The sequence below is a fragment of the Meleagris gallopavo genome, chromosome 8 (genome assembly GCF_905368555.1).
Source record: "Meleagris gallopavo chromosome 8, MGAL_WU_HG_1.1, whole genome shotgun sequence".
NCBI classification, from domain to species: domain Eukaryota; kingdom Metazoa; phylum Chordata; class Aves; order Galliformes; family Phasianidae; genus Meleagris; species Meleagris gallopavo.
This window is the reverse complement of record NC_139411.1, coordinates 4,945,283-5,067,178: the sequence shown is the minus strand read 5'-3', so window position 1 is coordinate 5,067,178 and position 121,896 is coordinate 4,945,283. Positions and strand designations below refer to the sequence as shown.

The following is a 121,896-nucleotide window of genomic DNA, read 5'->3' as shown; positions in this document are numbered from 1 at the left end:
GAAGGCTCGGCCAGCACCTGGCTGTCTGCAAGTACCTGCCTAGCACACATGCCATTTCACAGGGTTGATGAGCCCGCCTTCTGTAGCCTGGCAGCCCCTTTTCTGCCAGCCCCATCCCTGTAAAGTGCTTTTCTGGGCAGGCTATTCCCAATACATTGTATCATGCAACGCGTTAACCGTCGGTGTTAAGTATTCACACATTCACTTTGCAGTATTAATCAACAAATATGTTGTATCTGAACTACAGTAGACTATAATGGACTGGCATTAATAACTTCACAGAAGCGTGAAAGGGGTTGGAAGGGACCTCTAGAAGTCGTTGACTCCAATGCCCCTCCTAATGCAGGTTGCACAGGTAGGTGTCCGAATGGGCCTTTAATATCTCCAGAGCAGGAGACTCCACCACGTGTCTGGGCAGCCTGTTCCAGTGCTCTGTCACTCTCAATGTAAAGAAGTTCTTCGTTGTGTGTGTGTGGAGCTTCCTGTGTTGCAGTTTGTGCCCATTACCCCTTCTTCTATTGCTGTGTACCACTGAAAAAAGTCTGCCCCCATTGGCTTGGCTCCCCTCTCAGCATTCTCTTCTCCAGACTGATGAGACCCAGATCTCTCAGCCTTTCCTTGTTGTATGGGAGGCGCTCCAGGCCCCGCATCTTCTCCATGCTGGATGCTCTGCGGAATTTTCTGCCTTTTTGAACTGAGGAGCCCAGAATTCATGGATATCCAGGAAAGAGGAAGACTCAAAAGATAAAAATAAATATATTGGTAGCAGACAAACACTTAAAACTATTGTCTTGCATTTTATATTTGGCCACATAACCTGGGGCAATTAAAAAAAAAAAAAAAAAGCCTTAAACACAGCTCTAGGCACTTAGTCAAGGTGTACTGCTTCTGGACTTTCCCCGTTCTCATTCTGGATGGCACACAGGACGTCCTTGGGGCATTTCCCATCTCCCTTAGGAAGCTTCCAGCCGCCCTCACACGCACACTGCAGTCCTTCCTGGCTCCAGCGCTCCATCCAGAGCCGCCCACCCCATCAGCGCCTCACTGAGAGCTCAGTGACCCCGCACGGCTCCGACCCTCCCAAAATGGCGCCGGGGTCGCGCGCCGCCGAGGTACGGCGGGTCGGGGGGCGTGGCCTGGGCGCGGCGGCCGCTCCGGTGTGCACGGCGCCGTGACCTCAGCGCACGTACCGGCCGCCGCGCCGCGCCTTACGTGACGCAGGTAACGGTCCCGGGGCCCGCCGCTCCCTCAGTGCGGCTCCGGGTCTGGCGGCGCGGGCGGGGGTGAGGCTCGTAAGGGTGGGCCGGGTGCGACGGCTGGCGGGGGATCCGGGCTGTGAACGCGGCCTGCCCGCGGGTCGCTGAGCGGCGTCTGCCGGGCCGAGGCAGGTGAACTGCAGATCTGCGGCAGCTCCGGCGGCTCAGGGCCGCGGTGAGGCTTCGCTGTGAGGATGGGGCTCTGCACGGCGGGTCGTGTCCTTGCGGGGATGGGAGGGGAGCCACCGCCCTTGTGTCTCCCGGCCGTCCGGCCTCAGAGCTCGTTGGCAGGCTGGGCTCTCGAAGCGCTCCTCGCCCTTAAGCACTGGAGGTGCCCCGAGGCTCGCCCTGCAATAAATATGTGGCCTGTGCGTTTCTTGCAGTCCTACTTGGTTGGGCTGTTGTGCGTCTTTATGTAGAGTGGCAGCATGCTTGCCCCTCTTTTCTCAGTGATCCACTGCAAGCTTTTGGATGTAATTCATTCATTATTTTCATTTTTTTCCACTACCGGCCTTGTTCTATTAGAATTCTTTTATCCAAGGAAGAGCTCTCAGACATGAATTGCATGTGACATATAGGAGAAGATGAACAGGGTAGTGGATGAATGAGCATTTTTGTGTAATTGGCACAGGTCCTAAGGAACATCTGTTAGCATTGGTGTCAGGACTCCTCAGGTCTAAGGAAACGCAGTGCTGGTGCTGGCAGTACCAGGAGAATATTGATTCATGTGCAACTGCCTTTGTAACATCTTTGTTTAATATAATCTAGAAGAAAGCAGAACAAATGTTGGAAGTGTCTTGCTTTTTATTTGATACCCTCTAGAAACCTGACTGGAACAGTCCACAAGGTTGTCTGTAATGTTACGTCATAGCTTCAGAGTGCCAGGGTGAAAGCTGGCTTGCATCCTGAGACACACACATTACTGCAGAACTGCACTGGAGAAATCCTCACCTGTTTACAGCTTTCATTTATCTTTACCATTCTAAATGCATTAATTTTTTATTTATTTATTTATTTATTTATTTATTTGTTTTGGTGCATTAAATATCAGGTTCTTCTTCATCTGGTTCATTGCTTCTTTCTTATTTGTGACCTCTGGTAGCGATTTAATTAATATCTTCCTTTAGGTTGTTTCTTGCTCAGCTTGATTCCCTGTCAATCACTGTTTCCATTTCAGTGTTGATTTAGGAAACATAACAGAGTGGAGCAATCCTAACTTGCTTCTGCATGCTGTCCTGTGTGCTGATTTTTGACTCAAGGCTGGGTGGACCAGGATGGTCTATGAGCACGCTGGGGGTCTCTGATTTGCTTGGAATAATGTCTGTGATAATTGTTTTATTCGCCTGTGACTTTTGTATCTCCACATATGCATTTCTGTCTCTGTAGATTTTATATTTATAGTTAAAATTGGACTGTGAAATTCAAATTGGGGTTGGAGGAAGTGACTGGTGTCAATAATAAACTTTGTTTTGATTATATAATGCTGTATGCAGAATTGGCATCCATTTTCAAATCTCCCTTATAAACTATGTTGCTGAGTGCTAGAAGACATGCACACATCTCCAGGCAGGTATTTTCACAAGAGGGAATGTGAAATTACATGTACTTAAGAAGTTTGCCACTGTAATATGATGAACTGGAGTACAATGTTAATTTCATTCCTTTTTATCTCAGCAAAGCACTTCAAATGAGAGCGGGCAACCCTTTAGAAACAAACTTCCACCCCCTGTGCTACATGTACAGATGTTTGGTAGTAGAGGGTGAGATTCACATGGAGTAAGGTGTGCAATAATAATTTTAGGCAGGATGGACACAGATAGAAAATCCTGCTGATAGCTCAATTCTTACTGTTGAAACACATGAAATCTTATTAAATTATATGAAATTATGTTACATATCTGTAGTGGTTTTAGTGCTGTTATGCCTTAAGAAAGAATTTTGTGTAGGGACAGTTTATTTTTAACTCTGTTGTCCCATTTGTTCTGAGCTTTTGCAGGACTTAATCAGCTTCCAAACTAGTGCTAGGAGTATTTACCTTCCTGCAGCATTGCCCAGGAGCTGTTATCATGGGCAAGGTGTTGAGATAGGAGCAAGTGAGTGTCATAACAAGCTTTGAATCTGTGAAATAGGAAATGGCAAGGAATATGTCAATATGAAGGCTTAACTAATGCTCGTTGTTAGTAGTATATAATTATTTTGTTAGTTTTATTGCATGTGGCATAATATATATATATATATATTTTTTTTTTTTTCAGCCACAGTGCTTGTGGTTGAAATTATTCCTTGAACCTGCCCCTGTTAGGCTTTGTAAGAGGTCAAATCTTTCTTCAGCTGATTGACTGCAGTTACAGTTGCCAGGAGCTCGAGCGAAGTCAATGATTAGCAGTCTTGTTGATTCCCAGGGACCCTGGGCTCAGGGTGCATATGGTGCAAATGGAATTGTGATTGGTTTTGCTTTGGAAACCAGGGTGCTGTTACCAGTTACAGAACCTGGGACATGAGCTGCTCAGTGTGGGTTATAGATATCAGCAATGCTTCCATGGCTGTACGTGTAGCTCTACAGATGGTCATGGAGTGGCCTCTCTCCTGTCAATGACTTGTTAAAGAATACTCCAGCCAAAAACTTAACTTTTTGCTGTGAGAATGAATGTGTCTGTAATTCATTTGCTGTTTTTTTTTTTTTTTTTAAATTAGGTTTGTTTTTGTCTTATTAATAGACTTGGATCTTCTGTTTAATAAACAAACATGAGTCATGTGAAGTTGTTTGCAGCTACGGTGAAGTGGTATGGCATTAAAACTCTGCAAAAGCCAGACGTAGCCAGAAGGGTATTTTTCCGTGGCCAACGTTATGTTTCATCAGGAACCTCAGAGCCATTCCTGAGTGGAAGTAATTCAAATTATGTGGAGGAAATGTATTATGCATGGCTTGAAAACCCTCAAAGTGTACATAAGGTGAGTAAAAAAATAAACTGTAAATCATACTATTAGGTTGAGTAGAATCGATTTTTTTGGACTTCTTATAAGGCAAGTTAAAACCAGAAAAAAAGTCTTGTATGAAATGAAAAATGTGAAACTAATTTCCCACATATTGATTGATCTAAGATGTGATATTGCAGCAAAACAAAGGTATAGAGGAGCCATGAGCTCGGTGACCTGAGTTGAAAGAATGAGAAATCCTTTTTAGAAATAGTGAGCTACTCGGAAACCTTCAGCATTTTTCCATGTAAAGGTTGTTAGAGCAGATTGTGAAATAAGTGATCAGATCTTGAGAAAGATCAAAGAAATAAAATACCTTTAATTTTTTAGCTCATCGTAGTAAGTTTGTATCAGATGATACAACAGCTTATGTTGATGTTGTTGCTTCTAAACTGTCAAAAAAAAGATGAATGTATGTTCCTTCAGGTAACTGTGCAAGTCGTAACCTTATTAAAAAAAAAAAAAAAAAAAAAAAAAAGGAAAGCCTTTTTAAGTATCTTGGAAAGAACTTATTCCATTGTCTCTCTTTAGGCTACAGATACTTGCTGGTTGTTTTTCTTTAGACTGTTGCTGAAATCCCATCTTATGGGCAAAATACATGGACTTAATCTTTTTTAATAAGCTTTCTACTGACAAGGAAGGCTTTCTTATGGTGATATATGTATATTATTAAGTTGAGAAGCAAATGGGAAGTTAGGTAAATTCTAAGGCAAATGACTCATTTTCTACAGAAGCAGTATGAAGTGTTTTACCAAATTGGTTGTCTGTTCCCTTATTCTTGAGGCACGTACATCGAAATATCACTTAGAACTTGTTGATGTAGGTCTGATAATCTATCTAGGAATGTGCAGGACGGATAACGTGCAAGTGATGTATGTTGAGAGAAAAAAGGGGACCGAAATAAGTAGTTCTGGAACCGTTCTGTTTTTTTTTTTTTTCTGAATCTTGAATATGATCTTCTGTTGGAAGATGAAAAAGGCAGTAATGAGTCTTAAGGCTGAATGTTGTTCCGATAGCAGCTGTGTGCCAGGCCTTTTGTCTTCTTCCTTAACTTACAGCTGAAGAGACCTTCTCCAGGGGTGCCTCCTTCTCTCATGCCATTTCTCTTTGATTCGTCTGGTTGCTGCCAGTTGCATCTACAATCAGTGTAGAACACGGCAGCGTGTTGTGTGAATCTATTGATTGTAATGTATGAGGCCTTGATCTGGTGTTGGCGGTATAGTTTGCTTTCGGCCCTTTCATTGTGAGCATGCTGTGCGTATGAACACATCCCTCAGTGCTACGTGTGATGGTGTCTTTACGTAGATATCTATTTAAGTTGCATCAACTTCTAGCAACCTTCTTTCACTAGGAGGAACGACCTTTCTCGTTCAGACCCTTTGCAGCGCGGTCAGTTGTAGTGCCGAGCCCGGGCACTCGCTGTCACCTACCGGAGCGCCGGGAGCTGTCCGTGGTCCTGAACGGTCTGCACTGCCGTGTCCCTGCAGCGCGAGAGCCTCCCTGACCCCACTGCCCTCGTAGCGGAGCAGCAATGAACTGAATGAACTATGAGTATAAAACTAAATGATTGACAGAATCACTTTACAGATCTTCACGCTTAAATAATTGTGTTTTTTGATTTTTTTTTTTTTTGGTCAGTTGAGGGGAAGAGATTAATGCTGTAATCACATAATTTTTAAATTTCAGTTTCATCATTGAATTTCATTTTTGATTTCTTGTGAACTAACTTTATTGACAGAAATTGTTTAGATAAGCCTTTGAAAAAAAAAAAAACAAAGTGCTGAGAACTTCAGTCACTTTGTTTTCTTAAAGATAAGGAAAATATATGCCATAGTTGTATGGCAGAAGGTGAATTTCTGATTTTTGTCATTCTGTTAAAGAAAACCGTGATTTCATTATTTATCCATTATATCCTCCATTGTTCAGAGACACAACTTGTGCTAGGCTTTTAAATGTTATATTCTCCGTCCTTTTTTTTTCCTCATAGGTAGTTCCTTCTTATCAACAGAGATGTTTCTCCTTTTTAATGAGCTGAAAAGGCTTTTTTTTTTTTTTTTTTCCCCTTGGCTTTTAAGATCACATTATTTACTTTTACTTAGAAACTCCAGTTAGTCCAGGCTCCTCAAGTTATTTCCCCCTCATTGATTAGGTATGTCTTGCCATGTATGTTTATTTGAAAACATATTTAAAACATTCTTAATCCTAAGAATGTCTCCTTTCTCTATATACCATGCATATGTATTTGCTAATATATATTTATTTCATAGGAGCTTCTGTTCATTGTGCAAATCAATTCCTGATGGTTTCCTGCTCTTCCTTGTCTTCTGAATTTTCCTGTCCTTAAAGTAGCCAAAACAACAATCAGAATAAAATGATGTGGGCTTTGAGAAAGGCATCATTATTTCTGCTTGAACTGTGATGTCAGAGCCATAGATCATAAAGCAGAAGCTTGACAAGGCTCAGTTACAACTACCACAAGATTAATTACAAATTACATAGTTGGATATTGAGTACATAATGTCTTTCATGTTATCCTGTATGCAGCTGCTTTACCTTGAGCGTATAATCACTTTCTTGTTGTGCGTACTTGGAAAAAGGGTGGGTTTTTTTCCTCTGACTGTTTGTTTTTTATGTAGTGATGTTCAGTGTGTGTCTTTCTAAGGATTTACTCTCTTTAGTGCAGTTGATAAATATCATGTCACTAGGGGGAAAAAATAAACATTGGCAAGGTAACAAATGTTTTCGTTGTTGAAGTGTAATGCTGCTTATTGTATGAGTAAGATATTGCCACTTAATCACTTGAATTGTATGTTGTTAATTGAGAAATTAAAATATTGGTTAACTGCAGTAGGGATTTGCTGTCAGAAAAAAAGCAGAAGAATGTATCATGCATCACTTCTGTGCCACTTTAGATTTTTTTTTTTCCTCATAGATGTGTATAGATGTGTTTTTCTATTATAAATTCTCCCTACCATATTTTGAAGAACATCACTAATTTAGTTGAGAACCTTTAGGTACGCTGTGAGACCAAGTTTATCTTCTGTCTTTTCAGTCACTTGGTAAATGCTGTTGCCAGAAACTGGCATTGATACACAAGACTTGAGGACTATAATCTGGTATCAATCTTGAAAGGCACTACAGAAATTTTTAAAGGCTTTGATGGATGTGTGTCTAGAAAAAACTAATTTTCTGTAGCCAAATGATGTATTTTTCCTCCCCTCTGATTAAATGTCAAACCATCTCAAGAAATCAATAAGTTCAAAAACATGCTAAGAAATAGTGTAGTTTCCTTCTCTCCTAGCTGTCAGTGTCTTCATATTTGAGCCCTTTGAAGGTATTTTTCTGTTTGTGAATTTGCATGCAGAAAGGCTCATGTGTTTACTTTTAACCCAGTAGCTTCTTACGCAAACTTGCTTGGATTTTATTAGCAGATATTTCAGCAGTCCACTAGTTTAATATTCAGTTTTTCTGTGGGACTGTGCTGTGATAACTTTTAACACAGCAAAGAAATACGATCAGCACTGCTGGCAAAAGAAGAACCCTGAGATAAGCAAAACACATTCTTTATTAAAACTTTTCATGAATGTCAGATTTGTCATGGTTCGAAATGTGTGTTTGGAACTTACTACAATAATGAAAATTAATATCTGTATTGAAAAAATAATTCCTAAGGTCTACATAGCCTTACTGTCAACACAAAGATATTGTATTTGTTTACCATGGTCTGGGACCCGCAATCTCTCAGACCGTGTGCTAAATGGGTGTAGAATAGCAATATGGTTCTTAACATGGAGTAAGGTATATAGACAGAATACCAGAGGCAATACAGTTGCACTAATAGACTTTTGAAGGCCATTTATAGGATGCTATATAAATTTGGACTTCTAATCTAATTGTGACAGATAAGGTGTGAAGCAAAGAAGAGTAAAGGTGATAAGCATGACTTGTTTCCTTAAACTAACCACCACGTATGATCTGCCTGTCTTGATTTGCAAAGGCATGTACAAATGAGACTGTGTTACATCAAGCCTGCATAAGAGGAGGGTGAATAATTAATTATGTTTATCATATTTGTAGCAATGCAACTTCATATTAATAATGGAGTAAAAGAGGTGCCTTAGAAGAGTTTATTTCTGACATGATGCTCATGTTCATGAAGAAGTTCCCATTCACAGGTTCAGTGAGTGCTGAACCTACTTGAACCTACTTCTACAAGTTAAACTTGGAAAACTGAGTGAGGTTTTGCCCACATAGGTTGGCCCATTCATAGTGTTCCTGAATACCTTAAAACCTGCAGTAGTATCAGTATGAAGACTGTCTTTATTAATGAAAATACAATTTTAAAAATATTTTCTTGTTGCCTAACTGGTATTACATAATTTTCTTTCCTTCGTGTATTCTGTAATTAATATTTGAAGTGGATTATGTAAAAGTATAGATGGAAGTAAAGGATTTTTTGTTTTAATTCTTTCTGAAATGTGTGTTCTTCTGAAGTTGTCACCTGCAACTGAAACGAGGGCCGTGATTTCTTTCATAGTGAGGTGTCCAGAGCTAGCAAGGAAGGGATCCTTGACCAAAAGCCTCTCTCAGCAGAGTGGTTTCTTCAAGAAAAGTTCTTAAGGACTGAATCAACATATTCATTGAGTATCTTAAGTATCATGAACTATTTAATCATTAAAGGAATATTTTCATTTCAATGATTAAGGTTTTCAGTTTTAGAGGCTTGATAACTCTTTATTAACGGCACAATATTATACCTGTTACTCGTTGTGTGAATCAACTTTGCCATGAAAAAGAGCTGTGTGAATGAATAATGTATCAGGGTGCTTTGCGCTCATATTTTTGGAGTTTTCCACTGATTAAGCTCAGTCTAAGAAGGCAAACAAAAAGGTTTCTATGTAAATAAAGACATGGAGATGCTGCAAAGGTGTGGAACATTTATATATTGGACTTAATGACCCTTCTGGCATCCTTCCAGCATGGTATATTCTGGTCTCTATTATTGCTTACGTTAGAGAGACAAAAAAGGTAGAGCTTTTATCCTGCATTGAATATGCTCTTTTGTTGCTGTTAGTTGTACTTAAGAGTGTCGTGCAGTGAGATACAATTAGTAGCTTGAAACTGCTGCTTTGGATTGAAATATTTATCTGAGGTAAGGAATTTTCTTCCTTCCTTCTCTATACACATGTCCAGTCTTGGGATTTGTTTTTCCGTAATGCGAACGCTGGCCAAACGTATGATCCTCAACTACCAGATCAGTTGGAAAGAAAGGCATCGTTTCTTCAGAGCCATGGCCTGGCCCAGACACCGGGGAAAGCTGAAAAACTTGTTGAAGATCATCTTGCTGTGCAGTCTTTGATAAGAGCGTACCAAGTAAGTGTACTGAGAAGTTCATTCCTTTGTGATCAACCTTTTCCTTCCTTTCGTTTTTCTTCTGATCTTGACATCTGCCTATTAAGATTTTTTTCTCTCCAGCTCAGTTAGTTACTTGACCAAATTGGAATGCTAAGTAATAATTACCTGAACTAATTTTGTGTCTTATGAAGAGAGAGTATGGCGGTACTGATGTTCAGATGTGTGCAATAAAATAAGGACTTCTCCCACTTTTCAGCAACAAACCTTTCCACAGTTCAAGTCTGCCTAGAACTGGAAGCTGTTACAGTTCTAAATGTTTCAGTCTTCTGTAAGACAGAAGGAAATGTGCTTACCTTCTCATGCATCCAGTGTGAACGTTGAGGTTTTTTATATAAGCAGGATTATTTGTAGGTAAAAAGAAGAGAAATAATGAATGAAGCAGAGACTGAATTTTGGGAGGCTGAAAGATTGCGAGTTTAGGTCAGCTTTGATGAATTTCTCTTAAAGAAGCTATTCATCAAAATTGACTTTATTTCACACTCTGATTTTTTTAACCCTTTTATTAAATAAGAAATAGAGTAATTTCCTTTTCCTCTAAAAGAAGAAAGGATTTGGAAGTGATGCAGCAGTTTTGGTTACACATTTGCTAAGTCTAAAACAAGTTTAAGTATTTCTATTTGGTCTTGTGTTTAGTATCTTAATTTCAATAAGGGCTTAAAAACAGTCTGAAAACTTCCTTTTCTACATATATTGCCTCGTCACTACTGATTCAGATATGAATCCTATTAATCCAGTTTTTGGAGAAATATTGTAAGGGGGTAGAAAGGTTTGCGAATGCAGAGAAAATACAAAGCTTACTTTGAAATATCTATGTGGTAAACAACTCCTTCAGCCTATTAACTTTTGCTTGCATTAAAATTTTGTTGAAGAATTGGAAAAAGGGAACACGAAGCTACTTTGACTTGAAACTCTTTAAGGAATTGCTGTTCTGTTTCCTGCGTTTGAAAGTGTGTGTTATCTGACTGAAGTGATGGAATAGAAATGTCTTTACAAATGGCAGGAACCTATGTGTCTGTGACAGACAATGAGAGAGGATTACCTAAGGCAACTGTCTGTTTTTAAAAGGTATTTAATACCCTCTAAATTCAGTGTTGAAGGGATTAGATCAATTTGTGACCTTCCTTTCCCTGATAATGAAATGAAATTGAGAAAGATACAGAATTTTCATTTCTCAGACCTGTCACTGTTTTATGGTTTTTGTGGTAAACTGCTTTGTGGTCTGTTGAGCAGGTCTTCTGCAAAGGCAGTTAATCTATTGCTTTTCTAATGCAAAGCACGGGACACAATGAAGGGATTTCCAGTGGAAAGCGTGTGCTTAACAAAAATGAACACAGACACTAAAATGATTTTAAGTTTAATATCTTGGCTGCTCTTTTATGTAATTATTATTTGTTTGGAATCCGTGTCTAGAACAGTGTTTCCGACTCCTGCTTTGATGCACTGTGATTTAGGGAGATGTCCGTGAAATGAGCCACTGTTTTGATACAATTAATGACAATTGTATTTTAATTTGAAGCTGAATTGGATGTGGGGTCTTAAGTTCTATACCAGTGCATAACAGTCATGGACTTTTGTTTGATATTTGGAGCAGATATTCCAAAAATTCAGCTAGGCACTGGCACAGAAGCATACCTTTTGGCATCCTGTCTCCACCATCAGTACTGACTCAAGTGTTTTGGCTTGGTCCCTCTGAGTTTGTGTCTTCTGACCCTGCATGTGGCTCTTCAGTATTGTTTAGCTCTTAACAAATAAAAGTAGCTCAATTAATACATACATGTTAGCACCTCTGCTAAATGTTATCTGATTAGGACACGAGCTCATGTTGAAAATAACTATATTCTTAATCTCGGTTTTCACAAAATAATACAGAATAAAACTAATTAGTCTTGTTGAACTTGGTAGATCACACAGTACAGCAGTTCATGGTAGATAAGGGATAATTTTTCTTAAATTTTTTCTTTTCTTGTAAGATATTACAAAAACGACAGGAGTAGCCGTATCCATTTGACTTTGTTTCCTTTAATTTCTGTTTTTTAAACAGAGCTTGATGCTGTGGTTACTACAAAAAGCTTTCTGGAGGCGTGGAGGATGGTATATCCAATGCCTCTGTAATAGCAGGCAAACGCTTTGATTCTAGAAGTGTTAAACTGAAAAAGAAAAGTATGACTTCTGTTACATTCAAGAAAAGAAAAAAAAAAAAGGTTCTTTTTAAAAAACATTAAAATACTTAAGGAAAATTGCCCTTTAGATGCCATTCAGATTGCTTGCTCAATGTTGGCTTCATTTGCAAGGCATCGTTAATTTTTGTTCTTGTTATGCCTCAATATCTAGTAGCTGATTTTTGTTCAAATTAGAAATACATTTCTCTTCATGTTAAAAGGTCTGCAACTAAGGAGAGTAAAAGTACCCTGTCTCTACAGTACCCTACTCTGAAACAAGAAAAATAACAAAACTTTTTGCCATGAGCTGCAAAATCACTTTACAAATGATAGGTGTAATACGGAAATACTGTAAATTTCATTTGATAGTCACAGTTGCTGCATGTAGCAATATATATATAATATATATATATAATATATAAAAATATATATAATATATATATATATTATATATAAATATATATATAATATAAATATAATTATATTTAATATATATTATATTATATTAATATTTAATATTATATATTATATTTATATATAATATAAATATAAATATAATTCTAGCTGGGTGGCTTTGCGGTGCTTTGCAAATTGCCTGTTAGATATAATATTAAGACAGTATTTAATTATTTATTAGAAACAGTGACAACCATCAGTCGTTTCTATTTGCCTGTTTCACCTAGTTTTGTGCATTCCAATAAGATGAAATGTGCAAAATGCATAAAATTGATAGTGCTGAGGGGTGTCTATCAGGGAACAATCTACAAGCCAGGCTTAGAGGAAATGCTGTCCTCAGCAGTAACTGCTATGTTATTTAGAAGGTCTTTTGTACTAACACTTAGTGTGAAAATATTTCATGATCTCGACAGGATCAGGATTTAGCCCTTGCTGTTACCTTTTAATAACCAGTAGTCACTTTTGTGAATCCTTTTGTCTTGAGAAGATGTGTATATTTTCCAGATTAAAGAGTTGTATGATTCAGTAGAAGACAGATTTGCTAAGCTTGGAAATGAAGCACTTAGAGACTGTTTTATCTCGTCTGATTGAGCTGCCAGATCTACCTTGCTTGCTTTCTTGCTTGTTTGCACGTGTTTGCTCGTGTGTGCTCAACGATCTCTTTTTTCTATTTGCTTGTAATTTTGTGCTGGCTCATCCTTTGCCCTCTCCTTCATTCTTACCCTCTATCTCTTGTGAAAGCTGGGCACAATGGATATTGTGTACTGTGTTTTAGTTAAAGACCAACTGCTCCTGCCACGTAACAAGGCACAATGCTTTACTGATTTGCTCTTATGGGTTTTGGCATTCTTGCTAATAATCTTCTTCCAGCTAATACTGGAGAGCAGATGTAGCTTAGGGAGGTGAATTCTTTCCTGTTGATGATGCTGGAGAATTGCTTGCTTAGTTCCAGTCAGATAGACTTTGTGCTGCTGTAAACAATGAAGTGGCACAGATGTTGCCGTGGGCATCATTTTGCCTGTCAGAGCTTTATTACTGGTGATTCATGAGATGCAAAGAGTCTCAGAGGCCAGACTGAATTTGCAGGGCTGGTGGTTCTAAATAAGATGCCTTATTTCTGTTTGTTTGCTTGTGAGTGGAATGGCTTTTGTTGTGAAATCTTGTGCAAATACAGAACGTCTGAATATTGTTTTTATAAGTCACTTCTTACAAATGAGCCACACTTTAATCTCTCTCTATTACTCTGTGATGTAAGTTGTTAATATTGCAGTTTATTAATATAAAGAGACAATTTAGATATTAGCAATGTGAATGAAATTCTGCTCATACGATCTGAATTTCTCCCTGAAAAGTAGTAAGGAGAAAGTAGTCATATTTTCATCAATTAAAAGTGTTTAATGAGGTAATTTGGTCTAGGAGTCTCATGCATAACAGAGATGGTATAAAAACAAACAAACAAAACACTTGTGTGTCTCTATTAAATTAATTATTTATTTCTTCCATAGTATTGTTGTGTGTTAATATAAGGCACTAATCTATAGCAACTTGTGTGCATTGACAGCAGCAATCCTGATAACTGAAAGCTGACTAAACCCCCCACTTCCTGTGTGTTCTTTTGTATCTTCAGTATCATTCAGTTCATAGACTAAATTTCCAGAATTTCTCAAATGATAATAAATTGCTATGTGATGCAAAGCAGGGCTCATGAAGACTGATCTTTTCGCTCCCGATATAAAATTATTTTTAATCAATCCATTTTTTAAGGTCAGTAATATCATATTCTGGTATTCTGCATCTGCTCAAAAGAAGATTCAGGCATAAATATAAAACAAGTGCAGTAGAAAATATACAAATAATTTTCTGAACTTTATCCAGAGGTTCAGATTTTACCATCTATATCAGTTTTCTTTATTCATATTCCTGTGTAATTCTACTTCAAGTTTAATGCCAAACAAAAACCTTGCATTCTAATGTGTAGTCTACAGTTATTAATAGGGATAGTATAAATATCTGGAGATATTAATAATGCTTATTTTTTGTTCTTTAGGGGCAAACTTTGCAACTCTGACTCTCTCTTGACGTTAGCAGTGTTTGCTGGTTTTGACTTCATGGCTTATCAGTGCGCTTTGGGGAGGTAGCGCTGACTTATTCCCTTTGTCTGACTTTAGTTAGCTTGATTTTGTTTTTCTGTCACTTTTTGTTTTCAGATCCGTGGCCATCATGTGGCTCAGCTAGATCCTCTTGGGATTCTGGATGCAGACTTGGATTCGTTTGTTCCATCTGACTTAATCACTACAATCGATAAACTTGGTGAGTACACAGCGTACCTTGTTATTTGCAATGGTTACTTGTCTTTTTTCTATCTCCTTGGGCTGAGGTGATTGAATAAGACATTGCAGGAAGGCTTGTACCTTTTGTGCTTGATGGTATCACAAAATAGTTAGATATTTGAGTCTCTATAAGGAGTCTCAAACTTCCTGAAGATAAAATTTCTATGCTGAGGTCACTGGTAAGGTTGCTGGAGTTCACTTTCTGATGAGTAACGATTATAAACATAAATATATAAATTCTTACATTTTTTAACACTAGAAATTATTACTAATCAGTGCATCAGACTAAGTTTCTGGTGATCTAAATCACTTTTGTGCCTCCGTGCTTGGTACCTTTTTTTCATCCTGATTGAACTTCAGATGTCCCCAGTCAAAACAAGAAATAATAAGAATGGTGGATAGGGGAACGTGGCAGAAATTTCGTACCTAAGTTGGGTTGTAGCCTCTGGTATTTATCCTTTCTGTTACACTTGAAGAAGCTAAGTCTGAAATTATCAGAAGAAAGCATGGGAACTACAGAATTCATGAATTGTATGTAATCAAACAATGATTATTTTTGTTTGCTGGAAGAATATAATAAACAGGGATCTGCTTTTGAGAGGGTTGGTAAGAATCAGGGTTTCTGTTTGTTAAGAGGGCATGTCTTTTAGAAGTAGTACTGACTTGTTTCTTTATTCCTGTTGGACTTGAATAAAGTAACATCTGATTGATTTTTCTCTACTCTTCAATATACCTGGTTTGTTTGAAAGGTGGTATTCTGCCTGATAAGGACAGTGAATCAATTTTTCTTTGATACATAGGGAAGCTTTTTGAACTAGTCAAAATGTGGTGCAAGAAGCAGATAAAACACGCTCTGCTTTGTTTTACTTTAAGTACATCTGCTGCTGCTTTGTCTCTGTCTTTTCTGTTTCTGGTGGCACGAAAAGAAGCAATTCTGATCCTTGATCATACAAAAGCAATGGAGTGCTGAAGTCTGTAAACAGAGAGGTGCTTACACAAATCAAGGTTCACTGTGAAGTTTGTCAGCCTTAAAGAGAAGTACCTACTAAAAATAAAATGGATATGTACTAACTGAAGATAATTGGTTCAGATCATAAATGATTGTTGCAATGTCAATACAGATTAACTTAAAATTTTACAGATAGTTTAGTGCAGTGATTGGGCAGGAGAGATCATGCTGCAAGCTCTGTGAGCACAGAAAAAGCATGCTAGTACTCTGAATGAGATGGGAAGGATGTGTCTGAGATCTTAGTAACTAAGCTAAAATTTCCATAATTAGGTTAGAAATTATCTTAAATGTTATCTGTCACAAAAATCTTTGAATGTTTCTGGCAGAAAACGTAAGAACAGCCTCAGTACAGAAGGTGTTTTAATGTTTCATTTTCCTCTGCATTTTCCTTGTCACAACTTTCTGGTAGGAAGTTTCTTCTGGGAGTTGCTTTTAAAATGCAGGTAGTTAGGGGCATACCTACTGCACATTCAAGTTCTAGAATTGCTGAGGAACTCTTCAGTTTCACTAAGATTATGGCTCTTTAAATATGAAGTGATGCTTCTGTAAGTATGCAGTGCTGCAGTACAAAGCACAGGTGTTATATGTGTGCCTGTACATGTTCTGTTTTGTTTTTTTTTATAACAGAGTATGAAGAGCCTGTGAAGTCTGGCAGACAGCAAAGCAAAAGAATATAGAATGGTAGCACTACTTTGTTTTAAATGGAACTGTTCACCTCCTTCCTCCCACCTTTTTTTTTTTTTTTGGTGTTATGAAAAAGCAAAATTTAATTTAACAATATATTGTATTAACTTTAAAACAGAATTACTGAAAGTGCTGTATAGTAAAAGTCTTGCAGCACAGTCCTTTGGCCCGATTCCAGCTCTAAATACTAACTTCTGTAGTTATATAGTATGTATAGTGTGTAGTATATATAATTAATCTTTAATTGCCTTTTTTTTCTTTTGTATTATAAAAAATAACAGAGAACACAGCACTGTTATATGAGGATTTAGAAGTTGTGTGTTGGCTTTCAGATCAGTGTTAAAGCGGATGCCTGCAACTTTTCCAGAATAAAACCAAGATTTTAAGATTATATGTATTTTTTCATTAACAAGTCAAGATTAAACATTGTCCCATGGACTCTTTAACTTGCATTAATGCCCGTCTTGTCTGTGCTGTATTTTGGCTTTTGAAACTACATGATAGTTAAATATTTTCTTTACTTGTATTTTAAACCATGGATTTGTATAGCTTTAAATCTAGGTGATATGATATGCTTGAACAACACTTTGTTTTAGTGGGGTAATCTGCTTTATAAACTGCTTTGGAAATAGTGCTGTACAGATCATTTCAGTGCTCTTTGAAACTAACTTCCCCATGAAAAGACAAGGGAAGACACTCTACCAGAGTGTTTGGGCAGAGTTGCCTTGAATGCATTCTATTTTTTTATTATTATTATTATTATAATTATTATTATTATTATTAACATTGGATAAATCAATCTGGTAGGCATCCAACCAACCTGTTAACTGTTTCTGTGTGTGAAAGCTCGTTCTTTTTGGTTTGGTTTGTTGTTTGTTTTTTTTTTTTTCCCCACAAGGAAGAGATCCTGATCATTAGAATTAGACTGATCATTACAATTACACGTTCAAGGAATGATTGGATTTTGTGTTGAGGGACATGGTTTAGTGAGTACTAACTAGTGATAGGTGGATGGTTGGACTGGATGATCTTGAAGGTCTTTTCCAACCTTGGTGGTTCTGTGATTCTGTGAATTAGTCTTTTCACTTAATAGTGAAGTACAAAATACGGTACGGAGTGTCAGTGAGTCAATGACAGTATTTAAATGATCAAGTTTAAAGAGTGCTTAAGAAAGAATGATTTGTAACTCCCAGTCAAACAGTAACTATTTAATGATCACATTCCTTTAAAATACACAGTGAAATGCATTATAACAAGGAATGCCTTCAAAATATTCACATTTTCAATTCTTAATCTTTCTCAGTATTTCTTTATTAAACTTCAGCTTGTGGTTATTTGAGAAACAATTCTGGTTTCCTTTTTGCCTCGCACCTTGCTTTGCAAATTGATAATGCACATGTTTTAGGGTTTTACGGCTTGCATGAATCAGATTTGGACAAAGTCTTTCAACTACCTACAACCACCTTCATAGGAGGAAATGAGAACAGTCTTTCTTTACGAGAGATCATCAAACGGCTGGAGGTCAGTATGACATCTTTGATTTGTGACTTGTTTTCATCCCTGCAGCAACTTTTTCCAATTGTAAGTCACAGAGAACTTATTTGTCATTTATTAATACAGCACGCATAGAATTCAGATGACAGAAAAAATGTCTCCTGTGCTGCTTTCAGAGATGGTAGTTCCATTAGTTTCATCTGAAGTACGTAGATGAAGGATAAGTATAAAAAAGGAATGTGTAGAATACTAATCCAGCCCATAGTTTTGCAAAAAAGAACTAGCATTGATTGAAACAGTAGAACCTTTATAATTTGTGTTTATTTGCTACCACAGATTAAACACTTGCAAACAATACGTAGGATGTGCGAGGATTTCTCTTGGTGTCCTGTCTTCAATGAGACTTTTGTCTCAGTAAAAAATAGGAGAATTGGGTACCAAACTGATGAAAGCCCAGCTGTAGTTTGTAGATGGTGATGATCGTTGCTTCTATCCCCAGTCGTCGTCTTTGAGTTTTGTTCTCTGACAAATACAGCTATGCCATGTGAAGTCATCAAAGATAATAAATAATTTACATAAATGTATGTAGAGGAAATTACAAACAGTAAGTAGAACTAGTAGTGAGTTTGTAAACTACTGGTAGACATGGAGTGTTCTTGACTGTGCTTTTTTCAGGATTTTGTAGTACTGAAATAGTAGAGATTTTTGTTGCATGGCATTGAAATCCGTTGCAGTAGATAGGGCTAGGGGTGAGTATGGTTTAAAAGGGTGAAATAGAGAACTGAATCATGAGTAATCAACATAAATAAATAAAAAATAAATACTGAGCATATAGGAACTCTATGCTTTAATCTGCTGAAGTGTAAGAAAATGTGTTGGGTTGCATATCTGACCAACTGTTACAGCAGCTTATCTAATGCACCGACAGTGTCAACTCTGTTTGCTTTGGAGCTCAAAATTTGCTTTTTTTTTTTTTTGTACTTCCAGCATGTTTCTGCAGTAATTTGAAAAAAAAAAAAAAAATCCTTAAAATTATAATGTACAAATAAGTGGAAAAAAATCAATAGCAAAATCTAAAAGCCTCAAGAAACTGCTCTGTGTTAAAGAGAAAAACCCTCCAGTTTCCTTCCTCCCACCAGAGCTTCGGATTATTTTTTTTTCCATTGAAGCTGAATTAAATGACTTCTTAGATGCAGTAGAGAGCACATGCTATGTGTTCAAATTCACAATGTCTTATTTTGTTGACTTATATTTTATATATTTTATATATTTTATATATTTTATATATTTTATATATTTTATATGTTGACTATATTTTATATGTTGACTATATTTTATATGTTGACTATATTTTATATGTTGACTATATTTTATATGTTGACTATATTTTATATGTTGACTATATTTTATATGTTGACTATATTTTATATGTTGACTATATTTTATATGTTGACTATATTTTATATGTTGACTATATTTTATATGTTGACTATATTTTATATATTTTATATATTTTATATGTTGACTATATTTTATATATTTTATATATTTTATATGTTGACTATATTTTATATATTTTATATATTTTATATGTTGACTATATTTTATATATTTTATATATTTTATATGTTGACTATATTTTATATATTTTATATGTTGACTATATTTTATATATTTTATATGTTGACTATATTTTATATATTTTATATGTTGACTATATTTTATATATTTTATATGTTGACTATATTTTATATATTTTATATGTTGACTATATTTTATATATTTTATATGTTGACTATATTTTATATATTTTATATGTTGACTATATTTTATATATTTTATATGTTGACTATATTTTATATATTTTATATGTTGACTATATTTTAAACACAGTTTTTCTGGTAAAATATTTGTTCTGAGGTAAGAAGAAGAAAATAAATACAACAAGATGCTAAAATTTTAGAAGTATCTGTGTAGTTTTTGCTTTTCATTTCTTTCTCTGCTCTCAGCTGCTTGGATTTGTTATTGTTTTTCCATTCCATTCAAAGTCTTTCAGTACAAAACTATTCAATGTTATTTTGTGGAGAAAGCTTTTAATTTAGTGAGGCAAAACCTGCATTCAATAAAATAGTTTATTTGCTTATAGGATTAGCGTGAGGAGAATCTAGGGGAAGAGGAGATAAAACAGGATTTTCAGAAGTGTAAGAAAGTATGATTTTCAAGTTCTACTTGTTTTTTCATGTCCCATTAATTCCTAAAGCCTCCTGTATTGGTGTTTTTACACCCTAGAATACCTACTGCCAACACATAGGCTTGGAATTTATGTTCATCAATGATGTGGAGCAGTGCCAATGGATCCGGCAGAAGTTTGAGACACCAGGTGTTATGAAGTTTACAAATGAGGAAAAAAGGACTTTGCTGGCACGGCTGGTACGCTCAATGAGGTACGCTGGGGTGGTGCTGGGAAACTTCTCTGTGACTGCTGGGTATACATCGACATGGGAAGCTGTTGGGTCAGTAAACTTCAGGTAGAGGTTAAGAGTTGAAATGAAACCTGAAATGAAAGTGGGTGTAGTTAACCTGGCTACATTATCAAGGGAAAGCATGTACTGTGAGGTTTATCAAGGTCTGTGTAGTGAATTTTCATGTTCTGTTTTCTTAGATGGGAAATGGATCTTTAGCACTCACACAGACTTTTGTGGCAAATGTGGCAATGTTTGGATTAGCTTTAGGAGAAATAATGGGGAAAAAATGTTTCAGCAGACTGGTGATATCCGTGTTAGAACATTCATAGCCTGTTTCAAAAAAAAGGAGTCATAACAAGGTCCCTTCCAACTCTAAGGATTCTATAACAACAAATTTGGGTGCTGATATTCTGCCATGCTTGTATCTTTCTGGTAGCATGTGGCCAAAAGAAATCATACTAACTATCAATTCAAAGAGGATTTTTAGATGAGTGGAATGTTAACATGAGTTTTGTTTGACTCACTGGGATGCTAACAGTCTCTTTGGAAAGCTGTGTCAAGATGGGACTGGATTTGGATATTATTTCAAGTCCAGTTTTTGTCCTTTGCCTTTTGAGGTACACTGAAATGTGCTGGCAGCAAGAGTTTTGTTCTCTGCAGTGTAGGAAAGCGTGTCTGGAAGCAGCTCATTAATTACTCCCATTGTGACTGTTTGTATAAAAATGCTTTATTTCCAGAGCCTGAATTAGATTCTCTTCCCAGGCATGAGATTTATGCTAGCTGTTATGTTATGAAACAGTTTGCATATCCCTTGGTAAACACAAGAGTTAGCAATATTTAAAGGCAAGTTTTTTGATTAAGCTTCTCTATTCAGAGACTTAAAAATGAAGGGTGCATTGGAAGTCTCGGAAGGTAAATTACCAGGCATTTTCTTTGCCAGTATTATAACAAGATTGTTTGTCCAGTTATAAGTTAAACAGAAATAAGTCACTTACTGGTCAAGTGAACGTTGCACTTGCATAAGTTCGTTTATCAAGCTCTCAGTGTAAATAATCTCCATTTCTCTGGAGAAAAAAATTTTTACTATTATTCCTGTTTGTCTAAGCTGTGGGAAAATCTGCAGTTTCTAGTGGCATGAAGCAGCCAAATGTTCATCTTTTACCAAATAAATTTTCTGCTGTAAATGGAAGAAAAAAGTTTTACTTAAGTTTCTATCCATCTAGTGTGCTAGTTTTGTCTGAAAATGAACAAGAAAAAAAGAAATCTGGTTTTGTGAACAACTGATTGGGCTCTTGAGAACAGTTTGTAAAGAGACTTTGTAAAGCTACATCATTTTACCTGAGAATCCTGTTATTAAAATTGTTACTTCTAAGTACATACTTCAGGTACTTGAAACTGCATTTTAAAGCAAGATTTCTCGTTCTTTGTGATGTTTACATATAGATTGTTGAACAAAAGATCTTCTCCCCACAAAACAATGACTGTTGATATTTGAGCTTTGTGCATTACTCAACATATCAGTGCTGGACGACTGTGTAGTCTGGACATCTTATACCCGTGCAGAGCCAAGTCTTTCCATATTTCCCCTTATGTTAGCACCTGTCTTACATAAAATTTGCTCCTTGCTGAGCACCAGATACATGTAGCAGTAGCAGCAGCTTGCCTGCCCTTGTGAACACACAGCAGCATATGGAGGCCTTACAAGTTGTGACTGAAATATTGTACTTCTACACGCTTATTGACAGCTTGACTTAAATTACAAACTTTCTAATTGTTCAGTATTGGCTTGCAGCTACAAAGAGAAGGAAAACTGTATACAATAAGGTATTTTATTTGCTCTGTAAGGCTTGGTGTTCGCATAGGGACCCCACTTTCAGTTCATGTGAACATCATGACCCCACTGACTTCTTCAGAATTATGGTGGCATGTTTTAGCCGAGGTATTCAATGTTTATCTAAGGAGAGTCTCTTCATTTCTCTTCTCAATTTCATTTCAAAGATGTAGATGTCAGCGTTTTATGTGAGGAATAAGCCGTGTCTTAATGGATTATGGCAGCGTTATAAGCCCAGACATTGCAAAGATGATTTTATACAGTTATTTTAATGAAGACGTATTCTCTTTGCATTTTTTATCTCCACGCTTGACAACATATGACCCTTTTGGTATTTGTTAAAAGGTACTTTTTAACCACTTGCACTGCCTCTGGTCCAAATGCATTAAAGAATGAAAAAGCATAGAATTGTCAAGGATCGACGCTTTTTTCCAGATGCAGCTGGACCAGAAATTCCTGTGTCTTTTCTCTTGGCATGTTTCCAGCCTTTACATCAGGCAATTTGTGGAGCTCTGCTATTGAAATAGGCATGCTTTCTGCTGCTGTTTTCTTTGAGCATTTAATAGTTACCTCCAGAAAATACAGATTCTCTAACTTTTTCAATCCATAGAGTAGACTTCTTTTCTAAGAAGGGCTATACATGGGAAAGAGCACCGTTTAACTTAAATTTTGACCAAGATGTGACTCTTCTGCCTATCTGAATTGTTTCAAAGTCAGGGTAAATAATTCTCAGATGGCGAAGGAGGACTTAATTTTGTCTTGTCTTCCTCTCTCTACCCCTTTCCCTAAAGTGTGACTGATCACTGGAGGCCTATAAGCATGTATTCGTAAACAATAAGTATTTGCTACATTTCTGTAATGTAAATACTGTTTCTTGTTGTTGTTTTTTTTTTTTTTTCTTTGGTGAAGATTTGAAGACTTCCTTGCTCGCAAGTGGTCTTCTGAGAAGAGATTTGGTTTGGAAGGATGTGAAGTAATGATTCCTGCACTTAAGACGATCATTGATAAATCCAGTGAAATGGGAATTGAATACGTTATAATGGGGATGCCTCATAGGTAATGCCAACAGGAAACACACTAGTGAATGGTTTTAGTCTTAAGGCAGGCTTTGAGCAGTTGAATTTTATTAATAAAATTGATATTAGAGAAGCTGTGGAAGCAAGAGTTTGTTACAGTGAGCAATGGCTATGCAGAAATGTAACAGATGTGTCAGTGACAGCTACGGCCTTTACAGGTGAACTTTGGAGCTGAAAGGAAGTGTGGCAACAGCAGTGATATTTATTCCATTGAGTCTAGAGTTGAGAAAGCAGGGTGAGATAGACATACTTCTGCGGTCTGTTAATTGCTAATTAATATCATGTTAAAACTGTTGGATAACTGCGTAATTCATTGCTTATAGTTGGATAAGTAGATGTTAAAAACTTTGGGAATGCATTAGAGGGGGATAGAATGAAGGGTTTCAAGCTCAGTAGTTCAAAGTGAACTACTGAATTGCAAATTTCTGACAGGGGTGTCTTGTACTTGTAAAAGCTTTATGCTCTTGACTCTGTTCAATTAACATTTTTGAGACATAATATTGTTTGGAATTTTCTTAGAGGTAGGCTGAATGTATTGGCTAATGTCATCCGAAAAGAGCTGGAACAGATCTTCTGTCAGTTTGATCCCAAACTTGAAGCAGCTGATGAGGTAAGGTGCTTCTTGAGTAGATATACCTAGAGAGATAAACATTCAATGTACTTTTTGGATACTTTTGGTTATAGAATCATAGAATTGCTCAGATTGGAAAAGACCTTAAAGACCATCACGGAGTCCAACCACAACCTAACCTGTTATAGTTGTCATAATAGCATTATCAGCTGCTGAAATGCACTGTCGTATTCTCTCATTTAAGGACAAAGGTCATTTGATAAAATTTCTTAATAAATTTGAAGACTATACTGTGCCTTTAACATACAGAAGGTGTCTTAGTTATAGAGCCTTTAAAAAAATGAGTGAAGATATGTCAGTTCCAGATGATTTAACTGAGTTTGTTGTATTCAGGAATCGTTGTCACTCTGAAAGCAATGCCTTATATTTATTTACATGGAAACTACAACAGATACAAAGAGCATAATAATAATTTGATAGAACAAGTTCTCAACTCCAAAGCACTGTTTTTCAGCATAGTCTCCATCGTTAGCTATGCATTTTTACAACTATGAACAAGAACCTGCATGCTGTGGTCATAGACATCTATACCAGCAGAGGTGACCCACTGTCACGACTGCTGAAATGCGCCATCCACTGCCTCTCTGAACTCACATCCACTGTTTGGTCTCTATAAACATTCAGCATGTGTCAATGGATGTCACTGGACACGCTTTTTTTCTACATGGAGGAATAAAATTCCACACCTTTGCTTCTTACACACTTCCATGTCAGATGCTGTTGTGTCAGACTGCTCCTCTGCTGCCATTTGTCATGCAGCAGCAAAATTGAATGGAATATCCGTGGAAAGTTCAACCTTTACTGCCATATACAACCAACGTCCTCCTCTGACATCATGAGCCAACATAATAAAACAGGAGGCATTACTTTTGGAGTGGCTTTTGTGTGTATGAAATGAGAATCAATACTTTACAGATATTTGTGGTGGTTTCACACTGACAGCTAGCTAAGTTCCATGCCCACTCTCTGACTTCCCCACTCAGCAGAGCAGGAGGGGAAAATGCAATGAAGCAAAAGCTCCTGGGTTGAGGTAAGGGCAGGGAGATGACTCACTAATCACCGTCACAAACAAAACAAGACTCATCATAGGGAGATCAATATAATTTATTGCCAAGTACCAACAGACTTGAGCAGTGAGGAGTAAAGGCAAGCTAAAGACATTCTCCAGTTGATCTATCTTATTCAGCCTCCAGTTGATCTATCTTATTCAGCCTCCAGTTGATCTATCCTGTTCAGCCTCCCCTCCCACACAGCACAGGGAATTGGGGTCTGTGTTCAGTCCATAAAATGGTAGCGCATACTGATGTAAAATTAGCTAGATCCATTTCTCAGAATGAAGCAGAATTTTCATACGTAGTCAGATGCAATTTGTATGTATAACATTCCTGAGTTTTGACTACATCTTGCACGTTAGGGATCTGGAGATGTAAAATATCATCTGGGAATGTATCATGAGAGGATAAACAGAGCAACAAACAAGAAGATTACTCTGTCCCTGATGGCTAACCCTTCTCACTTGGAAGCAGTCGATCCCGTTGTGCAGGGGAAGACAAAGGCTGAACAATTTTATCGAGGGGATACTGCAGGGAAAAAGGTAAAGGTTGTTTAATGTTATAGTAATTCTTGCTAGTGGGCTCTAAAGTATTTTTAATAAAAATAATTCACTAACAATTTTGTATTGCAGTCTTCCACTCTGCCCCCTTCCCAGAAGAGATAGATGGTAACCTATTTAACTAGATAAAGCTTTCAGCGTGTTGCCTTAAGGGTAACTTCAGAAGGCAAACTTAAAACTATTTCATTTGAGAACTGATCAAAGACAGCAGAATGCTGACAAGTCTATGGTTTATTGTAAAAATACAATGCAAGATGCTGCTATAATTTACAAAAATATGATTCTATTTCATAAGCACTACAGAAACATAGAGCAGAGAGATCATGCTGAGAATTGGAGTTTTACTTTCTAATGTGTGTGTGGTTTTGTGTGTGCAATCCTCCATCTTAGGTTATGTCCATATTGTTACATGGAGATGCTGCCTTTGCAGGACAAGGTGTCGTTTATGAAACATTTCATCTTAGCGACCTTCCTTCTTACACCACAAATGGAACTATTCACGTTGTTGTCAACAACCAGGTAATAAATAGAACATTCTTGAATCAATTTATGTACTTAGTATTGTTTGTTTGTTTTTTTTTTTTTGGCCAGTATCTTTATTTATTTATTCTTGCTTATTAGCTTGTTGTCTTGTATCCTCTGTTCATTAGAATGGCTAGAATATTCCTGAAAACAATCATAGTGTCTAGCAACTGACTGGATAACACTTCATCAGCTACATTTATTTCATTCAGTTTGTAACAACTGGGTTATGTTTGCTTTGTTTAGTTCGTGAGGGAGCAAAGGGAAAAAAGCTCATATGCCTTACCAAAATGAAAAACTGAGACTACTGCTGCATAAGTGATTGTCAAATGAAAGCCCAAGCGTTCAAAGCAAAGTAGAGGGTGACATCTACATTGTAATGGAAGTTCCTGGATTTTTTTTAGATTGGCTTCACCACAGACCCCCGTATGGCACGTTCGTCTCCCTATCCTACTGATGTTGCTCGTGTGGTCAATGCTCCCATTTTTCATGTGAATGCTGATGATCCTGAAGCAGTGATGTATGTGTGCAGTGTAGCTGCAGAATGGCGAAACACATTCAACAAAGATGTGGTTGTTGACTTAGTAAGTCTTGGTTTTCTTAACTTTTCATTCTGTGTATATGTATAATTCTTTTAAATTTTCTCTATTCAGGAGACATAGTTTGATTTGAATGACTTTTAGTCTCTTCTTTTTAAAAACAAAACAACAAAAAAACGATCTGCAATAAACTTTTTTTTCTACCAGAGGCTTCTATATCTCTGTACAACTATGAAATAGAAGAATTTCATTTTACATTTTTCATCACCAATGGAAACAATCTTTCCTTGTGTAGGTTTGTTACCGTAGGAGAGGGCACAATGAAATGGATGAACCAATGTTCACCCAGCCCCTAATGTACAAGCAGATTCACAAGCAAGTGCCAGTGCTGAAGAAGTATGCTGACAAACTGATCGCAGATGGGACTGTAACACTGCAGGAGTTTGAGGTACAGTATATCAATAGAGTGAAAAGGAACTTACAGAACTGTCAGCAGGAAGACACAGTTGTCATTGCACGTTGTCTGCTTACAAACCTTTCTTTCATTGCTTTGATTGAGTCTTCACCCTTTAATGCTTTCTGATTCAATTCGGTTTGCATTTAAAGCTCATTGCTACAGAGGTACTACTTTAGTCATATTTCTTACTTTAACACTTGCCTTATGATCTAATTAGGAACAAACTCCAAAGGAATGGAAAGTACTGTGAAGTAAGTAATACGTATAATAGGAGAAAAAGGAAAAATAATCAATTCTGAGATTTGTAGAAGATGTTGGAGATACAGGAATTATTCACCTCAAAACCATCAGTAAGATGGTGTTGGAGTGCTCATAGGTATAACCTGTAGCTTCGTGTTCATCACCAAGTGGCAGTTGTATTCAGCAGTAAAATAATAAAAAAAACCCAACCATGTAAGCTTTTTATTTCCTTGAAATAATTCATATACCTAGGTTCAAACAGAGATAACTTGAAATGTTCCAGAAGGATGAAATATCTGGTGCCCCTGTTGAGCTAGTTAGGTCTTTTCTAAAAGGAAGTATGTAGAGTGCAGATGAAACAAAGGATCTTTTGAGAAGATGGTATTGAGGATGAACTAAAAAGCATTCTGTTATTGTTAAGAATGATTAAAGTTTATGTGGAACTAGTTATCTTTAATTGCTCTAAGAGCGGACCAGTGCTGGCATGGGACTTAAACTGGATTCAGGATCCTGATTGGATATTTTGCTGTGCAGACTAATGTCCACTTTGCTGTTGATACTTCCAAGATGAGCTAGTTAAATCACGTGGATGTGGTTTTGAATTGAAATGTGGGTATTGTTGAACAGTTTGTTCTCCCTCAGCATACTGTTCTCTATCTGTTGCCACTGATGACTGTGACTCGCAGATCCTTAGCTAGAATCAGACCAGTTTTCTAGAAGGTTCTTTTCTAGTCTTTAGTAGTATCTGTAGCCTGAAGTAAGAGCTGAATAACGCTCATCTTAGAAATATGACTGCAAATTATATTCAATTCTGTCTTTTAAGAGTACTGCTTGTCACTTTGTCTCTCAGTCCTATCCTCTCTAACATCTTTCCAATAAACTAAATAATTTATTCAGAGTTATGTGGATAATAAGCATTTTTCTAGAAGACTTTTTGTCCTATTTTATCCTAGTTAAAATCCTAGATGAAATGAAAGCGTTTCCATAATTTTAACTAAGTTTTGTTCTGGAGTTAAATACTGAATGGGAGGTGCAAGGATGTTTTAAAAAGAACACTCTTATTCTACAGGAAGAAATTGCAAAGTATGATAGAATATGCGAAGAAGCATATACCAGATCTAAGGATAATAAGATTCTACACATTAAACACTGGCTTGATTCACCTTGGCCTGGTAAGGACTGTCTTTTCATATAACCTGGTGTTAATATGATTGTGCTTCTGTTTTGAATCCTAAGTCTGGAATTCTTCTATGTTTTATCAGCCAGTATTTCTTTAAAATAAACCTTTGGTTTGCCCGTGTTAACAGTAAATGAAACATTCTGCCAGATCAACTTGAAAGAGGATGGTTTTTTAAAAAGAAATGTGGAAAGTAAGATTGACACTTAAAAAGCCCTCTTTTCAGCTCACTAGAAAAGGAGAAGAAGAAAATATAGGAAGAAGAAATATGTCTCATCCTCTTTTTTTTCTTTTTGAGGGATTTAAGTGCCGTGGGCGTTTTATTGTCTACCTATGCCCACACAGTTGGACCTCTTTCACAAGAAGTGAAAGTAGAAATAAAGCAGATCATCATGTGTCTTCAAGATTAAGTACCGTTGTCACGCAGAAAATGGGAATATGGTTGTCTCTCTTTGAAAGGAGAAGAACAGGATTAGTTCTGATGTTTCTTAGAATGTCTGTTAATCAATGTGATCACCTCACTAGATCTTTACTTCCAGGATTCTTTAATGTGGATGGAGAACCCAAGAGCATGTCCTGTCCTCCAACTGGCATTTCAGAAGACCTGCTGACTCACATTGGCAATGTAGCTAGTTCAGTGCCAGTCAAAGACTTCAAAATACATGCAGGTCAGCTGGAATTTTTGTTTCTATTAGTGGCTGTATTTCTTGCTCAGATTTTGCTTTTCTGCAAATGAATTGCTATTGGATGTTTTCCAAGGAGGAAAATGCCTGTGACTTTTATTTCACCTCTTTTACCCTACGGGGAAAGGAGAATGTGACAGTTAAGGTTAGAATGAAAGAATCATAGAATTGCTTAGGTTGGAAAATACCTTAAAGATCATCAAGTCCAACCACAACCTAACCAACACAACCTAATACCCTAGCAACCCACAGCTATATCATGTCCCTGCGCACCACATCCATACAGTTTTTAAACACAGGTTCACACTGCTTGTTCTTGTTTTTTCGGCTTCACACTGCTTCTGTTCCCTACCTCCTTAAAATAGATTTTTCTCTGAGGGAGGTTAAACTCTTTGTAATGTTAAGTTAGTAATCCTTTGATTTGTCAAGTCCTTTTGTGAAGCACTTGGGGGAAGTAAGGAATCCATCTCAGCGCTATTCATGTTTTTACAAATGCTAAAAGCAGTGTTAATTTGAGGTTCACTTAAGACACTTTTCTTGTAGTTAGACAGTTTTCTGCTCGGAAATAGAGCTTGATCTTTTCAGGCCTAGCAACACTGCTGATATGCTATGAGAGTAATTTTAGTACAGCTGAATGAACTCCATGTGGGCAAATTCAGACACAGAAAAATGCTTTCAAGTTAGCATTCAGTGTTGATAGTATAAATCTACCTTCTTCTCAAAAAGTCTTAACTGTTGATCTGAAGGGATTCAGTTCTGAATTTAGCATCTATTATGGTAAAAAGCTAAATGTGCCTGTCACACTGGGAAGCTCCTGGCACTCTGTCAAGCTTCTGAGTGAATTCTTATACTTCCTGGTCAGGTTGAACTCTTAACAGCTCTGCAAGGAGCAAAGGCTCGTTCGTTCCCTGGTGAAACATGGAACTGCTTTGTATAGGGACCTTTTTTCTGTTATTGGCTAGGGAATGTACTTAGGATTAAAAGAAGGAGCTATCTTTTTTTTGTTTTGTTTTCTGGGCAAAATCTCCAGGTACTCTTTTATCTCCAGAATCACCCATTGAGGAATAAAATGTCTGCTGAAGATGTTCCATGTGTTCATATTCCTCTGGAATAATGAAAATAGGACATTACTACTTAGCAGCTGCAAGCTTATTGAGCGATATAACTCAAGATGAACTTTAAAACTCTTCTACAGATTTGCACACTTTGTTGGTGATGCTATAATTTTAAACTATAAATTTTAAAATGTAGTCAGCTAATAAAATTTAGTATTAGACATTCTAACTAAAAAGGCAGCCTCTCTTTATTAACTTGACCTTGACAGCAAGTATTATTTTTCATTATAATTATTCCATGTGGGCAAATAATTCTCTAACTTTGGTCTTCTAGGTTCTTTTACACAGTTTAAAAGTCCACGAGAGGGGGGGGAAAAAAAAAAAAGGGAAGAACACCTTCAGAGTGCTTTGGCCTTCCATTAAAAAAATTTCAGTTTAGTATCTCCTGGTCTTCCTGGAAAAAGTGGAAGCTGATTTTCTTTTTGTCAAGTGTTTTGTATATTCTCTGGAAGAGACAAGTTTCAAGATTTTCTTATTTAAATAGAGACAAATTGTAAGAGAGTAGTTTTACATGGAGAGGAAACAGAGTGATTTTTGTAAAGGTTGGAAAAATAACAAAGAGAAGAATAGGAATACAGCAAATAGAATAACTTGCCAAAAGCATCAGTGCAAATGTACAAATAAGGTAGTGTTAAGTGACACTGAATTCTCTAGGCTTATATGCCTCAGCTAGGAGCACCTGTATGCAACTTCGAAGGGTATTTTATTTCCAAAAAAATTGCAGGATTACAACTCATATTTTGACTCACCAATGTATAATCTTCACTTGTAAATAAACCAAAACCAAACAACAACAGCAACAATTAAAAAGAAAAAACAAACAGCAAAACCAACAAAAAACCTACTCTAAAACCAACCTTTGCTTACCAACTGAAAATCCTTTGGTAGCTACTACAGTTTTTTATTTATAAGATATTCATCATATTGATTAATTTTGCTTGTGTCTTGATAGTACCTCCAGAATCCTATAAGACAAATGCTAAGAAAAAATGAGAGTGAGAAAGACAGAACTCAACAGATGATGTTTTCAGTCTTTTACACAGCAGCACTTGGTGGTAGATACGTGAAAATAAATGTTTATGAAGAAGTATCTGACCATGAGTCATTCTAATTGTTTTCAGAAAGTTTCTGGCAACAGAGTTCTCACTTTCTGCTGATAGAACAAAGTACAGACAATGTACAAACCTTTGCTTAGGAAACATTTTACTTTGCTAGCAATTCAAACCAAGGAGAACTAATATGGTCTACAAAGTGAAATGTCGTTTTAACTTGACTGCAGTTCTTCTGCATTTCATGAAGACAGTGGATCAGCAACTAAGACTAAAAGCAGCAATCTTTGAGTTCTCCTGATTAGTTCTCCTGTTCCTGCGTACTTTAGCCAGTGAGAAAAATGGTGAATGTAATCTGAATATCAAATATATCTGAAATAGATCCACTGATTTCTGATCTTTATTCCAATAGGACTCTCCCGAATTTTGAGAGCCCGCTTGGAAATGACCAAGAACAGGGTTGTTGACTGGGCCTTGGCAGAATACATGGCTTTTGGCTCTTTTCTGAAAGAAGGGATTCATGTCCGATTGAGTGGACAAGATGTAGAGAGGGGCACTTTTAGGTGAGTATTGAGATAACTGTTAAAAGCTGTCCCATACTTCAAAGAAACACATTAGCAATTTTTAAACAATATGGTCTCTTGAGGGAAGAGGGTAGCTGAGGCTATTCAATGTGAGTCTTAGTGCCATAGATTCTAGCAGATGATCTCCTGTTTACGTAAATTGAATGTTTTAAAGAGTAGTATTTAAAGTAGAATAAATGAATAAACATTTTTAGATACTCTCTTCCTTATCTGACTGAAAAGCAGAAATTATTTCCTCCTACTTTTCAAGTAAGAATTCTGCCACAATCCACCTAATTGCTGAAAAGTAAGAGAAGGGCATTTGCTGCTACAAATTCTGAAGCCTTTAAATACTGCTCTAGTGGTAGCTTCTTGAAACTCCACTGTCCTGTGAACAAATATCTTGCCAGTTGGCAAGGCTCTTCTAAATGAAATAAGATCCTTTGTACTCTTGAAGACCATGGAGCATGAATGAATGGTAAATTTAATCACTTCATAAAATATATACAGTTCTGCTGCCTTACCTGTCTCTCCACGGAGTAAAATCTTAATGATGTATTTAATTGAATGCTTTGATGCAAAGCCTATTGCTGGGGCTGAGTTAACTAGTAGCTTCACTAAGCTTAATTGTGAATGCTTGCAGGAAAGGAAGAAATCTTGGCGCCTGACTTCTGTCGTGCAGTGCAGTGTTGTGTTTCTGTGCTGAGCTTCCTTTGGTATTCAGTCACTGGGCTTTTTTTTTCCGTTCACATTCTAATGGCAGCTCAACAAAATCTTTCAGACAAGACCAAAAAAAAAAAAAAAAAAAAAGCTGAAAACCTGAAGATTCTCCTCTCTCATCCTCCCAGTTTCTCATCATCCCCGATTTCAGTACCAGGGTCTTGTAAATGGCAAGCACCTCCTGGGGGAGAAATGCATATTTATTGTTCAGCAAGCTAATTACCTAATTCTGGTGAGTGCTTAGTGTTAAGTCTGACACACACCTATAGACTTGTCTTAAGAAGACTGATTCTCTGTATTCTCAGTTATCTGACTGGTGGAAGAGGATTTGCCAGACCTACTGTCCAGATTTTCTCAGTGTTTAAGATGACAATAGTTGTTGCACTCACACAGAAATAGAAATGTAGAAATACAGAGATAACACAGAACAAATGTCACAAATAAAAGCTATTTTGACTGGCAAAGACTACCTGAAAATTAGTGTCCTACCTAGATTTTATTCTGCAGCCTTTAAAAAAAGAATTAAAAAGGTATTCCTGTAAAGAGACTTGATTCTGTACCAGTCTTACAGCTAACTGACAACTGTGTTACAACACAAAATGTGACTTGCGTGTCTATATGCAAGGGCTGCTCTGAAAGCAGTGCCTCCTATTTTATTTTATTGGCCTACGGTGTCAGGCACATGGTGATAGGGGCAGTAGGGGTTGAACCTTTCCACCAACATTCCATCACATTTTGTTGCTGTGCAACAGATGGCAGCAGAGGGACAGTGTGACAAAAAGGCATCTGACATGAAGTGTGTATAAAACAAACGTGGAATTGAGTTCCTCCACGTGAAAAAAAATGGCACCGATTGGCGCTTGTTGATGCTTGCTGAATGTTTTAGAGACCAAACAGTGGATGTGAGCACAGCAGGGCAGTAGGTGGTGCATTTCAGCAGTTGTGATGGCGATATGAAAGACAAGTTGTGTTATGGTTGGCCATGCACAGCTATCATACCATGAAACGAAGAGCACTTGTTCATCACTGTCAAAAATGCACAGCTAATGGTGGTAACTATGTTGAAAAACAGTGTTTTGTACTTCAGCATTTGCTCTCTCAAGCAGTGTTATTGAGCTCTTTGTGTCTGCTGTCATATCCATGGAAATAAATAAGGAATCATTACTTTCGGAGCAACATGGCTATCCACCTATGCTTACTGTAATCAGCTTTTGCTGAGGAAATACAGCTTCACATTCAAGAAGCTTATGTCTTGACCACACCTTTTGTCTTCGTCTGAATGACAAAACCGAAACGATAGTTTTGCAATTATTTCTTCTGTAACAGAAGTTCTTATGTATTTTCTCCTTTCTACCTCTGTCTCTGTGTTAATCTTCAGATCTTCCTGGTTTTATTTTGTGACTTCTAAATAAATTTCAGAGCTTTTCTGCTAGTATTCATTGTTGCAAAGGGAAGCACAAAAGGACTCAGTCTTCAGTTCAGTATTGGCAGCTATACAACACACAGTAGTTGTTACTAGTATATTAACTGTCCTTCTGTTAGCAGTCATAAAGCTGGACATATTGGTGTGATTCACTCAGTTAGTCTGCTCAGAGAGTTAATGGATTGCAGTAATTACTTCAGTCATCTTTGTTTTGATAGCACTCCTTGGTGCCCCATTCTAATGCTGATTAATGGTGTTCCAGGGAACTGTAAGTGGTGTGAATGGAAATAGCAGGAAAGAAGATGAAACTGTTTCAAGTGTTGGCGCTCAGATTAGATTAGATTATTTTTTTGCGAGAAAGGTAAAGAATTGTCCTAAGGAAAAGATTAATGACATTTTCCACAAAGGAGAGTAAAGTGTTCTAGTAATATTTTTTTCCCTTTGATTTTTGATTTCTGTTAGTCTAAAATGTTGTATAACGACTCACTGCCTTCCCTGTTCAACTTGCAATTATGTATTTTGAATTTCCTTGAATGCTGAGGAACAGTCTTGAATAATCGGTGAAAGTCTGTATGGTGCAGTAATTGTATTTAGACAATCATATTGTTAGATTTCAACCAAACTAGCATGTTATCTAAACCAGAGATAACTGTTGCATGCATGCTTTCTAGAACGTAGCTTTGAAAGTTTATCTTTGAAAATAGCACTGTTAAAACCCAAAGTGTTCTTAGCTAACAGATTTCAACGACTCTTTGCAGCCATCGCCATCATGTGCTTCATGATCAAGAAGTTGACAAAAGAACGTGTGTTCCCATGAACCACCTCTGGGAGCAGCAGGCCCCCTATACTGTGTGCAACAGCTCCCTTTCCGAATATGGTGTCTTAGGTATGTCTCGGGGTAACTGTCTGAGACTTGCTTATGTTTAAATAGGTCTCAGGATGTAGGAATTGATGACTGCTAATTTAGAGGATGCTTTTTTTTCAGATTTTGCTGTAAAGCAGTTAAGCTTTTTGGCTTACCAAATGCTGCTGCTCAAGTTTGCCAACCTTCAAAACACATAAATGGCTCCCTCTGCTAGTGACATCTAAAAACAAACTTTGCTTTTATTGTATTTCAATGTTACTGCATCCATACCAGTTTGATTCAGTTGGGAGCAAGGAAGTACGAAATAAGGATGTAAAATCCAGTCCAAATGCTGATTTCTGCTCCAGTCCTTCTCCCTGAAGGGTTGTTCTACAATACACTTACCCTGTTCATTATCTGAAGGGGGTTTTTAAAAATGGTTCTAATATTGTTTGTGGATGCCCCATCTCTGGAGGCATTCAAGGCCAGGCTGGATGTGGCTCTGGGCAGCCTGGTCTGGTGGTTGATGACCATGCATATAGCAGGGGCATTGAAACCAGATGATCATTGTGGTCCTTTGCAACCCAGGTCATTCTATGATTCCATGATTATATAAGCTTTGAGCTTTATTTTTTTTTCCTACAGTGTGATACGTTTGATCTCTTGTTTCTAATTATGACATAAATTAAAGAAGAGATGGGATACATTCAAATTCTTTCTTCTAATTTTTTTAATATGTTGTCTCTAGTATGAGGCATATGAATATATAGTTTTCAATGTGCTTTTAGTGCAAAACTTTCTACTTTTTCCTAATGGTACACCTATTTGCTTAGATTGCTTAGAACCTGTATGTACTTAAAAAAACGTAAACTGGGAAACTGAAATAACTTTTGCTGGAAACATTACACAATATGGTAGCATTGATCTTATTACTATTTAACAGGAAATCACATAGTAATGACAGAGGATGAATTTCACTGAGCAAGACATTTAGAGCTTAGCTAGAAAGAGAGTGTAGGGAAAGGCTGTGAAAGAGATGTATAATAAACTCTATCAAAGCTCTCCCTCTCAAGTTCTGGCATCTCTTAAAAAGGAATCGTCACTTTCCACAGTTGTGAATTTCAGTTGAAAGTATCCATCTGTTGGCAGCACTGGAACACATACCTAAGACTTTAATAAAAGGGGAGGAACTATCAGCAAAATTAAGAACACTTGTAGCGCAAATGCAACAATCCAGCCTAGCCTTATCTGAAGTGCTGTATTGAGAAAACAAATCCTTGTTACAGATGGCATTAATCATAGTGGAGTATGTTGTTGGTATTGGAGAGTCATTTTAATTTGTGAATAGGTAACCTCCTTCTGACATGAGAAGGATGGCAAGAGGAATGTGGAGCACAGAAGAAATGGATCTAATAACTTATTAAAAAAAATGTTATTGATTCTATAGATAAATAATGAAATACAATGTCATACCCATTTCATAACTAGTATGAATGAAAAAGATGAAACATTGTTTTAAAGATGGTAATTCATAACTGCTTCCTTCAGGGTTCCAGAAATACTTGACCACATAATCATTTTTGCATATGCTCCATATTACCTCTTGCTAATAATATTAAAATTAAAATGGTTTAAAACTGTAGGGTTGGAGCATGGGCTGACAAAGTGAGATTTTAAGGTATTTTTCTTGGCTCCTAGGCAGAACTGGCGTGAAGAAAACTTTGCATCTCTTTGAACTAGTATGTAATATTTACATGCAAACTAAATGGGAGAATGCAAGTAAGGATATGTACAAAGATAAGAAGAATTTGGCATAGATAAAAAAAAAATTCTGAAGTAAAATTTTTGCTTTCTATGTTGTTTCCAATTTCCTACTGTTTCTCACATTTTTGGCCAGGGGTTTCTTAATTTGAGTGTGTTTACAGTGCTACTGCAAATATTATGTGTAAGTGGGTCGTGGTTTCAAATAATGTATCTGAATTTGAAAGTGACAGATGTCTGAATGCAACTGAATTGTGATTTTGTTCCAAAAGTTACATCTCAATTGATCGATCTAGGAAGCCTAGTGTTGATATGATATGAAGGTTAATTCTTATTGCAAGAAATTCAAAACAGAATTTAGGTTGGTTTCTACACTGAAAACAGGAGTATACTTCTGTTCAATTCTGCCTCAGGAGATGTGATAAAAGGTTCCTAAAAGCTAACAATACTGATATTTTTAATTGTTAAGCATTTTAAATCCCTCTTGTATGAGATCTTCTCTATCAGTAAAGGGCATTAAATCAGCAGAAACAGTTGATAAGTGATTATTATTTTACTAAAACTGCTCTTTTTCTATGTTGAAATGTTTAGTTTATGCTCCCCTTTGCTAACTTCTGCATATCAGCCTTCTCGGATATGTTTATATTTGTGTATTGTATCTGTACAGAGACAGTGTGAGATAGCTCCTCTAACTGAATGCTTAACTAGAAGGGACATTAGATTGTTATCTGTCTAGGTATCATCATGGTTTTAGTGTCTGGAAGAGTGAGTGAATGTTTGCAGTTCAAGGAGCTGATTCTTCATGAGCGGTAAAACAGGGAGGAAAAAGCCAGCAATTTTATTTTTCTCAGCCTGCTACTTCTGCTGTGTAAGGGTGTTACACACAGAAATAGTTTGCAGTTAGGTGTTCTAAAGTATTTGGAGGAGGATGCAAAGCAATAAATAAATAAATAAATAAATTAAAAAAATAAAAAAAAATTGCTAAGATTTTAATTTATGACTGTAAACAGGCAGTAGCTCAGAGGCATTTTGGGAATTCCCTTTGTTTCTGTGAGTTAAAGCTAAGTGAAAATTGACCGAATGGATTCAACGGCTCGGCGTGATAAAACTGCAGATTATTTCCTTGGAAGGTGGGTAAGCCAAGAGCTGGCATCCACTCAGAGCTGTGAGCTTTGCACCAAATTATTGTTGTGCTGGTTAGGAACTCCTGGAGTAACCACTCTATTAAAAGTAGTACTCTAACAAGACTGTTTCCTCTTAGAATACAAAGGCAGTCTTGTTACAGCTCAAACAATTGCTTATGTTTTGTATACAGGAAGCAATCAAGTGTTTATATTGGGGCATTAAATCAGAGTATTTAAGAAACCTCTATGAACTCAGTTAGACATCCCATGTCTACTGTTTTTAGCTATCTCCAGATTACTACAATTGAGCTGTGTCCCCTCTTGTCTAGCTGTATATTTTTCCTTTCATTGAAACGGAATGTCTGGGAGAATAAGCAGTGGTTGTGTGAAGTCATTTAAATTAATGTCTGTCTGCATTTGTTTGCTAGTCAAGATAGTAGAAGCTGAACTAACAGGTGCTCTTGTGTAGTGTCTCATCAGCATTTTTAAAATATTTGTCAGGATCTTCTCTCTTTCTTTACCACCCTCAAAATGATTTGTGTGTTATTAATTCTCCATCCTGGAGGAGCAGTTCTCTCTGGCAGGTTCATCATTGGCTTTGAGAGGTCTTGGGCTGTCATGTCCTATTCTGGGAGCTTCCAGAGAATGTCCAAGCATGATAGGCTTGGAACTAGTGCATAGCTCAGCACTGGTGTACAGCTTTTTCCAGGGGGAGTTAATGTTTAAAATACAAGACAAAGGAAAAGGACAGGTGTTGTTGAAAACTTTTTTTTTTTTTTTTTTTTTTTTGCAATACACTGCTAGGATGGAACATGCAATGTTACTGCTCATTCACAACAGCACTTTTTTTGGTTAGGACTAACAAATATTGTTGCCTATCAGAAATGGTGTTGGGAAATAGGACAGTCCATAGTAACCAAGGAACAGGTTCTCAACAGCACCTACATGGAGCTCCTAGGCAGAAGTTTTTTCTGTTCTATAGAGTCAGCTACCAGATATGCATTAAATTAAATTTGTACTGGACTGTGCTCATGTTTTTAGACAGGAGTGTACCTACGTTAGTCCCTGTGCTTGGATTTTGCAATAAGCATAGCAAGTTCTTGTCTTCCTAACTTCTCTCATTCTGCCAGTTTACTTTTGCATTGACAAGCCATCTATAGCCATTAGTTAACATTCATGCCTTGAATCCTTTTGCAGTCATACTGAGTTAAGCTGTGGCCTTACTTATGTCAGCTGGAAAAACTACGGTTCTTATGACAATGATGCAAAGTGTTAGGGGGAAAAACACAGAGTATTATGCTGTGTAAGCTGCCACTTTGCTTGAAACCGCCTCTTTCTCTGCCAGAGTGACAAAAACAGTAAGGGAGCACAGCAGGAACTGGCCTAATAGAATCAAGCATTTCTGCTACGCCTGTCATCTAGGGACCTTAATGAACTTCAACAATTAAAACATTAGTTTTGCAACCTTAGTCAAGTGCTGTATGTTCTTCTTTTGTGTCTTCCTCTCTGTTCAGAAGATTACCAAGCTGCTGTGTTGGGTCCTGGTCCCCTGTGCCCTGATACGCTCCAAGCCTTGAGAGACTGCTGGGAGTTAAGGAGCTGGCTGGAGGCTCTCCACCACATTTTGGGTGGTGCAGATTCTTCAGCTTTTGTTCTTCGCAATCCTGAGTCTAGTTGTCTTGGCACTAGGTTTCCTCTTAGCTTAAGCCTGTTCTCTGGGTATCTCATGATACAAGAATTAATCCTTTACAATCACAGAGTTTGTATAGAATTGCGAAGAAACGTTCAGTTCTGGGCTCTGCAGACACAGCAGTACAAGTCATTACTGCAGTATTCTTTAACTCTTTAGTCTGATCTGAAGTTAAGCCCTCTTAAAGGACCTGGTGAAGAGCCAGCTCCCCCACAGTTCCATCTCATCTTTAGAACTGTGAAGTCTTTCTAGCTGCTGACCTGGATCCATCTGGTACCCCCAAAAAATCCTCCTCAGGGAAAGCACTTTGCCCTCTCCTGAGCTGCCCATATTGCTGCTGTCTACACATCTTTGCACCTGTAGTTTTTTGTATCTGTATATTTAGCACTTCCGATCTTGCTCTTTTAATAGTTTTCAGCATATACAGCTAGAAGTAGTAATTCTTGGCAACTTCTTAGTGATTGCTATAATTGCTGGTTGAAAGTCTTTAATGTTAAGAACTCTCATTGTAGTTTGCATGGTGGAAAATGATTTCTGAGATACCAAACGTGTACACCACTGATGCATGTTTCATTAAATAATAGTCCTTGTAGCATTGATTTCAGAATTTTAATCAGAAAGTATAGATTACATTTGGATATCCTTTCCCAACTATTTTTATGGCTGTCAGAAAGCTTGCAAAAGGTGTCCGTGTTAGAATCACAGTTTTTAATACAGCTTCACTGGGGACAGCATCACCTGCTAGAGGTTATTAGCACAAACAGAGCAACCAGATAGGTAGTGAGAAATGGCACTTCATTTTCCATATGAAATTTTACAGGTGATTTCACTATATGAAACAGAATTTTGGGTGTACTTTGGCCAAGTTTTGAATTCACATGTAACTCCATACTCTTCTAAAAGCACTGTGTGGTTATTGATAATTTGAAGTCAGGACCTCAAATTTTTCTTCTCTAAAAGCTACATTACCCCATTCTTACAGAGAGCAGCATATGCACAAATAAGCCTTGAACATATTGCATATTTTTTCAACCATGTCTCCTAATCAGTAGAAATGGTCTCTTAATGCTTGCGTAAAATTAGAATGGGATTCTATCCTGCCTAGGGAAATCTGTTTTTCAGATACCTTTGGGAACGTGCATTGAAGGAGTTGTGTAGATTTTTTTTTTTCTGTTTGCACTGTGCTAAACACAATAGATTCACACAAATAAGGAGAACAGAGATATAAAATGTTTTATATAAGCAGGGCCGTTCAAGCAGTTAGGCCAAAGGAATGGTCAGCAAAAGCCATGCACTGTCTTAGGGATATAAAAGCTCAAAGACAGTGTGGCTAACTTCTCAGTCTTCTTTTGGCTTTGTAACGCACCCATTTCTTTTTGGTGAGAACATGAACATCTGCTGGAGTCATGGATGGATTGTTAAGAGTTCACTCAAAGTGACTCAAAGCTTTCATGCCACGGAGATGGTAAACAAAATACTGGGCTGGAATCACCAAGGAGTATGCTATGAGGACTCTATAAATCCAGTGTGTTAAAACTTCTATTTCCATGAATAAACAGTCTCATTTGGAGCTCTTGTTGCTATTTCTCTTGTGCAGTTAGTTTATCCTGTCGTTGTCCATCCACTAACCTTGCAGGAAAGTTTGCACACTGACCGTGACTGAAGAGCTAGTTAGTTTTCCTGGAAGTTTTCCCTGTGGAATTGGACAACCTTGTTTAAACTTTCTGTAATCACATGTTCATTGGTTCTCAATTAAATTATGCTGGGATATGCAAGGAGTTTAAAAAAAAATAATAATAATAATAATAAAAAAGATTAGGTTATTGAACTAGTCTTAGACTGTAAGTAGATTTCCACAGGAGAAAATGGTGTCTACCTCAGTGAGCTCTTGGGAAAACTTTGCACAAAATTCTGAATTGAGGGGGAGTTCTAATTGTTTAAAAATCCTATTATATGTACATGTTTGAGGAAATGCTTGAAGGACTAGAGTCAGTACTGCGAAAGAGTTATTTGCTGATGTTTCTGATGGCTCTGTTGAGAACCCCATGATTTATATCAGCACTAAAAAAAATCCAGTTCGTGCTGTCATCTTGGTTTTCTTTTAATTTAATTTTTTAAGAGAAATGAACAGAATTCTCATCAAGTCTTTCCTTCCTAACTCTTCTATTTTAAGTTTTCTTTTATCAGTCTTTATTTTCTTTCTTATCAGGTGTTCCTTTTCTAACTCTCCTACTTATCTGGTTCTTAGGTTTTGAACTTGGCTTCGCTATGGCAAGTCCGAATGCCCTGGTGTGCTGGGAGGCTCAGTTTGGTGACTTCCACAACACGGCACAGTGTATAATAGACCAGTTCATCAGCTCAGGGCAGGCTAAGTGGGTTCGTCACAACGGGATTGTTCTGCTCTTGCCACATGGCATGGAAGGAATGGTAAGGGCCTCTGACTCTGATGATTTCACACTGATGGCCAGCTAAACTTCACCACACCCTCAATTCCCCTCCTCAAGGGAAGAGCAGGAGGGGTGGAAATAATGATTTAAAAAAAAAAAAAAAAAAAAACCGTATGGTTTGAGATAAGGATAATTTAATTGAAGGAAGAAGAATGAGAAAAATAAGTAGAGCCACGTAGAAAGAAAGCACTTATTCTCTACCTCGTATTAGCAAGCGATGTTTGGTCACATCTTTGGAACCAGGGCCTCAGTGATTGTTTGAGAGGACAGATGTTTTCATAACGAGAGCCCCTCGTTTTTTGGCTGAGTGTGATGTCATATAATATAGAATGTTCCCTTTTTTTTTTTTTTTTTTTTGTTTGGGTCAGCTGCCCTGGCCATTTCCCCTCCTCTCTTCTTGTCCACCCCCAGCCTACTGGCTATAAGGGGTTTGGAGAGAGTTTTGGTGCAGTGCCAGCATTGTCAGCAGCAGCTGAAATACTCATATCACGTTATCAGTGCTGTTCTAACCACAGATACAGAGCACAGCACTGTATGGGCTACTGTGAGGAAAATTAACTCCAAGTCCATCTGTAAAATCCACCAGCGTTGTTGGGATCCTGTGGTGATATCAAGGTGGAGCAGGAGAAGGTGCTACTTATGTTGGACTGCTTCATTGCTACAAAGATGAATTTGGATAGTTGGATCAGTGAGAACTAGAGAAAATGGAAGAATATTTCTGAGTGCTTAGCATGGTGTTCTGTTTTGTGGTGTGTACCACTTTTTCCATGTTATACGACACATTTAATGTCTTGATGGATAGCAGCAAGTGAATACAAAGAACATTTCTATGACTTTGCTGTGCATTCTGTCTCTTTCTCTAAGAAAATACCTCTTTTCCTAAAAAAGCTGGATTCTCCATGTACAGTTAAAAAAAATTGTCTAACAGTACTTAGTTTTATTTTGCATTTAGCATGTCTCTGTAAACTGTTCTAAATTCACTGGTAATGAAATGATGCAAAATTTTAAAGCTTCTTCAAAAATCATTGATATTAAATAACTTTGATGAGAAATAATCAATTTTTGGAAAGGAAAATGTTTCTGAGAGCAGTTGACTCCCTTCTTTGGTGGCTCACGGTAGGAAATGTACCGTGTCTTAGAGGGAAAGAGCATAGGCTCTGTGTATAACGTACATGGAGTTCTGTATCAGTGGTAGACTTGTTTTTCAAATGTTTAAAATTATTTTTAAGTATTAAACATACATCATGAGAGGCTAAGATAACTTTTTCCTTTTCAAATATATAGATACTTGTGAACTGATGCCTGATTATTTCTAGTTTTCTGTTAAGAAAAGCATCATATGCTGCAGCAGCAGCAGTCTCTGTCAGTAAACATGCTCCAGATCCTTTCACTACAAACTGCTCAGTTTTCATTCTCACAAACAATTTAGTTTTATTTCCATTCAATTATAATCCTGAAATGCTGGGTTGCATTCATATCCTGCGAATGGCTTTTCATTCCCATTTGTGTGTATGAAATGAAAGACCTAATGCATTTCACGAGAGATTTGATAAATACATATCTTTTTTTGTTTTTTTAAATGAATCAGGAGGGACAGCCTGAATGTGCCCTCAGCAGGAAGTATGGTCCTGTGCAGAGAAGCACTCAGCTGAGAGGAGTTGGTTCTCTGCTACTTACAGTACATTAGTCTTTCTGTTCTCATAGCCACTTGGCAGCTAAGAGTTGCCCAGCACTTCTGAAACATGCTTATTTTGCTGCTAGTGTCAGGTGTTCTTAGAATATTTAAAAATCCCACCAGGCTGTTGAAATCTGTTGCCTTCTCAGAGGAGCTTTCCATTACAGGAGTGTTATTCTCTCTAACTACAGTGTTGGGGACAGAATGATTTGGGGAAGGGTTCGTAATGGGATATGGATCCCTTCACCTCTAGGTCATGCATGCGCAGGCAAGTTGGCTGTGATTGAAAGACTCTGCTGCCAAATGGCTCCTTGGGGGCTCGTCTGAAAGTAGCTAATGGATTCAGTATAGGTCTCACCAGAGAGGTGGTCACAATAGAAATAAACCCTACTCCATCCCACGTAGCTGTCACTGTCAATCTGACTGGCAGTGTCAGCAGAGAAATCAAAGATGGATGTGAACGCTGAGGCTCTGCATTGAGGTTGTTGCTGGGGCAACATGTGTGTGGGTATGTTAGGGAAGCCTCCCATGTCACTCCTGTGATTTGTTTTTTAGTAACATCTCGGCTTCCAGCATTCTCCATTCAGTTTTGGTTTTGAAGCAGTGTTTTTGTACGTGTTAAGACTGTACTCAGTATAGGATTTTGTAGTTCTACAGCAAATAGACAAGTAAAGCAGTATTACACCAATATTAGACTTTTATTCTGTACCATGTTATTTCTGCTTCTTATTTCACAAGCCCTAACACGATGCATTATTGAGCATCTCAAAAGTGGAGACAGATTTCAACAGTACTTGTGCGGGGTACAGCTCATGGCTGTTTGTGTTGTTCATACGTTTCCAGTGAAGAAACTGTTTCTTTCCTTTGAATTCTGTTAGTGCACGGAGTGAACCCTGTGCTTGAAAGCAGAGAGAATCGTGTTGAATCAAAGTAATAGCTGTCATAGTAGTGATTTTGAAGGCATTCATTCATGTTCTGACTCAGGGAGTTATGATAACAGACAAAGACACGCAAAGAAAAAAGCATCGTTAGCTTAGAAGCCATGGAGAGAGTTGAGAGGTGTAATAGATTGTTTTCAGGTTAAAATACTTGGAGACTGTCTCCAAAATGAAGGTCTGACCTAACAGTTACTGTTCAGTAACTGAACAAGCAAAGACTGCCAGCATTAGGGATAAATAAAAAAGCACACTGCATTCTCCTCCTCGCAGCTTTCTCTCATCCATTACAAATGAGGATGTGAGAGGGGGAGATAACATTCTGTTACACCTCTTATTCCTGATATTGTCCATCACTTTTTGCTAGTAAAAAATGGATCTAGCAATATTTGTGTGTTAAAAGAAATTACCTTGGGTACTTCTAGTGGGAAAGCAGATGTGAGCGTACAGTACTTTGACAGAATAAATACCTCTTGAGGCAGTAATTAATCACAGGCTAATCTGGCAGACAGTGCTTACGTGCATTTTGATCTGTTTTAGCTGAAGCATTCGTTAAGGCTATCTTGTCCTGTACTGATCACTTAACAATCTCTCTCTGAGAGAGAGATCCTGAGCCTACGTTGGTTGCTATCATAGCAAAGACTGTCAGCAGCTAACTTTGCATACAGGTGTGATTTGCCCCCCCAGAAAAGTGAGAAACACTACAGCATGCTGAAGCACAGTGTTTCTACTCCTTATTTTCCTCCTGCTCATTTTTGCCCTGCGTTAGCAAGGGTTTTTTTTTATGTCCAGGTGGACTTACTGCACTTTCATAGTTAAAAGCATTGAAAATCCATTGAAACCTAGCCTTCTCCTGTGAAAGTGTTCTATGGGAAACAAAGAATTGCAGTCCTTCGGTGTGTCTTTCATCTCCTCACTGCTGCTACTAATGATTTGGAGGCAGATGTGCAGCCTGGTGCAGAGGTGCAAGGGTGAATGGAAGTACTTAAACAGTGAGTGGCCTAAACTGATGTCTGACTGCTGATTTGGCTTTTTAATGTTGTCTTAAATGATGTGATTACCAGGGTCCAGAGCATTCATCAGCCAGGCCTGAAAGGTTTCTGCAGATGAGCAATGACGATTCTGATGCTTATCCAGTAAGTAGATCTGTCAAAAGCCCTGTTCTTTTTGCTGCTCTTCACCTTTCAGAGATTTATTTTGAGCCAGGTTGTGTTGGCTTCATCATTAGAAAAATCATTTTATTGCCACAAATAGCGCTCTGTTGTTTGCCACAGAAGAAAAAACATTTGAGTTACTTTTTTTTTTTTTTTAATCTGAATAACCCTTTTTTTGGCTAGGAAGTGGGATAAGATTTAGCTGCAAGAGTTAATGTAACATTAACTTGATCCCAGTAAAAATAACGGGCGTGTGCAGTCTAGGCTGTTTCATTTCAAAGATGAGATCATATACAATTAATCTCTGGCAGCATGATCTCTTTATGGCTGTTCCTCAGGGCCAGTGATTCTGCCTGTATATATTGCTGTGCATACTGCAAATAAGTGTCTCTAGCAAATTTCTAAAGGAGGCCATGTGAAACTACTCCTGGCTTTTTGCACTGGAGCTAAATTGTACTGCTGGGAGCATGAAAGTAGGGCCAGCTTCTAAATTTAATTCAGCTCAGACCTTCGTAGTTTGATCATTCATTTCTACAGATAAAGTACGTAACTCTACAGGCTACTGGGCATTTACTTCCCACTGTGGGTTTTATAAGAAGCACTGTTAAAAATTAATTGAAAAGCTCATAAATTGAAAAATCAATGTATGCATTTCAGTTTTGGCCCTGATTTTGTTACCTTTGGAGTAAGGATAATTCCAAAGCAGTCTTCCTTTTCATGTAAAGGTGATCTTTGCCAGTGTACTGGCAGAATAAAGACCCGTTTGATTCAGTACATCTAAGGACAAATTTAATTGCACATAATAAGGAAGTAGTAAATATTATCAGAGGAGCTAAATAACTATTCGTAACGTGAACCAGGACATCTTTGTGTTAGATGGTGTATCAGTCTATATTGAGGTTATTATACCTACATAAATACTTACCTATCTCCATATATGCATTTGTATATGTATATAAAACATGTATATGTGTAAAATAAATACAAAATACGAAATTTATGTACTGAGATGAGGACAGGACACCTACCAAAAAAAAAGGGAGAGGGTTAGCTATACTTTGAAAAATTGGATTACTGTTCTAAATCTTTCAGAAAGGTTCTATTTTGTGCCTTAGACCTACTGAAATTCTAGTTCTCCTCACCCTTCCTTCCTGGACTTCCCAGCTTGCTGAAATTAAAGGAATGTTTTGCCTTTCTTCCTAGAATGATATAAAAATAAGTAAAAACAGAAGAGTGTTTGGTAGGGATGCTTCCCAAGCTAATAATATAATCTCAGCAGAGCTCTGCTATTTGAGTTTTCTGAGATAGGGAGTTGGTGAGAGTCAGAAATAGAAAGATGACTTTCAAGCTTTTTTTTTTTTTTCCTGATCTTTTTAAGATGTTTTTCTAATGGCTTTAATATCTCTCTCAGGAGTTCAGCAAACAGTTTGAAGTTTCCCAGCTGTATGAATGCAACTGGATTGTGGTGAATTGTTCAACTCCAGCCAACTACTTTCATGTCCTCAGAAGACAGATCTTGCTGCCATTCAGAAAACCGGTAGAGTTACTCTAATGGACTTCATTACTCTAGCTGTATTAACTGTTGAGTAAAGAAGGGATCTTTGTTTGCATATGCTGTACTGGTGAAAGGAAAGCGAAAGGTGAAAAGCCTCAACTGCACACAGGTGTTCAGTTTGGAGCGAAACTTAACTCTCGCTAGAAGTCTAAAACTGTATTTTCAGCTTGGCTTCTTTATGACTGTGCAGTCCATCAGATGGGTTTGTCAAGACACTGTGTGGCTAACAGGTTGCATGACTACAACCTGCATGTCTAATTGCTTGTGCTCCAAAAACCTGTGTCTATTTGAGTAAGCACTGACTGCCATCTTTAAAAAGGTGTTTTTTGTTTGGAGTCATAATGCCCTCTCCACTCCAGTGCCAGACCCTTTCCCTCTGCTCTTTTAGAGGTGTTCTTCTCTATTATTATGGAGAATTCACAAGTGCAAATTTGTCCACGCTTAGACTGGGATAACCATATACTGTAAGGCATTGCTGTTTGTGTCACTGCGTTGCTGTGACTGCAGTAGTGGCTAACGGATCAGCAAGGGAAAACTTAGAAGCTCAGCTTGGGTTTCCCCAGAATACATCATCTCAGCTGGTCTCACATGGAAATGCTGACCGAAGTGCTCCATCACTCTGAGATTTTTAACCTTTATAGATGTTGCTTGTAGCTAAAATATAGAATTGCAATTATTTCTTCCTTTCAAGGCCAGTTACCACGAATCCTTTTAGAGGCTAACTGATTTCAGGCATGGCTGCTAAAACACAGATTTTGGAGAAAGCTCCATTAACTTTTGAAGCCATTCAGGCATCTTCAAAACTTGAAGACTAAGTTACAACTGTGGTATATTTCACATGTTTGTAGCTTGTGATTTGATTTTATTCTTAAAGAGAGGCATAAAGCAGTGGTTTTTGAGAATCCATGGAGAGAGTGAATTACCCAAATCTTTGGAATAATTATTAAACTCCATAGGCTTTCAAAACAGGAGAAAAACCATGAAAATGTATTGTTTGCTATTCATATTAATTTGATTTATAGTATTTTCAGTTTGTGTCTTTTGTATGAACATTGATAAGAATATTGCAAGTAATAATATAGATAAAGCTGCTCCTCAGTGCTGGAATTTTTTTTTTTTTTTTTTTTTTTACAGTTAATCATTTTGACACCCAAGTCACTGCTGAGGCATCCAGAAGCTAAATCCAGTTTTGACGAAATGGTCTCTGGTAAGTGATGTTAAAGTATTACAAACAAATAATCAGCTATACCAAGTTATATGTCAGATTGAAAACGTGAAGAAGAGAATCTGTTCTGGGGAGTTTGCCTTTTCCTTTGGCTTAATTTCTGTGGAGCTGATTTAACAAGCTCTAGCCTAGACTTTGGCCGAAATGTATGCATTCGGATACAGATGTTTATCTAGATAGATGTTATCTATCAGGCATTAGTTTTGCATTCCCTTCTCTATAGAGAGATTCTTCTTAGTAGACAGACTATGAGATCTTTTTGTTCTTTTTCCCTAAATTTGAAAGTTTGGATTGTTCTAATTTCTGTCCCCCCAGAGAAGGAAGGAATAGGCTGTAATCACAGCGTGCCCATTTGGAAGAACCAAGGTTCTATTTCTTACTGCTGCAGTCAGTTCTGGGGCTGAGTTGTCAAACCTGAGATCTACACTAAGTTCATTGCTACAGTGAGTTCAGAGCTATACACTACTACCTGAAGCTGCTGTTGGCAGCACCAAGAGATGATGTGTTTACTACAGATGTAACATCAAAAAATGAAGGAATAGTTCTTGCCATGCACTGGCTAGAATATATTAGAGTGGCATGAGGAAAGCATAGTAAATGATGAAAAATAATTGCTCATAGTTAGTGAGTGTGCTTAGGTGTGGTGATCTGTTTCAGATTCTAGCTGGTGTCTTGATTGCTGTCAGAAAAAAATCACTGCTCAGATTTTTCAAAGCATGTTACAGCGCATAAACATATGGAAATGTTGCAGTATCTCCTTTTTGTAAGTGAATAAAGTTTGCTTTTCAAGCAAATTTGTGAGATTCAATTACTGCTCAAATATTTTTTGGAATGAGTCAAATCAGAAATCTTGTGGGCATTGTGATTTGTCTCTGTTTAATGAGAGCCCCCGCTACTTCAGGGGTAGGAGGATAACCTTCAGTAGTTGCCGAAATTCACAGTTAATATCCAGTTCTGACTACTTTCATGTTCTTACTGTCTTGTTGACAGCAAGAAGTATTACTGACTCTCAGCTCACTTTTTGCTTTGTTTTTGACTGAAAGCTGAGACAGCTGGCCCAGTCAAGCACGGATTCAGTGTTTTTTAATGATGAATTCTGCTGTTCAGTGAGACGGGCTAATTCTGACATAAATCAGTTGTTTTTTTCACGTTTGCATTGCTGCTTTTCTCCCCCCAAGATAAATGGTTCTTCAACAGTAGCTTATTTTCCTAGTAAGTGGGTGTGCTTATTCAGACTGGGAGATTGTGCTGCTGTCTGCTACCTTGCAGCTGGTTAATGTGGGAATAATTTTAATCAATCATAGCAATGACCAAAGAAAAGGAATTTCTAGACTCTCTAGTTTCCCTTCGTGCCAGTGTAGAATTACTGCCTATCATACCTTCCAGTTTCATATATCCCAAGCAAACTGTTCTCCTGGGACAGGATACCATAGAGGAACAGACACCTCGCAGTCAGGTTATGCATCTGAATTGTATCCTATCACTTACGCATATGGATCAATACTATGCTAATTCTTTCTTTAGCTAATGCTGTTTTAGCTCTCAAACAGAGGTTTAAATCGCATAAATATATGCTGGTAATGTGCATGTGTCTAAATATTTTAGCAGAATTGTCAGTCTGAAAAGACAGAGTGGTAGCAGAGCCCCATGACCATTGTAATCTGTCAGTTGCTTGGTGAAGGTACATTTCCTGTGCTGCTTTATTCCAGTGTCACTTCCACTGAGAGCGCTTTTCTAATTATTGCTATAATTAGGTACCACTTTTCAACGTGTGATTCCTGAGAATGGACTGGCAGCTCAAGCACCACATGAGGTCAAGCGAGTGATTTTCTGTACAGGAAAAGTGTACTATGATCTTGTGAAAGAGAGAAAGAATCAAGACTTGGAGAAACAAGTAGCTATAACCAGACTTGAGCAGGTGAGCTCCCTGATCCTTCCAAAGACAGATGCTGGGGATACTTTTTAGCAAGGGCTTGCTGTGCCAGAGTTACCTCTGGTACTAAATGGTTAATTACAATAGTTGGTTATAATACATGAGAGGTGAAAAGTTTTACTATCAGAGGCTAACGCCATTAAGAGAAAGTTTTGCCAGTTACAAATCTCTCTTCCCAGATCTCACCATTCCCATTTGACCTGCTCAAAGAAGAACTTGACAAGTATCCAGACGCAGATCTAGTTTGGTGTCAGGAGGAACACAAAAACAGTGGATATTATGATTACGTCAAACCTCGTTTCCGCACGATTGTGAACCACACTCGACCTATTTGGTATGAGACTTTTAACAGTTGCTCCATCTCCTGGTCCAGTTTGTTTGGCAGGCTTTTGACTTGAGGATTTTATTTATGCAGAAGGCAGACTCTGTCCATAAGTCAGAGGACTCTGAGTTTGGGTTCTTGGTTGAAGGAGGAAGAGTCTAGACAACTGTTTCTCAAATACATAACAAACATCTTGATCCTCTTTGTAGTTCTGAAAGAAAATCAGTAGCATCTAGCTCTGTTTATTACGTCTTTGCACAGTGCTTAACTCTTCTGGCTTTTTCTCTTTTGTCTATGAATCTGTCTTTTTTAATAAATAATTTTCATCTACATTTTGGGCTTTTGGAGAAAGTAGTAGTTGTAAGAATTACATTCATTCCGTTAGCTTTGCATTTACTGTAGGTGATTGTCTTGAATCTGCACATGCAGCTGCTGAAGGAGCATTTTATTGCCTAGAGCAAGCTATCTAATTATGAGACAATGTAGCTGTCTGCTGTGGGTGGGATGGGGAGAAGACACAGTGAGGGAGAAAGAGGTGGGAGCTGACTGGAAGGTATAACTGATGGTACAAATTAGATTTGATTATATTTTTATTTAAGAAAGATTGATAATTTGTTCAAATCTGCTGAGTTGACTTAATAAATGCATTTAGCAGCATGCTCCCATACTTTTTAGTGTCAAAATAATCTCTCTTCTTACCTCATTTGACTGCCCAATTCTTTTTGTCACAAAGGTATGTTGGCCGAGAGCCTGCTGCTGCAGCTGCCACAGGCAACAAGAACACACATCTGGTGTCGCTCAGAAGGTTCCTGGATACAGCTTTCAACTTGGAGGCCTTTGAGGGAAAGACATTCTAACTGCAGGACACTGTCTCATCTCTATCTACGACTGTCTCAAATTTCAGCAGCCAAGGGAAGAATTAAAAGTGAATAGGAAAAATGCTGGAAATTATATAAGGATCCAGCAACTAACTTCATTACTCTGCACTTTTCTCCCAGTTTGTAAGAAAAAAACAACAAAAAAAAGCAACTTCCACCATTTTCTGTCACTTTTCTATTTAGTTTGGGAAATCTTTGGGACAAGGAGAATCTAGCTTAGAAAGGCTCTGATCTCAGACTGTAGACATTTTCAAATTGCTCGAAGTTGAGCAGGCATGGACAGCATGATGTCACTGTGCACATAGCCAAAAAAGAGGAAAGTGAGTTTGGAAGCCATTAAAGAAACAAGATGCATCATTTGACAACGATTGACAGTTGTTTCTAGACATATTGGAGAGGAATAACAGAACCAAAAAGCAAAGTTGCTACCATGACACTGATGGATTACTTAGGTACAGAAGTGTACTGGGTGTGGGTTTGGAAAGAGATGGTAAACTGCCATGACAAGGCTCGAAACAGGGAGTCAGGATTACAAAGTCAGTTAACTATGGGTGATTACAGAAGCGGTGTGGATGACTTGGATATAAGATAGAGGCACCACAATGGAGCTCACCACAGCTGTCAGAGCAGTGGCATATCAACAGGAGAGTTGAGCAGCAAAGTGATGATGAATGAATTCAGAGTAAGAAATGACAACGCCAGTTGTTTCCATTCCTTTGGGTGCCTGATTTGATGCCTTACGGTATGTAGGAAACTGGGGGGTCCTATGAACATCCTCATTTTGAATGGCTTCTTTCTCTCACCATATTACAAGGATTTGCCACCTTTGACCTGGTAGCACCTGTAAAAAGGCTGTGAGAAATGTGCATTTGTCAGCAAGTATTGGGTTCTCTGCTTTGTCCAGTTTTAATCACTCCCTCAAATTTCCTTGTTGATGTTAATTCAACTCTGAAATGTCAGTTCCCAATTCATTGATCCATTTTTATGTTGAAGAAGGTGGGCAAGCAACATTTGCTGATTGACCAAAAGCACATGCTGTATTTTTATCTTAAATTGTAATTGATTTTGTTGATCCTTTGTGCTTACTTGTTGGTTAGGCTATCAATTGCTATTTACTTTCAGTATGGGCATAAAGGGGAACTTCCTCAAAGGGCTCATCCTCTGCCAGGCAGCTGAGGGACAGCAAGTTCAAGAAGGTGGCAGGGAGCAGCAAGGGGATGGTTGCGCTCTAGAGAGAGTGCTTGGCTGCATTGGAGGCACTGCATGGCAGGGTGATCTCAAATTGCTTGAGCTTCATCTGCTCAAGTGCCAGAAAGCAGGTGGGCACAGGTTTCCACTCTCCTCTCTGTGTAAGACCTAGTGTTGTTGGATGTTCTGCTCCATCTGCTCCAGGAGAAATGGGATAGGGGGGTGAGCTTTTTGGCTGCAGATTCTGCAACACTACAGCCTGTATAGTGGCAAGAGACTTTATCCTTTCCTTCTGCGTTCTGTGGGATGACAGAGGGAAGTGTGCAGTTAGGGAAATAAGGGGTGTGGCAGGAATCAGAGGAATGGCTGTGCCTGTGTTGAGGCAGGAAACAATACCAAGCTGTGAGGGCCCTGTGCTCCTGCAGTGCCTGAGGGTTGTGCTAGATCCATTCATAACGAGTGACTGGAAAACACAGAGGAGTCCGCCATCTCCAATTCCCTGTCCTGAATGTGCTCCTGGGACATGCTCTTGTTCCTGGAAGTAAGTTCTACCCTGTTGTTGCTGTATTGGCTGTGACATAATAAGGCTTGACAGTTTATGCTTGATGGAAATAATCAAGTGATGCTGCAAAGCATCTTGTCAAAGTAAAAAGCTCTATTAAAAACTTTGAGCTATGATCACTTGCTGCTAGTACAAGCAGGTTACCAAAAGGCGATGTGCACCCATGCTGTCCCTTCACTTCATTCCACAGCCTGGAGGTAGCATGGTAAAAATAAAATCCTCCTATCAGAGCATAAAATTGGTGTGCTAAGGTGCTTACCTGGGTTCCAGAACCAAACCTAGTCAAACATTTATGAAAAATCAGTAGCATCCTTTTAAATTAGGCTGGTTGCCTTGGGCTTTCTCTGTCATTGAAACGCTGAAGTTAATTCAATCTTTTGAAACCTAATGAACTTGGAAAATACTGCTGTTGACAGCAGTGAAGATTGCCTCCTGTCCATTTCTGCAGTTCAAAACATTACGCTGATGGGCAGTAACCATCACCCAAAGTATTTTAATGCTTCTATGAATCTGTGTTTCTGTGGTAATAATTGAATGCGCCTAAATATTGCTGGCACCATTCATTGTGTTCTCAGTCTGCATAAAGCAGGTCAATGCTGCATGAAATATGATAAATGCATTTATGCCACAGTATATGCAGAGGTAAGAAACAAAATTAACATAGAAATGTAAGTGGTGAATGGCAGGTTTCCATTTTCATTGTGTATCATAGATTGTGGCATAATAGTTGCATAAAAATTCCATCAGAGAATGTAAAAAAACCACAAAACAATAAAATATGTAAGAAATTCTTTGTTATGCCTGTTCTCTTTACGGTTTCTCCTTTGAAGGCTGCTGTTAGTATCCATTCATGAGAATGCTAGGGCAGCTTATTTTTTACAGTTTCTGTTTGTTTCCCCAGTAGTAGCTTATTTAAATTCAGAGGCAAAGAAGGAGACACACAGCATTTGAACTGGAAAAAGCTAATTACTCAGAACCACTCGGTTAGAAGTAGTGATAAAAACATTGAGGTTATACTAGTACTGCTCACACTTCTATTTTCAAACAATTTTCTAATTACAAGGGTTGGACTGGAATTAATTTCTTCAATTTCAATACTGGACTTCATTTCTCTAAATATTTTGGCTCCGCATTATTAAATTATTGTTACTGTTGCCTGCACTTTCAGATAGCAACTGTTCAAAAGCCAGTAAATAGCTAAATGCATAGATTACATCTACTTGCAGAATTCTTCTACAACATAGCCCCTCATATAAAAAAGTTAGAGTTTTTAAGTAATAGCTGCATTATCAACAATGAATGCAGGTTTCTCTAAGGACAGCTTTAAATTGAGTTAAGAGTCTGATCACAGAAAAAATACTGTTAGAACTAGCTGACAGTTAGAATTTTTTTTTACATAACTAACAACCAGGTAATCTTTGCCAAGTGCTTGAGAAGAACTGAAGTATGATAGGCTTCTGCAGCTTCTCTGTGCTGCATTCCAATCACAGCTGTATAACTAGGAAGTAAGAGTGCAGGGAATTGACTTCATTGTATTTGAGGATGAGGCAGCACATTGTGCACATATGCCAAAAAAAGTATTCACTAAGGGAAGTCCCATTCCTCACATCGGTCTTGTTGATTACTGTTACCTTTACACATGTTGCAGCCTTGTGTTGCTTGATCTAGCTTTTTCCAGTTGGCACGTGTGACTTTGAACGTTGTGTGAAGCATGAAATGCAGGCACACTCAAAAATCACGTTAAGCCAGAAAGTCATAGAATGACCTGGGTTAAAAAGGGCATTGAAGATCATCTAGTTTCAACCCTCCTGCCACAGGCAGGGTTGCCAACCACCAGACCAGGCTGCCCAGAGCCACATCCAGCCTAGAAGTCCCCTTAAAAGAAGATGTAGAATTGTCATGAAGTTAACAAGCCTGCTATTGACCTGTGTATTGGTTCGGCAAGTCAGCAGGAGATTTTAGGGACAACTCCACCAATCAGTGCTGGAGTAGCAGCATGGGGTGGCCCGTTAGGGCACCAGGTGCTAATGAGTTCCTCAGCACAGGTGGCCACCTAATTATGGCTGATGGAACAGGCCTGTGTGGGGTGGCCACTTAAAGGTTGCCTGACGCTAGCTGGTTAAAGCTTAAGGTTTTGCGTCAAACTCTTTGCTTTACTGTGACTCTATCTCTTTTGTAGTCATTGTTGAAAACATTCCTGTTTTTCCCAGAAAGGAGGGCTGTAGCTGGGCCCCTGCTGACTTGTGGTGGGGCAGAGGTCCCTGCCCAGGTCCGTGAAGAACAGTGCCTGCCGGTTTTGGTCCTGAAGAGATGAGAGCTGTGAAGTTAAACTGCAGCAAAGAAGCCTGAGGTTGGCTACTGCAAAAGGTGCTTTGGCGGAGCGGGAGGCTGCAGGCTCCCAGCTGCTGGTGTTTCTGCAGGAAGGTAAGGGACAGGGCTGGTGGGAATCGGTCTGGGCACCTTGTCCTGCCTTGGGGTGCGGGGATTTGTGCTGTTCTCAGAGCTGCTGGTGACCATAAGGCCTAGGGCTGAGCACAGTGTGACAGTGGCTTTCTGATGCAAGCCGTGGGCAAAAGCTTCTCAGGATGTAAAATACTGCTGTGTATAGTGTGAGAACAGCTGATCTTGTGTGAAGAAGGTGAGGAAGTGTTTGAGTGAAAGATGGTGGAAAAATGTATGGTTTGGTTTGGTGGTTGTTTTTTAAAAACAGCTCTAAAAATTCCTTTTTCTTCTGTGAGTGGAGAGGAATGCCTGGCCTTTAGTCAGCTGCAACCATCATCCTTATCAGTGAGATCTGCTGGCAGGGACAGGTGCTGGACTGCTGCTTTTTGTTGTCCTCTGCCTCTGTGGACAAGATGGCAGGTCCTGGATTTTGATCTTTTTGTACTTTTTGTGGCACCTTCTGTGCTGATGAAATCACACAACATTTTAGCACACCAAATCTCTGCAGATGAAGGTTGTTCTGCGTGCATCTTTATGTCCTTCTCGGGTGCTAAACGTTAATGAGCAGAGTAACTACAGCCAGAAGGTACTGAAGATTTCTGTTAGTTCTGGGTTTTGGTATTTTCATGTTCCTTTTGATCATTTAGTGGTTCTCCCAGTCCAATTGTGAAGCAATAAAAGACTCGATCTGAGGGACTTTACTGATTTAAGAAATGTGTATGCAACCAAAGATAGAGATTAAGTGCCTTTGTTTTCTTGATCATCATTGGAAGGTGTTAGGAAGCACCATGCAGACTGAAGAAATGCAACATATTCGAAAGAAGGAAACAGATGAATATTGCCTATTTTCAAATTGTTGCGTTTTTATGCAACAATTTTTAATCTGTTCTGATTTTTAGATACTTCTCAGCTATTAATTCAGATTGTGCTTTTCTTAATGCCGCTATTTAATATGTCTTATTATCCAAGAAGAACAAAAAGAAAAATTATTTGGGAAGAATAATATGTTAGAAATTATCAGCTTTGACAGAAAATATTTCACAGATTTCTCCAAAGTTTTCAATTATTAATAAGTGCACCAGGCAGTTCCTTTGTGATATTTAAGTGAGCAGTCATTAATGACAAATGGAAGCCTAATTAACTTACAAGGGAAAACAGTTGTTGTCATTGCTAAAGATGCTGTGTGAAACAATGAAATACAGTTTCAGTTGCAGAAATGTTTGCTGCTCCCTATGCATTTGTCTGCAAACTTGCTGACATTCATGGTCTTGCAGTGAAATTAAAGGTGTCTGCTCAGGGAATTGGTGACAGGTAGTGATGTTCAGTGCTCCTCCCTGCAGCTCTGATGCAGCCCTCTGCATGGTAGAAAGGTGCTTGAATATACATCTCTTGTGTTCTTCCTCTGGATATGGGCTTATGCCTCTGTTCCTTGGGCTACAGAAGAGGAGAGCCCTGGGAGGAAATACATATTTCCCCAAATAAGTGTCTCCATTACTGTGGGTATCAAAGGGAACAAGTCGTTCTTACTCAGAATGTGATAAAATGACCTCTCAACTGAAAATAAATGTTTAGTAAACTGCTCCCAGAAGGCTTATTAAAGATGATATATTTGTTGCTATATATAATTACAGGTTTTAAGCATACTTAAGTAATTTAAAGGGATTGGCTTGGTCTTGCTTTCAAGATTTTTATGTAATTAAATATTTCTCCATCAGTTGTTCTATGTGTTGCACAAGTGTTCTTAACTAAAGCACTTTTGCAACGTTGACTACGCTGGGTAGGTTGAATAGAGGATGGTTTTCCCTGTGAATGTCATGGCCTAGGCAGAATCCCATTCTATCAGACTTAGCTTTTTCATTTCTGGACTGAAACACTGTAGCTTGCAAGTCTAGAAAAATCTTGTTAATGCAGTAAAGTTACATTTTACTCCAGAGATATTAGTTTCTGCCACTAACAATCAGTTTTGAAGAAGTCAAAGTGTACTTTTTTTGGTGTAATATATCTGACAAAAACATATACATAAAATACGCCGTGGAAGCTGTCGTCCCTCCCCTGAGCAGCTTAAGGTATCAAAAGAACCATAAATATCTTGCAACTTTACATCCTAAATGCTATTTAATGCCAGCATATTTTGTTTAAAATTGGAAGAAAATTATTGGTTGATCAGAATTTCAGACTATTGTTGTCTTACGGTTTATTAAGAGCTGAAGCTCTGTGTTGCTTTGGGATTCTCTTCATTGCAGCAGCCTACTGCCTATTCAGAAGGAAAGATAAACAGAAATAAAGCAGCAGTAATCTCCAGTGCTTCTAAATGGTTCCTAGTTACACTTAGATAATTAACTTCTCCTGTGATGTGCTCGTTTAATAGATATCTGGTCATATGTGACAGTGTGTATTTAATGCATTCTGTGCTATTTATACCACAATACACCTTGCTCGTTATAGACCAGACGTTGCTCAATTTATTTACATACACACACACACGTTCTGAAGCTGTTGTTTAGACAAGGTTCTACAGGCTTTGGGAAAATAGCTCTGAGTCTGCATGTCAGTCTATGACTGTACATAAATAGCTTCTGCAGAGACTGCCAGCAAAAAAAAAACCCATGTATAATATTCTTCCTTCTCTTCTTCATCGCTGGTCTGATTTCTCGTGTATTAAAGATGTAAGGATGTGCTATCTGAGGTGTGATTTTCATTTATTTAACCTCCCAGGTCTCTACCACAGCTCTCAGGACTCTCTCCAGACTTATCAGTAAAACTGTATTTTTCATAGTGAGTGCGATACTGTGTGAGCTCAACAGATTGGTGCAGGCTTTAACTTTGTGGTACCTATTTCTCTAACAAAAGCCAAAGGAAAGGAAATGGAGAGCTCTGCGGCATATTCTTGTCCTCAGAGTTTATTTCCAAGCCTGTGATGATCAAAACCGCTGACGTGTAAGACTTTGGTCTTTCCTGAGAACAGGTATGCCTGTGTGTATAGGTGAGAAATATGTATCTGAATAGTGCCTATGTCTGGGTGTAGAATAACTGTCTTCTTAAAACTGCCTTACAAAATCGCTCAAAACTGAGATTTCAGTGGCCACATTCCAAATTCATCTTAAATTAGTAATGCACCTTGTCTTTCACTTGAGTGAGCCTATCCTAAGTAAATGACTCTTGTAAATATGCTCCTCGACAGAGCAGAAGCAGTCTGCGTGTATCCTCCTGGGTGTTTTCCACTCCTAACACGTGTGGGCATTGATAGGAAGTGTTCTCAGCTCTTGGAGCAAAACTACCTGAAAATAACCAAGGGAGGTTTGGATGGTTTAGAGGGACTGCTGAAATTGGAAATGTTTGTTGGTTTCTTTATTAAAAAAAAAAAAAAGAGAGAGAGAGATAATATTTTCCTGGCACTAATTGTGGAGTGCAGCACAGCTAAGTTGTGCAGCACTTGTTATTGGAGAACTGGAAAATGGGAAAGCGAGATCTCTGTGGCTCCAAGTTGTCGTCCCAGTATCAGGTGAAAGGGATGGAGAAGTGATTTCCTCTTGCTTGCTAACCAAATCAGTCCCAGGCTCTTGGTGTGTAAAAATGAAGCATTGAAATTGTGGCTGTCGACATGTTTAACGTAATTGCTGGCTGGCTGATTTGCAAAATGAACAGGAAGAAAATTTAACATTTGTATCATTGACAAATGATAACAAAACAAAACAAAAAAAACAATTCTACTTTTTTCCACTATTGAACTTTAGACTTTCTTTGAGAACCTTGCAGGTTTGTGCTGTTTTGTATTGGCCAGTACATAAACCAGCAGTGCACCCATAGAAAACTGATGATTATCGCTGTGCAGTAACTCTAAAGCAAGCAAAACATCCTTTTTATTATCAAATATATTCCCAGCTCTTACTGAGTAGCTGCGAGGAACAATTTGCTTCTCATGCACTGCTTCTGTCTCCACAAAGCAGTTCCTAGGCCTTTGCAAGCTTTCAGGCTGACCAACATGGAAGCATATACCTTTCCTAGCAATAGTGTGCCTGCTTTCTGTTAAGCTTCTGTGAAGAAGCTACTCAAAAACTAAGTGGCTGCTGGTTTTAATTTGACAGCGTGTTGGGTAAATGCCTGTAACTCTGGTAAGGGGGATGTGTTGCTGCTGCATGTGTTTAGCCATTGGGAGTGATGGTCAGGAATGAAATATTTTGAAATATGCTTTTCGTGTGAGGAGGAAGCTTCGTCTGTGTCTTTTTTTTTTTTTTTTTTTTTTTTCCTGTTTGGTTTCAAACAACATTAAAGTGCTTAAATTAGGAGCCTCGTACTCAGTAGAAACCTCAACTGCTCAGTGGAGATGCCTCTCTCCATCAGTTACCGAGGTTGCCTAGGGCAAGCCAGCTCCTAAACTAAGTGTTTCAATAAAGCATCTGCAATTAAACGTGACAAACACAGCCTTTGGAGTTGCATTCTGCGTGGGAAGTGGACTGGGTGCCACGCAACCGTGCTGCTGTGCAGCCCGTGTCTGATGAAATTGCTGTCATCTTTTCTTTCTTGTATCAAGTGTTGTCAATTTATTTCTCGATAGCTTTTTTTTTTTTTTTTTTTAAATTTTCCCACCCCCTTTTGAAGAAGTTACTGGAAGAGCTGTCACATTTTTGAGCATTTTGCAAAACATAAAGAAACATACATGATAAGCTTAGTCACTTAGAAGAGATGGTTACTGTGAGAGGCAAACTATTTCAGTTGTATTGTGTTATTGTGCCATTAGTACCATTTGACTGCCAACTGTGCAACTGTGGGGCTCCAATCAACAGGAGCCTTTATGTGCTCTCCACTGCAAATAGTGCTGAGGAGAGGAGGGAGAGAAGCTCTCAGAGTTGCAATTTTTTCAGTGATTAAAAATACTTGAGATCCATTTCAGTGATCTGAAATGCGTCTTAATGAGACAATTAGTCAAACCCTAAAAGCCACGCGGCAATTTAGTTGGAGTTACTACTGGAATAATTTGCCGCTGCTGTTTTCTTTCTCCTGATTTGACTTCATCACAGTAGGCTGGCTGAGAGTCACTGCAGAGAGGGCTTGCAGGCTGGGTCTGCTTGTTCAGTTGTACTCAAACAGCTGTGATTATCTGCAGGGCAGATAATCCCCTTAAGAACGAGGGAGAGATTGAGGAAAAAGTGGTTATTTCACATATTAAAAAGAATGTATATGTAAATACCTTTTTCCATGTGGCTACTCCTTCAAATACCCAGCTGCCAGTCAGTGCCATGGCAACTGATCACAGGTAGTGGTTGGGGAATGGGTACCAAGCCGTAAGGTCTACTTCAAATTTGTGTATGTTTTTTTCCTTTCTGTTGCCAAAGAGCAACTTGTCTTGAAGTTTGCTGCTTCTCTTTCAGACCCCAAGCCTTGCGTCCCCCAAAGCTTGTCCCTTCAAGCCCCTGCAATTCTGTGACTCTGTAATTAAACGAGGGCCAGACTGAAAATTGTTCCTGGTAGCAGTGTTGTGGCATACAACTACTTGCAAACTGTTCGGTCAGTAGCGCTTTTTAAATGAAGTTGAGCTCGAGGTGTTAATAAGTCAGGAGCAAAAAGGAAGCCTCAAGGTCTGGTTACTGAGAGGGATGGGAAGGGGAATAAGCAGTGTTATGTTTTGATATCTTGAATATAAGTAATGATAACATACGGTCAGCTTTAACCCTGTCCTTAGAGCCATGCTGGCTTCCTTCTGGCCATACCCTTGAGCTGTGTCTAATGATGCAAAAATGTTTTCAGATATTGTTATGGCCAAGAGAAAAGCCAATTGGCACTCCGGTTTGAATATGTGTTGATTGACCCTCAACTATAAATGACTTTGAAATTATTATCTTAAGCACGGAAAACTCTGAAAGTTGGAAGAATGCAAGATAGCCAGGAATTCTGTTCTTGTAATTAAAATCAAATCGTTAGAACTACATGTGAGTTACAGTTCTATATGAATTTGTGATGTTTTGAGTGGTAACATATAACAGGTTCTGGAAAAGGATGTGTATATATTCTTATCTGGAAGATACATTAGGTGTAACAAGCAAGATTATTTGGAGCTCAATTAAGAGACAGCAAAGTGTAAAGAGCCAACTGTGTCCTAATATTTGTAATACTTTTGTACTACAAGTAAATTTTCTGACTAAAAATCAAGGGAAAAGAGAATGTGAACCTGTAAATCAGTAAGCATTTAACACTGCTTCTCTATGTTCTTCGCAAAGTGGGTCCAACTTGCCATCACCTCCTAACAGGACAAAAGCACAATTTACGCATGTATCCAAGTAATTTTTTTCTTTATACTTCTACTCCGTATTGTAGCGTCCGTATTGGATTACATTTCCCACCCTGTAGTTGGACCCAGTTTGGCTCTTGTTAGCTGCATAACCTGAGGTTGATTCAGTTTTCATCTAGATTTGAAATAAAACAGAGAGTGAATGCAGCCGTGGAGGTGATTCAGCAGGCAGAAGTATAGCATAGATCTGTGACTGGGACAAAGAAGGATGTATTTTGTTGGAAGAAATTTCCAGAAGGAGCAGTACTGGAACTCAAGACCCAAGCATAGAAAACATATTCTGTGGAAGGAAAAAAGGTGCCCCAATGCTTTTGTGGACTGAAATCTAGCAAGTTTTCTTACAGTTGTGTGCTGGTGCCTGTGGGAAAGCCACGAGACAGTGCTCTCCCAGGTATTGCCATTGTCTCTTTCAGTCTGTGCCCTTTAGGACATCTCCAATGTAAGGTAATGCAAAATTAGAGGAGTTTATGTTGACAGAACTCAGACTGTTTACGCCTTAGGAAGTGCTCACTTTGAAGTATAAGAGCTTTTAATCAGAGACTTTATATTTACCAAAATCCAGGTCAAAGATGTTGCAGTGAAATAGTCTCCCCATAGTCTGGTATCTCCTTTAGAATCTGTTGTGTCTACCTGCCTGCACAACAGCTGGAAAAGGGCAAAGAAGCTGTGAGCAACACTGTGTTACTTGCTTTGCAGTGAACTCCTGGTGTATCCAAGCTTATGGGAGTAAGAAGCAAATAACAGTGTTAATGTAGCTAAGTACTGTACAGAACTCCCCATAAATCCTATCAGCTTTAATCTCTGGCCTCTCTATTATTACGTTAATGGATCTTCTTTGAACAAAGCCTCTACCCTCTGTCATTTCTTGTTCTAACACTAAAAGGCAAGAAATTCATTATGTACTTGTATTTGCTATTAACTGGTGCAGCAGCTGTAAGAAACACGATGTATTTATTTGCAAGTACTGTGGAATAAGACTAAATTCAAAAGAAATCTCCAACAAACATTAAGATGGTGCTATAGAACAGCTGGAACATGAAGTGAACAACCTTGATAACCCAATTGTTCATTGACGCATAATTCATTTCACTTCTGCTTAAAGAGTAATTCCTCAGTATGTTTAAAGCCCTGATGTTTTGTGAAGCTGAGAATTGAGCCAAAAGGGACAAAATCTTCTCTTAACCTATATATTTGTTTAACTGAATTAGGTGTGTTTTGGGCTTATTACAGTACATTGTGTTGCTGTGAACTAATCAGAGCAGGGGAAATAAGAGAACTTGTTGATGAAGCAATTCCAGCAGCACACAAATGCCACATGCCTGGGAGTCTGTTGATTTTAATTTTATTTTTTTTATTCATCTTATTCCATAGTATTTTATTCCTCAGTGGAACCGGACTCCTGCATACTTAATATTCAGGCTCTTGCCTTTTATTTGTTTATCAGCTAGGTGGTAAGGCTGAGCCAGTATACATGAGTCGTAAAGATAACTTAACCACATCCACCTGCAACAGCTGCTTTGAGCATGGTAATTTAAATCACCAAGAAAACCCACAGCAAATGGCTGAACAAGGAAGGTTTAAAAACCACTTGGGATGTGGTGCTCAGGGTCATGACTTAGTGGAGGGTTGTTAGAGTTAGGGTAGTATGGTTAGCTTGTGGTTGGACTTGATGATTTTTAAGGTCTTTTCCAACCTGAGCAATTCTATCATTCTAGCTGTGGAAGGAGTCCAGTTCTGAAAGCCACATGCTTTGAGGTGGGAGTCATAGAATCCTTGGAGCTGAAAGGGGCCTCTGAAGGCCATCTAGTCCAACTCCCCTGCAATGAACAGTGACACCACAGCTACATCAGGTTGCCCAGGGTGTGATCCGGCCTCACCTTGAAAGATGCTTTTTTCTTTTGGTCAGCGATGCACAATCCCCATCAGACAGTTCTCGCTGCTTTCCAGGAAGTTGCAATGGCAACCTGTGACAATTAGGTCACACGAAACGGATGAGAGACAAAATCTCGGCACTGTCAGCACTACACCAAGCAGTTGCTCCTTCCATCACCATGGAGCAGCTGTGGATTCAGGACCCCAACAAGGGAGCGTGCTGATACTCTGGACTGGGTGTGGGCACTGAGGTGTCTGAGAGAACACTGTCTTTTTGCTGTTGTCTTTTGTTGCTGTGGAGCCTTTATGAGATTGTGTGAGTTCATGTCAGACTGAAAACTCTTTTAATGGAGAGACAGAGAGGCCACGAGCTCATTCCAATGGCTTTATTGGCAGCGCGATGAGCTGAAGTGGTGTTTACCAGCATTTACTTCACATCAGCTATACATATATATTCATATAGATACACGTAAACATGTTTCTATAGAGCACTGGACTACTGAACTAAACGGGCTATAAGTAAACACGTTTGTCATAAATCTATACTATTTTATAAAAATAAAAGTATCACTAAAATATTTCTGAGTCTTCTTTTGTCTTCTGTCACCCACGCTGCGCTCCTGGCACGCTGCCTCAGCCCTGCTCCAGCCACAGGCAGCAGGCTCTCACACCCTTAACAATATTGGTTTTGAAATCAGGTTTATTTTGTTTTGTTACCACGTGAACCAGTTTATATAAGCATCTAAGAAAGCTACCTATTTCTTGAAGTCATTAATAAATGCAGTGCAGCATGAGGTGATAAAACATAAGTGTAGGGGATTCTGTTAGCTGAGAAGAAGCACAGTCCCCATGAAGCTCCTGCTGGCAAACTGCGGATGCTCTGAGCTATGAATTTTATTCATCTTAACCTTATGCAAGACTGTCCAGTGTAAGTGTACCAGGAGCTGAGCCTGAGGTTTCTTACATAGGTACCAACAAACATTGGTACCTATCAAACTATGAATACAAAATAAAATTATACATTTCTTTAGGATAAAATGAATAATCAAGTAACAATTCACAGCATCGTATACCCGTAAAGTATGGCCGTAATTGCAAAGAGTTGTATGGAAAAAAAATCTTGAGGCTATAGTGCTATATTTATGTTAAAAGAGCAGAATGTCTTTGTAGTGACCTAAGACAGAGGAGCAAAATTACTGGGAATGTTTCAAAGTAATTTTCACTACTGTATAGAAAAACAATTCAAAGTCATATTTTGAATGGCATGTTTGTTGGGTGAACATTTAGTTTAACTTTCATCTTTTTGTTGTTGTTGTTGGGAAAGGGGTGATACGACATTTGAGTTTTAACTTTGGGGCAGCTTTTTTGCCATAGTACTATTTACATCATCTAAAAATAGATTCAGTCTTTGGCTTGAGCCACGTTAATGGAGTGATGAAATACACATTTTTAAATGAACATACTAACTTAAGAGAAAACCCCCAATCACTGTAGATCAACGGAGTTGATTTGCTCCACCATAGCTGACTTGTTCTGATTGATTATTAGGCTCACTGTGCTTTGGCACATGGCATGCATAGCCTTTATCCAGCAGAATGCTTAATTGAATGAATGTGACTAGAAAGAGGCAATAAAGTAAGCGTGGACATACGTAATCTACTGGGTCAGTATCTAGAGTACTTAGAAGTATATCAGTGCTTCTAGTTTATTACAGTGCATCTATTTCCCTTCTATCAGACCTGTGAATGCTTGGGCATGTGATTGCTCTGTCTGCAAAGGAAGAGAAAAGGTCTCCATTTCTCCACCATCAGGACCCTGGCCTGGCTTCAGAGCATGCTGCAGCCTCCTAACAAAGGATGGGTGCCCAATTAGTTATTAGGTGTCTGTAGTCAGTTGCTAAGTTATATTCTGGTGATTCCATCTGAATGCTGCTAAGCGTGGCAACTTATTTCAGCTTGAGTGAAGGTGTGTGAAAATACCAGTCCTAGGAAGGTTTTGTAGGAAATGAGAGAAATAATGAGGAAAACCTCAGGGTAACATTCACAGAAAATGTGGTAATTACCAAGTATTCTATTACCTTTGCAACTGAATTTATTGTATACTGCAGAGGGTGATATCCTGCATCTGGTATTAAAATATAAAATATAAATCCCACCCAAGTGGGATGATGCAGAGCTGATATGAGTACTAGTACTCTTAAACTGGTATTTATCGCTCTATTTTAGAGACTTCCTTATCTTGCAAGTTTGCCTCCTTATTCTAGTTATTTATTGCTCTTTGATTTTCTGTGGTTGCATACAGCTCTCCTGCTGGTCACACTGACAGAATTCATTCCTATGCAAACAACAACAACAAAAAAAGATTTAAATAGAATTGAATTGTACTTATGCTTTGTGCTTTGCTTCTCTGTCAGATTGGATTTTGCTTGCTGTCAGAAAGAAATAATCAAGTCAATTCCTTATGGACAAATTTATCCTAATTCCCTTTAATGGATCTTATCTCCAACATGCTTCTTTCAGAGTGGCACTGTGCTTAAGACCAGTGCAAACCAGCATAAAGGCTAAACCATTCTGCAGCATTTCTGACTTAGGGGAACGTGCAGTCTAATTTTACTGAGGTCTGTTGCTGAATTTAGAAACACACAATGGCCACTATTAAAAATGATCTGCTTTTGTAATGTTGGAAATAGTAGACTATTTAATGCTCCCCATGCTAATTTCAAGATTTAGTGGCAACAGCTCATTATTTACAGAGCTCAACATACCTGATAGGGGGAATTGTTTTATTTTTCCTCCTCTTTACATGAAAATGTTGCAGGAATAGATGTAACTGTTTTAGAACTAATTCTGGGGGATATTAATTATTTGGTGTGCTTTAGTATTTCACTCATGTCATATACAGACTTCAGGTTTTTTTTTAGAAGATAAATTGGCATAAGTCAATTATGGTTAGAAATGGTACTACAGTACGTACACGTATTACTGCCTCTTTCATTTCAGCCAGCGAGACCAAACCTTCTTGCTGATCCTCAAGCACGAAATGTAAGATTTCACAACAACAGTGTAAAAGAAATGGCTTTTTTTTTTTTTCTACTCTAATATATCACTAGCACTATCTTGCCTTTGAACAACTATGTCAATTTTTTCTTCTTATGGTGGATTCAGGATGATGTTTCCCAGAGCTTCTCAGAGTTTGCGGTCACTCTGCAACTGTGTGGCTTCCTCTTGTTTAGCAAGTGACTTTGCTGCTGTAGGGCTGCATTTGTTGCACAGATCTCTGATTTCTAGGAGGCTTTCTTCCACGGCTTTTGCAAGCATATCTGAAGATGTTTCCTTACAGTCTTTAAAGCTTGAAATGCAGAATAATATATGCTCTGGCTGAGGATTATAACATGCCCCATAACCATCGGGTACCACGGGCCCGTAGCAGCAGAACATTTCCATAGTCGTTGGAACCTGGTTGCAGGGAGAAGGTAAGGAGTGATTTCTGATTAATCAGAGCACCTGAAATCAGCTGCTTAGGAATGAGGAAAAAGATAAACAAATGCTTGAAACGTAGCATTTGTGGTTGGTGACCCTGCAGATAGCAGGGGGTTGAAATTAGTTGATCATTGTGGTCCTTTTCAAACCCAGGCCATCCCATGATTCAGTGATAGCGAATCCCCTTTGTAGACCTGCAGTTCCTTCAGAACTCTGGAGCTGATGCTTGGAAGGTAAAGACTGCTCTGTGATCTCAGTATGGAATTTGGCTGCTCTGTTTGTCTTCTGGTGTTTAAAAACTGGCATTGTTTGAAGGGGAGATTATAATGCACGTCTTTTTTCCATTTGCCGAACAGCTAGAAGCTATGTCTCTGATAGGTGTGGTATTTCTAAGGCTGTATACAATTTTGATCAAGATCAAGATTCTTAGAACTTCTCTAAGATTTTCATTTTCTTAAGGTTATGTTAAACTTGTAGTGTGAAGGGTGTGATTGATTATAGAAAGTAGTATCATCCATCTCAATATTAATTTACATTCTAATTCTAATCTTCATTAAAAGTGATGCAGTGTAAAAGCATATTTTAATGCATCTGGGTGCTATATTTCTATTATGTCTCAATTTAATCACGGCATAATACAAGAATGAAACTCTTTCTAGTAGAGAAAATAAAAGATGTGATAGAAATCTATGCTTCAGACTTTGTGTATATGGGCCTTCACAAATGACATTTGGCTTTTTAATGGTGTAGAACAAGCCATTAGTCCTGCTAATAGAGCCATAGAATTGTCAGATAAATTTGCTGTGCAACAGCCGAAGGCCATAAAGCTATTCAGAAACACTCTTTGCTCACGGATAGTTTCCTGGAGAATTTATGTAGTAGTGTGTTGGTTACATTCATTCACGTCTCAAGCCTGCAAACATTATGACAAGATCAAATTACTTATTAAGGCTTTATGCTGCAGCATGATATTGTAAGTCTGTCTTGTTGCACAGATCCAATCTATGCACTTGGGTTTGAGTTTCAGTAAATGAATTCTTATATGGATTTCTTCTTTCATTAGGACTGCTGCAATATGCAATGAAACATTTAATTTCTAGGATGTATGCAACAAAGGATGTTTCCTTATTCAAAACGTTAAATATAAGTAATGTTTGCCCTTGAAGTATCTTAGTGTAGTGGTACATAACCATAAATCCATAAACGTCTAAAATGTCTGTAAATCTAAGGTGCATATCTGCACGGTTTGCAGTCTTGCACAGAATAACTGAAGGCTCTTGAAGATTTCTAACGTGGCTCCTTTCAAAAATAAAATCTCCCCATAGCGCTTGGCTTTTCTTTATCAGAGTGGCAGCGTGTCTGGCTTGGGGTTGTACAATCTCTGGCGTAAAGAATTCACACTACAGTTTGCACATTAGGGGAAGGAAGAAAAGAAAGGGAACAGGAAGATGTATAGCTTGGAAAGTGTAGAAATACCAAGCCCATGCACGAATTTCACTGAATTTGTGTGTGTGCAGAATTTCCAGGTAGGCCTTTGTGATGTTGCAAGGGAAAAGATAACTTCAGTTAGTATTTACTGTGCTAATTGTGAAAAATGAGCCAAAACCAGATTAAATATCTGGAGAATTTTGCAGGCTTCTTGGTGGTACTGTATTTTTCCCAGTCTATCGTTTCCATTCTGAGACACAGACTTGGGCAGATCAGTTACTCTTTGCTTAGCAAGTGAATAGGGAAAAACTTACCTGACTGGTAGAGAGAATGAATCTATTGCTTGTCAGGTATGTCTCATCTGTAAAGATCTCTGGCAGTTCCTTGAAGTGTTCTCGTGCCACCTCTCTCAGCCCTAGCAGGTGATTGTCTATTGCCATTCCAGTAATAGCCTGTGTAAGACATGATAGACACCAGCATTCAGCTGAGTATGGAGATGCATTCCTGGCTGTTGCTGCCTTGTTTTCTGATTGATGAACTTAGTTTGAGTAATGTAATGCCTGTAATGTTCAGATATTACTTGGAGTGTATATGCTGTTGATACTCAGTAACTAGGTGTTCGTGAGGTGCTTTGAAGTTGTGAAAATTAGGAAGGGGATGATCTTCAGATATATTATGTGCTGATGTTACCTGGAGTTCTAGATGCTCATCATTTCCCAGAACGGAATATCATGGAGTGGACTTTCAAAGTTGCTGAAGGGAGCATAAGAGACAACAGAAATCTCTAGGTGTGTTTTGGAATTAGTTGTGCATCACTTGGGTTATATTTCAAAGAAGAAAGCTCCACAATGCTTCCAAGTGAGATCAAGATAACCTTTTGATGCCTTGCAGCATGGATCTCACTCTAGAAGTATATATCATTCAATGAAAGTAGATCTAAAGATCTAGTAGATGTGTACTAGCAGATTTACTAGGAACAACTTAAATTGGAAGGGACATCTAGAATCTTTCTTTTTCTGCTATACCTCTGTGTAGGGCCAGTATGAAAGGATCCTGTTTCAAGTATAGAATGGTTAGATCTACCAGTGTTCTATCACAGTCTACTAGCGTCTCCCACCAGTTCAGAATTAGGATTAGGGATGCGAAAGTCTTCTATGTTTAATTGACTGCTCAAGTGCTCCAATTCCCCTTCCCCTGGGGTTTCATTGCAGAGCTGAATTATCTCAGGGGCAGCCCTTATTTTAGCCTTTGTTAACATGAGACAACTGAAAACAACAGATGTGGAACAGCACAGGGGGCAGGCTGGTGGCCAACTCTTGAGAACTAACCATTCTGAGCCTGAAGTAAGCCTCTCTGGGAGCTTACCGTGCTTGGGTTTCTGTGCTTTATCCAGCTATCTAGCACTATAGATTTAGAGAATTCAATTAGCTTTAAGATTTTTTGCTTGATAGAAAAGGTGAGTTGAAGAGGCCAGTGGGATCACAAGTCAGTAGAGGGAGCAGGCAGGCAGACAAACAGTCAAACATTACATTTCCAGGAATTTGTTTCTTTAGAAAACCAAGTCAAAAATATGGCATCTGAAGAACAGCATTCAGCTGCTCCAACCAGGCAGGAATTGCCTCAGATGCTCGTTCAGTTTGGGCTCACTCTTGCTGGTGAGGGCACTGATTGTAAGGATGGAGCTTTAGTTTTAGATGGGAGGCTGATGTCACACAAGAAGGAAATGCATAGCAAGGGAGGCTGTGCTACACTGAGAGCAAAGCAGATAACCCCATAATGTAAATCCCTTATAACAAGGGAAATAAGCAACCTGAGAGAGAAAGTAGGATTTAAAAGAGAACACGAGCTTGTTTCCCCTCTTGAAGGGAGAGTTAATATATAAACAAAGATCACAAGCTTGTTCTTGAGGGGAGAATCATTTCGACCAGCAATAAGTGCCTGAAACATGGGGCTGGGAGTGCATAATCTTGTCTGGTTTATTAAGGAGTAGGCACCCATTGGTAAAGGGGCCGTTTGTTCATCAGCCCAGATGAAGCAAGGATGCTGCAAAAGGTAGCATACATCAAGGCAGTGTTTACATTGTTTTTCCCATAGAGGAAAACTGACTTGATAATCAAAGGAAATATTTTGCTATCACACAAGATTTATAAGGCTGTTAGCAATGACATTTTTGCAGCATAGATCAATGTCATGTCTGAAAAGAGGCCGAGACAGGCTAACAAAATAAACCGTGAGTCAACGCATTGGAAAAAACTGTGCTAAATTGAATTTTAGAGCTCCGCATTTAAGATAGCAATGCTACTAGTAAGCCCTAACAAGGGGAAATAAAATCATTAAATTGCTTTTTGCTTTATGAAGTAGACTTTTTTTGTTTGTTTTTCTTAGGAAAAGTCTGTTATACCCAATTTAATCAGACCGTGGAAGCCTTGCCCCAGTTTAAAGACACATCAATTAAATTCTGACAAAGAAAGGGGAGTTTGGTGAAACACCTAGAAGTACTTTTAAATTTAAAGATAAATTAATTTTCTTATGACGATTTTAGTATTTTGCTATGAGCTACATTTGAGGCTGAATCTTATAGCATTTTCTTGAACTGAAATGATTTGGAGGGAGGATTTTGTAGGAAATAAATATTTTTAAAGCGGAAAGGTACAGAAACTCTATTGGTTGTGACCTACAGTACCTTGTGTTCATTGTGCAATTATTCTGAGATCATTCAGGTGAGATAGTTACCCTACGGTAAGACTTGCCTCTGTTTTAGAGATAATATTGAGTCTCAGCTTCAAAACGCAGTCTCCTAGCACTGAAGCAAAAACTACTTTTCTTTCCAGCTTCTTTAATTTCACAATCCTAGGAACAAATACTGCCTTACAGCAACATTTCACCTCTCCAGTGCTCTGACTATATCTCTGGAAGTTAACGATTTCTTGAACATTATGAGTATTTAATCAGCGATCAGCAATGTGGGTTTGTTAGGCAGTGATCTGAGGCAAAACCGTGGGTAGAAAATTCACTTAACATAGCTGGTTATTAACATTTATTAATGTCATGAGTGGCTTGACTGGGCTGTTCGTAGAGCAAGTCTGCGCTTTGTCTTGGCACGTAGTGATACAAAACATTACAAATTGTCTCCTTTTCAGTCAGCAGAAAATGAGTTGTTTTTGATGCTAAACCGATTTAATCATTGGAAGGTTCTTCTTTCTTTTGCTAGACACCGCACTCAGGTTTTTAAAAGAGAGCTTAATCTAATTATTTCCTCATTGTTGATTATATCGTTATAAATTACAGTTTGGGTCTGCTTTCCGGTATACAAGTCCATCTAATGAGCTGTTCTCCCAGCTTCTGCTCACAGATTTAATCCAAGTGACTGCTTTTGTCAGCTGAGGATCGAGTCCCAGATAAGGACCTCTCACCTCTAGGGAAAGAGAAACCTACAGAAATGCAGTCGGTTCTGAGGAGGGCAGGAAGCTTCCAATATCTTACAGCCCTCATGAGCTTACATGTAATGCTATAGCTTATGGGTCTGAGTGCCTGTAAATTTGGAGGATCTAGATCTTGCAATTGCCGTTCTGTTGCTCACGTGTTACACAGCAGTGAAGTCAGTTGCTTTTATGCCTTCCTTTCTTTTTACCTGATAAGTTGTTCCATTCCTACTTCAACTTAAAATAGCATATTGCCACTTCTCTTGGCTATCTGCATAGGTAATATTTCATGATGGACCCAAGGAGCTTATTATATAAAGGTTTATCTCATCTGAGTAACATTCTGTTTTGCAAATCCTTCGATACCTATTTTTAAAAAAATCCTCAGTAAATACCAACAATATAAACCAAACAACAACAAAAAACCTTGGTTATGTTTTGATTGCATTCTCTTTACAGCCACTTTTGCATTGTTAGTTCGTACAGTGCAAAGCTTAATGGAATCCTAATTCATGGCTGAGAGTCCTAACTATCACACTAATACAAATAATTAATGTCTGACAGATGCGCATTCCCCGTGAATACGATGGATACAGAGTGCTATGTTCCATGTAAGTTCAAGATAAGTGAGTTAATGTGCAAGAGTGGAGGCTTGCCACTGTTTTCTATATAATTTTGTTATTTTTCTTTCCAGGAGGTGTTTTTTTTTGTTTTGTTTTGTTTTGTTTTGTTTTTAAGTAAGATTGTTTAAATATGGCTTTATGGAGGGTGTCATGAGAAATTTTCCTGTGACATGGTATTTTTGTATTTTGAGATATGCATGATTTCTGATGCAGTTAATGATTGTATCTTCATACTTCAATTGGAAGGTAAAAAGAAATACTTAATATACAAAGCAGCATTTTACTTACCAAAATAGTGTAATTAGTTTGAGCTGCTATTGCATCCTTAAATCTCTGCATCTTCTCAGAATCCTGTTGGGGGAATTGAAATATGTCTCTTATTGCTTGAACTCTCAAAGAGATCGTATCTTCCATCAATTAACCTGCAGTCAAACAGCAGGCACTCTCAAATGTCCTTTGCTCCTTGCTCAGGTGGAAGTATTCCTTACAACTGAAAAGCCAGAAGGATTCAGTGCCCTACTCAGTAACCGTGTATGGTTGTGCAAGGGCTGAATGAGGGAATTGGTGGTCGTTTGTTTGAGGCCAGAGCAAGACTTGCGGTTCCTTTCCATGGATTTTGGGCGTGTAGATTATTACTAATTGAATTGCTGTATCTGAAGTAAGAAAATAATTGCTTAATGTAATTCAGCGTTTTCAGAACAGCTGGGTGTCTTTTCCAACATGCTTTATTTGGACAATGACAGTGATATTAATGGAAACCATTACTGGTATTTTACTGGCTGGTCAAAAAAAATTACTCCCCTGTGTGAGAAGGCATCTAGGATTTTTCAAGGCTGTTCTACCGTCCATATATGCCTCAAATTTCAGATAACAGGCTAGTAAATTTTGAGTCCTGTCAAAAGTCAGGCTTTCATGCCAATGGAATGATCCTAAGAAATGCTGCCCTGATGTACATCAAAGCAGAAGATGCAACACCGGGAGACCCTGAAACAGCCAGAAGAGACTGGGTCTCCAGATGAACAGGGGGCCTTCGGCTCCTATGGACGATAAATGGTCTTGTTAACAAAGAATTCATTTTAGAAGCAATTCAAGGCCACCATCAGGGACCTTCAAAGTACAGAGTCTGATATTTTTTTCATAGGGCTAGAGCCAGGCCTTAGATCCTTTATACAGATTAAATTACCACATGCAGTCTTTAAATCTGATTAATTTACAGCTAGTCCAGCAATCTCTGCAGTGTCAGATGCTGCCTCTTTTACAGCAAGTGTCAAAAACATGAGATATTTCTCCTCCTAGAGAAACAATCTGACTTGACCAATCTTTGGTGACTGTTCAAGCTATCATTTGAAGATAATTTTTATTAGCATTGGATAGAAAAATATTTTTAACTTGACAAAAAAGCCATGGAACAGTGACTATTTCCCTGGACAATTTTTCCCCTCATCCTCAGGGGTGTGAGAGCTTGGTTTACATTGTTTCAGTAATTTATGCTTAATCTACAGCCCAGCAATATTTCTACTGATGCTACTCTAGATACTGCAGAACAGCTAGATTGGTTTTCTCTGCAAAATAGTTTAAGCTGTGGCTGCTTGTTTCATTCAAACAGCCACCTGGAAATTCCCTGTACAGCAATGAAGTGCGATGAGTGGAAGTGGCACACAGCAAGATGCTGAGGGAGGCTCTGCAGGGATGATGGGCACAGAGCTGTTCATGCAGCTATAGTTTCAGCTCTGTCAGCTGCACCTCTCTGCACAGCCATCTAACATACAGAGTACTCATGCTCCTGGAAAACAGATGGTAGCACCTCAAAGAAAGGTAACAATTTTTATTTTTGCAGTGATGTCAGGACAGTTTGGAGCGTTGTTTTATTATACTTTTTTTTATCATGAAAGCTTTTCCATCATGAGAGTTCAGCCCTCGTGGAGATCCCAGAATATTACATGTATGTAGCAGAAATGTGACTTCAAAATCAAAAAGATGAGCCACAACATATCCACTAGAATGAAAACGTGAATTATTCCACATTGCACATTGTGACCTGCCACTGAGCTTTCTGCTGCTGCAAGGGAGCAGCCAGGCATTTCTCCTGGAGTAGTAGTATAATGGCCATGAGGTTTCCATGTTCAGCCTAGATATTTGGACCTGGTGATAGATCATTTGGACAGCAATATTAAGTCTAATATCAGATGTTTTGTTTGTTTCAGTGTCATGTCTAGGCCTTTGAATCCTTTGTATGCTCAGTTAAATGAATAGATATTCAGATCAACAGTCGGTTTGCACAAAGAGCAAAATCCTGTGAGAGCAGTTGCTTCTTTTATGTACTCAGCTAACAGTTAAAAAGTGAGAGATTGGGAATCACAAGTGTATTTACTTGCTTAGGGTTTCGTTAGGGAAAGCAGAAGGAGCCAGACCAACATACCGACAGAGCTGGCTTGTCATCAGTCATTGCTTTCACAAAAGCAAATGCTTCCGACGTAGCAGACCTAATATTATCAACTCTGCCCTCATCAAATCGGCGTATGGAAGCACTTTCATAGGTAGGGACAAGTCTCCTGTGGCACCTGAGAGAACAAAGTAAAAAAAAAAATCCGAAGAATAATTATTTTCAAGGCATCATAAAGATTCAAAGAAATACAGGCTTGGTAAATTTTACTGTTACAGGGATGATTTAATATTTTATACAGTATTCATCTTAGTGCTGATAGAATTGTATAAGAAACTTAAAAAAGATGAATGCTCACTTCTCTCTGATACGAGGGGCTGCATATAGCTGTTCATATTTTAGTTATGCATTGCCAGTAAAAAAAAAAAGATTTGCTGTGTGAAAGCAAAGCTAGTAAAACTAAAATCTATGGAAAGATTCTCAAGGAATGTTTTATTTGTACTGCATCATAAAATTATTGTCTAATTAATCAAGGAGTGAAATACACTTTATTTACAAACTCAGTGGGACAGTGAGGAAAGCAGTAGGAAAAAAGCACGTTTTTTTTTGAGACTGAGCTGGAATGAAAGCCTGCATTGCAAATAGAACACGGGTCGTTGTTTAATTTAGAACCAGGTATGGAGCTACCATGCCTTGCTTCAAGAGACCTACTGTGCTTTACATACTTCTTGTTGAGTCAGCAGTTTCAGTTATAAGGTTTGTTGTTGTTGTTGTTCTTTCTTTCATTTGTAAATACGTGAAATTTAAATTATAGCTCAGATCCAGATGAACATCTTGGGCCAGGCCGTTGCTGGAGTTCGGTTAATGGAATATGGAGAATGGGTGTTTAACAAATGTTTATAGATACACAAAACGTGTTAGGCATCTGTTCATTTTGGCTAGGTAAAGACGGCTTCAGGATTTAATTTGACATGATAAATAATTATTTGTGTAATAGGCTGTTCTGCAGGAAGCCATGCAACCGATCTCTAGCCTGGCGCGTTAGCTGTTCTGACAATGTGGAAGGCAGCTTTTAACTTTGATGATACCATGGACATTAGAGGATATTATCAAATCTTGGGATGTCTCTAGAGAAGGAAGTAGAAGTAGTTACTGCCTTGTGTAGGAACTCTGATCTGAAATTCTGTTGTAGTGTTTTTTTCCTGTGGACATTTAACTCCTTGCATATATATGCAGTCAGCTATGAGTTATTGCCACGTTTCCTTCCAAGCTACCCACAATGGCAAGGGGGTGGTTCTAACACAGGGACTTAGGCTGATTCCTGCTTCTGTCTGCCAATCTCTGCTACATCTCCTCACCTCTTTCTCTGCCCCTAAGACAACTATGGGGATGTTGAAGGAGAGATGGGGTGACAGGGATGGGAGCATGAAATGGAATGAAAGAAAGGAGAACTCCATCTCAGAACTGCATGGTAATTTCTATTCTACCATTGTTATGCAAGATTATTCATTTCCAGGCAGGAGGCAATTTTTTTTGGCTACGGAGAAAATAGTGGACCCTGCATAAACAACTGCGAGTTCTCTTGTACTTATGGTTTGAATTAACCTTACCTGTAAAATGCCAGCTGCAGTGCTACTTGAATGTAGGCATCTGGGCTGGTCCTCTGTTTCTTAATAAACTCCTTTCCATAGTTCACAAACTTGTAGGCAATAAAGTCCAGATTTTTTACTATCCTGGAAAACAAGTAGAGGCAGTTAACGGGGGGAGATGCGAGACTCTCGTGTTACATTTCACACTGTAGTTAAAGCCTGGAGAACAGTTCCTGTTGTACCCACAGAGGTGAGAGTGCTCCTGCTCTGCAGGCAGTCTTGGCCTTTGGTAACTTATTCCTAGTAGTCACAGTTATTCATATGAGTTCTAGACTGGGCTTGTAATCTGCAGCCTTAATGTGAACTGCGGTGCTCAAGTCCTTTTGTTCACGTTTTAAATGGTTTTAAACTAAGATGGGGAGTTTTAGGTTGGATATTAGGAGGAAGTTTTTCACTCAGAGGGTGGTGAGGTACTGGAAGAGGTTGCCCAAGGTGGTTGTGGATGCCTCATCCCTGCAGGCATTCCATGTGGCTCTGGGTAGCCTGGTCTGGTGGTTGGTGACCCTGCACGTAGCAGGGAGTTGAAATGAGATGATCATTGTGGTCCTTTGCAACCCAGGCCATTTTGTGACTCTGTGATTTTATGTCTGCTCCTCTAAGTTAATTCTCTATAAGGACTCCATTTCAGCATGCAGGCTTATGGTCTTAATAATTTGAAAAAAAATCTCTCCTTGCCCTTTCTCCCCTGCCCCAGATCATGCAAATCTCTTACAGTTTGGAAACACCATTAGAAGAATTAACCTTTGTAGGAGCAACACATGTATTTGTTGGATGTAAACAAATAACATTATTGAATTCAAATTGCTTATTCAAATCAGTTGTAGTCTACTGTCCCACATATATATATATTCCCATTGCCTTGGCCTCTCTTTTATCAGGTCAAACCCATAAAATGCACCCATATAAATAGAGGACCTGTACTATTTGCATCCTGTGCAAACAGGACTTTTTTTTTTTTTTTTTTTTTTTTCCCCTTCATGTTTCTCTTTCCTAATATTTACATGAGAGGAAAATGATGGTAGTGCAATTCCAGAATACCATGAAGTAGCTCCAGCCTGTAAGGGTGCTGTCCTGCAAGGAGATGCTATGTGTGCCTGTGCTGGATATGTAAGGGAAGAGGAGGATGAGCAGGGAGAGAAAAACCATTCTTGCACAAACCATGTTGGATAGTTCCCAGCTTGCAGACATCACTGAAAAAAGTGAAGAATGGGTCCTACCTTTGGAGTTTTTCTGCTGATGATGCCAAGTGTGCCTGAATTTCAGGGGAGCATTTCCATCTTAATCTCCGTGGAGCAGGAAGCTCGCTTACTGAATCAGCTCGGAGTAATTTCTTGGAGCTTTCTTTCCTATTAGTATGTGAGGAAAAAATGGCATCAAGGTGACGGTAACAGTCTGCTTGTCAAATGTGGCTTTTTGAGTGGGTAATTCGCTAGCAGGACTTAATGGCTCTTTGCTCCAGGGGAAACTGCAGCTGTCAGAAACTTCCCGGGGCTAGAGCAAGGGCAGTACTTGTACTAAAAGGGGACTCACATGTGCTTGAGCAGGTGTTCTGTGCACTGCACCAGTACGATGCCATCGAAAGGGGAATGTTCACACACGGTGCCACAGACTCCATCTCTTCCTACCACAAACTGCAAGACATGTGATGAATAAATCATGCTGGGGTAATGTTACCAACAGCAGCCTAAAAGGTGGAGTTTTTAGGCAACCTAAAAAGTGATGTTGTCATTCTTCTGTGGTTTTCTTATTGCTCACATCAGGTACTTCCTTGACTTGCAGATGCTTATTGTGTGAGACCATCTTGTTCTGTGAATGATATTGTGCTGGATCCCTTTCATGCTGCTCTTTTGAACTGAGCCTCATAAAAATGTGAACATCAGTAAAATCCCTTGGAATCTGGAAATTGGATTTATCATCTGCTTTATGGTAAAGAAAACCCTAGTTGCCAAAAAAAAAAACCAAAAAAACCCCAGCTCAACAGCCTAAGGTTCTGCTTCATTAGAGAGCAATGCAACTTTTTACCCAGGAGTTCTCCTAGGGATACATTTTATTAAAAATGTCGTATCAAATGAGCAAGCTTGTTCTTATTTAATAGCTTTCTCATAGCTTGCTTTGCTACCCTCCTTCCTCTTTACCTGTTTTGCAGTCCTTTCTTCATTTCCCTCTCATTTCCCTCTCCCTCTGTTCTCTGCACCAGCCCTGCCGTATTGGATGCTGACATCACTTCCAGCTCTTCCCTATGTGCTTCAAAGTGTTCCCTTCCACAAGGACACCTGAAGATCTTCACCACGTGCAATACCATAGTACCGTAAGGTTTTTACCTGCATAGGTTTGTCATACCAACGATTGGCACCGTTTTTATGGTAGCCTCCTCCATGTAGCAGTTGCAGTGCCATGTTTGTGTCGTTGAGTTCCACCCCGCTTGGGCTGTCCAGGCACACCAGGCATATACATCGTTCAATCATGTCAAGAGAGTCGCGATTAGTGGAATCTAGGGATAAAAGAGAAAAATATTGGCATATTCTTACCTGTAGTGGTAAGGACTGGCCAGGAACCTTGCTGCCTTGGGCTGTACTAAAGATCTGACCTGACTCTGCTGCTCTGATCAGCAGAGTATAACCTCAGTGCAAAGAAGTATTACATCAAGACGTTCATTCATGTTTTAACTTGTTTCTGTGACTCTTTCATGTGATTCAATAATATTCACTTTCTTTTTCTGTCTCTAGTTTTCTGAATTTCTCATTTGCTGTAAGCAAAGGAAAGTTACTCGATTTGTACATAAAAGTGAGAGAGGAAAGGTGCAAAATGGAGAGTTTCAGTACTCGTGCTATTGCCACACTGTTCTGCTATGGCGCAGTAGGACCCATGCTGTTTTTGTGCTGTTTTCATGTTAAAACTTACTTCAGGACAAGGAACTGTAGGGAGTGCTGTTGATGCATTTAAAACCTTCTTCTGTTTCCTGACACTGATCTTTCATTGTTGCAAAGTAAATAATCCCTGGATTGAGTATGTTGCCATTATCACATGGAAAAAGAAACATCCATCAATAAGGCCGTGCAATTTAATTTTTGGTCATAGTATTGCTCAGATCACATGTTGCCACCTTTCACTTTCCCTCTATCACTTGAGTGCTTCTGAATAATATATTACTTTTCTAACTTCCTCTGTTTCTTGTCCTATCTCTCTTGCTTCTATGGGTAGAGCAATTTCAAAATGTACGTATTTTTAGGTTTTGCAAATATGGAAAGCATGTTTCAAAGCAAGAAAAAATGTACCTTTGGAAATGAGTGATGTTGGTTAGTGAGGAGCTGGAAAGAAATGTGTGCTTGATATCCTCCAGGGTCAGGTACAGTATAGTGGAAAAGAGCGCAAATTTGAGAAAAGGAAAGATAAGAAATAGCAGTGCTCTGAAGGAAGGAGAGGGCTGTGACCTCTTACAGGTTATGGATAGATGATATCTGTTGGTCAAACTTATGGAGTACGTGGGTAGCCTGAACTTTCTGCACCAGATGCTGGTGGCCTATGATGCTCCTGTGAATTGTCTTCAAAAGCATTGAGAAGACTGATAAGAGATAATACGTCTCCGTGTGCTCTTGGCCATAAAGTTCTTTTAGTATGTGACACTTTCTGGGCTGAGAGTAATTATGTTTATTCCACTGATGCTTTGAGTCCACAAATGTAAAGGCTGAGAAGATCTGTATGAATGGAAGTTGCTCTGTGTATCTTAGCTGCTGGTATTTGTGGACAGGCACTTAGAGGAAAATCTGGGCGGTGATTTACAAGCTGCTCACAATTTGATCAGTGTCTTGCTTTCTGTTATATGATGGCTTTATAGATAGTGCATTGTGGCTGCTGCCCACACCTCATTGACAGACACAAAGCACTTTTTCTGACATATGACTTCAGGGTAGCTTGATTCTAGGTATTAGAGTGAATAAAATTCAGATCTGTTAAAAGCAGAAAAGTAATGAAAAGATGTTCTTACAAGAAAAAATATGCTCAGAAAATGGATCAAACACAGACAAAATTATCACATAGAGCAGACAATGAACTGCACAGGAACACAAGAACCATGACTTGGGATGCAAAATAAATATTTCAGAAAGAGTTGAATCCAAAGATCGTAGAATAGCTTGAGTTGGAAGGGACCAGAGCAACACCTGAACCTCTGGAAGACATTTCTTTTCCTTGCTTCTTTCTAATGCACATAACTGACTTGGCCAATCAGCTTTTGCTTTGTTGGGGTTTTTGGATTTTTATTTTAAAAAAGAAAAAAAAAAATAATGAGAAGACGTGGATCAAATTCAGATGTGGTACGCAAAATACAGCAGCCCCTATCACTGTATGAAGTCACTTCCTCTGCTTTGAAGGTTAGTTTGGGTTTCTCCTGCTGTCTGAGAGCAGTTAAAACACTCACTGTGTTTGTAAAACAACAGTTGCTGGGATCATTAGGAAGGTTGTTCCAAAAGTAATGTCTCCTCCTCTTTTATACTGACTCATGACATCAGAGGTGGATGTTGGTAGGATGGCAGTAGAGGTTGAACCTTCCCACCAAGATTCCATTACGTGTTGTTGCTGTGTGACAGCAGAGGGGCATTCTGACAGGATGGCATCTGACATGGAAGTGTGTATGAAGCAAAGGGGTGGAACTAAATTCATCCATGTGGAAAAAGAAAAAAGATGGCAGTCATTGACATTTATCGATGCTTTCTAAACATTTACAGGGACCTAACAGGGGATGTGAGCACAGTGAGGCCATGGGCTCGTATGTTTCAGCAGTGGCAACTGTGATGTGAAAGATGAGTCCTGGATGGCCATGCAGAATTTTCAGCAGGCTCTTGTTCATTGCTGGCAAAAATACATAGCTAATGCTGGTGACTATGGTGAAAATAGTGTTTTGTAGCTGAGAATTCGCTCCATTAAATAGCATTATTGTTCTCTCTGTTATTGTTTCTATAAAATAAATAGGGGGCATTACTTTCAGAGCAACCTGTGTACTGCTCCTTTGAAATCTTCTTGCTTAGAAGACCTATCCTCTGCTTATGGGTTTATCCAGATTCAAGTATATGTCCTCTTTATAAGCTCTGCAAACTACTGTTCAAGTCTTCCTTCCTTCACGACCCTGTCTTTCTTTGCCCATTGCAATTGTGCTGTAACTACTGCAGAACCTGGGTTTTTTTTTTCAGCTGCTTATGTTGGTTTATTTCATCACTGAAATGAATATTTTGGCAAATGCCAAGTAATCCAGAAGCACTGTAGCAAGTTTCACTAGTTTTGTTGGTTTTTTTTTTTGCTTTTTTTTTCCCCCCCTTAAGATGATGATGGATTGCAAACATTATTTAGCTGCAAGTGTGAAGGTGTTCACTGTTTTACCTGAAAGCGCACCCTGAAAATAAATGATTAAGTGTTTATCTGGGCTTTCATTAAAATACAGGAATCTTCCTTTCTCCTGTTTTAAATATATATATTTAAATATATACAGGATATACATATATAAAGATATATATATATGAGGAGAAAAAGCCTGAAGATGCAACCCATATCACATTATAAGCTTAGTGAAAAACAAATAACAATATTTTTAAAAATCTCATTTTGTTTTGCTTTCTGCACAGTGAAATTGCCTCACAGAATTACTGTCTGTGTAGACAACTTTTCAGTTCTAAGTAACAAAGAAAGTAGAATGGATTAATACAAGGGTGAAAAATCACTACTCTTTTTGGCACTGGATTTACTCTGTTGAATTCACTGACTCACAAAATTGAGTTCACTGACTGCAAGTCTGGTATTTGTTATAACAACTAGTAATTTTATTGTCTTGCTAGAAGTACATTGTAATCAAAGGATGAGTTATTTGATGTGAGTGCAAAGCAGTAAAAAGAGATAAAATGGTAGGTGTGAAATGGAAAGAGTGTCCTCGCTATATAAGCAAAAGGAAGATGCCTGTTGTCTTTTAACCCAGGCTCAACATGTGCAGTGAGTGGAAATTAGAAACAAGAAATGGACATGAGAATAAAATGAGCAGGCATATGATGAAGGGAAAGTGTTTATGATCTAAAGAAAGCAAGGTTGTTTGTTGTTGTTGTTGTTGTTTTTTAAATGCTTTCATTTTCTAAGGCTCTTACTACAGGCTTGTTGAAGCTGGCGATATTTCACTGGAATACTTCTGTGGAATTCAGTGGTTACAACTTTAATGATGATTACTTTTTAACCACCCAAAATAGAGCTTAGGTATTCTATCTTATGTATCTATTGATTAGAATATAAATCAATCTCTAGAGAGACCACAACTAGCTGGAAATCCTGTTCTTCTTTAAAATTACATGAAATGAATTTCGCAGAATGGCTTGAATCAAAGAATGGCTTAGGTTGTAAGGGACCTTAAGGATCATCAGCTCCAATCTCCATTTCTGCCATGAATGAATCCCTGTGATTTAGGATTTTAGGATACGTAATGTTGTAAAATGAAGAAATTGGACACTGACTTCAATTCCACATTAATTCACCCTACTGATGATGTGTCAGCACTTGTGATCTCAGAGAAGCTATGACCCTGAGGAAATATTCTCTGGTTAGAAAGAACATCTAGAAGAAAATTCTGAATCGTACAATCAGTTTTTTCCTTTATGTAATTCACAGTATCCTTATATCAAAACATTTAAGTATTGAACGCAGTAGGAGGAGAAAAGAGAGGAGGTAGTTTTGAGTTTTAATGCTGTTTGTTCAAAATCATGGCTATCATCTTTAAAGGCAGAAGATGCAATAATGCTTGCAGATAGAGGGGCTGGCTTTTACTTGGATAACAATTTCATGTGTCATCAGGAGCTGGACTCCGCCAGGAAAATGCATGCAAATCTGAATTTGCACATACAGTGGCAGGAGCAGAATGATGTCTGCACATTTCTTCAGCTCTTCAAGGAGTAAGATGTGGTGAAGTGCACCAATGGGGGCTGGTGTTTTTGAAGGTTCTAAGTTAATTGTTGTGTAGCTCCCCTGTGATGTTGACTTAACCACACCATGTCTGCCACTTTGGGATATTTCTTTCAGATAAGTTGGACCTTTTTGTTCTGCTTGGTATTTGAAAGTACAGCAAGCAAACGTTCTGCTGAATGGGCGAACAGAGAAGTGTGGAACTCCTGATAGTGAGAGCTCTGCTAGCAGGAGGTTTGACAACAACAGCAGCTAAACAGTTAGACAGGGCCTGGCTGTGCAGAATTAATGGGCTCAAAAGAAAATGAGAATCTCAGAGAATCAAATTATGGCTAAGCACTTTGGAGGAATAATGTCCAGTGCCAATCCAAAGAGGTGAGATTCTTGGACACAAATGCGTTTTAGCTCTGATGAATTATGTCAAACTTTGCAGCTCTGAATATCTAATTTCCCTGTTCACAGAATGGGTCTCATCGCTTTAACGAAGATTAGACAGAAGCTGCCTCTGAGTCAACTGTCTAACAAGGTAATATTTCTGAGCTTTCTTAATTGTGAGTGCACACACACCAGAATTCATCAGCGCTAACATTCATGTGCGCAGGGAGTGACCTCCACTGTGAATTGCTCTGGGTTGGGAGCTTGTTATTTTACTAGGAAAAAAAAGTCATAATATTTTCTCCATTACCTTTCTTTAAGCTACTGTGGTGCAAACTGACATTCAGCATCAGGAGAGCACTATGGGATATAAGATCTGTGTTTCCCATGTGGATTTTAGGAAAGGCAAAGAATCTTGTGGTTTATGTATTCTGGTATCATTCATCAGTGAGAATTTTAATAACCTCTCATTATTTCTAGGCTTTGTAGCCTTACAGAGAATTACTGTTATATCTGGTGTCTACTGTTAAGCTGTAATGTCTACTGTTAATCTATGAGTAGGTGTATATGGTTCTATAGATAACATCATTGTAAGAACAGGAAACTGGGAACAAGAAAAGGGAAGATCTTCTTGAGATGATTAAAAAAAACTATTTTGAGAATATTGGCAGCTCTCATATATTCCAGGGTATTGGTGAAATAGAAAATTTTCCAACAGCATTGCTAAATTGGGGCTAACGGTTTAAAATTTTTTCACACAAAAAATGAATACCAAAGTCACAAAAAATAGCAAAAATACAACATTTACGTCACTTGGCATCAAGGTGAAATTCATAACATGCAAAGCAATAGAAGTGACTGACGCCATTGTTTATTTTCATGTTTCAAAGCCCAGCATCTAGGACAGCTAAATGTTGCCTATTGTTGGAAGAGAGAGGTAACTAGTCACAAAAAATGACTGTTGTCACCTCTCTTAGATATTTACTTAAGATTTGAGTAAATCAGTCTTGATAATTTCTCTTTCTCCACTGACCAAAGAGAGTGAACAGCTAGATTCAGTAATTGCTCAACTTTTACATGCCTTTGTTAGAACAGATAAAACATATCTAAGAGTTGCCAAAAGCTAAGAGGGTACATCATTCCTATTGGTACATAATGGCTACGAAGAAAGAGACAAATCACAAAATCAGATGTAATGCAATTTATGTGATGAAGAACAGAGAATGAAGCGAGCGCTGTTTACATGGAGTAACACTTAAAAGTACACAGCCACAAGGTCAAACCGTATCTGCTGCTTTTCTTGTAACATCCATCTGAATGACTACAAGTATTGAGATCCCTCCTGCCAGAAAAATTCAGCAGTGAGGCTGCACATTCAGTCTTATATTTGCTGTAAGGTTCACTCCCAGCAAAGAAAGGCAATGATGGTGAGGAGGAAGAGGAGCAAGAAGATGAAGAAGAGAAAGCTGGGATTGCTGCTGCTAACCTTTCATAAGGATCGTCCTGGCCTCTGCCCACTCTGTTCTTCCATCTGTCGTCAGCAAGCCAATTGGAGGCAGCATTTCCTCTTCGTTCTCTGCCATTTTGGCTATCTTTCGTAACTGAGTGAAAAGATCTCCCTCACTGAGACGACGGAAGTTAATGACAACGTCCAAAACAAAAAACTGCAAAAAAGAAGTCAGAAGAACAGTCACAGGTGAGTTGGACCATTACTTGTCTGACATTTTGCCTTCACTGGGTGAAGACCTTCACTTGATGTGCTGAAGTCCTGCCTGGAGAGCCAGGCCTGAGGACCACAGAGAACAAAAACATTACTTCTCAGCACTGCTGGGCTTTGACAACAGTGGCTGTAGGGGACTTGCACAATTGTGTTGGACTCAAAACATTTGCTGTATGAATAAACTAAAAAGCACCTGAGGAGATAAAACCACAAAGTACGTAAATAATTTGCATGATATTATTTGTTTAAAATGAACCTAGAGAACTTCCTATTGAGGTGAAGAACAGGACTTCCTGGGAAAGGGACTTGCTAAGATCTAGCCCTTTATTCAAAGGGGGCCTGCAGGCAAAGTACGCTCCAGCACTATACACTGGCTGAGTTATATGGTACTCTGCCCAGGCAATGTACTCTGCAGCCAGAGGGGATTTACTGGTTGGGGCAGACTCACTCTAATGCTTTAGTATTTCTGCCTGCTCCTCTGCTAACTTCTGCAGGCATGGCTTAGTCCCCCCTGCAAGAGCAGGTGGTATGTATGTCATGCATTGTGTGCCAAGACTTGACTGTCAAAAGAAGAGCATTTCCAGCAAATGCATTCTAATAAGATTTTCTTCCTCTGTGGTTTCTTCTCTGTTTAATAAACATTTTTTGTTTCAGTGAGAAAGCAAATGAATTCTGCCACATTCCTCTTTTCTGCATCACTGTGCTTGAAACATAATGCGGGACGGACAAAAATGCTGCAGAAGCATCTTTTGGAAATATTGACAGTGAGGCTTTGGTAAGAAGAGAGCTCATACATAGCACGCTAATCGTGTTTCTGAACAGTAATTAGATTAAGCTCTTCTTGAGTGAATTTAAAGAAAGTAAGAAAAATAGAAAGGTATTAAAAGAGAACACCCATTTACCTGATTGTTACAAGCAACAATGATGTGCTCTGGTTCTGGCATTACACAGCTTTTCTGGGCCACAAGGGTGTCTTTGGTATGTCCTGGAAGACGATAGGAAGAAAAGAGTCCATAGTATTGCTTCATACAGAGAGGCTGACCAGACAGCTGTCCACGAGCAAAATCAACAGGTAAAGCATGGCTGGAGAGAGAGAAGGAGGAAAACAAAGCCAGAGAAAAAGAGGGGAGAGGGGAGAGAGAGAGACAGAAAGGAAAAGAAATCTAATCTGTCCTTTGTTCTGTTACAATTAGATCAGGTATAACACAAATTGAATAATAAAACAAGATTACAGTATAAGGGAAATAGATGAATTCCTATACTAAAGTTAAATGCATCATTCCTGGCAGCCTCATGCATATTCATTAGGCAGTTGCATGATCATCTAGTTCAAATGGAAAAAAACGGCAGGTCAGGAGCAGCTTTGCAATGGAAGCCTCCCAAGAAGGGACCCCAGAAACTTGACCAGAAGGAAGCCAGCAGCAACAGAACAGCTGGAAAAAAATGTAGCACCTTAAAAAGTAAAAGTACTGGTGAAATTCAATGCAAGTGGCAGCAGACCTGCACTGAGCATGTGAGAGAAGGTGTACCTTCAGCCCCCAGGTCCACAACTGGTGAACAGAAATGACGGGGCAACGCAGAGGTCACATCTGTTTTCCAGAGAGCCTCACTTATGTGCTAATCATTACTCGCATCCATAGGGAAATAAATGCTGAAAAGCCATTCCTTTTTTAATGGTGGAAACCACACTTCCTAAAAGGCTTCTTTAGTGGCAAGAAAAAAAAAAAAGTGTTATCACAATTATAGTTATGGATTGTAAAATATTCCACTGACTCTGCATCAAGAAATAATGGTGCTGCCACTCAGGAGAGGCTGCAGAAAGCACGGGGGAAGATGATGTTGTGATGTAGAGGTTTTCCCTCAGCAAGAAGACAAAGCTTCAGGCCTGCCAGAGAGGGACTAGAGCAAAGCATTCAAGGCTAGGCTGGATGTGGCTCTGGGCAGCCTGGTTTGGTGGTTGGTGACCCTGCACATAGCGGGCAGTTGAAAACAGATGATCATTGTGGTCCTTTTCAACCCAGGCCATTCTATAATTCTATGATTCTATGAAAGCAGCACGTGAGGAGGGTTATGGTCAAGCAGCTAGTGCAGTGTAACATCTCATGCTATTTTATCTTGTTTGACAGCCTTTTTTTAGAACTTTTGCAGTTCTAAACCAGGGATATGCATTTCAGTTCCTGGCTGTTGAAGTCTCTGTATCACTTAATTTCCTCGAACAGTTGCTTAACATTTTTGTTTCTCAGCAGAAAAATAGGTTTATTAGTGTTCCACTTCTCTCACACTTTGTATAATGAAGAAATCTCCTATTTAGCATGAGTACTGAAGAGTTTTAAAAAGCATCTATGATGCTCAAAAACGAATTAGTGTGGTAGACTTAGATTAGACAATCTGTATTTGCAGCAGCTAAGAAAGGGATTATTGACATTGGCTGATGAGGCTGAAAAATCTTATACTGATTTAAGAGATGTCTAAGATCTTATGACTGTCTTATGGGAGCAAGTTAGGCTTGCTTTGAAATACTTTATCCTGGCAATTGCGTGGAATATCTGCACTGTTAAAGCTAGACACCTGGGTTTGGGATTGTGTGCTTGTACGTGTAGAATGACCCACGAGAAGCTAGCAGTAGACTCACTGGTGTAAGTCCTTAACAGCCAGAAGGAGCTAAAAATATTACAAGTATGGTGTCCTCATAATCTTACAGAGGGGCTGATGAGCAACCACGACTAACAACATGAGGATACTCTACTGAGAACTTAAATGGTTATTCATCTAAGGGAAGCAAATCTGATCGCAGGAGTCTTTGGGTCTTGAGTAGTATGACTTGAATAATAAGAATGTAAATTATTCTTTGGTTGAGCAAAGTGGCTTCTTATCACAGACGCTGTTATATAAAGATGCAATGAAGTACATTAATATGCAGTAGTACCTCATCACACATCTGCAGTGGTCTGTGCGGTTCCATTGCATCTCTTGGACAAAACCACATCTTAAATAAGTACTTCTTCTATGCTTTCTGAGTAGTTGTCAGACTTCTGAAGTGAAAAATCAAGCAACCCTTTCCCCTTCTTTTTCTTTTTTCTGATTCATACAAGATAAGAACTATGTTGTTGAGGTACGGATTTTGTTTTCCTCATCTAAAAAGCAGTGGTTGTAGAATATCATGTTGGCCTGTTGTATTTCCAGTCAGGAAAATGATCCCTTCTCCACTTACAGGACAGTGTCTGTCGTCCTTGGCTCTCTACTACTTCTGCTCTTCAGAAGGCAGTGAACTTGGAACACGGTAAGTGAGGTTGAAAAATGTAACATGTTGTCACAAGCTGTTGTAAGCTACCTCATGACTTAAAATATAATGGATTTTCATCCTGCGTTTATACACAGAAAGCATCAATAGAATATGGAACTTTTAAATTTTTGTCACATACTGAAGCAAACAGTCTGTGGTGAGGCTTCCTTTTTCTGGTGAGATGTGTTATTTCTTTTATTTTGAGGGTGATGAGAGGGGCTGATGTTCTGAACGGAAAGCACAGTACATAGCAGGTATGGCATTCTAGCAGGTGGTCGGTACTGGGGAGGGTGTGCAGGCTGTATCACTGCTCTGCTGCTGCTCCTTGGGAGCACAACCCTCCTGCTGTGCACTCACTAGTTCTGTTAGGCAGGTTGTCTGTGCCCTTTGGGCTGTGCTGCGCAAGCGATGACTGCCAAGAATCAAAAAGCATCCTTCCCCAAGCAGTAATAAAGCAGAAAGACATAAAGAATCCCCGAAGCAGCCATGCCAGAGCCCCAGCCCTATCAAATGTTGGAGAAGTGTGGAGCAGCCTGACTTTGGGCATGTTAGAGCACCCTTGAATCAGAAGCCCTGTAGATACTCAAACAGCAGCTCCCCTTCCAAGCTACTTACCTGTCTAGTAAAGCTTTATAGTCCTGCACGCCCGAAATAAGATTGGCAGCAAACCTGCAAGTAACAGATAGAATTGCTATCAGACTTTTGTCATTCAGTGACAGTGGACTGTTTCTGAGGGACAGAGGAGAGCCTGAATGATTGATGACACAGCACAAGGGAGAAAGTCCTCTGGCTTGGCAAGAGAAGCCCCTTGCCTACAGCCAAACCTAAATGAATTAATGTCAAGAGAAATATGAAATCCTAGAGATGGTCCATTCAAATGGTTAAATTACCAGAGTAGGAAGCCTGGAAGCATTTATTTAGAGAACGGGAACAGAGGCTGAATATCTAATAGAATCCTTAATGTGGGTTTCGATATCTATTCTCATAAGCTGTCCAATTTATTAGAGTACTTCCTTTCCTAAGGAGATATTCTTTCTGCCGTGCTGTAGACAGGTGTATTATTTCCTGACGCTGCTGTTTGTGCTGTGTGAATGGGCAGCTCTGAGAAAAATATTTCCTCATTAAAGCATGTGCATTAGAAAATGCAAAACAGAAGTTTTTAGAAAGCTGGGTGCACAATAAATTTGGTCAGTAATGAATGGAAGCATTTATAGTTGTGTTTAAAGTAAAGAGATATACTGGCTGTCTTTGCAAAATGTGAAAATAACAAATTGTCTTCAGGGTGCTGGCTGTTTTATAATAGCATAAATTCACAAGCAGTTAATTCTTTAAGTAATGAGCAGCTTGAGAGTGCTAAAAGCAAAGAGGAACATTGTGCTATATGAAAATGGATTTGATCTGGTTTAGTGTGTAAAAGGAGAAAATGTTTTGGTAAAAGCTGAAAAATGGAATTGTGTTCTATGGGTGCCTGGAGAGATATAGTGTGTGCTTGGCTACTTGTCTACCTTTTCCCTTTGGAAATCACTGTAATTTCCCATAACAGTTCAAAGGAGAAAAGACAACTCAGGAAAGATGGGCTGGAGAGAAGCCGTGCTCCTGGGGAGGAATGACTTCTGAACTCTTGTTCTTAGATCTCCTGTCTTTCTGGTGCCCTTTTGGGCACCTGGCAGAGACAACTTAACGCCAGAGTTTCCATTTGCAAGGTGGGTAGGTATTGTAGTGATGGCATGTTACAGATTGCTTTCCTTTATACGTATCAGAAATTAGTATTTCTTGTTCCTATCAAGAAATGGCTTACTTGAATTATACAATGAAGCACCTTGCAAGTATTTCTTTAAAAAGATGATAAATACTATGCCTTTTTTCCTCCTCCTCCTTTTTTTTTTTCTTTTTTCTTTTTTTTTTTTTTTCCAGGCAATAAACATAACAATACTGACACATTTATTTCTGGATCTCAGTATGAGTAAACCCAATTCTACTGGGAAATCATCTAGTGGTTACAGCCCTTATTTTTTAATGAAAGTTGATTGTCATTTTGCAAAAGCTGTGTATTTTAAATATTCATTTAGCAAAAGCTGCAAAGTCTTAGCGCATTACCTTAGTTGGTCATTTACATCCTTGAAATTCTGACGAGCAAAGATAATTGCTGGGCTGGAGTTGACTGGAAGAGCCAACCGGTTGTTGAGGTACATGTCATCCAGCCAGTAGTTAAACACCTGAGGGAGGGAAAGAGACACGCAGCCTTAGAAGGAAAGAGACATACAGCCTTAAAGCTGGCAGTGAGCTGTAGAGAGGCAGTCAGGGTGTGGATACCTGGTGCACCCAATGTCAGGCATGGGCTCTGATTAATGGAGCCACTGAGCATTTTCAGCCTGGGCTCTGTGACCTCAGCTCAGCTGAAATCAGCCGCAATTCCATAATCCTATTTTTCAATCAATGGTAATTTACAGTGTGTTCCATTAAAGAGCAAACAGGCCTCTTATTGTGGTGGTTTAGGTATGTTGTTTGCTTCTCTCTACAAGAAAAATGTATTCGAGTACGACATTATAACTCCTGAATAGCAACTGGGATAAATTTAAGAGGCAGACAGAATTTTACTTGGTGGAAGCATTCATCCAGGTTTGTCAGTAATGTTTGTCAGTAATACCAAGATGCTCTGTTGTTAGCTATCAGAGAGCATCCTGATGCAGGACAGAGTTGAGAAAAGAATTTTGGAGAGCCTAATGGCTTGGCCCTGCAGATACTGGCATGTGAACAGGGCCTCTGGAGAATTCCCTCTGTGTCCGTTGACACAAATGCAAATTACTAATGCTTGATCCAGACAGATAAACATTTTAAACAATTTTTATTAAAAACAGATGTTCACAGCCTGCCTTTATGTTTGAGAAGGGTTTAAAGAATCATTGTACGGAACATGGAGGATTTCCTAAACAAAAAGATGAAACGGTCTGTCAGAGTTTAGTGGGCGTATTTTGCATACAGTAACTATACATAACAATGAAATTATGCAAAAATAATTACAGATGCATGCATCAGTTGGAAAAGTTTTCCTCTGAGATATTTCATTGCTGTTAGAACAGATGCTTACCCCACAGTCTCTGGAGCCTTCAGGAGAGCAGACGAGAGCTGTACTCCTGACAAGTTACATTGCAAGTGAAAATGCTTTTAGATTATCTTAAGAATCAGATATTTAATTTTAACAGGTAGTATTTAAGGTTGAGATGTATAAGTATTTTCTGAAACATCTTCCTTCTGTAAGTTTTATTCTATAGGTGGTTAAATAACCAGTTCTCTCTTGGTTGTTAACAGGAATGCCATTTCAGAAATAGTTGATATAGTTGAGAAAACTATGGAGTCCTATGATCCAAATAAGAAAATGAAATATTGGGCTGTATTTGGTGAAGCCCTCAGATTGTGGAAACAGCTAGAATAGATATTAAGCACTGCTTTTAAACTAAAAGCACTGCCTGCACTGCAGCCTTTACTTTTGACTACAGAAACAGTTTGTCAGGTTTTCTCGGGGTAACACAGCTGATGAGCTAAGGGAAAACAACATTTCATTGATGCAGTAGCAAGTCTGCAAGATGTCACCAAATCCATGGAACCACTGAGTGTTTTTTCCCTGTTGGGATGGAAGGACTTCAATAAAAACGTTCTTTTTCCTATATATTCTTACATGGTAAATGCAAGCAGGATAAACTGTAATTTTGTGGAATGATGGAATCTCCTTTATCTATGGCTTGTTTAATTTTCCTGTCTTGCAAAGAAGAGACCTAGACATTCTTAAAGGCTGAGGTCTTGGCCTTGCCTTTGTGCTATATGTAAGTATGTGTGTATACATTTTACAAAGAAAATACTTCAGAGTAACTACATATAATACACTGTGACAACGAATGTCAAACAACAGTCTTACTTAAAAGGGTAATTCCTATCCTAAAGTATTGCATTCTGGAATAGTTTGACTGGAGTGGGCTATGGCTAGATGGACTCACAAGGTGCTTTTTATACAGCCCTATCAGAGTTCATTTTTCATATGATTAAAAAACTCTGAATCTTGTTACTGGGGAGAAAAGCTAGCAACATCCAAAAAGGATGTAATGTAGTGCTTAGGTTAGATATTAGGAGGCAGTTTTTCACCCAGAGAGTGGTGACACTCTGGAACAGATTGCCCAAGGAGGTTGTGGATGCCCCATCCCTGGAGGCATTCAAGGCCAGGCTGGATGTGGCTCTGGGCAGCCTGGTCTGCTGGTAGGCGACCCTGGAGATAGCAGGGGGGTTGGAACTAGATGATCATTGTGGTCCTCCTCAACCCAGGCCATTTTGTGATTCTATAACTCCTACAGGTAGCACTGTCACATGAATCCTGAGACTCAATAATTCTCAATTATCTCAACAAACTCTTGACCTGAAACTGTAACAGTGGTGTGGATTTTGTCATTGCTTGCAAACCTTAGCCTAATATGTCTGAAATATTCATTCTCTTTGGTAGAATCAGATGAGATCCCTGTTTTGCAGAGACCTGTTAAAAGAAAGCAGTGATCACATACACAACGTCATACAACATCACAAATGGTTTCTAAACTTCCAATACAGCAATTATTTCTCTAATCTGCATTTGCCTACCCAGTTTGTTGTCTTCTCCCTTCTTTCCTCGAGGATTAGCTGCAAGGATTCCCCGAGGCCTCCTGCAACTCCAAACTGCTCCACGACGCTCTTGGTCTTTCTAAATTGCTCTTCTGGCACCAAGTGTTTCATGCACCGTAGGTACATCTGTAAGGTCTGTTGTAGTGGTGGGACTGGAAGTTTAGGTACTGCCTGAGCATTAAAAAAAAATCAAACTAGTAAGTAATTCTACTTGTTCCTAAGCTGTCCTGTTTTGTTCTTGTCTAGATAGGCAGAGTGAATATTAAGTACACAGCTGTAGTGGGTTGGCCCCAGCCAGTTGCTTGCTCCCTTCAACTGAGTGGGAGAGGGAGATAACAAGAAGACCAGAAGTGAGAAAACTCTAGGGTCGAAACAAGGACAGCTTATTAAGTGGAGAAAAGAGGGGAAAAAACAGATGCAGGCAATCACTCACTATCTCCCACAAGTGGACCGATGCCCTTACAGTCTCCAAAGCAATAGCTATCAGCCCTCAAACTGCTGTGCATGATATTGCATGTAATACAATGCAGTGCAAACTCTCTTTGGTCAGTTTGGGTCAGCTATGCCTGCTAAGTCCTTCCCAGCACCTTGCCTACCTGCAGCCTACTTGCTGAAGAGAAGAGGTGGGAAAAAAGAGAAAGCTTTGATGCTGTGCAAGTACTGCTCAGCAATAGCCAAAAACAATGGTGTATTATCAGCAGTTACTTACAAATACAAATTATGGCACCATATGAACTGCTATGGAGAAAATTAACTCCATCCCAGCCAGATCTGGTACAACAGTGTTTTGCAGTAGTGTATGATTTAGACTGGCCGATTTAGAGATCTGCCGAGTCAGGCCAGTGTGTACCAGAATGGCTGAATCTGTGGGCTGAAACCAACGTCTGCCCAGCCCTGCAGACTCCTACGGCAGTCAGTATCACACATTTTTGAAATGTACAGGAATCTAGTGAGGTCCAGCAGTGGTACATATAGGCTCTTGCACCTCCCCACAAGTAGTGGATAGAACAGGCTGGAGGCTTAGGTTAGGGCTGTTGCATTTCGTAGCTTATGACAGTTCTGTTGTTGATAAATATATTGCCTCCCTCTTTGAATCCATTAATTCTGTTGTAGCAGTTGAGATGCCTGATCACTGCAAATGTAATTGTGTGACTTCAGTGGAGTTTCACTAGGTCATGAAGCACCTGAATTTTAGTACATAGTATACAGTTGTACAAATACTGAAGTGGTGCTACCTTTGTAGTAGTCCTTTGGCCAATGAACATTTCATTAATAGGCCAGGAAACTAGGAATTTTTTAAAAAATTATTATTATTATTTAATGTAGAATTAACTGAGTGAAGTGTAACTAGTCATTTAAAAGCCAGAGGAATTTGGGGGCAGTGGGAAATTCAAGCTTGAAGTAATCCATGAAAGCCAGGAAATTGTAGGAGGGTCTGATGTTCTAAGCATCATTCCTGAAGGAGATGGGCATGGCAGTTAACTTTTCAGCTGGGTGACATGTCATTTTGCTGTGCTTTTCTGTTCATAACTAGCATAGACCTGTCACGCTATTCTTGTTAGGGAAGAGAAGAAATGACCAGATCTGTGAATACCCTTGTATTAATTACTTATTAATTCTGATTAAGGTAAAACTATATGCAGAAGTCCGCATGCAATCAATTTTAGTGAGAATCTATAAACTACAATTATCCCAAAATATTGACATTCTAACAATTAAATGTCTTAGCTGCACAGCTAAACTGTATGATTTTAGAAGATAGCATTCTTAACTTGACATCTACCTTAAACTATGCAACTAAACTATACAGCCTTAAGAAACTGAAATAAGTCTTGCAATTACTTAAACCTACAAGAGCAGCAGAATGAAAAGAGAAAATTGAGAGAAACAGAAAGAATGAGAAAGATGGAGAGATAGGAGAAAAAAGGAAAGATCACCATCCGTTTTGAAGAGCTGAGTTCCAGCACCAGGCCTGCTGGCACTGGAGGAGGAATGGTGGGGAGAGGAGCTGAGAACAGTTGTCCAGAGGTTGTTGTCTAAAACTGGTGAACACCAGTGCTGATGGCACAGGTCCGCTCTCAGGCATCCTTTTATGTCTGCCAGGTTTGCAGGTGTGCCATCCCAAGGTCGTAAGCAAGTTTTGGTTTTCAAGGGATTGCAGGACCACAGCATGATTTCATTTAGAAGGGATGTCTGGGCCTCACCTTGTCCCACCTGCTGCTCAGAGCAAGGCCAGCTGCTAACTGCTGTGCCACTGCCTGCAGGGAGGGAGAAGGGTGGTCCATATGCTCCAAAGAAGCACGAGGAGGGGAGTGGGTGTCCTCTGAGCTCAAGTCCCAGCTCTGCCTTGTGACCTCCACGGCAAGTCAGTGCTGAGCTACCTTTTCCCTATCTAGAAACTGAAGATTACAGGTACTCATAAAAAGAGTCATAAGATGACCTGTTTCTAACTTGGGTGTAAATCCAAGCTTAGCCTGGGTCTCAGGAATAGAAAGATGGTAATTTTTCAAGTTTCAAGCTATGCGTAGTCAGGGCATCTGTTCTGTCACTCATTCCTCAGTCAGAGGAAATAAATGTGCCACATTTCTTTTTAATACCTGAATTTGGCCATTTCTTTCTGATAAGGCTGTTGCACATTTCATGGCTCTGCTTAGGAAAAAGGCTTTAAACTTCAGGGGCTTAGATGACTAATGAGAGACGTACGCATCCGACATCTTTTGAACCAGCTTGCAAATGAGTTATGATAGTCTGATAGCTCTATACAATTAAGAAATAATGATAAGCCTTTTCTGACTGCATTGTAGCACATCTGTTGTATTGCAACCTTTCACTTACTACTTTTCCTCACAGGATGTGGGGAGGAATAGTACATGTGGACGTGGGAAGAACCACTGTTACTTCCTGATAGTAAACTGTTGCAGGATAACTAATATTCCCCTGAATAAAGGAAACAGCTCTAAAACAGAGTTTGCTTTGCAGTTATTATAATGTACAGTGTCAATCTTACTGTCAGCTGTTAAAAGTAACCTATCTTTGTTTTTTTTCCTTTTTATTTTCCCCAAAACAGTCACTTACTGGCTCATCTTTACTGCGTGAATCTTTCTCCTTCTTCTGCATGTCTTTTTCTAAAACAGGCATTCCTGCATTTCCTTTGAAATTTTTTGTTGAAATTGCAGTCACTCCGGGGCTCTCAGAGCCTCACACCTCAGTTCTGGAAACAGAGAAGATTTAAAGTCCAGTCAGTACCCATTATTTATAATAAAAATGTACATGGGAAGTATTCCCTGTGCAAGCACGCACAAGCCTCAGAATGCAAAACTGAAGAGAAGTACAACATTGAGAACTGGCTAATGTGAGCCCTATGGAGTTTGCTCTGTTGGTCTGCTCGTCCCCTTTCACTATAAATTTATTTATCCAGAACAATCTGATGCACATAAATGGTCCCTTCTCAGCATGGCTTACTTTGTCACTCTGATTTACTTTGCAGTGCTCTGTGTCATGTTCTGTACACTTTGTATTGCTTTTATATGTCAACTGGAAAAGATAGGAGACTTCTCTGTGAATGTACTTTTGCCAGCTCAGATAACTGCAAGGATGCAGTTAACTATGGATCTTATATGCCCCTCCCCCCTGCCATTTTAAATGAAAGCCCCATGACCTTTAAATGTATTAATCACTGTACAGTTACACAGACCCAGTGAGGTGCTGTGACCTCTGTGTTAAGGATGTGGAGGCTGCAGAAAGGACTGTGGTGGGGGCTGGAAACTGAAGGGGTGTTGGTGCTTTGGGGCACAGCTTCTGGGCTGGGGGACCCCAAGAGCGTGCCTAGGCAGGCAGGTTGGCTGTAGGAGGACCGAGGATGGCACACACTGCCTTTCAGCTGCTCCACTCAGTTTTTTCAAATAGCAGCTACTTATCCAGGAGGATGGCTTCAACCTGCACCAACTCACAGAACTCACCTGTGACAGAGCAGATAATTCCACATCTGCCTTTGCGGTACTGTCCTTATCGTGGTTCTCAACGTTAAAGATGCCTGTTATGCCTTTTCTGTACAAGAATACTGAGAAGCACACTTCTTTTGACACAGTATGAACACAGCAAGTAGCTGTCCTTCAGTTACAGTGGTATGGTTTAAGCAGAATGAGTTGTGTGTGTGCATGGACAGGTCTTGGTGTGTTACAGAGGTTCCTTTGTAATTGTTTTGCACTGTGAGTATGCAAAATAGAAAGCATATGTTGACTAAGTAGGAAATAGTCATATTTCCTATCTGAAACCTTCAGGACTACAAATTCAGAGCACTTGAATCATTTCTACAGCAGCTTTTAAATACAATTTAGTTTTTTTTTTTAAAAAAAAAGGAAATGTGTGAAAGCAAAATGAAGCATTTTGGTTAGGGGTAGGCAGAGAGAGTTGCGTGTTATTCCTGTCCAGAAGAGCTGGCTTGGCTGTTCCAGTTCTGTGGCCTCAGCACATCTCCAACCTATACATTGCCACTGAGGCTCCGTGCTGTTGCCATTCTCTCTCTGTCCTGCGCTGGCTGCCAGTGGGGCTGTGCTCTGGGAAGTGGTTGTGTAAGGCTGAGAGGTGTCCCTGAGGCACTGCAACGAGCCACCTCATGTTGATCTGTCATCTGCTCAGGATTTTAACTCGGATAAGAGACCATTTGCCTCATCAGAAAGCCACATTAACCCGCTGCGGTGCTCTGCTCCCTCCTGTGTGCTACACCGGTCTCATTGCATCGCACTGTGCTCAACTCATAGCAACTCTGGTCCAAAGCACTCCAAATAATGGATGTGCCCTATAGCTCATGAAAGATGGAAGTTTGCTCCCATGTGTGCTGGCCTCGGCTCCCCAGTAGCATTCACACACAGAGCAGCCATTTTGTCTTCAGGGACCCTGTTTCACCCTAGAGGAAAGATGTTGTTGCTATCCTGCTATTTACTAGGACTTCTGTTCTTTCTCTCCTGATGTTTTTTGTTGGTCATACTGCAGTAAATTTCACCAACCCTAGGTTCATACTGTCTCTTTGTGAACAATAATGCTAACAACCGGCCCACTTAAGTGGTGCTGGCTCAGTGAACTGTGCTTTCCTTTGTCGTGTGGATGAACTGAGGCTTTGTCTCTGGTTTGACAGCTCCCAGCTTAGCATCACACCCAATCCTCTATTTGCCTAACACTGAACAAGGAAACTGACATAAGGGCAAATCCGGCAGAAATTCAAGTTGACTTCAAAGTTGCTCACTGGGATGGTAGTGAGGTGCATTGTCAAAGTTATGAGGGAGAAAAAAAGAAATAAAATTAATCCCAGCTGTTTTTATTTACAGCTGGCTTAGCGGGAAGGCCAGGGTGAGCAGCTTAGCAGGACGGCTATGCGTCCCGGCAGCCTGAGGAGCGGGTGGCCGTCCCCTGCAGCTCAGAGCAACAGCTCAAATCCACAACAAAAGGCACTCTGATCTCTGTGTTAGCAGATAGCTCTAAGCCTGGGTGATAATGCTCCCGTTCTCTGTGCATGCTGGACCTAGGAGGCAGCCTCTAGTATATCATAGAAAGTCACCGGGGCACTGCACTCAGCCTCCGTCTGCTGATCCTCGCTCTCGGTGTTATCGGGAGCCTCTGCTTAAAGTTATCAGGAATCTACACCTAAGAGGAAAATTCGCCTTATCAGGAATACAAGCGTGCAGAGCGCGTTGCTGCGGCATAACACGACGGCAGAGGCAGGAGCCTCCCGGCCACCTCCACGAGTCCCCCACGGGCCACAGCAGCGGCGGGTCCCGTCGAGGACCGCTCCTTCTCCGCTATCGATGCACCCGAGCCCTTCTCGCACCCCAGCCCCGGGCCGCCACCGCCGCCTCTCCTCCCGTCCCCCCGGCGCGGCGGGGCGGCCCCGTGGGTGCCTCCAGCGCAGCGGAATCCGGCGAGGTGAACCTCCCGGCGCTCCGCTCCGCGCCGAGCCCCGCCGCCGGTCACCCGGCTCCCCCCGCCCGACTCTCGCAGCCGCGCCGTCGGGGCGCGACAGCCCGCCCGTACCTGCGGCTCGGTGCCCTCCGGCGGCTCCGGGCGGGCGCGGCGCCTCTGTCCAAGGTACCTCCGCCACGGCCGGGTCCCCTCTGGGCGAGGGCGTGCGTAGCGCGGTCCGGCCCCGCCGCCGCCTGGCTCCTCCCCGGCCCGCGCCCCCGGCACCGCCCGGCCCGGCCCGGCCCGGCCCTCCCGCCCCTCCCGCCGCGCTCAACAGGCGCTGCCGCCCGCCCTGGGCTCGCCGCTTCCGCCGTGCCCCTCTCGGGGGCCGATCCCGACGCCGGCACCGACGGCAGCGTGCCCCGTGCCTGCCGTGTCCCGGCGGAGCCGCCGTTGGGGCGGCCGAGAGGCTCCCGGAGCGTCTCGGGGAGCTCCTGAAGGCTGCGGCGATTAGGGTCTGGCACCCGTAAGGCTTCTGGAAACTCCGGGCCGAACGGAGCGGGAGGCGCTGCCCGCGGGCTGACGGCACCGCGGCCGGGCAGGAGCGGGCTTGGCCCCGGGGCGGCGGCTCGCCGCTTCTATGCAGCTGACAGCGAAGCGGCTGAGGGAAACGCGGCTCCGCTCCCACCGCCGCTCCGCCGCCGGCCCCGCCGCGCTCTTCTCGTGGCTTTGCGCCCGTGGGCAGCGGCCCGGCCGCCCCGACGGCACCGCGGCGAGGCTCAGCGGCAGTGTCGGGCGGTGGCTGTGCATCTCGCGGCCCCCGGGGACCGCTGAAAGCTGTTCGGAAATCGCCGTGGCCATTTGTGTCCGTTCTTTTCTTCTCTCGAGACTATAAGTCGTTTGTTTTGTTTCCTAAAGAGGTAGGAATTTAAGCAAACGATTTATTTTTATTTCGAGAGAAATCTACGGAGCCAAACGCGCCCTCAGGTGCCGTTGCGGTTGGATCGAAGGTTTTCGCTGTCTGTGAAGGAACGAACGAAAAACTTCACCCTCGTTTCTTTGTTTTGTCAGTCCCTATCGGGGCGTGCACAGCGCGATCGGCGCGGCGCTCAGCACCGAGAAAAGCGTTTTCCGGGGTTGGATATGTAACTGCTGGCAATGTAAGGCTGGGAATATCTGTAATCTGAAATTGTGAAAACTAAATTTGTGCGGGAATACGAGTGGAGACCACGGGGCCGTTTTTAGGTGATCGGCGGTGTGCCTGCAGGGCAGCGTCGTTCACTCGGACCCGTTAATCTGAGTTTTGAGGAATGAATGAGCACGTTTAGTGCAGGGCTTCTCCCCGGGCGGTTCTGGCCACCGATGGGATCGGCGTTATCAGGAATTGGCAGCAGAGGGGTTACGCTGAGCAGAGCCGAGCTCCCTCCCTCCAGCAGCCCTCAGCAACGTAACAAAGACAATCGATCCCTTTCAGTTCCATTTATTCAGATTGTATTGTTCTCGTAGTTCGGACTTCAACATAACACAGCATATTGCACTTACCGGAGAGTGGCACAAGAAAAAGTACAATGTTTCGGTTTATTCCTAAGGAATGATAAATACTGGGATGGTCGTTGCTCTTCTTAAATATATGAAACCAACTGAAAATCTAAGTATATGTACACGAGGTTTATTAAGTCCCTGAATACGCCATTCAAAATTGTATACAGATTTTTTTTTTGCTTTACTTCCTCACCCTCTCCCTCCCCCTCCCTTTTTCTTTATACAGAGATATACATTATGTCACACTCTGTTTCAGCTCGAGCAAACTTTGCACAATCACACACCTGGTGTGATTTTTCCTGGTTCCTTTTTCCTTTTTTAAAGGATGCCCACAGTCTCTTATAAGTTTTCTTTCCCCAGGATTTCTCCCACCCCTCACCAGAACGCTGAAGGAAATAGTAATTAAAATTAGTCTAGAAGAAGAAAGCCATTACATCATGACAAAGGCTAAACTGTATATATTGCACATCAGTACAGAAATGGAATGCAGTAATGCTTTCGTTCTCCCTGTCCTCACTCCCACGCATCCCTCCTCATTCCCAGTCCGTGTGGAAGGACCTAACTGTACTCATAGTCTGACGAGTCTTCCTCAGACACCTCTGTCAGGTCCCTGCGATATGAGTCTGTGCCATTCTCCTCCGTGTCACCCCCCGGCCGCAGGCTTTTGCCCACGCCTCTGCGCTCCTCCATTTTGATGGTGTCGTAGAGTCCCTTAGGTCCTTCTTCAAGGAGGATGTTCCTCTCCGAGTGAGAGGGTTTCATCTGGCAGACATTTTTGAGGAAGATGAGAACGGGGGCGTAGAGCACGTTGGCGAGCCCCATGCCCAGGTTGAGCTGCACAAAGCCCATGCTGTGTACAATCTGGCCGGCCACGACGGGCCCCAGGGCGTACGCCACGCAGTAGGAGATATCAGCAATGGCGTAGACGCTGCCGTAGACGGAGACGTGGCGCACGTCCACCAGGAAGGCCAGGGTGGGCAGCAGCGCTGTGTCCACCAGGGCGATGCCGAAGCAGATGCCGCAGAGGGGGATGATGACCTGCCAGAAATTCCTGCAGGCCGGCACCAGGCAGGAGCTGGCGCCGATGATGGCCATGCCCAGGGCCCCGTAAAACCACTGAAGGTGTGGATAGGCGGCGGCCAGCCGGACGGTGACGTAGACACCCAGCACGTGGGGGAAGAAGGCGGGCAGCCAGGTGAGGCCCACCTCCCACTCGCTGGCCCCCATGGACTCCTTCATCCAGTTGGCGATGGTGGGCTCCAGGAAGGCCAAGGGGATGTTGCAGGTGGCCAGCGCCCCCGCGACCACGGCGATGTAAGGGTCTATCATGAGGCGGTGGATGGGGGTGCCCACGGGCATGTTGGCCCTCGCCCCCGCGGCGCAGGGCGGCGCCAGGGCCAGCAGCAGCAGCCCGTCGAGGAGGCAGACGCAGGCCAGCACCAGGAAGGGCACCTGCTTGCCGGCGAACTCGTAGAGCACGCCGCCGAACGGGGGCGCGGCCAGGCTGCCGAAGGAGATGCAGGCCAGCGCCGTGCCCAGGGCGCGGCTCCGCGCCGGCTCTTCGGCGTAGCGGTCGGCGATGAGCGCGATGCCCGCCGTGTCGGCGAAGGCCGAGCCCAGCCCCTGCAGGCTGCGCGCCGCGAACAGCGTCGCGTAGTTCCCCGCGAAGGCGAAGGTGGTGGTGGAGAGGAACATGACGGCCAGCCCGGCCAGCAGCGGCGCCTCGTAGCCCACGCGGTCGATGAGGGTGCCGCTGAGCGGGTTGACCAGCAGCTGCAGCATGGCTTTGGAGGCGAACAGCACCCCGATCTGCACGTCCTCGTTGTCCCCCGTGGCCGGCGGGTACCGCGCCGGCAGGAGGCTCCGGTTGCCGCTGCCGCCGCTCTCGCCGTCCCCGCCGTCGCCCCCGCCGCCGCGCACGGCCGCGAAGTACTCGGGGATGATGGGCACGATGACCATGTAGAGCATGTTGTCCAACAGCAGCGCCACGCACACCACCAGCAGCAGCAGCCTCCGCTGCCGCCGCGCGTCCCCCATGGCCGTGCCCAGCCTCCGCCGCCGCTCGCCCACCGCTTCCGAGAGCCGCGCCACGGCGGCTCGCGCCCGCCCCGCGCCCCCCTCCTCCGCCATCGCCTCCGGCTCCACCGCCGCCCCGCCGCCGCCCGCAGGGGGGACGGGGGGGCGGCCCGGCCGCCTCCGCCGCCCCAGCCGCCGCCGCTCACCTCCCGGCGGCCGCCGCCAGCCCGCGCCGCCGCTGCGAGGCGGCTCCGAGGGGCCGGCCCTCCATCACCACACTAATAAGCGCCGCGCACGGAAACCCCACCCGCCCCCGCCACCGCCAAGCCGGCCCCGCGCCCCCCCCCCCTCCCCCCCGCTCCCCGCCCGCCCTCCGCGCCCCGCCCCGCAGCGCGGCTCCGGCGGCGCTGCCCGGCCGCGGGAAAGGGGGCTGCGGGAGCCGGGCGCCCGGGGGCTGCCGAGGGCGCGGCGAGGAGGCGGCTCCGGTGATGAGGCGGGGGTTCGGCGGCAGCTTTCGCCGCCTCGACGGCGCGCGGCCCCGCTGCCTTGGGAGCCTTCCGCAGCCCTCGCTCGTCCCTTCCCTCGGGACCCAGGCGGCGGAGTGACGGCGGGGCGGCGGGCCGGGCCCGGCGGGCAGCCGCCGCAGCTTCGGGCGGCGCTCCCGTGTCCCCGTGCCCCGGCGCCCCGGCGATTAGACGGCTGGGCCGCGTGCGATGCGAGCCCCAGAAGCCGCTCCGACTCCGCCGGGTCCCCGGGGAACTGCTAGCCCTCCCCGGCTGCCTCAGGGGACGCGGAGAGGAGGGACCGGCTGCTGCCGTCTAACCGAGAGCTGCCCTGACGGGCTGCTCGCTCTGACTCCCTCGCGGCGGCGGGGCTCAGGGGGGGTGGGGGTGGTCTGTAACGGGGAGCGGGGTCACCCGAGGCCGGGCTGAGCCCTGCCCCTCCCGGGGGGTGTCAGCGCTCTCTCCTCGGGGGCCACTGAAGCTGGATTGGAAAGCAGAGACCAAAGCAGTTACCATCCTCCTGCGTGCGTGTGGCAGACAAATACCAGAGCGAAAACCTCAGCCGTGGAGGCATGACATACTTGCCGTGTTTGTCTGGGCTGTGCTGCAGCTGGAAGCCCTGCGGAGCAAGCGGCCCCGCGCGGCGCAAAGGCTGCGGTGTTTGGAAGATGCTCTTGACATAAAGCAGAGGGTAAACGTTGGTGCTCCTGCAGCAGAAACGACACGTGGGCTGATCCAAGGAAGGTGTCTGCAAAGGTCGGTGTGAAATCACCGGATCTCTCAGATGAGCGGTTGAGGAGTTCAGGCGCCTTCATTTGCTTGCGTAGCTGGGCTTGCACCGCTGAAAGGGAGGTGATTTATCTGTCAGTTGCTGTATCTTGCTCTGTTGCAAGAAAACTGTCTGGATGACCAACGAGACATTAAGATGAATCTCTGTGTGGAGTAGCATACAGATCTGATTGTACTCAGACAGCAGCAGAGGCGTAAAGCACGTTTAATAGTTCCCCAAGACATCATTGTTACCATTATTAGTTTATTGCCCAGTGTAAAAGTACAGGAATGCACCACTGGCAGTAGGGACAAAGCTCTCGAGCTGGGACTCCAAAGAAGCCAGTATCCTGCTGCTCCCAATGTCCGCTTCAGAGTGTAAACGTCCCTGAGAGAATGAAGGGTCTTACTGGGAAGGGTACTGACCTGGAGGATAGGGCTGAATGTGGCAGTATGGCTCAAGACTACTCACTACCTGTGCAACTGACCAAGTTGCACAAAAAGTACTCAAGCAGCCGAAGCCTGTCCTCCTCAGGTTCCTTGAGCAGAGCCTGGGGAGCAGCCTGAGAACTTGTCTCTGCGAGTCACAAGAGGAGCAGCTCTCGGGATAGCAGGGAAGCTCTTGAAAGATGTGCCTCCTGTTTGGGATGGATGTCACGTTTGCAGTAAGATGTAATGGGCTGGGGGCAGGTATGACTTTGGATCATTGCTGTGCTGCAGTCAGGAGTATTGGAATCTTGGCTCTCGCTTGATGAGGCACTTTATTTGATTAAACTTTCCCTTTTAATCAGAGATATGGCTATTTCCCGTCTCTAAAATGGAATCCGGCTCTGGGGGTCATGTCTGGATAATAAAGGGACCTGGTTCTCCTGTCTCAAGGGAGCTGATATCGAATTTATTTCCATCAAGGGAAAGCAGAATTATGCTTGTAAAATGTTGCATAATAAATTTAGCCTGCTTAGTAAATCAAATCAGTGGATACCCTTATCTACAAGAGATGCGTCATTGCTACGTGAACTTCTTTGACTAGACAGAACTAATGGGGAAAAAATGGACCTTCAGCTGTGGTCAAAAGTTGATGAACCCATAGTAAATCAAAAGTTAAGAAAGACCTTCTCCCTGGTGTTTAGCTTAGAAACTTCTATTTGGGGTGGAACTACAGGGTGAGACGAGGTGACTTATAAAATTGTGTTCTTCTGTCTTAAAGCCCAGAAGATATAACTTATTTGGTCTGAGAGGAGGAATGTGGAGGAGGTAATGTACTTCATTTGTCCTCCAGTGCAGAACATGCAGTTTTGGAAAGCCAATTTTAATGTCAAGGAGAAAGAGAAGATTTTAGGTCTGTATAAAGATTTTAGGTCTGGTTACTATGCTGGAATTTCTTAGTACTTTCTTTGTTGTAGAGGCTGTGGATGGAGGAAAATACAGGCCATGATGTCAACTTTACCATGTATGGGAATTTATTTTCCTGCTCGAGAAAGGCTCAGGACCCAGGAATGGAAATTATGTTTAGGATCTTTGTCATTTCAGAAGCAGCAGAAAAATATGTAGCATACATACAAGCGTATAAACCTACCCCTCAGATGATGGTATCAATTGGTTGGACACGAAGGAGAGTGGGTTTGCAAAGACTAGATGGTCCCCTTTCTAACACTCGCTTTATCTTTAGAAATAAGATCTACCTATGTAGGGAATTTTGGAGAAGGTTTTTTTTTTTCTCCAAACATCAAAATAAATATCTGAGTGACTTAACAGAAAAAAATCTGGCTGTATACAGTCTGTGCCTGCTTGTCCCACTGCCTATTGAATGGGTAGTCCTCATGCTTTGGGATGACTGTTTTGTTTTGGGGTGATTTTATGGAGATAGAGAATGAGAGACAGAGAGAAGCACCAACTGCAGTGATGCACTCTGCTGTCAGGAACAGGCTTAAGTTAATTGGATGTCCTTAAAAGTCTTCCTTCCACAGGAGAAAAACTTTCTGATACGAGGAGTCTGAACACAATGACTCAGAGAGTTAGAGTTCCTTGTGTCTGCAAAATATTAATTTTCTTAATAGCCCAAGTACTTCATATCTGCAACAAACTGCTTGTCCTCTTCAGGGTATGGCAAGAGTTTTTAGCACTTAGTGCTAAACCAATTATGTGTTTCTTTTCTACATCATTTCTGATCAAAAGGCCTGCTGATCTGATCCTGTCAAGTAGGAGAGGCTCACCCACCTTGACAAGGATATTAAAAGCTTTAACAGTGCAGTAGGGGAGAAGGAAGAAGAAAGAAGGTTAGGTCCATTTTCAGGAGCTTCATTTCAAATGCCTTTTTGTGCACAAAATGGTGAGGCTGTTAGAAACTAATAAATTACTGCATAAGTGGAATTACTGAGAAAATGTTGGTTGTTTTGGTATCACTGTATGAAGCCAAGCTTCCTGCCCATCCTGCTAAGCACTGAAATCTTCTTTCCCAAGGCAGACAGGCACACAGGTGCAGGCACCAGAGCCAAGAACACACAGGAGCTTTCATGAGCAGAGGAAAGAGTCCTGGCAGATGTTGGAAGATCCCATGGCTGGCAGTGCCAGCGGGGTGGCACAGAGGGGAGGCCAGGCAGGGCTCAGTCCTGCTTGCCAGATCTGGTTGGCAGCACCATGGGTACGAGCTACAGCCCTTTCCACCGGTGGGGTTCTTGGTGTGAGCTCTCAGCTGCAGCTGGCTGGGAAGGCCAGGCCTGTTGTAATTCATTCCTGAAGTCAAATCTTCTTGTGTGGTACAGAAGTGATGAGGGATGGGGATTGTACATGAAATGTGCCCATCCCTTTCTGTAAAAGCTGTGTTTAATAAGCGAAGCTTCTTTTTAAAAATGGTTGCCCTTACCCTTTTTTTTTTTTAAGGAATGGTAAATGATCTGTTTTGTTTTTATGTTTCACCCATACTTCATGCTGCTTCACTCCTTGGCAGTAACGCTTAGAGAGAGACAGAAAAATGGATGAGAAAGATAAGACAGAAAGTAATTCAAGGGTTTATGCCCAGGCTTATGGCAGCTCTAGCAATACTCGATGTTCTCGTTAGTGGTAATAGACAGCTGTGAAGTTAGAGTTAAAAGATAGCTGTTATATTGTAGTGTCTTCCAACCCTGAAATTGCAGGGCATACCTCTACTTCTAAATGGCTGAGCCAATGGAATTTCCACTTCCCCCCTCAGAGAATACTTTGCTGTCCAATAAAATTCATGGTTTGAGTAGTCTCCTAATGTTCAGTCTGAAATTTCTTTTCCTGCTTTCTTCCTGCTATGCCCGCATCTGCTTTATGTGTCACCTTAATCCATCCTTGTCTCTTCTTTTTAGCCTTCAAACATTTGCTCTGTCAGTCACAGACTCAGCAAGGTCTACAAATGCTGCCCTGGTATCTGTCTGTGAGATGCAAGAAGCAGCCGTAAGGTCTGGGAAGATGCTGTTCCTCCCTTCTCTTCGTGGTACTTTGGCATCGTTTTTGTTTGACTATGTCTTTCTTTGCTCCTGTCCAAGTGTTTTGGAACAAACCAGAAAAGTATATATATTTTTTCTCCAAAGTTACCCAACGTTTTCAACTTTACAAATGTAAAAGCTATTCTTATTTGAAAAACATTCAAGTTTGTACCTGCAAACCTCTGATTTTGCTGTGAGCTGATCCTTACTGTGTTTCCCCATTAGCTGCTCGTATCTGCTCACATTCTGGGGCTTTGCTGCAGCCCAAATCAAGTTCCTCATTAGCTCCCTGTTGCTTAATTGCCTCTCAGAGCTAAGACAGCAGGAAACACATCTTCTATACACTCAGAAATGGTTTCTGTTGCTCTCAAAGTGGTGTCAGATTGGCAATCTGATTTGCTGGCAGTTTAAGTGTGGGTTTCCATCACGCTGGGCACTTTTATCACATTGGCCACAGAAGAAGGATATTTCGAATAACCTGTCAAGTGTTTTGGTTTGGTAATCTGTAAAGGGATCAGCATCATCCCAAGCAGAAGAATTGCGTGTGAATGCTTTACTTAAACAGGGAGGCAAATCTCTTTGCAGAGAGATAAAAACATGTTTGCAGAATATATTATATGTGACATATTCCAGTGACAGGATGCAAATCGGATTGTATCTTCATAATATCTAAGTGAAATTCCACTGTCTGTTAAAGAAAGCTCTGGCATCTGGCAATTTCGTAATGACTTAATTACAACAAAATTATCACAAAGGAGACAATTCTGAGTGAAGTATGAAAGAGGCATTGGTGTCTGGAGACAAACAACATAACACTGCCGTGGCTCCTACTTTTCCGGGTGATATAGAAAATTCAGAGAAGATACACCTAGAATAATTACATTATGCCTTAGATACTTATTCTAGTGCCTAGACTATAGGCTTGCTAGGTAAGGCTGTGGGATAGAATTTATTACTGCTCTTACCCATCTGTTCTCATTGCATTCTTTTATTCACAAGGGGTTACATTCGTAAGAAGCTTTCATTCTTTGCCTTAACATTTTGAATGTCTGTGATATTTCAAAGTATAGAAATCGCTTGAGTACAAGAGGAAAAATGCTCATTTTCACAGCATAGATGAAGTCAGTGGGAGGCATCAGGCTGAGCCTGATTCTTCTAAGGGGGAGGGGCTTAGGCAACTGCTGGGATGGGGCAGGTGAGTGCTGTCTTGGAGCTTCTGTTGGAGTGAGGTGTGAAGTAATCCATAGGTGAAGGCAGAATAGTGAAGGCAGTGATTTCACTGTGCTTTTGTTACCTGGAGTATCTGCTGAGCCTTCTGTTGTCAGTGCTACTTCAGAGCAGCATACGGCCCGTGCGTGAAGTACAAAGGGCAGTGGCTCCTGCTGCTGCTTTCAGATCTATCAAAGCAGCCTTAGATATTTTGGAGTGGAGCTGAAAGGATAGCCCACAATTAATAATACATCAGATAAGTATTTTTGGTTTTTGGTCTTTGCTCATGGATCTTCTGAGAGTACTGTTACAGTTGTCTCACTTATTTCGTTTGAAAATGTTGTGAGTTGCTCTCAGCCCAAGGGTTGCCTCTATTAAAATTATTAGATAAGTATCTTACTTTCTCTTTTCCCTCTGAATTGAAGGAGGCTAGGTCAGTAAATGGAATAAAATTCTTAAGAAGCACTGAGATTCGTCCACTCATCCAGTAAGTTTGTGCTTAGAAGCTGTACCAAAAGCTGCCTGGAGAATTTGCAGATCCAAGGAAAGTGAAACCTGGCTGCTAACCATGCAGGACAGGGCGGTGGGAAGCATACCCGGGAGAATGTGCTGACAGAACTCTTGCTCCCTGTAGCTGGTGGAAAATACATGGGATTTGCTGTCAAAACGTGATGGGCCTACTGGTGTCCTGGCTGTAATCACAAACAATGTGGTTATGTAGGTTAGTCAGAATCAGAACTTGTGTTTTCCACAGCAGTTTGGCAAAGTGGATATGTGTGTTTTTTCTTCCCTCCCAAAGCATGGTAAGGGTTAAGTTTTCTTTGAGTTTCAGTGAGATGGTGGCACCTACTTGAACATCTTTCTTGATGAATATATCTAATTGACTTAATGGTAAACATAGCAATAGAATGAAAAGTACCTCGGATCTGTAAGATCCTCTAAGAGTTTTCTAATCTTTATATACAGGCTGAGGGAGCTGGGCTTGTTCAGCCTGGAGAAAAGAAGGCTGTGGGGTGACCTCATTGCAGTACCTAAAGGGAGCCTACAAACAGGAGGGGAATCAACTCTTTGAAAGGGTAGATAACAGCAGGACAAGGGGAAATGGTTTTAAGTTGAGGGAGGGAAGATTTAGGTTGGATGTCAGGGGGAAGTTCTTTACTATGAGAGTGGTGAGGTGCTGGAACAGCTGCCCAGAGAGGCTATGGATGCCCCATCCCTAGAGGTATTCAAGGCCAGGTTGGATGGGGCCCTGGGCAGGCTGGGCTGGTATTAAAAGGGGAGGTTGGTGGCCCTGCCTGTGGCAGGGGGGTTGGAGATTCATGATCCTTGAGGCCCTTCCAACCCGAGCCATTCTGTGATTCTGCGATATCAGTTCTCACTCATACTGGTAATACATGTTTTTCTACCATCTACACACTGCCTGAATATTATGTATTACACATTAACCTGAACTATTTGTATGGAAAAGAAGGCTGTTTTGAGCAGGCTTCTTCACTATGGACATTACTGCAGTGGAAGGGAAATGCAGGGAACACAGCAGTTAGCTAAAAGATGTTGAATAGATGCCTTGAAGGAAGGCACCTCTAACAGGGACAAATAGGAACACTTTGCCTCCTGAGGAGGTTTTAGGATTTCAGTGTGTGTAAGCTCCTAACAGTGAACTTAAAAAGACACTTTCCATTTCCTTGATTGCAGCTATATTTAAAGAAGATAGCACTTGAGAATGAAGAGCAGGAGGCAGTGACCTTCCCTTACCCACAACACAGGTGGAAGCCATCTCCTCTTACTGTGGTGTAAGTCTGCTCTTGCTGTGAGGCTCCTTTTGATTTCAAGGCAAAAGGCTGCAGCCCCTATGCAGGAGGCCGTTGTCCTGCATCTCTTACCATCTGTACGTTAACTAGAGAAAAGGCATCTGATTAATGTCCCTACTGCTGCCGTAAATCAATCTGCATGTGCTTAAACAAGTTACATCAGCCTAATGGGAAATGATGTGCTGGGACAATTAAAAGAATTAACCCAGAGCAGGGAGATCGATACCATGGGATAATCTGTTGCTGGAGTGTGATGACCAGGTGCTGTGGCAGTGCTGGCAGCCAATTTCTCTCGTGAGGAGCCTAATGTGTTTCCTGAGGACCTGGCTCTGGTGCTCCTGGGCTCTGAAGTGCTTGAAGGCTGATAAGGTTTAGTTATTTTTTTATTAATCTTTGTTGCTCTGAGGCGAAAAACAGTTTTGTGTGAATGAGTTTGTGAGCATGTGTGTAAAGAAGTCAGCTTGCACCTTTCCTGCCAGTGGAACTAGAGCATAAGCAATGGGATGCAATTGTTTGTAGTGATTTAATACTGTTTAGGCAAGCTTTTCTTCTTACTCAGTGACTCAAGAAGGTTGTCTTGCAATGTTTTTCTAATGCTTTAGTGTGTTGCCTAAATCAAGCAGTACAAATGGTTACCAATGGAAATCAGAAACCTGCTTTTAGATTTAGATTGCAGTGGTTGCCATGGGAAATTTAATTCTTCTTTATGAAAAGAAAGCAAGTTTGTTTTCTTTTGTTACTTTTTATCCCAACATACTAAAAATTGAAGTGACAATGTGTTTATTGGGCTTATATCCTTAGACTGTGCAGTGCAAGCTCTTACTGAATTTCAAGAGAATTGCACAGGAGTCCTTGAAAAATGGATCCCTGTCTTCCCCAGCCAATACTCATTACCTGAAACCGGTTCAGCCAAGCCTGTGCGAGTTAATGAAAGCCTCCAGTCCTTTTCCCCTGAGTTTGCTTGAGGTTTCTCTGGAAGATAAATCCTCTGTTTCACTGGCAGACTTGAGAGAGACTACTCGTAGCTGGAAAGTGCTGTCAGAGTAACGCAGCTGGCGATGACAGAAACCTTTCTCCTTTCCTGTTGATTCGATGTAAAGGAAGGTGAACTATATACTGAAATTCAGTGAGTCATCAGAGCCTCTGCTGTGTGGGTATGTCTCAAAGAAAGGCAAGAAAGCCAAGAGATCAATGGATGATGCAAAGGGGCTCCCACAACACTGTGGTTGTGGCTTTTGCTGCAGCTCTGTTATCTTCCTCAGACAGAAGCTCATATTTTTAAGTCACCTTTGTTCCAGCCTATCCCAAAGCAGGAACAGCTGTATGCTATCAGAGCAGTGAGGAGTTATGCAGGGACCACTCCTGTGAGGGTAAGAGGTGTCTGTGGGAACTCCACCATGTATCTCAGAACGTGTGGCATTGGTATTAAGAAGCCACCAAAGCCTGAAGAGTGAGGTTAAAATGCTATGAGTGTTGCCAAGAAACTAAGCGATCAGCTGGCAGACCTTTCTTTGCTAAGTGCTTCTCTTGGGTCAATACAAGTCAGCTCAGAGGTGGCACATAACAGGGAGCCAGGCAATGAATCATCTAAGGGTGAAGGCATCTCCTGTGCCTCACCCCAATAATGAAGCTGGCTTAAAGCTTTCTATAGAAAGTAACTTGAGGTGGAATCTACTTGGTGCACAAGTGCTTTGGGCACTGGCTAGTGTTAGTGCTCAAGTTTGCTCTTCTGTAATTACCTACTTTTACCTGATGGATGGCAGGGAAACTGGCTGTCCTGCACTCCCTCTTATTATGTATGAGTGAATTTATCTGTGTACTGTACTTAGGGACATTTTTGAAAGATGTGCTGAAGAGGATCTGGAGCAAAGGAAGGTTTTTGCTGTCCCAGGGTATTGCTACTATGGAAATGCAATGTGAGATAACAAAAATGAATGGTAACCCCACTTTACCTGCTTTGCGTTTGCTGTTTTGGAGTCTCCTGGCAGTGAAGTAACATGCAAGGTTTTGTGGCTGATTCTCTGAGTGCCGGTTACATTTAAGGAACTAAATTCTGCTAATGAGGATTGAAATGCGGGTGTATTTTGCTGGCTGGAGAGTTATTCAAGTATTGCATGCTGGATCTCAACTGGACAACCCTATCAGGACAGAGCAGAGATTAAGGGTTAGTGCAAACCTGGCTCTGACCCTTCCCTAGCAGGGATCCAGATGCCTCTGTGAGCACAATGCCTTCAGCAAAAATCTATATTCATTGAACTTCTGACCCCAGTCTCTGAAGTAATGCCAAGTATGTTTAGCACACATACAAATGATGTGGAAATCATTATTGGCTTGCTCGTGACCTGCTGAAATATGGTTCCCCTCTGGGAGCTCCGTTTGCATTTTCCTCAGTCGCTTTGGGTACTCAATCTTTCACTAGTCTCACGTGCTACACGTTGAGCATTGCTGTGCTTTTGTTCAGGGTTACCTGCTGTTGCCTGCTCACTCCTTCCTTGAATTTTCTCAGGCAGCAGTAACAGGGCTCCTGTATTCTCCCCCATCCTATGTTTACACTGTGAGTCCTGAATGGCTCTTGACACAACCTGCTTGTGCCATGCTGCCATGTTTGTTCTGCCTTCTCTTGGTGCTTTCACCACCCAGGTGAAGGACATACAGACTTGCTGTGGGCTGTCAGGTAGCTGCACAGATACAGATGGTTTGCAACTCTAATGGCAAGGCTTCTTCCAAAATGAAGTTTCATTTCTCTTCTTTTCCTCCACGTGCGCACATGGGCACTGGTAAAGCTTTTCTCTGAATGTCTATCATGAGAGCCCCCTTCCTTCTCTTCAGCACAGCAACGAACTCCAAAAGCTCACAGACCTGTCTGAATTACTTGATTGAGAGACGGGGAAACATACGTTTTTCTTTCTTTCTCAAGCAAAACTACAAATAAGTCTTGTCATAAGGATAAAGCTCATTGATAGTCTTTCTATTTACTCTTTAAAGAAAGATGTTAATGCCTGGGCTCTTGCTTGCTGGAGCATCCCTGTGTGTTTGCATGCAAATGATCAGAACTGAGTCAAGTCTTACCTTGCATCAGTCTTGAAACGTTCTGCATGTTGACACTTCAGCTTTGCAACTTACTGCTTACTTCTTTTTTTTCTTCTTTTGTACTTATTAATAAAATCAATAGTCTGCTTGGGGAATCCTACCATTGCACTGAGCTCGGGTGGCTAGGATATGTGTCTTTGCTGCTTTACATCCTGCCTTTCAATCTGTGCACAGTATAGGGGCAAATGTTGCTAAGTGATTCCTAGCTTTTCTTTAACCTTTCCTCTTTTTATGTCACGGGAGAGCTCTTTGTGCATGACAGACAGCTGGAGTGGTGCATGCCCCATGGCATCCCACTGCTCAGGAGTGCATATCATTCTCAGGACCGAGGCGAGCAGGGCAGATCTGGAGCAGGGCAGGAGGGAATCAAACCTCCTGCTCAACTGGACCACGTGGAGAAAGCTTTCAAGGCTCCAAGGTTTTCTTTTGTGTCGGTGTGCAGGTGTGCGTGCCTGTGTTTTCTTTCTCTTGAAACTTCAGCCATCTGGGAGATACTTTCAACATAAGCTTGTGCACCTGTGATGCTGTCCAGCATATTCAGGGCTCTGGATTGTGGACTGGAGGTAGCTGAGATGACCTCTCTCACAAAATTTGAGAACCTTCTGCCAAGTTAATGAATATGAATGCATCCATAAAGTAGTATGGAAACGGTACGGGAGTGGCAAGGCAGCAGTATAGCCCTTGGATTTGCTAGAAACCCACGGAGGATCCAGATGAGTCCTTGGTTGCTCTAGTTCTGCGTTTCATTGGAGATAATGTAAGTGGTGATGATCATGGCAACCTATTCCTTGTAAGCTGCCCTGAATTTTTGGGATACTGCTCTACTGTTGATATAAGGCAGAACTACATGTGTTATCCAGACTAATGGTAAAACCTGTCCCGTGGGGATCAGTGGGAATATTGCTGCTCACTGCAGTGATGTCTGAGTTCTTTTCTACACTGAATGAGGGATCAAAATCTGCAAGAATCTTTTAGAAATACTCATCAGTCCTTGGATATCTATAGAAGTAGTGTAAAAATTATTCAACACTGTGAGTTCTTGCATCTGCTTTGGAGGAGCTGTCACTGACTTTGCTGCCATTTTTGTGGTTGCACACAGAGAGGCTGACATGACCACAATGGGCACAGGAATACTCGCTGTGCTGGTGTCCTTGCAGCGTGCAGAGAAGGGATTCAACCCTGCTTCTTCTGCCCCTGGTGGAGCTTTGCAGTGGTTGTCCGGCACTTTGATTCAGGCTTTTGGGCCGGTGGATGTCCCAGGGGACGCGCAGAGCCTGGCAAATGTGGGATTACCCACTGACCACAAACTTACAGTGCCTGTCTTTCTCCTCGCACCTCATCTCCCTAATTTTGTGCGTGTGAGCAAAGTGTTCTCAAGCTGCAGCTAGGAGCCTGAGTCTACTGGGGCTGAATGTGGGGAGCTGCATCTTGTTGTCTTCTGGAAGAGCCGGGGCAGATGTGCTGGATGTCCGTTGTACATGGGGAACAGACAGGAGCGAAGAATGAAGCATTTTGCTGCCGATGAGTGAAGTGTTAGCTGTACTGCTATAATTGCAGGGAGCTGAGTGCAGTGGCAGCTTACCGGCCGGATCTGCAGCTGCACAAAGCACCCAGGACTCTTCCCTGTCAGGCTCTGGTAAGCGGCTCGGTTCAGGGCTCTCGGAGCAGGTTTGTGGCAATTTAATGCCACCTTCTGGTTGCTAATGTAACAGCAGAGATGCCCCTTAAAAAATGAATTTATTGCTATCTTGATCAACTGCCATTGTCTAATTTCTTTAATAACTTTCTCGAACACTTAGATATTAATACTTCTACTGAGTAACGTGAAGTTTTTCTTTGTGTTTAAATGGAGAAATAACACTGCTGAGAGCAAAATGACCGCACTGTGATCTGCTGCAGAAAACCTTGAAGGGAGAGAGCTGAGGTTACAGAAAGGGCTCCCTGCCCTCACTGTGGGCAGTGTGCTGCAGTGATTTCTGTGTCTCCAGAGAGAAGGCCCAGTTTTCAGTAAGCAAGTACATATTTGTCCTCCCAGAATGTCATTGAATGATTCATCATTACTTAAGGTTTGCTACTTTTTGCTATTTTTTTTAAAAATATTGAGATAGCCTTTATATCCAGCAAAGGAGACTTCCATCCTCAAGGGATGCGGGTAATTGAGTGACCTTAGAGTAGTGCCATCAGAAAAGAAGGAAGTGACATGAGCTTCCTGTATTGCTCGTTAATCCCATGTATAAACTGTTCACTAGCTGTGATTGAAGTCAATAGAGATCATGACTGGAATCAATTTGATATCACAAGGTTAAAGGATACAAAATGTCGAAGATGCAGTGCAATTACCGGCAGCGCGATGAGTGCTATGGGGTGGGAAGATCTTCATGATCTTCTTTGCTCGTGACTCTTTCCCGGTAGGGGGTGCAAAGGTATCGCGTATTGAGAGGAGAAAAAGTCTTTTCAGCCCTGGATCTGGTTATCCACTGCCTTGCGTTTGGGAGTCTTTGACAGCAAAGGAGGGTGAGAGCATAGGAGATGCTGAGTGTAAGCAGATGGAGAAGCATTATTTGATAGAATTTAATTTCCCTTTGCACATATGCCAGTTGCTATATGAGATGCAGCCTGAAAGGGAATGGGTTTCCTTCTATTTGCTAGTTGGTATTTTATTGTTACTGACAGCACAGCATTTCTATGTCTCTTTTTTTGGTGTGAAAACATATTTTATTTCCATGTTTGGGCTATGGAGCAGCTGCTGCTTTTTCATTCTTCATCACAAAGCTTTGATGCTGCCTTTTGCATATTAAGATTTTCTTTTCATAAGTAAGAAGAAACTTGCTTATTGGTGCACATCAAGAAACAGATTCTACCCAAAGGTTGACAGAGCTCCCTTGTTTAGTATTTCCTCTTGCATTTTGGCTGTTTGCTATAGAAACTTCATTCTCTGAGCACTAATTTACTGCTCTAACAAATTGTTCTTGGCATACATATGCTTGCACTAATTCTACACAGAAAGACCAGCTTCTGTTATACCTCTGAGGTTGTGATGACAGCTACATGTTTTTCCAATAATAAGTTATTAATGGTTGTAAAATAGTCTGGGTTGATACTGTACAGGGCGATAGTAGTGGTAGAATTACTTGAAAGGACTTAACGATTGCCAGGCAGACTTTTTTGTCATAATATTTCATTTCTTGACTAATATGGTAATCTTTGTGCTTGATTAAACATTTACTTCTTTCAAGCGCGTTTACTTTGTTTTACTTCTTCCTCACATAGGAATTCTCTTAAAGTTATTTACTTCAGGAATTTTATATGGGAAAGCCTTAATTTTGTATTTTCTAAGCATTCTTGAGGATCATCATAAAGATTTCCTCTTTGAGGATGGACATACAGTATTGTATGATCATTGGAAGATAGCTGAATCTTAAAAACTCAACTTTCTTAGAAAACAAATTTCTCTCTGGCAGAGCTGGTTTACTCTAAAGGGCAGTCTGCTCAGATGCTTGGATATCACTGTCAGCTGTCTTTATTTGCTCCCAGTTTGTCGAACCCAGATTTCACAGTGAAATCTGCAGCATTTATGCAAGAACACAAAGCAAACAGCAGCTGTTCTGTCTGGGCTGCTTAGAGCTGATTAAGCTGCAGTGAGCTGAGCTGCTTGTGGCTGTTGGCTCTAGGAGACCCCGAGTGAACTCCCTCCAAGTTCCCACAGGCAGCTCTGTCCTGTAAATCTGAGACAAATCAGAAGCTGATCCATGCCTGGGCTCCTTTGACAAATGGGGAGCTGCAAGGGTGTTACACCCTTCCGCTCTTTCATGGCAACAGTCTGAAATGCACCTCCATGTCTTGAGCTGGCAGCCTACTTTTGGCAGCTCTTTCCAGCATGACATCTTTTCTGTGGAGGCACACAGATATTCAGTACTGAATATCCTTTCCATCTAGCCAGCACATCCCTGACACGGCGTGCCTGGGGCTGACCCTGTGCTGCACCTTTGAGTTAGTGGTGGCAAAGCAGGAGAACTGTTTCCTGCACTTATCCCAGCTAAGGGCATGTGGTGGCTGGATCCATGCCAGAACCACGTCAAGTGTGTTTGGATGGCTCAACTCAATGTTCATGGGTTACTGTCATTTTCTGCTTGTGATAAGCCACCCCAGGGCATGTATTTTGGAGATTATCACACTTCTTGGGTGATTAAAGTCTAGAGGCAACCTGAGGCATGTGATAATCACCCAGAAATCCACTGCCTGGTAGGTATTGTACTTTAAGGAGATCATACCATTTTGTTCTGTAATTTAGAAAGCTCCTGCAGCAGTCTGGTGCTGCTGTGGCTGAGAGATGCTGGGAGGGAAAAGAGACCTTTGGGTACCCCCGAGCAAGGGTGGCTTTGTAAAGAGGTGGGCTGCCTGCATCATGCTGCGTCTGCTTCTCAGTCTACAGTGTCTGACAGGCAAAGCTAACTTCGTTATTCCCAGGATGAGATTACCCAAAAGTGATTTTTTTTTTATTTATTTTTTCTTTCTTTTCCTGCTGTAACATGCGAGGGGAACTGACTCTTCACCTTTGGAGTCATACTGACAGAATATATGTAGTTTTCTCCAGGAGACTAAAGACAGGGCTTGTTACCCAGGAAATGTAATTGTGTTTGTGTTATGTATCCCTCCCTGGCTCACTGTCCTGTATTTTTTATCTTGGATCACAGGCTCTGTGCCCTGATGAAGCTCTGCTGCTTGGCTGTTGGCGCACAGTGGGTCGCTCATAGGGGCTGTGACTATGACAGCAGCCCTGGCTGCAGCCCCAAGGGCACACTTGCAGATGGAGATGTCTTTGGGATGGGAAGTGCCTATCCCCTCCAAGGAGAACATCTCATATTGGGTTTTTGTCCTTGATTTTTGAAGCAGTGTCTGTACCACTGCTGGTAAGGAAATATTGGTATAATACCAGGCATAGATGATGAACTTCATGTCATTTTAGTGTATCATGTGTATTTTAGAGGATCTGAAAAAGGACCTGTGAAGGAGTTATGGGTTACATATGGTATGTTGATGCTGTCCTGTGTTGCCTATGCTTTTGCTGCACGGTAGATATGTGAGCCTGCAGCCCAAAAGCTGGGAAGTCACCAGAAGTTCAGTGTGAGGTTTTAGGAGCAGTACATGTAATGGTTACTGTTTCTGTCCTTTGATGACCTCTTTTTGTCATGGCTGAAACAACGTGAGTGGTTATCTGACATGTTGGGTTTAAATATGGTTTTGCACTGGTTTATTTCTGGTGTGGTATGTCCTCGTCACTACAGGAAGATATGGAAGACCTTGAAAAAGAAACTAATGCAATACAAATGTATTTAATAACAGATCAACGGATATTGGTGTTCTGTAAGAGATCAACGTTATTTTCTTGTAGCGTGCAGCCTGTTCAGGTCTCATCTGCAGTCCACTCACAGGGGGTGTTTGTGTGCCTCTAGTCAAGGTCTGTAGGAATGCTCCATTGTCAGGAAGGTTATCTGTGAGCCACAAATTTGTCTATGTAACTGCAAGTGATTTCATGTGCTATGGCCACATTTTCAGTGTCTATCAGTAGATTTTTATTTTTATTTTTTTGCCCCAATTTCTTGTCTGTTTCTCTTTCCAACAGCCATTCTACAAATGACTACATGGAAAAGCTAGATTAAAAAGTCACATAAGCTGCTTTAGCAGTCATTAGTTTAAATATACTGAGTAAACTTTCATATGCTACATCAATTCAGTAAATGGAGGCAGGTCACTGCATTAAATGGACCCAGGGGCGCTCAGGCCATCAGATGCTTTCCCTTTGCAAGTGGTGCAGGGATTGCCCTCTCTCCATCGCTTACCTCTTGCTAGAAATGGTCTACTAGGGAAACAATTTGATTTGTCAAGAAGTGGTCTCTTCACTAGTTTATCACAGTTCACTACCTGCACATGCCTTTCTGGGAACATAGGCATAATAAAAGCTAACCAGAATGGGTGTGAAACTCTATCTCAGTCTCTTTAAGTAGTCCTTTGTTATCATTACCAAAGAACATGAGAATGGCAAACTTCCACTCTAGAAACAAAATAACTGCTTGTTCCGTTACACTGGTGTGGCTTAGGAGCTTCTCCTGGGCACATCTTATGGGATGTCTCTTCAGTTTGGTTACAAAGCAGCTACTGCAAGCAATTCCTGCCCATGCTGCAAACAGTGATATTTTCTTCTAACTTAGAAGAATATGTGTAACTTCTTCAGGATTACAGGGACTATCTCTTCTTGCAGTGTACTGCTGATCTCTTTCTTCCAATTTCAGAAGGTTGTAGGTAATCTTTGTGTGTGGAATTACTTCTGGATGTCCATGAAGCAAAACACAGAACCTGTAGATATGGTAAAGTCTGTCTTACTTAAAGAAAGAAAGAAAAGAAAGGGAGAGAGTAAAACCTTTGGAGCATCTTTCATCTAGTGCGGTATAGTATTTCATATTTATTCCAGCTGTGCCCATTGTAGTGCCTAAGAAGATTACAGTAACCTGTGTTTTGTAAGAAAATGAGAGCACAGATAATTGCTTCATTTGTTAATCTCTTTAACGGTATCAGCGAGCAAGTTTTAAAAGTTCTGCAGAATGAAACTAAGCTGACATTTTATTTCAAAGAGCCTAGCTTAGGGAACCTAGAGGACTACTTCTGAAGCAGGTAACCTACCTGGGATGTTTGTCTGCTACATAGTGTAGGGGATTTAATCTGAGTCAGAGGTTGCTAGAGTCACGAGCCCAGAACAAATACCCAAGGCTGATTTTTCGTGCTCTTTGGTTTTGTATCCAGGAGCAGCTGAAAACTTTATTCCCCTACTATGAAACTTGCCCAGGAGACAAGAAAAACCTGATGTTTATTTAAGGAAAACATAAACATGCGCTAGAAGAAGCACAAGGGTCATTTTCATCACTACAGGCTCTTGATTTCATGCTTGCAGCCACTTGGATTCTACTTTTAATACAGAGACCAAAGACCTTTTTTCTTTTTTGGTGTGTTTATTTGGCTGAATTTAATAACTTCTTGAAAAGAAGATCATGAAGTGCCACAGCAGTGGTCATGGCAGATCACAAGGATTTTTTACTGATTGATTATTTCTGCTTTGACCAGCCCTATCTATGCTCTCTTTCCAATCTGTATTTAAGAGATGAGTGTTTCTTGGAACATTTGTGAATATCCCGATCTGTGTGTGTGGCAGCCCTCCAAGTGAGGGAGGAAAACTGTGGGAAGAGCTCCTGCTACTCATTTTACTGCTCAGCTTCAGGCATCTGTTTAATTGTTCCCAACAAGCTGAAGAAAAATGGACAGGCAGACACAATCAGATGTATTCTAATTTGCATTTCTATGACATTTCCCATGCCAGGGTAGGGTTTGGCGGTCATTTTCTCCCTGGAGTAGGAGAAAATGCCAGATTTGCAGAGTGGATTTCCCTTCTCTCCTTGTGGTGCCTGAAAAGAGCAAAGTAAGACATGGAGAAACTTGCAGCCTCATTAAATCTAGTACTATATTTTTGATACGAACCCGTAAGGATGTTTAAGGATGTTTCACATGATGGCTGTTCACTCCATTATGGCTCCTTTGCTGTTAGGAAACGTGACCTAAGTGGCGGATGGAAAAAGAGCTGGCCCAGGATAAGCATTGATTTGGAGGCAGGAACAGAACATATAGGTTAATGAGAAAGTATGTAACCTATGAAAGTCTGGGTTAAGATCCACAGAGTGAGTTTTGGCCTCATCAGGCAGGATGTACCCCGACTGTAAAGCTGTTTAGATTCTATGGGAGCTGGCGCTGGTTCCTTGAGGCTACATGCAAGCTTTTCTACCCAAATGTGAGCGACCTCTGCTCTCTGAAAGCCCTTTATGAGATCCATGCTTGGATGCTGGGGGCGTATTT

At 40.7% G+C, this 121,896-nt stretch overlaps 3 protein-coding genes across 3 annotated transcripts; 1 reads left to right on the top strand and 2 right to left on the bottom strand.

Annotated features, from left to right (window-relative positions):
* Positions 1–3,828: 3,828 nt before the first annotated feature.
* OGDHL (oxoglutarate dehydrogenase L) lies at positions 3,829–53,954 on the top strand. Its single transcript, XM_031554348.2, has 22 exons — positions 3,829–4,208; positions 9,426–9,605; positions 14,470–14,572; positions 17,691–17,806; positions 20,069–20,223; positions 22,985–23,131; positions 23,671–23,761; positions 25,197–25,376; positions 25,785–25,913; positions 26,321–26,500; positions 26,751–26,903; positions 28,222–28,324; positions 28,869–28,997; positions 31,589–31,739; positions 34,641–34,768; positions 41,550–41,728; positions 45,423–45,494; positions 46,924–47,049; positions 48,202–48,274; positions 50,047–50,210; positions 50,405–50,559; positions 51,281–53,954. Exons 1-22 carry the CDS (start codon positions 4,002–4,004, stop codon positions 51,402–51,404), a joined length of 3,045 nt encoding a protein of 1,014 aa, XP_031410208.1. The 5' UTR covers positions 3,829–4,001; the 3' UTR covers positions 51,405–53,954.
* An 11,809-nt stretch (positions 53,955–65,763) lies between these two features.
* CHAT (choline O-acetyltransferase) lies at positions 65,764–99,820 on the bottom strand. Its single transcript, XM_085229523.1, has 15 exons — positions 99,739–99,820; positions 96,787–96,922; positions 93,691–93,882; positions 91,165–91,283; positions 89,683–89,736; positions 86,687–86,867; positions 85,551–85,728; positions 79,081–79,250; positions 78,290–78,390; positions 77,977–78,105; positions 76,721–76,843; positions 75,147–75,288; positions 73,016–73,078; positions 68,997–69,134; positions 65,764–67,230 (listed from the first exon to the last, which is right to left on the bottom strand). Exons 2-15 carry the CDS (start codon positions 96,847–96,849, stop codon positions 66,961–66,963), a joined length of 1,923 nt encoding a protein of 640 aa, XP_085085649.1. The 5' UTR covers positions 96,850–96,922; positions 99,739–99,820; the 3' UTR covers positions 65,764–66,960.
* A 1,250-nt stretch (positions 99,821–101,070) lies between these two features.
* SLC18A3 (solute carrier family 18 member A3) lies at positions 101,071–103,476 on the bottom strand. Its single transcript, XM_003207826.4, has one exon. The coding sequence runs from the start codon at positions 103,276–103,278 to the stop codon at positions 101,707–101,709; it is 1,572 nt and encodes a 523-aa protein (XP_003207874.3). The 5' UTR covers positions 103,279–103,476; the 3' UTR covers positions 101,071–101,706.
* Positions 103,477–121,896: the final 18,420 nt, after the last annotated feature.

What these genes read in the sequence shown, in the direction of transcription:
- CHAT (XM_085229523.1), bottom strand. Translation starts at nt 96,849, where the DNA reads ATGCCTGTTTTAGAAAAAGACATGCAGAAGAAGGAGAAAGATTCACGC. An exon ending in GATGTAAATGACCAACTAAG is followed by an intron (nt 89,737 to 91,164) that starts GTAATGCGCTAA and finishes TGTTACTTGCAG; the next exon opens with GTTTGCTGCCAATCTTATTT. An exon ending in CAGGACGATCCTTATGAAAG is followed by an intron (nt 79,251 to 85,550) that starts GTTAGCAGCAGC and finishes TTTTATCCCTAG; the next exon opens with ATTCCACTAATCGCGACTCT.
- OGDHL (XM_031554348.2), top strand. Translation starts at nt 4,002, where the DNA reads ATGAGTCATGTGAAGTTGTTTGCAGCTACGGTGAAGTGGTATGGCATT. An exon ending in AGACTTCAAAATACATGCAG is followed by an intron (nt 28,998 to 31,588) that starts GTCAGCTGGAAT and finishes TTATTCCAATAG; the next exon opens with GACTCTCCCGAATTTTGAGA. An exon ending in AACCACACTCGACCTATTTG is followed by an intron (nt 50,560 to 51,280) that starts GTATGAGACTTT and finishes TTTGTCACAAAG; the next exon opens with GTATGTTGGCCGAGAGCCTG.
- SLC18A3 (XM_003207826.4), bottom strand. Translation starts at nt 103,278, where the DNA reads ATGGCGGAGGAGGGGGGCGCGGGGCGGGCGCGAGCCGCCGTGGCGCGG.